The sequence below is a fragment of the Dicentrarchus labrax genome, unplaced genomic scaffold (assembly GCF_905237075.1).
Source record: "Dicentrarchus labrax unplaced genomic scaffold, dlabrax2021, whole genome shotgun sequence".
Lineage (NCBI taxonomy): Eukaryota > Metazoa > Chordata > Actinopteri > Moronidae > Dicentrarchus > Dicentrarchus labrax.
In genome coordinates, this window is record NW_026136702.1 from 2012859 (window position 1) to 2157037 (window position 144179).

The 144179-nt window shown below is 41.3% G+C and overlaps 7 protein-coding genes across 11 annotated transcripts in view; 4 read left to right on the forward strand and 3 right to left on the reverse strand.

Annotated features, from left to right (window-relative positions):
• Positions 1–15694, reverse strand: part of LOC127373978 (uncharacterized) — a 423284-nt gene extending 407590 nt beyond the window's left edge. Inside the window, exons 1-7 of the mRNA XM_051418866.1 lie at positions 15499–15694; positions 15338–15410; positions 14870–14995; positions 14370–14486; positions 13844–13942; positions 11647–11725; positions 1–127 (exon numbers count right to left, since the gene is read on the reverse strand). The exon at positions 1–127 is cut by the window's left edge and continues 102 nt beyond it. Of these exons, the coding sequence (XP_051274826.1) occupies positions 1–127; positions 11647–11725; positions 13844–13942; positions 14370–14486; positions 14870–14958 (511 nt within the window). The 5' untranslated portion in view covers positions 14959–14995; positions 15338–15410; positions 15499–15694. The remainder of the gene's footprint in view (positions 128–11646; positions 11726–13843; positions 13943–14369; positions 14487–14869; positions 14996–15337; positions 15411–15498) is intronic.
• A 3606-nt stretch (positions 15695–19300) lies between these two features.
• Positions 19301–51742, forward strand: plekhh2 (pleckstrin homology domain containing, family H (with MyTH4 domain) member 2). Its single transcript, XM_051427860.1, has 30 exons — positions 19301–19478; positions 22978–23114; positions 32466–32528; positions 32620–32769; positions 33150–33233; positions 33371–33452; positions 33567–33752; positions 34572–35458; positions 35727–35802; positions 35880–35974; positions 36526–36685; positions 36769–36905; positions 37782–37895; positions 37987–38073; positions 38181–38339; positions 38722–38802; positions 38941–39120; positions 40072–40180; positions 40767–40879; positions 41719–41898; positions 43013–43110; positions 43914–44091; positions 44799–44954; positions 45054–45151; positions 45351–45492; positions 45600–45736; positions 46545–46674; positions 47760–47846; positions 48123–48272; positions 48716–51742. Exons 2-30 carry the CDS (start codon positions 22992–22994, stop codon positions 48899–48901), a joined length of 4428 nt encoding a protein of 1475 aa, XP_051283820.1. The 5' UTR covers positions 19301–19478; positions 22978–22991; the 3' UTR covers positions 48902–51742.
• Positions 51446–54040, reverse strand: epcam (epithelial cell adhesion molecule). Its single transcript, XM_051427958.1, has 9 exons — positions 53872–54040; positions 53224–53325; positions 52862–53126; positions 52682–52747; positions 52530–52596; positions 52343–52441; positions 52050–52250; positions 51918–51962; positions 51446–51819 (listed from the first exon to the last, which is right to left on the reverse strand). The coding sequence occupies exons 1-9, from the start codon at positions 53930–53932 to the stop codon at positions 51796–51798; spliced, it is 930 nt and encodes a 309-aa protein (XP_051283918.1). The 5' UTR covers positions 53933–54040; the 3' UTR covers positions 51446–51795.
• A 33-nt stretch (positions 54041–54073) lies between these two features.
• Positions 54074–89388, forward strand: si:ch73-105b23.6 (fibrillin-1). Its single transcript, XM_051427847.1, has 26 exons — positions 54074–54159; positions 59795–60110; positions 63566–63621; positions 63760–65841; positions 66733–66855; positions 66987–68990; positions 69798–69931; positions 70800–70967; positions 71104–71283; positions 73018–73609; positions 73780–73929; positions 74806–75023; positions 75792–75867; positions 75981–76262; positions 78295–78531; positions 78612–78764; positions 79114–79292; positions 80317–80509; positions 80631–80750; positions 80838–80957; positions 81568–81588; positions 81724–81785; positions 82177–82369; positions 83199–83327; positions 83607–83742; positions 87951–89388. The coding sequence occupies exons 2-26, from the start codon at positions 60106–60108 to the stop codon at positions 88090–88092; spliced, it is 7755 nt and encodes a 2584-aa protein (XP_051283807.1). The 5' UTR covers positions 54074–54159; positions 59795–60105; the 3' UTR covers positions 88093–89388.
• A 6260-nt stretch (positions 89389–95648) lies between these two features.
• On the forward strand, positions 95649–100048 carry calm2a (calmodulin 2a (phosphorylase kinase, delta)). The gene is made up of 6 exons (XM_051428051.1): positions 95649–95793; positions 96657–96687; positions 98072–98215; positions 98319–98425; positions 98509–98644; positions 98740–100048. Exons 1-6 carry the CDS (start codon positions 95791–95793, stop codon positions 98766–98768), a joined length of 450 nt encoding a protein of 149 aa, XP_051284011.1. The 5' UTR covers positions 95649–95790; the 3' UTR covers positions 98769–100048.
• A 706-nt stretch (positions 100049–100754) lies between these two features.
• On the forward strand, positions 100755–109444 carry stpg4 (sperm-tail PG-rich repeat containing 4). 5 transcript variants are annotated; one of them, XM_051427982.1, is made up of 7 exons: positions 100755–100867; positions 102861–102917; positions 103790–104044; positions 104545–104609; positions 104878–104923; positions 108358–108462; positions 108943–109444. In XM_051427982.1, the coding sequence occupies exons 1-7, from the start codon at positions 100856–100858 to the stop codon at positions 109048–109050; spliced, it is 648 nt and encodes a 215-aa protein (XP_051283942.1). In that variant the 5' UTR covers positions 100755–100855; the 3' UTR covers positions 109051–109444. The 5 variants fall into 5 exon arrangements, with proteins under 5 accessions (XP_051283942.1, XP_051283958.1, XP_051283950.1 ...); XM_051427990.1 differs by having other exon boundaries at positions 100757–101028; XM_051427973.1 differs by lacking the exon at positions 100755–100867 and adding an exon at positions 102353–102697.
• Positions 109445–116229: 6785 nt separating this feature from the next.
• The window catches only part of ttc7a (tetratricopeptide repeat domain 7A), a 57145-nt gene continuing 29195 nt past the window's right edge, over positions 116230–144179 (reverse strand). The window contains exons 17-21 of the mRNA XM_051427875.1: positions 136619–136735; positions 135079–135191; positions 134299–134433; positions 130959–131161; positions 116230–117900 (exon numbers count right to left, since the gene is read on the reverse strand). Of these exons, the coding sequence (XP_051283835.1) occupies positions 117682–117900; positions 130959–131161; positions 134299–134433; positions 135079–135191; positions 136619–136735 (787 nt within the window). The 3' untranslated portion in view covers positions 116230–117681. The remainder of the gene's footprint in view (positions 117901–130958; positions 131162–134298; positions 134434–135078; positions 135192–136618; positions 136736–144179) is intronic.

The window sequence follows — 144179 nt, forward strand, 5'->3', positions numbered from 1 at the left end:
CCTCACCATCCAACACCTGCTCACCTTCCTTTTGACTCTCTAAGCATTCTGGGTAATCTGAACTCAGAACATTCTGGATTGTCTTCAGCTCATTCTTCACAAAAGTGACAATGTTGTCCTCCAGCAGCTGGAAAAGAATATTATATGAATGACTCAATCAAAGTCAAAGCATGGAAGCAAACATTAGATCCATGTTGGACAGACTGACAATCCACTGGTCTAAAAAGTGCAGCATGGAGATTATTGTGAACACAATAGATGTAAAAGTAGTTGTTGTCCAAGTACATACCATAAATATGGAGTCCAGGTGTGTTGGATGCTGCTGGGCAGACTCACCACTGGGAACCTCTGAGCTCTCCTGGTCCACTCTGTGGAGGAATCATGAAGAATGAGCTCACATTATGTCTGTCCACACAGAGACAAACACAAGGTAAAGGTCCATGAAGTGATATTTGGATGTGAACAATGAATCTGATGACTCTGTAGTGGTAAAGGTTTACTAGTCCTGCTGATCCCACTGAGAATCGACAGCTCAGTGTTTAGTTTCAGCAGTCAGTTTGGTTCCTTCCCAACAGCTCTAACCACCCATAAAACACCCATCTGTATAGCTCTCCCTCCCTTACTGTACACTGCTGAAGGGCCCTGGAACAAGGCACAGAGAACCTCCAGCTAAAAACTGGAGATCTCACAACCGAGAGTCTGAAAAAAACACATAATTTTGTTTTCATCATCAGTTTTAAATCCTCACCTTTCATGAACAGAGTGGTGGCCATCTTTGAAGAATATAAGACGACCCTTAGAGTGGTCACTCTTCATGGACACACAGCTGGGTTCAGGTTCAGGACAGTCTGGTCTCTGATGGATCCTGATAGAAAGAAATTCATTAAAGCTCACATATTCAGAACCATTCTCACTGAATCAAAGACTTTGTGAAATGATGTGTAACTTGAAATGTTTGAATACAGGGCTGGACAATAAGAACAATGTCTTCAATTACTGACATTATGGACGTGTTACTGAACACAATTTACTGATGTCACAAACTTCAACACACTGTCTGAATTCCATATAATTAAAGTGAGAGCAGCTACAACATCTAACCAGCGAGCAATCAGTCCAGTCCAGAAGAGCAGAATGTGAAACTGGTCAGACTGGAATGAATCAGGACAAACATCAACAGTGAGCAACATGAGGAAGGAAATCTGCTCTGATTGATTCAAACACATTACTTATACATTTCTCATTATGAAGCTGAATGTTTCTCCTGGTACTGATTTGAGATCAGATTGTCCAGCCCTGTTTGAATACTGACAACTATGTACTTGCTCAGATAAATGTCTTTGTTTCAAATCAAACAAAGCCTTTGTAACATGGAGAAGAGTCATGGACAGTTAGAGATCCTCATCTCACCTCTGAGCTTTGGTCCTTGTGTCATGTTCCCCACACAGAGTGCTTTTAGAGGGAGGGACTCCCTCCTCTCTGTCCTCACACTGATTCATAGCAGAGCCCACACCTTTACACAAACACACAGCAACATTCAGCATACAGCTCATTCAGCTTAATACTAAATACGATCTGATCTGACAGTTTCCATGGCACAGTAGAAATGTTGTTGACACATTGAGCTGCAGTATCTAAGAAATAACGTTCACAATGCTCTTTAGTCTGTTGGATTGATTGAACACTAGAGGAATACATTTCATGTTTCTTTTTCACTTTTCACTTCTATTTGACTGACATTGAAAAGCTCTTGTTACTCTTTTTCCAAGTCTACTATATCAAGTCAGAGCATGCAGTGGCAGCTAGTCCAATAATCCAAAATCAGTCCTGTTACCTTGGCAGCTGCTGTTGAATTCACATCCACATCAGCTCCCAGAGACTTTCTACCTTCATCTGTAGAGGAAACACTGAGAGCAGAGCTGAAAGCATCAGTCCAATCACTGATCATGAACTCATTTAATACTTTACATAATTTCCCCTGTAAAGCTATCAGCTGCTTGTCCACTGATTGGCTGTTTCTCTCTGTTTTATCTCAGTGTCAGTTGAATCCCTTTGGCTTTTGATTGGTTTGGACCAAGTTCACTAACTTAAAAGTGAAGTGAAAACTAAACTATAAACTAAAACTTAGTGTTAAAAAATAATTTTAGTTCACTGAAATAAAGAAAAACTAGACTTTAAAGAAAAAGAAAAAGAACTCAAACGACATCGTGGACTTAAAATGTGCAGAAAATGTCTTTTTGTATTTGTAATTGAATACACTTTTTAAAAAATAGAGTCTTTAAAAGTTAGAAGTCTCATAAAAGTTATACCAGCTCAACATATGTTAGAGAGATTGTATTTAATAAAAGTTAAGCATAAACTTCCATTATTAAATCATGACTATTTATGAATTGTATAAAATAACTGAAACCAACTCAAACCTCTACTGAATGAGCTGCATACTTTAATGCTTGAATGACATCTGCATCTCAACGAAAACAAAATGGTGGAACATAAGAAGGTGTTCACACTGAATGATTTCTGCTCTTAATTCACTCTGTCTGCATTATAAAGAAACTCACATGAACTCCATCTTACAGGATCATAGTGGACTGACAGGGACACTGAGACCAGCTATAAACCTCACTGACCACCATCCAAACCTCCAGCCTCTGGAACTGCACGCTGAGCCCACTGTGATGTGTTTAAATGCCCTCTGATAACGTTTGTCTAAAAGGCTCTGAACTGTATTTCCATAACCTGCAAATGATTAAAGCCAGTCTATGTTCAAAATCAAAATTTAATACATCAATAGAGCCACATCAAAAACAACTACACTAATCCTTACCTTATAGACCGCTGATTCCATCATAATAATACACTGTCACAGAGTTTATAGAGTCACTGATTAACAGAGTAGAAATGGTCATTTGATCTATGAGAGCACTTTGACCAACAAACAAACATTAAATCTGAGCCCTCATAAAATAACTGAAGTATTAAAGTCCAAACTGAAGTCCAGTATCAGACTTCAATCTAAGGACTGTTTCTGTTTTATAGATTTATAGGTTTATTATGAGTCAATGTTCAAGTGAAAGAGAAGACAGACAGAAGCAACAGCAAGTTAGTAAGAATGAACAGACAGGTTTATCATTAGTCTGCAGTCTGATTTGATTTTTGTCTCATCAGGAAATAAAATCTGTTTCTACGTGAAGACTTTAAAGACAGCGAGCTGGAGTTCCAAGTATTTGTTGTCAGATCAACCTTTTGTAGGAGTCCTGTATCTGATTAGTGTTTGAGAGTAATATTCCTCTGAGCTCTAGGGGGCATATAAAGGCTGAGGCTGGGTTATATAATATATTTAATATTTTATAAACTATGCATGAGACTCTATTTGTCAGTTATTAGTTTTTATAATAATATTCATTATAAAACATTCACAATGTAGTTGACTTTACCTTGTAACCAACTATTTAGGTTATTATTTTTTCCAAGTGGAAATTCAGGTTCATGTCGGGCACGCACTGAATTTTTGGTCAGGTCTGATATTTTGGGCCCAATCAAAGCTCTAGTTCATGCTCATAAGCACAGATGTTGCTAATAGGAGCGAGGTAAACAGGGTTGACTTAACTGTAGTGAATAAGAGCTCATCTGTAGCAGCTACTGGCTACTGGTTGGGCTGAGTGGTTTAGTCGTGTGCTCGGACAAACTTGTACGTCTTTGTTCAGTATTTTCTTTGTATTTGTTCTGTGTTGAAACTGACAGACAGTACAGAGTATGGACACAAATAAAGTATCCTGTTGGTAAAGACTAAATATATATTTACATGTCTGAATAATTCAAGTGTAGTTATCGAAGACAGGAGGTCAACACATGAAGCAACAAGGAGCCGCTCGTCTGGGATGAAACATCAGAGCCTGTAAAGAATCAGTTCACTTACACAGTTTCTTCCCATGAGCTTCATCACTCTGCTGTCTGGACCAGGTCTGTGTAGAAAAGGAGTTTTGTGTTGAGTGGGACGATGCGCTCCATCAGGATGAAATGCTCTGTTTCTTCATCAGTCCTCTGTGTTTGCAGGCTGCACTCTGACACGGCATCACTCAGTTTATACGACTTCATGTGATCAAAGTTTAACTCACAGCAGCTTCCTGCTGCCACTGACTCATTGGAACAAACCTGAGAGCAGATAAACCTCTGTATCACTCAAACACTGTTAGTGGCTTTAATTTAACATATGAATTCACTTACAAGGTGACTGAATGTTCCCTTTCTTATCACCGTGTTTGCTTTTACTGATTATTCCTCTGCTGAATCTAATGACTTCTGTATTATTCATTGGATTTTGTTGCTGGCAAAAACACATATTCATAAATCTTCCAATCAAAAACTATAAAAAAAATTTAAATACTGTACTCTAAGAACAATAAAGTTTTTGAAACCCTAAATTGATCTACTTTATTCCATTTTTTTTTATATTCTTGTCCTGATGTCACTGTGATGTCACCATGTATGATGTCTGTCTTTGTTGTGCTTGTTTAATAAAGTTTTAAAGAAGGAAACCTGCTGGTTCACTCTGTTGGTAGTTGAATCTGTAACATGGCATCATATTTTATAAACTACTCACATGTTTTATCTGTAAAATCTGAACGTGTAAATGAACTGCTGCTGTGAGATAAATGAAGTGCAGTAAAAAGTACAATTGTCCCATTTTTTTCTGCCACTCTGTAACGTCTGCGTCAGATGTTTCTGTTGCTGGTTTAGAACAGTGTGTTCACAAATATTAGTATTATACCTCACACGGGGCACCATTTGTTGGGGATTACAATGGTTTAAAGTGGCACCAAACTATCAAAATTATCAATCATCAAAGATGGTAATGTCTGTGTCTGTGTGTCTTAGGGTGTGCATTAATGGTTGGTCAGACAAAAAGAAACAAATGAATGTCTGATTTTTTGCAACAGTCAGATCTGAAGTCACTCTAGATCCACATCATGTCGGACACTTCGGGACTATGACCAGTTGACACTGGAATCTGTAAAAGATCTGATAAGTATTAGATCTGAACAATAAATCTGAATGGAGTACTAAGGTGGGCCCTTAATTATTCAGAAAAAAACACCACCAAATAACCACCTGTGCCAGTGTGCAGCAGCAGAGCAACATACTTCAGTCCAGAAAGGCAAAATCACGAAGTTAGAGTTCCTGACTAGCTGCTTGTACTCCCAAAGACAAAGACAACTGTTTAACACAGGAAATAAATTCAAACTACGACAGGCACATGATGTAACATTAGGGCAACATGATCTCCACCTATTGTGGATGATTTCCAAACACGAAACAGCCTGTAACTGTGTCACTTCAACTGACAGGATGCACTTTATGTTTGTAACACATGCCCCCATCAGGTGCAATAGCAACAACAAAGTGGAGTGATGAAGAAGAAACACTTTCAGGTCAGTATTTGATGTTTTCATGACTGTATTTATTAAAGCTCTGGACAGGAAACAGCAGTTTCTATAAATTTTTTATCATTTTATATCATCAGAAGGTTTGAAACTCTCTTCTTATCAACTGTTTGCGCACATTTGCAGGTACCTTTAACTTTTGCCAGACAACAAAATACATTTTCACCAATAAAAATAATATTAATAGTATATTAGTTCAAATTGATAAGAAAGGTATCTCAAGTCTTGTGGCTGGATTATATTATATTTTAGACATCATGTTGTGGGACAAAGGGAGGTGGACGGAGTGGCCAAAAATCATCGACGGACTTTGCTAATCTTAAATTGTTAAATATAATTTAAATATGTCAGTCTGTTTGCATTTTCCAAGCCAATCAGTATTTATCAAAATAGCTAATTCACAACTTTGCAATAATTCATGAACACACTGAGATATCAACGTGAAAACGGGGGTGCCACAGATAAAAGAAATATATCTCGCAATTAGCTTCATGGATTCGTAAAAAAAAAAATCTTTGTAGGATTTCACATCATGTCTCAGTTGATGAAATTTGGTAATGATTGATTAAAGTGGCCATGACTTCTTACAGCAAATCTAAATTTAACATTCATATTCATATTTCACATTCCAAAATTAAACAAATCAGAATAAATCACATGTATGTACATTCACTGAACTGTGACAAAGGTTTGCCTCAAGGTTACCTATGGACAATTCAGAAATCTGTCTCTATATTGTTTAGAATATGCTGAATAAATTGATATCTGTAAGTCTTCATTCAATTGCTACCAAAATCCACACAGACATCATTTAGAATATCATGTTTCAAACAGTGTTCAAACGATGTATCTGCAGTAACTATAAATGTCTTACCGAAATTAGTACTGTATGCACAACATTTTCTATTTTACCAAATGTTGGATCAAAGATCAGAAAAATATTTGACAATACACCAGAAAGCAGCAGAATGTTGTGATTTTCTTTAGAGTTTGATCCTAAAAATGTTATTATAAAAGTTATAGAAGAAAAACAATTCTTTCAATAATTTCTTTCATCTCTACGTCTGCAGGCTGCACATTACCCTCACACATGATCCCTTCATCCCAGCCTCCTTTGCTCTTCTCTTACAGTAAACACATCAGGTTGGTACTAACTAACATCAGCTGTGTGTGATCCTGTACAGACTGAACTATCTGGTCAGCAGTGGGAAAGTTTCTCTCTCCCTCCTACAGAGAACAATTCAATTCATAACAAAAGTTATCGCAGAACACTTCAAATCGAGCAGGTCTAGACCGTACTCCTGACAAAATGATTAACAGAGACCCAACAGGATAGACCCTGGCTGTAGGTGGGTGGCTGTTTGCCTCGACCAGTTGGGGTTAGAGAGAGCGAGAGGGAGAGAGGGGAGGTAGAGGACACAGAGACACCGAGGAACCCGAGCAGAACCCAAACCCAAACCCAGGATAAAGAAGTTCAGTGAATGTGGTGTTGAAGGTGTGGAGGTGGATCAATGTGTCAGAGGAGACTGTGTAGAAGGACAGAGTGCCAGCAGGACAGTCCACATACACTGCTACTCTACCAGAGGAGGAGGAGGAGGAGGAGGAGGAGGAGGAGGAGGAGATTAAAGTTTTTCTGTTATTGTAACAGACAGAGTAAGAACCATCAAAACACTCCAGAGTCCAGGACTGATCATTCCATCCGAAAAAACAATCTATGCTGTTTCCTCTCCTGCTGATTCCTCTGTAACTCACTGATATAGAGACTCCTCCTCTCCACTCAACCTCCCAGTAACAGCGACCAGTCAGACCATTTCTACACAGCAGCAGAGGCCAGTAGTCGAATCTGTCTGGATGATCAGGATATGGCTGATCCTCCTTCACAACTATCACCTTCCTGTTGTTGTCAGACAGTTTGATCTTTCTGTTTACTGTGTTTGTGTCGACTGTGAGTTCACAGGAATCTGATGGAGAGAAAAAGACACAATACAGCTGCAGTTATTGATCTATCATCTGATCATTGATTGACACTTTAATGATGACATCAGAGCTGTGAATGAGTGATATCACAGTCTGAAGATGGTTGAATGTGTGCTGCCTTGTTTTCATGAAGCAAATTAAAAACACACTTACACTTCCTCAGACCTGGTCTCAACCATCGGACTCCAGCAGGCTCCACCCTGAAAGGAGGAGGGGGGTCAGAACAGCAAATCCTCTTTCAGCATGAAAACATGGACATTACATCACTCTCATACACAGAGGTTATTCTCTACAAATGGACTTACATCTTCACATGGAGCACTTATTATTCATCAGCTGATATTCTTTTAGTTCAGTGGAGATTCTTCTTATTGGCCGATTGCTACAGCTCATTAATTTCACTTATTGATGATATATTATTATCAGCATTATATTGACAATCATCATAAAGTTCAGACTTAGTTTCCTCTACCAGTCAGTCAGTAAATCAAATGATTAAACCTGCACCAATTGATTTCTTTGTTCACTTGGGGTTCAGTGAAAACAAGCAGTAAACAATGACTGTTATCTGTCAGAAGTAAAGGAGAAAGTATCTTGAAATTGCTACAGAGCTTCAAAATCTCTGATGGAGGAGGTCGGGTGGATGGTTGGATGTACAAAGTGTCTGACTTTGACACTGCTGTTCACATCTCTGTTTTGGAGCATCCTGGCTACTGTTCCTGTCTGTTTTGATCCTATTCATACCTGAGAGTGTCCAGTCTCCAGTTTGGATCCTCCAGTCCAGCAGACAGTATCTTCACTCCTGAGTCTCCTGAATGATTGTAACTCAGGTCCAGCTCTCTCAGATGGGAGGGGTTGGAGCTCAGAGCTGAGGCCAGAGAAGCACAGCCTTCCTCAGTGATCAGACAGCCTGACAGCCTGCAAACACACAAAACACATTACATAATAAACATGTTCATGGAAAGAGACTGAAACTAAATAAACAATACAGGTGTCAAATCTAATAAACAGATACAATGTTATGTAGGTTATGATTGTATCCATGTTTTTGATCATGAGTAATGTAATCATAACTCGTAATTTACCACAATGGGACTGCAACTGCAGGGTCATCACATCAACAAATACCAAATATTACATAGTGTTGCCTTCATGTGAATCAGAATATATGTGGTCATCAGCTGAACACATCAATGGATCCTGACCTGAGGGTTTCCAGTGTACAGTGTGGACTCTCCAGTCCAGCAGACAGAAGCTTCACACCTGAATCCTGCAGGTTGTTGTTACTCAGGTCCAGCTCTCTCAGACTAGAGGACTGGGAGCTGAGAACTGAGGACAGGACTTCACAGCTTCTCTCTGAGAGGTTACAATCACTCAGTCTGAAAAGGCAATAACAAAAAAAAGCAGTTATTTGAAAAGCATTTTAGTAATTATAAAGAAATTAAAATCTCTCTGGACTTACAGAGCTTTGTTGGAGGCTTTGACCACTGGCAGCAGCCTCAGAAAAGCCTCCTCTGAAGCAGAGTATTTCTTCAGGTCAAACACATCCAGATCTTTTTCTGATGACAGTAAGATGAAGACCAGAGCTGACCACTGAGCAGGAGAGAGTTTATCTGTGGAGAGACTTCCTGAACTCAGGAACTGTTGGATCTCCTCCACTAGAGAACGATCATTCAGTTCATTCAGACAGTGGAACAGATTGATGCTTTTCTCTGCAGAGAGAATCTTCTTGATTTTCTTCTTGATGTACTGGACTGTTTCCTGATTGGTCTTTGAGCTACTTCCTGTCTGTGTCAGCATACCTCGTAGGAGATTCTGATTGGTCCGCAGTGAGAGACCCAAGAGGAAGCGAAGAAACAAGTCCAGGTGTCCATGTGGACTCTGTAAGGCCGTGTCCACAGCACACTGGTGGAAATGTTTTGGTTTCTGTTTGTGTTTAAATAATTTAGACTTCAGGGATGTTGTTTGTTGTTCTGCCAGCAGATTGACTCCAGAGTTAATGAATGTCAGATGGACATGAAGAGCAGCCAGAAACTCCTGAACGCTCAAGTGGACAAAGCAAAAGACATGGTCTTGGTACAGCCCTCTCTCCTCTTTAAACATCTGTGTGAACACTCCTGAGTACACTGAGGCTGCTCTGATATCGATGCCACACTCTGTCAGGTCTGATTCATAGAAGATCAGGTTGCCTTTCTGCAGCTGCTCAAAAGCCAGTTTTCCCAGAGACTCAATCATCTTCCTGCTCTTTTTATTCCAGTGTGGATCTGTCTCAGCTCCTCCATCATACTTGACGTTCCTTAGTTTGGACTGAACTACCAGGAAGTGGATGTACATCTCAGTCAGGGTCTTGGGCAGCTCTCCTCCCTCACTGGTCTTCAACACATCCTCCAGAACTGTAGCAGTGATCCAGCAGAAGACTGGGATGTGGCACATGATGTGGACGCTTCGCGATGTCTTGATGTGGGAGATAATTCTGCTGGCCTGCTCCTCATCTCTGAACCTCTTCCTGAAGTACTCTTCCTTCTGTGGGTCAGTAAACCCTCTGACCTCTGTCACCATGTCAACACACTCAAGAGGGATCTGATTGGCGGCTGCAGGTCGTGTGGTTATCCAGAGTCGAGCAGAGGGAAGCAGTTTCCCCCTGATGAGGTTTGTCAGCAGCACACCCACTGAGGTGGACTGTGTAATATCAGTCAGGATCTCAGTGTTGTGGAAGTCCAGAGGAAGTCGACACTCATCCAGACCGTCAAAGAGGAACACAACCTGGAACTCTTCAAACCTGCAGATTCCTGCTTCTGTGGTTTCAGTAAAGAAGTGATGAACAAGTTCCACCAAGCTGTACTTTTTGTCTTTCAGCACATTCAGCTCTCTGAAAGTGAATGGAAACGTGAACTGTATGTCCTGGTTGGCTTTGCCTTCAGCCCAGTCCAGAGTGAACTTCTGTGTTAAGACTGTCTTCCCAATGCCAGCCACCCCCTTTGTCATCACTGTTCTGATTGGCTGATCTCTTCCAGGTGAGGCTTTAAAGATGTCTTCCTGTCTGATTGTTGGTTCTGGTCTGTCTGGTTTTCTGGATGTTGTTTCAATCTGTCGGACCTCATGTTCATCATTGACCTCTGCAGTCCCTCCCTCTGTGATGTAGATCTCTGTGTAGATCTGGTTCAGAAGTGTTGGGTTTCCTGCTTTAGTAATCCCCTCAAACACACATTGGAACTTCTTCTTCAGGTTAGATTTAAGTTGATGTTGACAAACTCCAGCAAGATGTTCTTTATGAACACACAACAAAGAAGATCATTAAGTAATTAATAAAGAAAACATGACAGTTTCATTGCAATAGAGCATTGCTGCCCAGACTTTGTCATTTCAAGAGCAAAAATACAAATTTGGTGTCTCCCTATGACCCAAACTTACGGGGCTTTCACATCGCCAGTTGTAGTCATTTCAATGAGGGAAAGCGTTTGAGAATGAGGCCATTGTTGCCTACATCTAAGTGCACAGCTTTTGCTCTCAGTTCCCTGTGTTAAACTTCTAAAGGCACCTACGTAGCGGCAGCAGCCGCTATTCAATATGTGTCTTGGGTGAACACTAGTGCAGGTAGGCTGCAAACATTTACATTTATAATTATTAAAGCTACGGTCAGAAGAAAAGGAGTGGCCTCTCTTTGTATATTTTACATTTTTAATATAATGAATTACCATGACCCAATAAAAACTTTTGAGCGACCCATTTTGGCCTTCAAGAATGAGTATGTGAATATATTTTGGTCCATCTCTTGAGACATCAGTAAATGTTTCATTTATCCAGCGTGTTAAATCTTTAGAGAAATCCTCTTACTGCTCTGCAGACGGTCAGCCAGCTCCTCCTGCTTCATTCTCCTCAGGAAGTGCAGTATGATCTTCAGAAATGCCTCTCTACTGCTCTTCCTCTGCTCCTCATCCTCACCGTCCAACCCCTCCTTATCTTCCCTCTGACTGTCTAAGCATTCTGGATAATCTGAACTCAGAACATTCTGGATCTTCTTCAGCTCGTTCTTTACAAAAGTCACAATGTTGTCCTCCAGCAGCTGGAACAGAATATTATATGAATGACTCAATCAAAGGCAAATCATGGAACCAAAGATCAGATTTATGTTGGACAGACTGACAATCCACTGGTCTAAAAAGTGCAGCATGGAGATTATTGTGAACACAATAGATGTAAAAGTAGTTGTTGTACATGTACAGACCATAATGATGGAGTCCAGGTGTGTTTGATGCTGCTGGGCAGACTGACCACTGGGAACCTCTGAGCTCTCCTGGTCCACTCTGTGGAGGAGTCATGAAGAATTAGCTCACATTATGTCTGTCCACAAAGAGACAAACACAAGGTAAAGGTCCATGAAGTGATATTTGGATGTGAACAGTGAATCTGATGACTCCCTGTAGTGGTAAAGGTTTACTAGTCTTGCTGATCCCACTGAGAATCAACAGCTCAGTGTTTAGCTTCAGCAGCTCAGTTTGGTTCAGTCCCACAAGCTCTAACCAACCCATCCATATAGCTCTCCCTCCCTCACTGTACACTGCTGAAGTGCCCTGGTGAACCTCCAGCCGCTCCAGTGGAACAGCTCAGTGTTTGCTTGTATCAGACTGGTTATACTGGGCAGCTCCCAGTGTGAATGTGTTTGACTGTGTGAGTGCGAGGCAGCTGCTGCTGAAAAAGAGTGTTCAGACAATGTACTTGTCTTGTTAGATCTTAGTCCTGCATTTGACACCATTGACCATGATATCCTTTTACAAAGACTTGAACATCTTATTGGCATTAAAGGAACCGCACTATGCTGGTTTAAGTCCTATTTATCAGATCATTCTCAGTTTGTAAATATTAATGATGAAGCCTCCATAAACACTAAAGTTAGTCATAGAGTTCCACAAGGTTCCGACTCACTTTATATATGCTTCCCTTCTGCAACATTATTAGGAATCACTCCATTAATGTTATGCAGATGATACTCAGTTATATGTATCGATCAAGCATGATGAAAGAAAACAATTATCTAAATTCCAAGCATGCCTTAAGCACATAAGAACCTGGATGACCTGCAATTTGCTGATGTTAAACTTCAACAAAACTGGAGTTCTTGTACTTGGCCCCAAACACCTCTGAAACACATTATCTCAAGATGTAGCTACTCTAGATGGTATAATTACCACCGTCAGGAATCGTGGTGTTATCTTTGATCAGGATATGTCCTTCAACTCCCACATAAATCAAACCTCTAAGACTGCCTTTTTTCACTTACGTAACATAGCAAAAATCCGACACATCCTGTCACAGACAGAAATTAATTAATTCAGAATGCTACAGCACAAATACTGACAGGAACTAGGAAAAGAGATCATATTTCTCCTGTGTTAGCTTCTCTACACTGGCTCCCTGTAAAATTCAGAATAGAATTTAAAATCCTCCTCCTCACCTACAAAGCTCTTCATGGTCAGGCCCCTTCATATCTTAAAGAGCTCATAGTACCCTATTACCCCACTAGAACAATGCACTCTCTGAATGCATGGCTACTTGTGGTTCCTATAGTCTCTAAAAGTAGAACAGGAGCCAGAGACTTCAGCTTCCAAGCTCCTCTCTTGTGGAACCAGCTTCCAGTTTGGGTTCGGGAGGCAGACACCTTCTCCACATTTAAGAATAGGCGACGTTCCTCTTTGATAAAGCTTATAGTTAGGGCTGGCTCAGGTGAGTCCTAAACCATCCCTTAGTTATGCTGCTATAGGCCTAGACTGCCAGGGGACTTCCCATGATGTACTGAGCTCCTCTTTTCCTCTCCCTCTCTTTCTGGACATGTCCCACTAATTACTAACTTCCCCAGAGTTTTTTGTGCTTTCTCGTTTTTCAGGTTCTAATGGATCCTGGTGGTGCCTACTGCCCTGGTCCTGCTTGACTCCCACTGCCAATATTCCTGTTGTTATTATTATTATTGTTATTATTATTATTATTATTATTACAAGTCATTGGCATCATCTTCATCATCATTCTCTCTCTAACCTCACTAGGTCGAGGCCACCCACCTAGAGCCGAGGTTCTGCCTCTTAAAAGAGAGTTTTTTCTTTCTGCCTTCGCCAAGTACTTGCTCATGGTGGGAATTATTGGGTTTCTGTAAATAGTTTCATAAGGAGTACGGTCTAGACCTGCTCTATTTCAAAAGTTTCCTGAGATAACTTTTGTTATGAATCGGCGCTATACAAGTAAAATTGAATTTAATTGATTAACATGGTGTCAGAGTAGTGAGTTTCTATAAACTGCTGCAACTATTTGTTCACTTTGAAACTGAGGCTGTTGTAAATTGAGCTGATCAGACACAAACCATCACTGTCCATTTCACAACTGAGAGTCTGATGAAAAGACTTTTAGTTTCATCATCAGTTTGAAATCCTCACCTTTGATCAATAGAGTGGCGGCCATCTTTGAAGAATACAGGACAACCCTTAGAGCGGTCACTCTTCATGGACACACAGCTGGGTTCAGGTTTTTTCCTTCTGATAGAAAAACAGGATAAATTCTGCACTGCACCCACAACACACTGAGACAAAACCTGCCAGTGACTGAATACACCTACTGTAAACAGTGTATTTGTATCCAGGGAGTTCTTGGTTAGGATTTCTATAAAGTCAGTGTTTGATTTAGAAATGTTTCAGTGTATTTATTAAAGTTGTATTCAGTGCAGTGTGCAGTATAGGTGGGGAAATTATGCTGTCGAGTGACCATATCGGTCTAATTAGGATAAAAAGACGAACAGACAGTGAGTTTCTATAAACTGCTGCAACTATTTGTTCACTTTAAGAGGCTGTTGTAAATTGAGCTGATCAGACACATACCATCACCATCCATTAAAAGAGATTTCACAACTGAGAGTCTGATGAAAACACATAATTTTATTTTCATCATCAGTTCGAAAATCCTCACCTTTGATCAACAGAGTGGCGGCCATCTTTGAAGTCTATATAACGATCCATAGAGAGGTCACTCTTCATGGACACACAGCTGGGTTCAGGTTCAGGACAGTCTGGTCTCTGATGGATCCTGATAGAAAGAAATTCATTAAAGCTCACATATTCAGAACCATTCTCACTGAATCAAAGACTTTGTGAAATGATGTATAACTTGAAATGTTTGAATAGAGGGCTGGACAATAAGAACAATGTCTTCAATTACTGACATTATGGACGTGTTACTGAACACAATTTACTGATGTCACAAACTTCAACACACTGTCTGAATTCCATATAATTAAAGTGAGAGCAGATACAACATCTAACCAGCGAGCAATCAGCTCCTAGTCCAGCCCTGTTTGAATACTGACAACTACATACTTTTGCTGAGATAAATGTCTTTGTTTCAAATGGAGAATCAAAGCCTTTGTGACATGGAGAAGAGTCATGGACAGTTAGAGATCCTCATCTCACCTCTGAGCTTTGGTCCTTGTGTCATGTTCCTCACACAGAGTGCTTTTAGAGGGAGGGACTCCCTCCTCTCTGTCCTCACACTGATTCATAGCAGAGCCCACACCTTCACACAGACACAGCAACCTGCTGGGAGAGATCACACATCGTTCCTCTCAGTCACATGACAAACACACACAGCTCTGATTGGAGGAAGCAGCTCATTCAGCTCAATACTTAATACACTCATCTGACAGTTTCCATGGCAAAATAGAAATGTTATTGGCACTTTGAGCTGCAGTACTTTCATAATGCTCTGTAGTCTGTTGGATTGGTTGAAGACTAGAGGAATACACTTCAAGCTGCTTTTTTACTTTTCACTTCTATTTGACTGACTTTGAAAAGCTCTTGTTGCTCTTTTTCCAAGTCTACTATATCCAGTCAGAGCATGCAGTGGCAGCTAGTCCAATAATCCAAAATCAATCCTGTTACCTTGGCAGCTGCTGCTGAATTCACATCCACATCAGCTCCCAGAGACTTTCTACCTTCATCTGTAGAGGAAACACTGAGAGCAGAACTGAAAGCATCAGTCCAATCACTGATCATCACTTATTAAATACTTATTATTATATTATATATAACTTATTATATACATATTTTCTCCTGTAAAAACATCATCTGCTTCTCCACTGATTGGCTGCTTCTCTCTGTTTCCTCTCAGTGTCAGTTGAATCCCTTTGGCTTGTTGGACTGTTGCTCAGACTAAAGAAGCAGTTAGAAAACATGACTGTGAACTCTGGGAACTACTGATGGCCTTTTCTCATCACTGTCACACATTTCAAACTAATCAATTCATGGATCAATAGTGGTTTGTTATTGGATGGAGGAGATGCTGCTTGTTCTCATTGGTCAGTATTGAGGAAGAATGAGAGCAGAAAGCTGACATCAGCTGCTCTTCTACTATCAGTCCACTAGATGGCCTCATGGAGCTGCATTTATCTGACAGCTTTAGTTACTTTTACTTTCTTACTTTTTGACTTTGACTTGTACTGCTGTAGTTTTATATGGTAGGATTTGGGCTGTGTTTTGTTCTTTTGATTGGTTTGGACCAAGCCCACTAACACTTAACTAAAAACTAAAACTAAGTGTTAAAAAATGATTTTAGTTCATGGAAATAAAGAAAAACTTGACTTTAGAGAAAAAGAAAACGAACTCAAACAACATTGTGTACTTGCAAAACATTAAAAAAATTTAAATAAATTTAAAATATACAGACAATTTATTTTTGTATTTTCCATTGAATAAACTTTTACAGTTTATTCTAAACAAATGTTATAACACAGAGTAAAACTTTTTCAAAGTTTTTCAAGTTCAAAGTTTTGTATTTAATAAAAGTTGAGCATCGACTTCCATTATTAAATCATGATTTTAAAAGAATTATACAAAATAACTGAACTATATTTGAAAGACCTGAAGAACAAGCAAACCTCTGCTGAATGATCTCGATCCACAGGCTTCAGATGAGGACATCAGTCGTTGCCATGGATACAGCATAACAAACAGCTGAACCTGTGATCACCTGAGAGTTTGTCTAAAGGGCTTCGAACTGTATTTTTATAACGTACAAATGATTAGAATTCTGTTCATGTTCAAAATCAAAACTCAATACATCGATACAGCCACAAAATACCTATACTGGTCCTTACCTTATAGACTGCTTATTCCATCGTAATAATAATGTCACTGAGTTCATAGAGTCACTGATTAACAGAGTACAAATGGTCATTTGATCTATGAGAGCACTTTGACCAACAGAGGCCTCAAAAAACATTAAATATGAGCCTTTTATAATTAAATAACTGAAGTATCAAAGTCCAGACTCATCGGTCATCAGATCAGACTTCAATCTAACGACTGTATCTGTTTTATAGATTTATAGGTTTTTATTTAAATGTTTCAAGTGAAAGAGCTGACAGACAAACCCACAGACATGGTTCATCATTAGTCTCCTGTCTGATTCATGTATCTGATTCATGTTTGAGTGTAATATTCCTCCGAGCACAAGGGGGCGTATAAAGGCCGAGTCTGGACACAGGAACCTGATTGGACCCAACCCAACACACCGGGTTTGTGCACAAAACTGCTGCTGTAGGTCGCTGTTAACAATGCAGGAGACCGTGTTTGTTATTGATTAGTTTTTATAATAATGTTCAATATAAAATATTCACAGTGTAGTTGAGTTAGGTCTGATATTTTGGGCCCAATCAAAGCTCTAGTTCATGCTCATAAGCACAGATGTTGCTAACAGGAGAGAGGTAAACAGTTTTGACTGGCTAATCTTTAGCTGCTACTGGCTACTGGTTGGGCTGAGTGGTTTAGTCGTGTGCTCGGACGAACTTGTACGTCTTTGTTCAGTATTTTCTTTGTATTTGTTCTGTGTTGAAAACTGACAGACAGACAGACAGGGTATGGACAAAGTATCCTGTTGGTAAAGACTAAATATATTTTTAAATGTCACAGTAATTCAGCTTAAGTGCAGTTATTAAAGACAGGAGATCAACACATGAAGCTACAAAGAGTTTGGGAGGAAACATCAGAGACTGTAATAAATCAAAGTTCACTTACTCAGTTTCTTCCCATGAGCTTCATCACTCTGCTGTCTGGACCAGGTCTGGTTCTTCATCAGTCCTCTGTGTCTGAACCTGCAGCACTCAGCTCAGAAGTTTATACAACTTCATGTGACCAAAGTTTAACTCACAGCAGCTTCTTGCTGCCTCTGACACAATGGAACAAACATGAGCGCAGATAAAGTTCCTTATCACTCCTCAACACTGTTTTTAACATCTGAATTCACCTACCAGGTGACTTTGAATGTTCGCTTTCTAATCAACTTATTTGCTTTTACTGATTATTCCTCTGATGAAGCTAGTGACTTCTGTATTATTAATTTGATTTTATTGTTGGCACAAACACAAACCTTCATTTTTAGTCTTTGAATAAACATTAAAACATGTTTCCATTCTAAGAACAAGAAAGCTTTTAAAACCTTCAATTTATCCACTTACGTACACATCCACATGTATGCGTTCTGTCTTCGCAGTGTTACTGCTCGGGCCCTAAAAATGACAATACAATAGATTTTGCTGGTATCAGAATCACTTTTGTCGGACAAGTGTACAAGGAATTTGATATGTCTAATAAAAAGCTTTCACTTCTGTTATTGATGGGTTCACAGAATATTTTCTGAATCCAATTAATACTTTTTTTTATTTCTGAGGTATAAACTGTGCAAAACAACTCATATTTCTTTATATTTCTTGTGATGTGAAAGACTTTGTGCCTTGATATCACGATATATTTTTCATCTCACCAATTTGAACCTTCACTTTATGCTGTAATGCAAGAAGTTATTTTAACTCAAAAGAATTGTTGAAATGGATGACATTGAACATATTAAGTAACACAAACTAGATCTTTTAAGTCAAAAACATTCTTGATGAAGCAGCTTTTACTAATAACTTTAAGTGACACTGAACTTAGTTTTGTAAGTTACAGAAACATTCCTGATTAAGTATTTTGTTTCTACAGTACAAATAAAAATTGCCAACATTAAGTCAGTACTGAAAATTGATCAAGAATGTTTTTTTAAAGTTAAAAAAATGTAGTTACTTTTACTTAAACTTTCCAATGTAATCAGTTTCAACAATTGTTTGAGTTGAATGAACTTACAATATCATAATATTATAAGTCTATACATTCCTAAATAAAATGCCACTCATATTTACTTTCTCTAATCTATTTAACTGTGTGAATAAAATACAAAGATAAAAATTACAATAAAATGCAATTAAATAGATTTTACAGATAATAATAGTGTTTAATAAAAGCAATAGTAAAAACTAGATAATTAAACCATTCATTCATAAAAAATGTTGAATCTATTATAACTGCATCCTTTTTAACTGGGATTTTTATAAACACTCGTATTCATGACAGGAAAAGTTGTTTTACCTTGTTGTTTTTTATCAATTTTATCCACTAAAAACTTATAAAATATAGTTGTTAATAACTCTTAAGTAGGCTATAAATTATTCTGGCCATTGAAATGAATGCAAACCCCATTAAAGTTATGTATTTAGCCTTTAGTATTGTGTTATACAGACTTTGAAGTTGTGGTTGATATTGAGTGTACGTTATAAAACTTTTATTTTGAAGCCACTCTTATTCAACTTCCTGTTTTGTTCCCGTGAGCGTGACACACCATGCGGCACATGTGAGACGTCACTTCCGACGAATTGTCAGAGCCCGCCCCCAGAAGACGGCGCTCCGGCTTCCCATTGGGGAACACCACCTGTCAATCAAAGGCGGATTTAAGGGCTGTGCCGCGCAGAGACACGCCCACCTAAACGGTGATTGGACGCTCAGATCGACGCCACGCCCCCTGAATCCAACCCGTCTCCAACTTTTCCCTGAGAGAGCTGGAATGAAATCCTGCACAGAAACAGAGAAATTCCCCGTTTTTTCCTCCTGAATCCGGATTTTCTCGTCAGGAATCAGAAGAAATGTTCACACTCTGCTGTCAACATGAGCGGAAGTCTCTCGTGTAGTTTATAACCGTCACATATTCTCACAGGTAAGTCGAGAAACTTTGATGAAAATAGTTTTTTTATTATTATTATTATTAATTAAATAGGAAACAGAGGAGAGTTTTCTGATACTGTTTTATCTGACGGTGTTTTTAATTTATCCTGTTGGACAAATTATCACCCAAACCCGCCAATCAGTGGGTGAACCGTTATTTGGTGAAACAGTGTGAATATGTCTGTTTGCCATTACTCTGACATGGTGCTATATATATATATATATATATATATATATATATATATATATATATATATATATATATATCTGTGTGTTCATGTCAACATGTAGACAAACATTTAAAAACATTCAGTAAATTAAATGTCAGAATAATCTTGTGACATCCAGAAGATATGTGAGAATATGGCATCATTTAAGGTTGTTTTTGTCCATCAAATTGGTAAAATATGTATTAATTGGGTATTTGTTTTCTATTTTCTATATTATTTTCTATTTTTATGATTAATAGTTTATTGTTTTCATGCGAAACAAAAGATTTTGAGGTATTACAGCCACACATGTCAGAATTCAAATTGAATTAGAAAAGTGAAATGGACAATAAATAAATACATAAATGAATAATAGTCATAAACAAAAAGGAATACTAACAAAGTGTACCCAATAGTTATTTATTTAATAGATAATAATAATAATATTTTTCTGAGGAGGAAACGCCATTAAATCTATTTTATTTTTAGTTTAATTTATCAATGTATCTATGATTGACTGTCTGTTTGTGTGACAGCGCAGCAAACAATGAGCACTGATGAGTTATAATCTCTATAAAGGTCATTTTAAAGAAACATTTAAAGGGTCTGTATGAAAGAAAATGAAACCACAACCTTAAAATGTTTAATCCATTAGTTTATTCCAGTATTAACACACATGAACTCACTTTAAATACCTAAACTCTGAGTAACAACAGGCTCCACTGTCTCTCTCTTTACGCTGACTTTACTCAACAGGAAGTCAGACAGAAAGAGACAAAAAGAAGCTCCGAGTCAGGGTTCGGGGGGTTAAACGACCAACCACATCCTCTCATCGTCACCGTGACGACGCCGCTACCGCCAGAGGGGAATAGATGAGTGTGCAGAAAAAATGATATCTGCCCTCGGTTGCAGAATATTCTCACAGTTAAATTAAAAGGAGAGAGAGAGGGTGGTCGTCACAATAAAACCTACAGCAAATTACAGCTTATATTAAAGTGATGGTTGAAGTTAATATCTTTAAATATAAGACCAGATTTAAGGTCAATTATTGGTTTTCTATAGGCAGAATGTCCCTTTACTTGTTTTGTGTTGTTTTGTTTTGTGGGACGGGAGCTCGCTCTCTCTTTCTCTTTTTTTATTTCTTGCCTTCGTCAGTGTTTACCACAGCAAACAGGCAGCAGAAATAAGCCTGTGGAGACCAGTTTATGGCCTTCCTCCACACATGTTTGCAGTCTCTTTGTGAGGAGGCCAGGCTGGTAATGAGAGGTTATTACTCAGAGGAGAAACCCAGGCTTTCTATCTTTCTTTCGTCCTCCTCCTCCTCCTCCTGCTGTTCTCCTCCATCAGAGATCCTCATCCGTCCCTCTCTTCTTGCTCTCTTTCTGTATTTACCGACTGTTTTCCTACGATATAACGCTGGAAAACATGATGCAAGTCCGTGTCCCGGGGAGGGCGTCGAGGTGTTTTGGAGCAATAGTGGTGTTTGGCTGAGCTGAGCGACCCGCCCACTGCCCACACTCGGTCCAGCTGGGTTCGACCCTGGAATATTTCAGGTGGCAAAACAACAAACCCTCTGTTTGTTTTGTTTTTGTCTGTGTTTAGATATGTTTGTGTGGATTTGGGTTGGAGAGATGCGGTACAGTTTATTTGTTTTCAAGTATATAAGTCGGTCGTGGACGTGTATCAGGACTCCCACTACGGGGTCACCAAAGCTTCAGGGAGGGTTGCGAGGCCTTCTTGATATTAAGGAGTGGAAGAAAACTTGCACACAGAAGGCCTATATGTCAGCATTTTGTCCAATTCTGTGAAGAAAACAAAATGAAATTGTAATTTTTAGTTTTATTATTTAAGATCCAAACACAAACAAATATATATTATATTCACAGAGCCTCGTCCTGCATTAGGAAAGCAAACAACCATAGAGCTAATAGAACAATGGGCAAGTATCAGGGAGAAGAAAACACTGAATGTGTCAAAAAGCAAGCCTATTAAGTCAGTATGATTTTTAAAAATATATATATACAATATTTATATAGACAGAATTATATAAAAAGTTCCCAAAAAATATAACTTCTGATGCTGTATTCCCATTCTGCTCATAACTCCTCCAAATCGCTCTTTTACACAACGTCACTTAGTCCGGCGTCGTCAGTTTAGGCAATGATAAAAAAATAGGTCCCTTAAGGAAAAATGTTGGAAACCGCTGCGATACCACGTAATTTATTAGCCAGGATAGAAGTTATGATCTGTTGTACTATACCTCTGACTCTGACAAGGCACCAAAATCCTCAGATATCCCTACAAAAGTCTCCCAGATATGAAATGGATTCTTGTATAAAAATATCTGACTGCAAAAGTGGTTAAATTGAGAGATATTTGTGGCCCATAAATTAAAACAAAAGTGCAAAATAAAGCCAGGCCGAACTGGAGATGATACACTTGAACTCATGTAATTTCATAATGCAAGCTCTGATTGATCCCAAATGCAGTGTGGAAGTGGGCGAGAGGTTCCTCTACATGTCTGAAAAAGCAGAAAGTGAATATCTTGGTGAATTGAGGAAATACAGGACAACAAACACAGAAGGCGAAAATATCAAATATGTCTATGTCTAACATATCTGTGATTAATATGTTTGTTTACTTTAAGGGAGCTTTGGCTGAGATTGTCCCAGAAACATCATCCAGAAGTATTTTTTTAGAAAGCTCTGACTGAGCTGAATCCTGCAATATATGATATGTAACTGCAGCAGGTACAGTCAGAGGTCTGCATTAAGAAATGTATGACGTGTGCCTTAAAAACGTACATGGCAGGTCTGTGCTTAATAGGGAGAAAATACACTTCAGTATGTGAGAAGTTATTGGAAGTAATATAAACTTTAAAGGGTAAATAAACGTTCTGGATGCATTCTGTCAAAATACACTTTTTAAATATGTTTAAAGGTCCAGTGTGTAAGAAGTTTTGGTTTGTCCATAACATGGTAGCCGACTGGAGGATGACTATCTCTGTCTGTAGATAAAAACGTCTCATTGTAAGGTAAAAAAACTTTTGGAGATGTTTCCACCCTGACACGAATAAAACTGCTTAATTTGAAGACTTTAAGATGTTCAGTAGCTGCACAAAAACTAATGAAATCTTTGTCAAAACAAGTCAAGTTCAATCCCCTCGAGCAAGATGGAGAATCCCAACCAGCTTCCTGTGGAGTGGGAAATGAAAATGATATTTTTCCCCACAGGAAACATATAGCGAGGATGCATTATTACGTACATGTGTGTGTTTTCCAGGAGGGTGAGGCGGGATGGCGGAGGGGGAGGAGGCCATGAGCCAGGAGGACTGGAAGGAGAAGTGTATGGTCCTGGAGGCGCTGCTCATGAAGTTCAGAGTGCAGATCATCAAGATTCGAGACCTCACTGCAGACAAGGTTGGTTCAAACTAACTTCACTCTGTCAGTGCTGGAACTGGTGTGGCCAACTGGTGCCAGAGAGGGAAAGTGTCTGTACTGGCTCCTCGAGTCCCTTCCTCCCAGTGGGGATGCAAGGAAGAGACGTGAGAATGGAGGAGTTGTATTCACCAAAAGGGATATCCTCGCTGGTGACCGTGGTCCATACACTGTAGCTAAACTGTTCTTTTTGTTCGGCACTTTGTAGATAAACCCTCAGTTTCACCGCACTTTCCTCATACGTCTTCTCTCCTCTAGTAGCTCCATCAGCTCAGGGAAGCTTCCACGAAGTTTAATGGGAGCATATCTTCTAATAACAGTTTTTTCTTTTCTGTCTCTCAACGACGCTTGCTAAAACTGCTAATGTTAGGTAAAGCGGTGATCAGAGGTTGCTTGTATCCGTTTTAACTGTGACAATCTGCAGATGGTAATCATCAACCTGGTTGTTCTACGTTAACTTCGACTACGCGATCAGTTCATCTGTTTTTACAAATAACTTCCATGCAAGTGATAGACCACTATCGTATCCCTGTTCCCTGTAACATTAGATGAGTGATGTGTGACTGATCTAAATGCATGTACTTGATACGTTGAACAAATATTGATGTCCCAACAAGCACTCGAGTAACCATACCAATCCCTAGCATTTCCAGACTTTTTTTGACTGGGGGGGGCACAAGAGGGGCACTGACTTATACAGGGTTGGCATGAAGTATGTGTCTCTGCTGTCCAGTTATATTTATTGGACCTGAGTATGCAGAAATATTCTAATACACTAGGCGGAAAAAAATACTGTCTAAACTGCATGAGATTAGCATAAAGTGGACATGTCAGCATAGTCGCTACGCACAGGACCCGTTTTCATTCAGATATCCTGAGGTCAGAGGTCAAGCGATCCCTTTGAAAATGGCCATGCTACCACACAAATTTTGCCTTCTTCCCGACATGCTAGCTGACATGTTTGGTGCCAATGGATGCATTAGATCATCTAGTTTCATATCTCTAGCTTTAAGATGGAGCGTGCTTCAGTCTCTGAAAGACATTGCGCCCTCAGGCCCCCCGCACACGTCCCTGATCCCTAGTAAAAGCATAGATGCACCTGATTACTCCTCACTACTCGTGTCCTCCGAGATGAATTGAAGGGACTAATTTCAGGCTGGAGGAGGAAGTATAAATAACTGAATGAAAAGATGAAAAGTGATACCTCTGTTACAATGACTAGTCACCACAGAAAGACAACGGACAGACGATTGCACCAAAGACACGGCCAAAATTAAAAATTAAAAAGTTGTCAACATGTAAGTAGAGAGAGTTGTGGTGTGTCTGGTGGGTACAGAGCACTGGGCCGGCCCAAACTGCTCAGTGGCCTAGATCTGAAGCCGCTCTCCAGGGAGGCTGATTAGAGCTCTAATGTAAACAGCAGTCTGACCACAGGGCTCCGCCACGCACTGCATGATGGGATTGACCCAGCTCCAGTCAATTACAGAGTCAAAGTAAGCTCAGCTGGACGGCAAAACAAACTCCCGGAGAGACTTGGAAGAAAGATTTTCTTTGGTGGGTTTTTGCAGCCCACGTAGCACATGTGAAAGTCTCTGCTGCATATTTCTGGCCTTATCCGTCCTCTTTGACAGGTTGAATTTAACTCTGTTTAAAGCATTTTTCCACTCGACACTATAAAACACACCGTTAAAACTCAGAATAAGACTTTGTGCAACTATAATGTTCAACCCTCAACTTTACCAGCTTACTTTTTCCCCTTCAGTGGTGTTTACTCTGAGTTAGTTAGCAGATTGGAGCTCAGTTGCGTTGTCTGAATTGCGTGCCACTTTCAATTTCAGGTCTTTTTTAACCTGCGTTCACCCCCTCACAGTCTTTGCTCGGCGCGCTGTAATATGTAGTCAGAGCGTTTGTTGTAAATCTGATGAAGAATAGCAGTAATCCTTTCATCTTTGCCACATACGGAAGACCACTGATTTAGTTCCCAAGGATCCAGAGTTCAACCAGAGTTCAACAGTTTCTCTCAAGGACCAAATACTGACAACAAATACTTTTTGGACCACAGATATTATAAGTTAATATTTAGCATCAATTTAATTCCATTAAACCCTGCCGGGTTGTATGAAAACGCATCTGTAAATTCTCCAGTAAACCCAAACTAACTGATCATATCCATCCAAAATCAGACATACATGCAGAGGCAGCATTTATTTAACCATGGCACAGTGTGGAAGCATTATCAAGGTATGCAGCCTGGATCATGATATTTATATGTATTTATTATTATATTAACATGCAGTTATTTCAGGTTTGTTGTTGTTAGACTGACCTCCTGATGCTATGAGCTCATCATGTTAACATCCAGACCCCCGCTGATGTTTTTTTTCTCCGCCGTGGCTCCCACCGCCTCAGCCAGAGATTGTTGTTTTAGAGCTGTGCGGGGGCGCATGAACGTCACTACAAAATCCCCCTAATATCTCATTGTGGAGCTAGCTAATACAAAGGATGAAGAAGGCATTTTGAGCGGTGATTTCGACTGCTGCGTTACTATACGGAGGGCAGTCTGTATAATATGAATGTATAGAGTCCAGACTCGGATCCTACAGCATAATTTGAGAAAGTTTTAGGAATAAATTATCAAACAAATGTGAAGATTCACATCAGTCATAATTTGTAAGAGCAACAAAAGGTCATTATTTTGAAAGCTATTACCAAATTATGGCCAATAACTTTCTGTAGCCCCAAGTCATGTTGTTTTAGAGTAAATACATCCAACTAGTACTGAGTGGTTTTGCTTAAAATTCATAAACTATTCAGCCGAAGATGGTTCATCATACCGGGCGCTCTGATAGCAGCCATGAGTTGTTGCATGTCATTCCCCTTCTCTCTCCCCCTTTCCATCCTAAACTATCCTATGAAATAAAGGCAAAAAGCCCCCACAAATCCCACCTGGCAGAGTCTGTGCTGTTTACATAATACGGAAATGAGATTTAATCAAATGTGACTGGTGGTAAGTAAAGATGGATATTGTTTTGTGACAACACCCTTTTTTTGCCATTAAGATTTCTTTAAAGGACCAGTGTGTAAGATTTAGTGGCATCTTGCAATGGATTTGCAGATTGCAACCAACTTCGCCTAGTTATTTTGAAAATTTCTGCATACTTTGGTCCATAAACAGTGTTAAAATTACATAAATTGTGAATGACTGGAAAGCTAAGACACATACTTCATGCTGCCCCCCCCCATAAGTCAGTGCCCCACTTGTGCCCCTCAGTTGAAAAAGTCTGGACACAGCCCTATTTGTATTACATTTCTTCACATTGGGACTTTAAAACTCAGTTTGTTTGCTTTTAAAATGGTTTTACTTTGAATCACAAATTAATCTGTCTAATTGAGTCAGTTGAAAATGACTCACCATGGATCCGGGTACAGTTGGCAAATTGCTGAAGTCCTAGAAAGTCTTCGGATGGAGGGGGGGGGGAATGAGAGAAGAAAGAGAGAAAAATGAAGCCTTGTGTAAGGATTGAGCTGCCCAAGGGAGGAAATACCCAGTTTAGTAAATAGTGTGTGTGTTGCACAAGAAGTGAGTTGGAAGCACTCAGTGTGTGCACGCAGATCATTTACAAACTGTTCCTAACATAAAGAAAGTGAAAACTTGCGATAGATATGTGTGTGTGTGCGTGCAGCTGTTTGGGAGGGACCTTAGTTTTGGCCGTCGGGGCCTCCAGCTGTAACACTGGGCTACACATCTCATGATGGAGACAAAGAAGCCGTGTGTGTTACATTTTCTGTTCCCCACGTCAACCTATAACACACTTGCTGATCATTTTTGTTCTAACTCTCTGCCTGAGGAAAACCACGAACCTCACCCCTGTAAAGAATGTATCAGCATTTAGAGTTAGGTGTCCAATACTTTTATAACTCAAGACGCTTTATCAACATATTGTTGCAATTAGTTTATTAGTATTTTCCTAAAACAGCTGGGAACTGTAGTGTTTAGCAACCTTTACTCAAACAAGAGTAAATGGTGCATTGGTTAGGGCCTATTTCCAGCTGCGGATTAAGACATGTTTGGTATTTTAGTAAGTATTTACCGTCAACTTTATGATTACATATGGACGTCGTCTCTGTCACGCATACCCATAGCTTTCTGAAGAGCAGTTGTAGCCTGGTTACTGAAAACAGCCACCTGTAACTTAAAGCATTATATCATATATATCGTATTAAGACTCTTTTAATGCAAAACATGTTTATCAACAAGATTATTTTTCTTTTTAGACCAAAAATAAAACTCATTTCCCAATTTTCCTGTCATGAGTTTCCTTTTTTTTTGTATTAAACCTGTGGTAACTGTAGGTCAGCACTCTGAGTCTCGTAGCATCTACAGAAAGGGGCTTTGTGAGCTGGCTGTCTGGCTGCGGATGGAGCGATGGTGGGTGAGGAGGTGGGGAGTTGGGGAGGTGGATGGAGTTCAGGGGGAGGTTTGGCCACAGAGCGCCGGTTGTGGAATTCCAGGAATGGAAGTTAAGCTGGAGTTTGGATCTGAACGGGGGGAATTGACTGCAGAGGTGATAGAGCGGTTTTCAGAGGTTGTGGTCACGTGTGTGTGTGTGTGTGTACGTCAGACGTAGACAGGAGTGTGTGTTCGTGTGTGTGTGTAGTACAGGATATGACACACACACCCAGGCCTCATTCATCCTATATATAACATACAGAATGAGGGAAGCATACACACTTGCACGCATGGTATGACACACAGGAGAATATCCTCATCAGACATGTGTTTATAGCTTTTTATATGTTATGTCTGGTGTGTGTGTGTGTGTGTGTGTGTGTGTGTGTGTGTGTGTGTGTGTGTCTGTGTGTGTGTGTCATCTCCAGCTCTATGCTACAGCATACATGGCCCTGTAATTAACATGCTGTTCTCTGCCAGATGCTATATCTGTTATTGAGAGAGCCACATGTGGTTTGTCGTTTGCGGCGCAGCGGAGGCTCTATATAAAGTGAGTGTGTGCGCTTTTGTGAGATATATTAACCTTCTTCATGTCTGCTTTTGATCCGAACATAAAAGACTGTTCCGTCGGCAAATGCTTTCTCGAAGCGAAAGTGACCTGTTTTGGTAGGTTTTCTGTGTTTCGGTGCAGTTTTTATCAGCATTTGGTCGCAATATCTCCAAAACCAGATGTGAAAAATAAGCACTCAGGTTCCACTGACATAAATACACACACAGGAGAGTGTGGACGTACAGTGACATGAGCTCATAATAGAAAAAGACTCCAGAATCACACTGAAATGTCAAGTGGAACTGCTGCGTAAAGGCCTCGTTCCCACTTTAGGGCGCCGTGCGGTGGAAACACTGAGTGGCTCTGGCAGGGTGTGGCTGCTTTTGGACTGAGCTGGGTCCACTTCTTCTGGTCTCTGGAAGTTAACAGCAGCAGAGGAAAACTGGAGCGCCGCCATGCCAGTCTCAATCATATTTTCTCCTACACGCTTGGAACGTGAGAGTTGGGTGCAGGGCTGTGCAATTAATCGATCAATCTCACACTAATCACAAATCATATCGCATTATCTGTCCAAAGAATCACAACAACACTGTGCAGCCTGAGTTAGGTGAGAGTGTTACAATCTGCAACCACTGATTCCATTAAATCACTACACACTGGTTGGTTCTTAATAAAGCAACGGTTCCTAACCCTTTTCTTCAAGGGACCCCTTTTCTATCATTTAGTAAACATAATATTTATGGATATTTCATATTATATTAAAAACTGAACTCAGTAACTGCAGGAAGTTTGTGTAAAACGGGTGATTTGGAGGAATTTTGAGCAGATTATTTCCTATTTAGGGAACGTTTTATACAATTCTCTGTCTGTTTTATGTATTTCTTTCGATTTATTAACAATCATACACATTTAATAGACTTCTATTTTGACAAATTCTGTGCTTTCTCCTCCCTGACACTTGGTCATTGTTCTATAAGACAATTTACTTTACATATATTGACCTACTGTGTATATCTTTAAAGTTTTCTTGCACGCCTTAAAGGGACATTGTGTAGGAATTTCTCCCATCTAGCAGTGAAATTGTATTTTGCATTCAAACGATTAGTGCTCTTTAGTGCCTCGCGTTTTCAAATGCGTATTGCAACTACGGTAGCCGTTATGTACCAAGAAGCCTACCTGTTGAGGAGAAAGCAGGCAACTTCAGCATCCCTTTGAAAGTCTTTCTCCTTCATTAGCTCTTTCCACCTGGGAAAAGCTACCCCGATGTTTACCCTCGTTTTCTTGAATTCGCCGGTCACGTTGCCTTTTTAATTCCCTTTTTCGCTTTGTTAGTGACTGGTTTCCTTCTCCTGACGCTGGCTCTGACATAAGTATGATCCTCGATTAGTTAGACTGGAGGTAGTGCTTTAGTGCTATTAGACTTTTCAAAATGTGCCGGGGCAATGACAAGTAAGCCTCCATGGACTGATCTCCCTTCTCCGTGTATAGCAGGTATCACATTACTTGACGCTGGCTCTGAGCGATAAGTCACGTTGTGGATTGGCAGAGGTACAGGTAGGCTAGTCCAATGAGGTCCCTCTAGGCATGATTGACATTGATTTTAGCTAATAAAATACTTAAAACACTACACAATGTCCCTTTAAAATCAAGAAGACCTTGCAAGCCCTTGTGAATCTTTGGCGACCCCCAGTGGAGGTTGGGAACCACTGCTTTAATGCAGCCATCGTTTTTCTAATTTCTCATTCAGCTGCATTCAGGTCGTGTTAATATAATTAATTATATTATTAGGAATTATTGTTATAATGTTGAGAAGCACTGAATTTTTTTTTAAATAATTAAAAATAAACTAGGCCCTACTGGTTTTCCATCATTATTGTATTAAATCACAGTCTAAGTTGTATTGAAGACGTCATTAAAAGTCTGAAATTTTAGTGCTGAAGTTGCAGAAATCCTGTGAAGGCTCTGTATTTGCACACAGGTGCCGGCACAGGTAGTTTCCTGCAGGAGCCACTGCTGTTTTAGAGACTGGTGAACTTTATTTTTATATCTGGATCAACCTGTGAATCTTCGGTTCGCTGTTTATATAATTGCTCTACAATAAATGACTTCCTTCATTATGTTCAGGGTCCTATTTTTAGCCACATCCGATTGTCTGGTGTGTCAGCCCAGTTTCCCCCCAAAGGGATTGTTAAAAATTTCCTCTAATTTGTACGTGTGTATGGCACATGTAGCAAAATATTCTAACCGCGGTGGCTGTGGAGTTGCTACGCGGAGGATTTCCATCGACATTCCTACATACTTTCCTTCATGAAGCCACTAAGACTTTTCCTCAGAAGACACTGGTCTCTCTGCTGCTTCCGCCACTTTGAGCCGAGGAATTTCAGAGGAATGTTGCTCATAAAGTCATCTCTCTCCTCCATTCCCACAGGGTTCTTCCTCCCTGTGCGTGCACGCGTCCTGTGTGTACGCCGTGCGTGCTGCAGCCGTGTGACCTCTGGTGTTGCTGCAGTTTTAACACTCTCCTACCAGGTTGCACACACTCCGCTCTGATCTTAGCACACAAAGAGCCGCTTGTGCCTTTGTAGATGTGGCACCTCATCATCATCCTTATGTAACTGGCCGAAGGTGCTACATGCATCACTTCTGCAGAAATAAAACCGCTCTGAGACGTAGGTGTCGGCGTTGTAAACAAATGGAGCCGCTGCCAAAAATAATTGGCAGTTTCTTCTTGCCAATGGAGTCTGCTCTGCATTTTATAGTTAGGGGAGTGTGCTGGATCATTTTTTAGGGCACTGACCTTCTGGCACAAACAGAGCTAAAGATAACCAGTGAAATGACTTTAAGATGTAGATCTTAAAATAAATCTTAAATTAAATAGCACTGCAAACAAACACGCTAATCAATAAGGAATGTAAAGACAGTGATAGACAGTTAAATTACCAAAGTGAAGATTAAAATCGGTGGCACGAAAAATTAACTAGTACTCTTTTTAAACAGCAGATGGCGCCATCTACTTTTTCATTTTTACAAAGAAAAAGGAAATATTAATTATTTTTCACAGTTTATACTCTACTTCAGAAATAAAAGGATTCTATAATTTGATAAAGAAATAAAGGAATCATTTTCAGTCATAATTTGTCTTTAGTCTCACTTTGTTAAAAACATTGTGAGAAAATCATATCATGAGTATAATGACAATTGTTTTGACAGAATTTTCAATCATAATTTCTTGATTTCATAATCGCAATGATGTTCTGTTAAAGCATATTTGATTTTATTAAATTATTGCCATGTGGAGCACCTTTGTAGGTGAATAGTTAGACGACCATTGTTGCATGTAATCCCCCCCTCTCTCCCCCATTTCCTCTCCTGCTGTCTAAATAATAGCATAGAAATGCCTAAAAGTAGACACAAACTGGGACTGTCACAATATCAGATTTTCACTCCACGATTGTGGATTGTGGCAACAGAATTCACGATAACAATAAAATCACAATATCTATAGAGAATTGGAAAAAAAAATAAATAATGTCATCAACTTTTATTGTGTGTTTTGTCTCTTTTTTGGTAAAGCAATTACACTGTACCTTTAGAATAAAAGTGTAAGAGGTGGAGAGAGAGTCTGCAGCCATAATTATACAAAAGTGCACAAAAAGAACAACTGAGTGTAAAGTGAGAACAGAAGTGATTTCACCATGTTATTATATGTGTATTATTAACATGACATCAATATTGTTTAAATATCACCATTATCGTCAATACCGTATATATATAATATATATATACTGTGTATATATTGTACATATTGGCATAACTGCACCATTATCAGCAGATTGTGCTACAAACTGAAGCAATTAGATATAAATCTGCTACTTTAAAAATAATAATAAATATAAATATTATATACGAGGAAATAATTCATGTTATTGTTGTAAAAACATATAAATGTTAAGATACATCCGTGGACTCTGAGTATCCTGCTTGTGATTCTTAACATTCTTCTGAGTCATAAATACTCGAGACCAGCTGCAAAGCATCTGCTCCTCGCCGGCGCAGCGGCGTTATCTCGACTGGTTCTCATTCAGATGTTGCACGCTGCACTTTCTTTGTCTTTATTTGGTGCTGTTGTGTTTGGGGCTGCAGTGGAGTTGATATTTCACCTCCATGTGTAAAGTGAAGAAGAGCTGAGGGGAAATGGAGAATTAAATCTTACTATGTAGAGTGGGAATTGTGCTTATTGATAAGATAAGATATTAGGAGAATAAAATAAATTAAATAATCACAAATTAAAATAATGTGAGATAAATACAATCGTGTGCTCTTCTTTTCCCAGATTCAGCAGTTGGAAACGCAGGTGATCGATGCAGAAAAACGGGCCTTCACCGCTCACCAGCAGGTAACGATGCTAACAGAAGTGTGTATATGTGTGTGGCCATGTGCACATATGTGTGTTTATGCAGTATGTGTGTGTGTGTGTGTGATTCCAGGTGCAGTGGATGGAGGAGAAGCTGAAAGCTCCAGACAGTCCGTCCGGAGACTCGGAGGTGCGATTGTTTCAGCGGTGCCAGGAGCTGCAGGCCCTGGTGCAGGAGAAGGAGGACGTCATCGGCCAGCTGGAGCAGCAGCTAGAGGAGCAGGTAGAGCGCGTGCACGTGAAGAATTTCATCAATGCAACAGATGTAGTGCCAGTGGACGTGGTTTTGTCTGTTTTTTCAAGGTGCAAATTTATGTAGAGGAAGATGTGGCACGCTAACAGCCAGTATTGGAGCTAAAAGACTGGAAAGCAGCTGCTCTGGCAATGTGGACAATAATCTTATACTGTATGTCAGCACGAGTTAAGGAGAGCCAAACTCAAATGGAAACATACCAAACTCTCAGGCCACTGTGGAAAGATCCTTGTAATCTTGTTTAAGGACATTGCACTTGTGTTTTTATACTTGTTCTCAGCTGTCATTTTGGATTTCCCGTCCTTATTGAAATACAATGAGTCCCAAAACTGTCCGCTGTCTTTCTCCAGAAACAGATCCGACTTCAGGACGCCAAAACGGTGGAGGAGAAGGCGGCTAAGATCAAGGAATGGGTGATGCTAAAGCTGTCAGAGGTGAATAATTTATAGCATTTGATATAAAGTTGCCCAAACTGATTCAAAGCACAGTTAGTCTTGGAGTTTAAAAACAGTACAAATCATTCACCTTGGATAATTCCCCGGTTTTATGTTGAAACATATTTATTCTTCAGTTTGAGCTTGAGAACGCAGCACTGAGAGAAAGCAACAAGCAACAGGAGGCTCAGATTGAGGAGTTACACAAACAGGTTCAGGGTAAGAGCCTTTTGTGTCTTCGGTCATCCACTCAAATGTCATTTTATGTCAAATTTTGCTTGATTATGTGCACGTACAAGCAAACACACACATCAAACATGTTTGTGTTTGCAGCCTTTGAGCAGAAGTGCGGGGGTGGTCGAGGAGTCCTCTGCAGACCGGGGGAGGCGCAGCGTCTCAGCAGCCTGACATTTGGCTGTTTCCAGGTGAGGGGGAAGAACCCCCAGGTCCTCACTGGACCAGCACCTTCCCAGAGGAGCCTGAGCACCCAGGAAGAGACCGAGGGCAGAGACAAAACTGGTGAGTCCCCTTAGATTCACAGGAAACAGGACACAGGAAGGCTGAGTGGAAAAATGGAAAGTGACTCAGAAGACCTTTTCAGCCATGAGGTCATATCCTTTGTGTGTTAAGGTTTTCCTGCATTACTTTTTTACCACTCACTGTATCTCACTTAAAACATTGTAAACGTTGTTGATTGTGTTTAACTGAAGGGCCAGAGCTTTGGGAATAACAGGATATCTGGAAATCCCCAGTAACTGAATTACATAAGACTCCCAACCTTTTTCCTTAAGGGACCTTTTCTGTCAACTGTCGACCCCTGATTTAGTCACATATAATGATGTAATGATATAGTATTACAGATTTTATTCAATATATAACAATAACAGTAGAGAACAGCTGATAAACTGCACAATGAACACAAACAGTGATCACAATAACTGCAGGAAGTTTGTGTAAAATGAGAGGTTTTGATGATCAGAGATGAGTTTTACTGATCATTTTTGGAACTTTTTAAATGATTGCTTTGGCTATATGAGTATGATTTTCAATTTCTGCCAATAAATCCTCCCAAATTTTACACACTGGACCTTTAAATTAGATCTTTATGTTTGACTAAAGTAGAAATAAACTTGTAAGTAACCTATCAGCTTCTCAGCTGATTGGTATGAATGTGACCATAAAAAATGAAACTGAGCTCAAATTGAAAACTATATAATGTTTCAAATAGATTTTAGTTTTTAGAAAATCACTAATTTATTTTACAGTTATTACTGAATGTGTTTCATGATCTCCACTTTATTGATATTACTGCTGTTGGATTTGTGTTTTCTCTGACAGAGAAGAGCAGTAAGCTCGCAGCGTCCTCAGGGACAGACGGTGAAGTGCAGAGATCCGATCGGACTCTGGAGGAAGACAGCACGTCTGAGAGCCTGGGCGAGAACGCATGTGGACCTGAGTCCCGTGGCGTCTCCTCCGTGCTCTCCAGTGCCGCATCGGAGGGGGAAGGAGGAGGAGGAGGGTGTGAGGGAAGAGGAGGAGGCGGTCTGGAGTTCAGCCGCCCCGGGAGCGAGACCTACCTGACTGCCTCAGACGACAGCAGCTCCCTGTTTGACGATGACATGCAGCGTGCAGATCGACCCAGCTTCAGCCTGCTGGGCTCCTCAGACGGGGCGCTGGGAGGGTGTAAGGAGGGAGAGGAAGAGACGCACAGGGCCAAGCTGGAGGACTGCACCTCTGAGGAACTCAACAAACGTTTCCAGTCGCAGAGACTTGACTCCTCATCCTCTTCCAGCGAGCCCAACACCCCCAGCCCCATCCTCACACCAGCGCTCACGCCTAAAAGACCCAACCCACCTCAGGATTCAAGGGACAACCCCGCCTCGCCCAAACAGCCTCGCCTGCGGACCCCTGCAGGGTTCGGGCTGATGAACGTGGCTCTAGCCAAGAAACACCTGAGCCAGCCGCCTATCAGCAGTGAGGTGGCATACGGACAAACGCGCAACGCTCTCAGCATGCTGCGCCCCCTCCGGCCACAGGAAACTGACCTCGACCAGGAGCAGGAGGTCAGCATGGAGACGGGCAGGGACACGCCTCCTCAGGTCCTCTTCAGCTCACCTGGTCCACCTGAACCTGGTTCAGGGATCAGCCCAGAGAGGCAAGACTGTGACAGCTCAGCACCTGGCAGCAAACCTCCGACACCGCCTTTACACCGGCTGCCCTCCTGGGTAAGATTATCCAATGACTGATCTAAACTGAGTGTGGATCATTAAAGATGTCAGGTAGAAGTCAATATTTAGTTCACAATTTTATCCTTAAAGGTCCACTGTGTAACATTTAGGAGGATCTGCTAGCAGCAACACTGTGGGTCCGTCATGTTGAACCGCCATGTTTATACAGTAACCCCAAACACAGGCTCTAGATAGAGGAGTTTCCCAGCCACCGTAGTTTCTTCTATACACTTCACAGCCTCTTTCTCACGTTTTTCTTCCACAGGAGAGTCGTATCTACGCTGTGGCTAAATCAGGAATCAGACTGTCGGAGACGTCCTGCTCAGACCCCGCTAGCAGAGGTAAGACGGCGGGAAAAAGGAGGGTAATTCATCAGCAGCTGAACAACGAACTAACTGCACTGTGATCTGTGTTTTAGACCCCTCCCTCCAGTCCTCATACCCTGCCTTTGTAATGTACACATCCCTCATCTATAAAAACATGACCACACCAGTTTACACTACTCTGAAGGGGGTAAGTGCAACTTTACACTGCAGGATGACGCTTGTTCATTCTCATGTTGTGTTTTTGATTATCTGTGTAAGCCTGTACAGGACTGGTTCCCAACCCTTCGCAGGGACTTCTTGAATTTAAGCGTGTAAGATAAAAACAATACATAATACAGACAGAAAGATGTATAAAAGTTCCTAAAAATATCAGGAAAACTCATCTCTGATCAATATTCATAGGAAATAATCTGCTCAAAATCACTAGTTTTACACAAATTTCCTGCAGTTCAGTTTGTGTTCATTGCACAGTTTATCAGTTGTTCTGTACTGTTATTGTTGTGCCTTAAATATAATCTAAATATCCATAATAATATGTCTCTTACTCAGTTTTGAGACTCAGTTTGTAAAGTTGCTGTCTAAAAAAACAAAAGTGCAGAGATTCCCGACATTTCGAGGGCAGTCCTAGTCGTCAGTTTACTCAATGATAGAAGAGGGGTCCCTTAAGGAAAAAGGTTGGGAACCACTGGTGAACAGTACCGATACCACATCGACCAACGCCTCGTCTCGGTCTTGCAGAAAGCCACTCTGCTCAGCAGCAGCCCGTTCTCAGATGACTCCTCCAGCTCTGAGGAGTCATCCAGTTCAGGAGAGGAGGACGGCTCCATCTGCAGCTCTCACACCTCCTCCAGCTCCCGCAAGGACAGCAGCCCGGGCAGCCCGCGCTCTCTCAAGAGAGGTACAACACACACCTACTGGAAGCCTGTGGATGTTTATGAGTCTTTATTACGTTGTCAACTGTTTCCTCTTCTTCTTCTCCAGCTGTGTCCATGTCTTCAATGACATCAGAGAGCGACTACGCCATCCCTCCTGATGCCTACTCCACCGACACAGAGTGCTCTGAACCGGAGCAGAAACTCCCAAAGACCTGCTCTGCAGCCAGTGACAACGGCAAGAGTGTGAGTCAGTGTGTAATGTGTGGGAGATTGATCGCCTTAATGCAGGTGTGGAGAACAAGCTGACATGATGTCTTCTGGGGCGTCAGGATTCAAGTCTTCATAAGTCATAGTGCACAGTGTAATAATACAACAGTAGTTCTACCAGAACATTTATCTTTTAAATCTTTCAAAGCTATTAAATTGATCAGAACTTCAGGTCCAGTGTGTAACATAGTGTGTAATCACCTGAATGTAAGTTTTCATCAGCAGTGACTTACACGACTCCTATAGAGCTGGAAGCAAACATGAAACAGTAAAATAAAGTAGAAACAGGGACGCAAGACACAAACCAAACATCTAGATAGGAGCATTTTCCATTTATCATGTGTTTCACAGCTTGTTCTCATTCCAAGGACGTCAAATACAGACACCAGACTAAATCCTGCACACTGGTCCTTTAAAGGTGTGAAGTTTGAGATTGTATCTGCTAAAAGTCCATATTTAGTTTCTTGTACAATTTTGTCCATAAGTAGTTTCTCTTTTGCTGTTGGAAGGGGAGGTTGATGTGACAGAGTTGCAATCTGCAACCTCACCACTAGATGGCACTAAATCCTACACACTGGTCCTTTAAAAGATTGGAAAATGATTGTGATGATAATAAAGGCAAACAGTGACGTTCAAAATACATTATTTCGTTACTTACCCTTACACATTTACTTTTGTTTATTTATATTCTTATTTCTGTTTGTGCATTGTTTTTTTCCCACATATAAAAGCCTAAATAAACTTTATTTTAGACATAAAGTCAAAGTAATTGGTTAAAATGGTTAATAACCCATGCACTGTGGAGTCTATAAATGATAAGTGTTGTTGTTGTTGTTGTTGTTGTTGTTGTAGGAACCGATGGAGAAGTCAGGCTACCTCTTGAAGATGGTGAAGACCTGGAAGAAGACATGGAAGAGACGCTGGTTTGTCCTCAAAGACGGAGAGCTGCTCTACTATAAATCACCTGTGGGTTTTATACAACATGTTTTTCATTCATTTTGTTTCATTAAATGTATACGTAAACATGTATCTATGTAATGTAATCATTCTCCCACAGAGCGATGTGATCAGGAAGCCTCAGGGTCAGATCGAGGTCAACGCCACCAGCAGCATCGCTCGCGGCGAGGGAAAACAAGTTCTCCAGGTATCCGAACGTCTATTCTAACAAAATGACATGTAGTCAGACCTGGAGGAAGATGATTCTGATTCCCTCGCTCATCCTCACCCTCACTCCTTGTCCTTGTTGTGTAGATAGTGACGGGGAAGCGGGTGTACTACCTGAAGGCGGACTCTCCCAACCTGCTGGAGGAGTGGCTCAGGGTGCTGCAGAGCGTGCTCAGGGTGAAAGCCGCCAGTCCTCTCTTCACCCAGCCGGATATTCGACCCGGCATGAAGGGACTGCTCGTCAAGGTCCAACAGCTTATTAAATTTACCTTTGCACTGAAAAAAATATGATTTTACAAACTGCATACAGGGTTCCCTACACTTCACACAAACACCTGAAAATTTATTAAAATGACAAAATATCCTGGAAATAATCTGTGTTGCCCTGGAAAATTTTTGTTGTATTTTATCCTTTTGACCTGCGTTTACCCTACTGTTTCATGTCAAAATGGCTGCTGTGAAAAAGGTCAATTTGTTTGTGTCCTGTCCTTTACTGTCAAGAAAAACTCATGGAAAATGCCCTGGAAAATGATTTCTTAAAGAGTGGGAACCCTCACATAACTAACCAAGGTTTTGTCTGCCTGTTAACTGTTATACTGTCACTGTGGTTGCATTTCTTCTGTTTCAGGTGAAGCACGGTTACTCTAAGCGGGTTTGGTGTGCTCTGATTGGCAAAACCTTGTACTATTTCCGCAGCCAAGAGGACAAGGTAAGATTTTAACATAAACTCTTTCTTAATATTTACAGGACATAGAGGAAGATCTTTGATGTTTTACCTAAAGTGACGTACTGAAAACTATTATTTGAGTGTGTGTGTGTGTGTGTGTGTTCATGTGTGTGTTCCCAGTTCCCCCTGGGTCAGATCAAGCTGTGGGAAGCCGGGGTGGAGGAGGTAGACCGGTCAAGAGATTCAGACGATGACCTGAAGGCGTGTGGGCGGGGCCTGCAGGCGGCACCTTTCACCATCGTCATCCATCCGCAGGAGCAAGGCCCGACCTACCTGCTCATCGAGTCCCGCCACGAAAAGGTCAGCCTCACTCGATACTGAGTGCCGACCCAATACATGTCTGCTAGAAAGATACATTTATGTTAGATACGTTTTGGGTTTCCGTTGGTTATTTCCTATTTTATTTTGTAGTTTTGCTCCTTTCATGTCTTGTTCTACTTTACTTCCTGTTTTTGGCTTTTTCTGAACCATTTTGGCAAATATAGACTGCCTTTTTTCTCTTATCAAGATCCTGTCTTGAGTCTTGCATTGCTTGTGTTTTTACCAATCATAACAGCATCCTGGAAAGCCTGGAAGACCTGGAAATTTAGACACTAGATTTCCCAGTCATGGAAACACCTGGAATTTGAATAAAATGACCAAATATCCTGGAAATAATCTATGTTGTCCTGGAAATTTTTGTATTTTAGCCCCTCACTCATATATACGTAAACCTATAGGTGCTGCTTTTTTGTTTGAAACTCAACTGTCGGTGGGATAAACATTTTAAAGCAGGTTCACCAGATGTAAAGAGGAACTGACTGCAGTGATCTTTTCTGCATTGCGTCTATTTTTTCCAGAGCAGCAAGTGAAAGTCTCATCATCATCCCCATGCATACAGCCTAATAATGATCCAGTTTCTTGTGGCTGTGGTTTATAAAAAAGAGATTGCCTCCCTGCCACAGATAACGAATGAATAAGAGTGTCTCATTAAATTACCTCTCATTAAGTGCAACTTATCAAAAAGACGCAGTTCAATGTCTTCTTAGTGTTTTTCATGATGACAAAAAAGTTTGCAGTGAATTTAGTGGTAGATTTGAAAACATTTTAAGGATATATTATAACTCTTTATACAGGCCAAAGCTGATTAAAGTTTAAACTAAGAATGTATCATAAGTCCTCACATTGTCAGTCACAGAATGTGTTGTGCTGTTGGTCTGTTTATTTGATGAGCCTCTGGTATCGCTGACATTAATGTGTGTGTGTCTGCAGGACTCGTGGCTGTACCATCTGTCTGTGGCAGCGGGGAGCACGGTGGGTAAAGTCGGCACGGAGTTCGAACAACTGGTGGGAAAACTCTTCCAGCTGGATGGAGATCCAAGTGAGTCCCACTAATTATTTATTTTCTGTTGTGTCTTTAATTGTGCTTTACTAATAGCTGACATGCTAGTTTCATGCATCCCAATCATAACTGCTATAGCAAAAAAACTCTGTTACATACAGAACGAAATTCATTTGATCCCATCATCTGAGCTGTTTACACCACTTGCAGCGACCTTTTGTCTATTTTGTAAATGTTGTAGATGGTCAGACATTCATAGAGCCTGTTAATGATTACATTTCATTTGTTGTTGTGGTTGATACATGCACAGTGATGTTAATTGTACATGCAACACTCTCTTTCCACTTCTTTCACTAGGCTAACGCTGTAAAACAAAATAAATCCTCCCTGATTTGAATTGTTATTTATGAGCTGTGGCCAAGTTACTGTTACAGTTCGAGGAAAACTGTAGTTGATTCGCCGGAGGCTTTAGCTCCACTCACTTGGCTGTGGTGAGAACAGCCAAGGGTGCCATGAAGGAGAGCTAAGATTTCTTATAAATAAATTCTCTTAGTGTCTTAACTTTTTCCTTTTGTATGGAGCACATTTGAACCACAGTCATCTCTTCTGCCTCTTTGTCTTTCAGACTCTCAGAGCTGGAGACATCCTATGTTGTGTTTCAGTAAGGAAGCTCTGACGTCTCCTCTCACCACGCTGCCGTCACAAGCTCTGCAGACAGAGGCTGTTAAACTCTTTAAGGTACACACACACACACACACACACACACACACACATATGCATAGCATTGATATGCAGTTTGGTCCAGGAGCCTCTGTAGATGAGAAAACAGAATGCCCCTTTTGGGTGAAATAATCGCTGTAAATAGTGGTACTATTGGAAGCTTCTGCGTCTCATTTTACACAAATAAAAAAGTTTACAGTTTTACTTCCCCAAAAAACGAAGGACCGTAAAAGAAGAGATCTGTGGCTTTAGGTCATATGCAGAGAGGATAAAAATGGTAAACCGAGGCACCTGGACAGCCAGTATGTGTATCTGTGTCAAACACTCTCGTAAAGAGTCTCAGTGATGGTGGAAATAAAGTTTTTACTGTCGCTTCCATAAAAAAGCTGTTTTTAGAATGGAGTTTGGTGTGGAGCAGATAAACTGAGCTGACCTACCTTCTAAAAATGAACAGCAGAAAGTAAGAAAGGAAGTGGAGATAAAACCAAACTGTTTTCCTCTTCTGTCAGCTCGTAGTAAAAGGTTGATTAATAAACACAAACATCGCATATGCTTCACCACAGCGATGAAATTAGTATACGTCGGCCAGACGACCAAAACAGAAAAATAAGTCTTAACTCCAGAAACAGTGACAGATGTCAGAAATATGAGAATGGTGACACTGATCAACCCCTATTTCTTTATTCTTTCTATATAACTTTAGAGCCCTGTGCTGCACATGTAACTCAAGTAAATCTGTAATCTATCTTAATAACAGATTAAAGTTTCCTGTAGCTTTAATCTAAACAATGTATCACGAGCACAGACTATCTCTCCTCCTCCTCCTCCTCCTCCTCCTTCGTCCCCTCTCTCCTCAGACGTGTCAGCTGTTCATCAACGTGGCCATCGACGCTCCGGCCATCGACTACCACGTCTCACTGGCCCAGAGTGCCCTGCAGGTGTGTCTGGCCCACCCCGAGCTCCAGAACGAGTTCTTCTGCCAGCTCATCAAGCAGACCCGCAGGAGGCAGCCACACGGCCATCCAGGACCCCTGCAGGTTGGCATCCTCACCACACGGTGGCAGCAGCAGCACACGTTGCTGACTGGGAACCACCGGAAGTACAGGGTGTCTGAAAATGTTCCAAACTGTACTTGGGAGAATCTTGTCTCTCCTTTATGTTGTTTACCAAAAGCTTTTATGTGAGAGAAAGTCCTCAAAAGTTCCTCTCAGAAAAGAGGCTGAAATCTACTCCTGCTTTTAACGACCAGAAACTTTCCATCAGCTGTCAACCTGAAGTCACATATGCAATAACCAGATATACCAGAAACACCAGCAGAGGGAGAACAGACAAAGTACAAGTACAGACAAAAACAAATAGATTCCTGTCCATAGAAATACACAGCCCACAATAATGCCACAACAACAATGCTGCAATTACAAGTGCAAGATGCTAAAATAAGATGCTAAGCAGGATTATTGCACGAGGACCAAAGGAGTTTTTAGTCCTCTGTTTACAGATTATAGTGGGAAATTACAGTAAAGTTAGATAAAGTGTGAAGTGTGATCATGTCAACAGGATGCGTAATAATAACAGAACCCTGCAGCTCCTCTGTGTGAACACCAGTGAACTCAGTGAGGCTGATTAACAGAATCAAAGGAGGAACTTCTTGAAGCTTTGTATACAGACAACTTCCTGATCCACCTTATTCCTTCCTTTTTCTATCATTCAGTAATCTGACCCGGTGACATATTTTATGGATATTTCATATTAAATTTAAAACAGGGAACTCAGTAACTGCAGGAAGTTCGTGTTAAACGAGTTTAGAGGAATTTTGGGCAGATTATTTCCTGTTTAGGGAACTTTTTATCTGTATTATGTATTTATTTTTATCATTTGTTACAATCATACAGACTTAATAAGCTTCTTTTTTGACAGATTCAGTGTTTTCTTCTCGCAGACACTTGACCATTGTTCTGTCAGACAATCTACATTTACTTTTCTCCACAGAAGTGAACCAAATGCTGAGACACTGTGTATATGTTTCACATTTTCTAGCACGCCTTAAAATCAGGAAGGTATGTGACGCTTTGGCGACCCCTACTGGAGATCCCTACCCCGAGGTTGAGAACCACCTCACCCATTTATGACTGTGTGTGTGTCATTCTTTAGGGCTGGCAGTTTCTCGCCCTGTGTGTGGGCCTGTTTCTGCCTCAGCACCCGTTCCTCTGGCTGCTCCAGGTTCACCTCAACAGACACGCCGACTCCAGGTGAGAGAACGTTAGCACGAAGAACCAAGGCACTAAACGTCACAAAGGACAACATACAGTAACTATGGAAAACACCGTCATTTAGAAACTACTGAAATGTTATTACTTACATTTTTATATTTTGTAGGTCAAACAAACAACTCCACAGTTATTTTATAAGTTTTTATTTGCACATGCAGTGTATATATAAAGCAGGAGAGGTTTGAAGTCAACAATGGCTCCCCTTTATAAATATAATAAAAAGAGAAAAATATATATAAATACAACATTCAAGCAGCTGAAATACAATATTGATAGGAATGTACAATTATTTTATCATAATAATGTTCACCAGATGAAATCTTATTATTATATTTATCTATAGAGACATTTTCAGATTTTTTTTTTAATAAAGATAATGTTGCAGCTGACACTGACTCCCACCACCCGCCCTGAATATATTTGCTCCATTAATGCACTTCGCTTCGATTTTATCTTGCACATTGAAAATATAATCCTGTGTCACTGTTAACTTGCAGATTCCCTGGACAAGATTTTTTTTGCCTTATTGTACATATTTTATTTGTATATTTGGAGGCTTCTATTCTGCTGTTATAGTTGTAATTTTGGTATTTATTGTTTATATATTTAATTATGTTTTTAAAGCACTCCCTAAGCTCCTAAATGAACATTATTCTCCATACATATATTAACATAGATAAATGGTGAAAACTAACTTGATTTAACATTTAGTGAACTTGTGAAGAAGGTGACGGTATGATGTACACACCACTTATACGCCGTCTCATCGTCTCTGTTCTCAGGACTGAGGTGGGTAAGTACGCCATCTACTGCCAGCGCTCCATGGAGCGGACCCAGCAGAAGGGCGAGAGGCAGGCCCGGCCGTCCCGTATGGAGATCCTGTCCATCCTGCTGAGGAATCCCTATCATCACTCCCTGCCATTCAGCGTGCCTGTTCACTTCCTCAATAGCACCTACCAGGTAACAACAGTTTGAGTCTCTTACATCAAAGCACACAAAGCACACACTGTTAACACACATCCATCCAGTGTTTATCCGTCACGCTCACATTCTTGACTGCTCCACCATCTACCTGTAAGCTCTGAGTCAGGGTTTCCTCTGTAGGGGTGTTTGTGTTTTTGGTCTCTCCCAGTCGGTGCAGAAAGTCCTGACATCATAGCCTAGATGCTTACATAAGACACGTAAAACATAAACTTATGGAAGGACGTAAGTTTGCAAAGCATGGAAAACTACAACTTCATTATTTAGGAGAGAATATGCTCAGGAAATTCAAGTATGTTTCTTCATAATAGCTATTATTGTCCAAGCAAAGTACTGTAAGGAAGCAACACCAGGCTGCTGGAAGCCGATCATCTTTCCTTCTCCTGCCCGGTCCTGCAGCTTTTTAGGATTCTAAAAAGAGAAGCACTTAAACACATCTCTTTAATCTAGAGTATACAAACAAACTCTGCCGAGCAGAACAAACTTTTCAGTATCGCAATAAAACACTTCATCGTTAAAAAATTAGGCATTAAACTGGATTTAAAGTCAATGCTAGACCTACAACAACAATATGACTGTTTATGAGCAAGATATGTCAAGAAAAATGTCCTGGAAAGCTCCTGGAAAAGACTTCTTAAAAAGAGTGGGAACCCTGTCATCTTCTGCATTTAATCACATTCCCACAGGTGGTGAGCTTCGATGCTTCGACCACAGTGGACGAGTTCCAGTGTCGCCTCAACCAGGACACCGGCATGAGGAAGACGGGGCTGTCTGGGTTCAGCCTGTACACTGACGACCCCACTGGACGAGAGCTGGAGCACTGCCTGCAAGGAGGCATCAAGGTGCTTCTTTTTATTCACCAGATGATTATTATATAATATATATATAACGAAGTGTTCAATTTTCTTAACACAAACTTGTCTTCCTCATACGAGCTGCAGATTTGTGACATTATCTCCAAGTGGGAGCTAGCCTCGAAGGAGCAGCACACCGGCAAGTCTGAAAACACTCGGACCGTCCGCCTCACCTACAAGAACAGGTAGAGCCTTTTCTTAAAGGCTTATATCTCACAGAGAAGTGTACTCAGGAATGAATGTGTCTTTAATTTGTTCTAAAAATAGAACACAAGCAAACAGAGGAGGTTCAATTATGTTCCATCCATTATTTCCCAACATCTCTCTTTCTATCTGCTTCTGTTTCACTTTTACCACCTCTCATCTTTATCTTTCCCTCCCCAGACTCTACTTCTCTCTCCAGGTCAGGGGGGAGTCAGAGAGGGAGAGGTTGCTGCTGGCTTATCAGACAAATGAGGCCATCGTAGCGGGACACTTCCCCGTCAACAAGGAGCTGGCTCTGGAGATGGCTGCCCTGCTGGCCCAGGTCTGAAAAGTTAAAAACATCTTTGAACAGTTCGTGCTGCCTTTAATGGAAGAAGGAGTAGCAACAAACTGTTGTATAATTTAACACTTATATGTGTCTGTGTTCAGGTGGAGTTTGGGGATTTTGAGCGTCCCTTCTCGGCTCCTGGATCAGCCCCGACCAAGTCTAACCAAACCCTGAAACAGGTTCTGGAGAGATTCTACCCTAAACATTACCGCCGGACCACATCTGAGGAGCAGCTCAGGTACGCATGATAGTTATACTTCAAACTTTTAAAATTACACAAATCATATTTTACTTGTTGCTGGAAGGAATTGGAATTCAACTGAAAGCTCCCTGCACCAAACTCCCTTTAAGAAATATCACATTTTAACAATTCCTAATGTGTCCTTAAAAACAGGTAACTCTACAAACTCGAGCTACAGGACTTCATTTGTCGACAGTCTTGTTGTCAATTCGGCATCAATATAATCCATAAAGATAAACTGTATTCTGTACAAACTTTAGCGTGTTTCTTATTATAATAACTTACAGAATCTTTGTTTTCCCCGTCACATCTGCAGTCAGTTAAAGTCAAGTTATTTTTCCAACCTTATTGTGTTTATCCTCAACATTTATTAATGAATATGTATTTATTGCAATGTTTGATAAGGACTATATGTATCTATCTGAGATCAAACACAACGCGATCCTCCAGGATAAACGTATCTGAGTGTTTTTTAAGGCAATAACATCGTACCGTATATTCTCCCTCTTTTGCATATGAACTCAGTTATATTGTTATGATCTGCGATCACAGTCATAAACTTTAGTTTTACATGACAGGAAGCTGTTCAGCAGTTAACCCCTTAATTTCCCATCATCATCCTGTCCATGCTCACCCAGTCCAATCAGATCTCTCATGTTGTGGAAACATACAGTGTATATATATTTATTTTGCCAGGAGGAGGTAGAATTAACCAACAGGAGTCTTTGAATGCATCACAACCAGATTCTAATGAACACTGTTGTCCTGACAGATTGTGGTAATCAAATTAATTCCCTCCTCTCAGACAACTGCTGCAGCGCCTCTCCGCCCGCTGGGCCTCCCTCAGGGGTCGAAGTTCACCAGAGTGTGTCAGGATCTACCTGACCGTTGCCAGGAAGTGGCCTTTCTTTGGCGCCAAACTGTTCGAAGCAGAGGTAGGTGAACTGTCTTATCATCAGCCGAGTTATTTGCTCTCACGTTAAAGAAACGATACAGTGTCGAACAAACAAAGGGCGACATACAAACTAAATAAAGTCTCGGTATACTTAACCTCTGAACACACGCTGCAGGTTGATTGAATTACAGTGATTGTCGTACTTGAGATTAAATGTTTTGAAAATTGTCTTGAAAGAATTATAGTCCACCATCTTTAATAAATTTAATCCAAAACATTCAGTACGTCCACGTGGTGTCCCCGGTTCAGTGAGGACACAGTGATATGTCCCTGAGCAGCTGCTCTATTTAATATTCTAATGCACTCTCGTACTGTACAGTCTCACATACATGTATTTATATCATTTCCTGCACGCACATGATTAGTATTAGACCTGTACTGTGTATTCATAGCCCAACTATACTGCTATATATGTATTTTGTGCAATTATTTCTTTGTATACCATGCCACTAGCTCCTGCAATGTTCCATATGCAAATACAACTCTTATTCTCTTATTCTATTTTCATTGTATCTTGTATTTTTCTATTCTGTTTTTATTTCATGTGTATTTTCTTATCTGTCGTGTTGTGTCTTGAGCTGCTGTAGTGAGTGAATCTTATCTTATACAGTTCACTTCAGGGTTGATTTTATGATTATTTTCTCTCTTCCTTTTGTTGTTGGAGTGTATAACATATGCTGTGTGTTAGTATGCCGTTTGCATACTCTTAAATGTGGAGAGGGTGTCTGCCTCCTGAACCAAAACTGGAAGCTGGTTCTACAGGAGAGGAGCTTGGTAACTGAAGGCTCTGGCTCCTGTTCTACTTTTAGAGACTATAGGAACCACAAGTAGCCCAGCATTCAGAGAACGTAGTGTTCTAGAGGGGTAATAGGGTACTATGAGCTCTTTAAGATATGAAGGGGCCTGACCATGAAGAGCTTTATAGGTGAGGAGGAGGATTTTAAATTCTATTCTGAATTTTAAGGGGAGCCTATAATAAATTCTAGCGTCTTATCATGTTTACTTTTTTGAAAATGTATTTAAGATTTATTTATCTCACTTCCTGTTTCTGGTTGTGGTTTTCAGTCCATCACGCCGTCTCCAGAGCAGCGTGTCCGTGTTTGGCTGGCTGTGCATGAAGATGGTATCAGTGTTCTGGAGCACAACTCTGTTGTAAGTGTCTCTGAGTACATGTCTGTGTAACTCCCTGCAGCTGTTGACGTGATTTCTTCCCTTTATTGACTTGATTTTCCTGTTTAAACTTACTGAGAACAGAGGTGGTATTCATGCAACCTGTGAAGATAAGCAATAAGCACATATTGTACGTGGGAACTCTGAGGACACAAGATGTAAACATGAATACAATATATGGGGATTAGTCGGGTGAGTTTAGTTGTTCTCTTTATCAGAGCAGAAACATTATGGTGATATAAATACGTGTGTGTTCAGAAACCGCTGGTGTCCCACCCCTACAAGAACCTGATGACGTTTGGAGGCTGCAAACAGGACTTCATGCTGGTCGTGGGACAGAGCATCGGTTCCAACACGAGCAAAGACAAACCTACGGAGAAACATCTGTTTGCTATGGACGTCTCTAAGGTAAGTGACAGGTCATATTCAACAAAATGAAAATCTTTGCTGTACAGTTCTCCTCATACAGTTTGTTCATGGACTTGGTAACAGCAGTTGACCAGTACTGACTTCACCTGTTAGCTTAGTTTAGCAAGGATACCGGTTTCCCCCTGTTTCAAGTCTTGAGTCCTGAGAATAGCAGTAATCCTCCCATCTAATTCATGGCAAGAAAAGTAAATAATTAAGGAATTTTAAGTTGTTCGATGTCACAAAATCCTGTCTAATAGTTTTAATCTTAAAGTATCGGTATCGTTGCCCCCTTGAGGAACCACTTGTGTGTCCATGACATTAAAGTATTCTAAATTGACAAATATATTGCAAATCTTCAGGTGTCTCGATCAGCAGAAACACACCATAATAAGGGTGAATACACGCACCGACGTCTCTTTCCGCTCTGCTTCCATCAACAGATCAGGGAGATCACCCTCCTCATCTCCAGTTACATCAACAGCGCTCACCAGCAGAAGGCCGCCGCCCACCACCTCTCCGCCCCGGCTCTCATGGTGGCTCAGCCAATCAGCCTGAAGAGCAAAGAGCTGAGGAGCAAGTCCCCGCCAGCCCTGGGACGCCCCAGCAAGGCCCCCACGCTGCTGTGAAAAAACATCCCTGTCAATGACAGCAGCTGATTCCAGTCGCACAGCCCTTCTTTCTTATCAGCCACATCCTGTAGGTTTGTCTGATGTCAGATTAAATTGTGGTGAATTTCTGGTGAGCCTACAGGAAGTGGCTCCCTCCTCCATCATGTTTGGTATTCTTTGATATGACTGACCAGCTGAGGGTCCAGCGGTTCCTCATTCAGGATTTAAGCTCCTGAAAAGTGCCTTCCTCAGAGAGCGTGTGACATTTTGGGTCTGAAACTGGAGCCGTAGGTTGTATAAACAGGGTACAAAGGTGTCTAGAAACAACAATGAGGACTTTTTTTTGGTCTGCCTGATGAATGTGTTGCTTTTAAGTGCTGACTCCAAAGAGAAAAAGTCAACAGCATTTATTGACCGACCGAGCTGAGGTGTCTCATTCACCTGTGTGTTCAGGGTGTGTGGTACGTTCCCTTTTGTAAAGATGCTGATTTAAGTTCATTTTATTATTTCCACCTTAAAAAAGAATGCAGTCATACAGAAGTTGTGTTAAAGACTTGTTTAAATATGAAAATGCGTATGAAGCAACTGCCCGCAGTTTGCAGTGCAAAAGGTGTGAATGACGTTCATAAGGGGAAACCAGTTTGGACCTTGTGTGCTCTCAGTTACTGAATAGCCAGGAGAGTGGTGAAACTTTAATCGTGTACAAACCTTTCAGCAAGATGCCTCCTCCGTATATATCACATGACATTACAAAGAGAGGTGTTATGAGAGGGGTATATAATGTGATTGTGTATGTTCATTAAGAGGAAGAGGGTAAGAGGATGTGGTAATGGTTTGATGAGGGAGAAGTTCTGTTTTGTTACTTATAGAATAATGAAGTAATGAAGCAGCAGATATAATGCCTCCTCTGTATATTTCACATGACTTTACAAAGAGAGCAGGGTTAGGGTATGAAAGAGGGGATAAACCCTGTGTTTGTGTACATTTAGAAGAAGAGGATTGGGAAATGTGTTGGTAATTGTTGAAGGAGGAGAAGTGTTTTCTGTTTTCTTAGACAGAATAATGACAGCGGGGTCAGATATACTGTGGTGACCCATTTAACTGGAAAAACAGGACTTTTTTTTTTATCTAAGGTACTTTTTTCCCCCTCCCAGTATTATCTTAAGCCTGTACAGACAGAGTGAGTATTGTCAGGTGTTATATTTATTTGTCATATGAAATCATCCTTGGAATATAATTATTGCAAGTCAAATGCTTGAATAAACTACAGCAAACAAGCTGCTTTTTTGGATGATCAACGCCTCCGTGGGAAGCTGTAGAAACCATAACACTCCATTTTTTCCTCAGCGTCACCAGAAAGCCGGCGTCCTGCTTCCTCATTGGTGTGAGCGTAACTGACGTGCTGATACCTGCAGCAGGTGCCTGACGGCAAGTGACACACCTTCATTCCTATAGTCTTTCACAGGAAGAGAGAGAGGGAGAAAGGGGGAGGTGGAAGGATATATGATACCTAACTTGTCTGAACTAGTTAGAGGCATGCTTTTGTCCCTGTGTTGCTATGGAGACGCAGGGGGGAGGGGTGGCGGGAGAGAAAAAAGTGGGTGAGGCGGGTTAGACATATAGACGAATGATTGATATAAATATCAAAACTGTGGTAACAAGCCAAACAGGAAGTCTGTATTCATCTCTGTAAAATAAAATGTGTTGCACGTATATACAAAATAAAGTTAAACATCTAGAATACATTGTTCTCATTGCGTAGCGTGAAAAATAAAGAGTTTTAACCTTCAGCGGGACCTCACTGTGGCGTAAAGGTTAAACAGGGACTGCCTTCAGCTACAGCGCAGCCTCAGTGAACGCTGGGATCATGTTGTGACAGGAAACAGAGTTTCAACCTCCTTTTCTGCTCAGTGCCACAACACCTGTTTCCAGTTCCCCACCTCACTCTTTTTATGCTGCTTCAGCGACACTGGACTTTGACTTTTCACCCAACTCCAGTTTCTCAGCATTCGTGTTGTGTACATACTCAATGTGTCCAATCACTACGAAGCCAGAACCTGACCGACAGGTTGAGCGCAATACCAGATGGTTTTCAGACATACAGCTTTGAAATGACTAACTTCCCTCCTTCTAACAGGTGTTGTCATATAGCAAGGTAGTCTCAGGTGAGCCAGTATCACCAATACTTACACATTCCACAGCTCAAACACATATTTCACAACAGCTGGAGGAGATATTGTCTAGATGTTTGATTGAAGTTCCCATTAAAAGGAAAACCATAACAGTGGCATATTCAAAACAAGACTGCCACACCCGTGAACCTCCATTCAGCCGGTCCCATGTAAACAAAAGGCTTATTACTATTAACAAAGCAGCCATTTTACATGAGACAAGCCTTGTGTCGGGTCTGGAGAACACTTTTGAATGTGTGTAAAGCAGTAAAACATTCAAAATGGTGCCCACAGCAACTTCCTCCACCTTCCCATCCCCCGTAAAGTACTTTTTCTCTGACTCACTAGACAAAAAAAACAAAAAAACAATGCAAATAAACCTGCGACACAATCAGTCTTTTAAAATTTTATTAAAAACAATCCAACAAACACATATTAGTAAGAAAGAAACTGTACAATCTATGACATGGAATTTAAAAACCATTCAACAAGTTCTAAACATAAAAATGTGCCAGGCATATTTTTAAAAAGATCTTTATGGCATATAGATTGGATGACGCGTTAGGACTTTACACAATTTATAAATAAAATGGCCGTACCGGTATTGCCAACAACATGGACACAACAAAAACAAAAGCAAGCTGATTGTTCCTTTACAATTTGTGTTCCTCAAGTAAAATGGTGAAAATGGCACACTCCCACTGCAAGAAAAGTTAATCTTCATAGGCTGTGATGAAGAGTTTACATGGGATCCAGCTCTCTCTGCTGCATGATGAAGAAAAAAAAAAAAAAACCAGGTTGTTAAACAGCAGTTTTACAGTAAAAAAGGAACTTTTTGTACCCAGAAAGGAAGTTCATCTCACCTGAGCTTTGTTGTACCGCTGCTTCTCTCGCCGCCTGGCAAAGAACTGCACACACAAACAGAGAATTAGACCTCGAACTGACTGAGAACATTAAACCAAACACAAAAAGGTAGAGAACAAACATGGACTCACCAGGACCAGCAGGCCGGCAACCACAGCCAGCACCACCACCACGATGACGGCGATGATCCCGCCCGACAGGTGCTTCATGGTGAACGTTGGGCCCTTCTCGTCCACATAGTACACCAGGATATTCTCCATATCCAGCGTCTGGCCGTCCACCACCGGCGCAAACTTGTTCCCTTCGTCCTTGAAGAGGGGCAGCACTTTCACCTGCGAGGAGGAGGAGAGGAAAAGGATGGTCAGTCAGGGAATCAACAGCCGTGTATCGTCTATACATAAAAATACAAAACAACTCAACGTACATCTTTCTCCATGTAGTACGCCATATGGGTCAGGTCAGTCTTGCGTTCACCAAATGCCTTCTTCACATCCACCACGATGAGCCGGGCCTCGGGGTCGTACTGCAGGAAGACACACGATGCTTCGTTAGTGGAGTGATTTTTTTTATTTAATGCAGTCTAATAAAAATAATTTCAACCCCCCACTCACCTCGACTTTTTCCACCATGTCTTTGTTAAAGTTCTTGTAACGTTTGTGAATGGCGTCCGCAATGGCACTGTATTAAAGACAAGAAATGACACTTATCTTATGGTCTCTTTTTTTAAATTTATATAAAAATAGGGAATATTAAATAAACTTACGCCTTCAAATTGGCAGGCTTCACTTCCCCTTTCACTGGTTTGTGTGTCAGCTGAAGACGAACCCAGCTGGAGAAAATTAAGAAAAGAAAAAAAAAAAAAAAGGTGAACATCTGAGAGTCGAGCATCTAAAACCTCCTCATCCTCCTCCTCCTCCTCCGCCCCTGATCCTGAAATACTCACTAGGTCTCCACGAGCTCATCGCACTTCATGTTCTTGTCTCCCTTGTCGGTACGACGGACGCCGGCGCTGTTGACACACCAGCACTCCTCAGTGTTGTTGCACTGCTTGGCATGGAACTTGCCGTCGCTCTCGCACTCCGGGTTGTAGATGCCGTCGTTGTCCACGAAGGCGGTCTCCACGGGCTTTCCTCCGATGCCCGTGCGGGTGCTGAGGTTCATGCTGGCTCTGTACATCTCAAGCTTCATCAGGAAGCACTTGGGGATCACTGGAGGCAGAAGCAGAGAGGGTGACATCATGAGGTGGGAAACAAAACCCCCCCGCAGGCAAATGGAAGGAAGTGTCTAAACGTGTCTTATACTTACGTTTATTGCAGTCGATTGTTTGTTTCATGCCTTTGGCGAGGAAGATGTAGCACTGACATGGAGTCCCATCACAGGTGGCCCACTTCATCACATCACATTGACCTTAAGCAGACACACAAGGGTTAAATGAACAGTATCGATATTGATCAATATCAATATGTAATGCTTCTCCGTTACAGTGTGATAGAGTTAGAGAACATAAAGGAGTCCGAGGGGTGTATCAGAGTCTGTAACACGGGCCTGTCAACAGGAAGGGGACAGGTAGACTAGCAGGTTTATCTAACACCTGGGCGTTGGTTTCTCCAAACAGACAATGTCCCCAGAGAGCGCCACTAATCCTCCCCACCCCCACTCTCACTCTACAACCCGAAACTGCAGCAGATTCAAACTGCTTTCAATCCCACAATGCCTCATTAAGTCACTTTAGAGCCTCTAACATTTACTGTGAAGGTAAGGGAGGGAGCTTCAGTCTGACAGGAAACACCACATAAAGGAATATCCCCGCGGTGGTGTGAAGCATTAAAGCGCATTCAATAGAATAAAAAAATCAAAAAAATCACAATTAAGCGACTTCAACTCTTAAACTCAGAAATATTGTATTTTCTTTTTAGCTTCATAAAGTTTTCTATAAAAATTCAAACTACTTACAGCTTTGAGCTGAGGCTGCCGCCGCCAGCGAGGCGAGGACGAGACAAATCCACAACTTCATGATGAAAAATGGATTGAAAAACAAACCAATGAAGAAATAAAAAGTAAGTTTCCTGTCGCTGGCTTTCTGTCCGCAGAGGACAACGATGGAGGAAAGAATGGCGACTGAGCGCACAGGCTTCCCTTTTTCTCTCTGCAGGTGTGTCTCCTCCCCCTCTTCCTCCTGCTCCTCTTCCTCCTTCCAGTCAAACCTGTTTGAGGAGACTCACCGAGCGCGAGCACTCAAAGGTAAAGGAGTCAGAACAGACACGAGCGCCACTCAAAGTGAAGTTATCGATGTAGAGCTGATTATCGATTATAAATCCCTCTTTTTCTTTAATGTTTGTTGTTTTAAAAATTAATATACAGAGAAATAGCCTCATGACGTCACGCTCATTTGCATAAGCGACGTAAAGGGGGGGCGCACCTTTTTTCCGGTATGACCATATTTGGTCTCTGTCTCTCTGTTGACATGTTTTATTCTTTGTCAGTAAATCTGAATGTCTCATAGTTTATATGAGTTTTCTGTAAGGGAGCCATTTTCTATCATTAATAAGTGACGTAGTTTATGGATATTTCATGTTTTGTTAAAAACAGTGAAACGTTTGTGTAAAATTAGGGATTATCTGTCTGTATTGTGTATTTAGGCTTCTATTCTGACAAATTCAGTGTTTTTAATTTAGTATTCTCACATCATTTCTTATTTATGTTACTCTTTTTTACTAAAATAGACCCAATAAAATAAATAACAGAGATTTACTGTAATCAGGATATGATGTGAAAATATCTTCACAGCTTCATTAAAAGTTTTTCTTTAAAAATAAAGTTTTATAAAAGTTTAAGTAAATCCAGAAGCATCAGAAAGTTACTTTAATATTTTGATACTCAGATTAGTAGTAGTTATTGTATCTGATTCCATTTATCTGTATCTGATTCACCCCAGTTTATATTAGTGTACAGTTAATTTACATAAGTTTTTAAAGTAACATGTTAAAAATATGCAGATAGGCTTAATTCTTTAGAAATAAATCAGCTTATTGATTTCTAATGCCTCCTTTAGATATTTATATTCAATGTTTAACTGATGTGCCACAATAATGTTTTTGAATTAAAATATCTTTGCAAATATTGATATTTATGATAAAGCGTGTGTTTATTTTGTACAGACAACATAATATTGTAAAACATGTTTTATTCTGTAGGCTGTGACCTTTATACATAAAGAACCACTGTTATCTTCCTGCAGGATGTTAATTATCATAGTTTATGGTGGCTTTTTATATTTAAATGTCTTTAAATATTCTGTGTCAGCATTGTAATATGCCTGTAGGATGTTATATATCACTTTAGACTATAGTGACTTGTGTAATTGTATATTCCAAACATATTATTTTATTTTATATAGTGCTTTAAAAGGTAATTAAAGGCACTTTACATGGTAACAAAAGACAATTATCAGTATACAAACTATTAAAAACAACATGTGGGGCAATAAAAAGTCAATGTTTAGTCGACATATATCATCATATTTCAAACTCTGTGCTACATTCAGACATTTATGAATGTTTAAGTTGTGTGTTTGTGTTTGTGTTCACGCTGTGTGACGCGATGACATCATCAGGTGTGCGCGCAGGTATCTTACCTGACAGAAACCAGCCTGGGAAAACATTCCCTGTGAGTCACGCTCCGTCGAGAAGACACCACTGACTCACAGCCTCAGGTCTCATATGACGCGTCTGACAAATATTCTCACAAACATTGATACCAACACCAATATTTTCATCATCGATCAATCAACAATCAATGGATGTTGATTCTATTTATTATTACTGATGGTGCTCTTAGTGTTTTTGTTGTTTTTACTAGTTTTTCTTTTTCTTCTTCTTCTTCTTATCATTATTAGTATTATTATTATTGTTGTTATTATTATTGTTATTATTTTTATTATTATTAGTAGTAGTAGTAGCAGTAGTAGTAGTATTACCAAGCAGGCAATACTGGAGTGGAAAGAGTGTCCAGAGCGGACTTTAGCTTCATAAACTGATATTTTACTAAAAGCAGAGGGATGCCTGTATATTGTTGCAGCAGGGGCGGTCCTACAGTGACAGCTGAGGAAGGACGTCGCTGTGTCACAGTACGTACGCGTGCACATTTGAGGACCCCAAAAACCAGAAGCGATGCCGCACCTTAAATGTCTTCCTGGGATGTCTCAAGACACGTTAGACGACCAATAGCAGCGTCTTTAACTACAGATCTGTGCAGCTTACTTTCTGGAATTTGCCTCGACTGAAAGAAAGCCAAGAAATAGTCTGGCTCATAACGCCCCCATAAAACCACAGAAGTACATAATTTCCCAGGGAAGCATTTCAAGAGCTTCTTTAATTAATCCCATCTTTCAAAAGTGTTTTTTCTGGTGTGTGTGTGTGTGTGTGTGTGTGTGTGTGTGTTTATAATACAATCTTGAGGGTTTCCTGTAGACGACTCCTCCTCAGTATCTGTTGTTGTCTGTACTGTGTGTGTGGTGTTATTTATATCAAACTCAAGACTTAATCTGGTTTTAATACATTTCTTTATTTGTTTATTTACGTTTTTTTATTGTATTATTATTATTTAGCTGTTTTAGCACTTTTTTTATCTTGTCTATTTATACATTTTAATCTGGTTTACTTGTTTGTTTACCTATTTACACTTAACTCAGTTTCATTCTTTTGGTCCTTTTCTTATTCTTAGTTTTGCATCGGAGCAGTAATTTTTTACTGTTTTTGCTTTTTGTTTCATTTGTCACAACATGAGACTAGAAAGTTGCAGCTAGGTGTGAACCTATCGTGACGTAACCCATCGGTTTGTGGTTTTATGGTCATCGCCATGACAGTTTACCAGAGTCGGTGGAGGTGACGTACTGGGCGTTGAGCTGCTCTCATTGGCTGCTCAGTTTCGGATAAACAGTAAAATGTGTTTGTGAACAGATTTGAGGAGAGAAATAGTCAACAACAAAATCTGGATCCATATCTGATCAGCACTGTTTGACAGTTTGATGTGAGTTTGGTGTGTTGAGCTGGACGGACTCACTGAGAATGAGCTGTCAATCACAAGGTAGCCCCGCCCTAAAGCATACCCTGCTTTATGGTCTGTTTTACTCTAAATGGGACCATCAGTTACTAAATGAACATCATGCTGTATGGAAGAAGACTGAAACTAGAGACTGAGACCAGAAACTCATCAGGAAACTGTTTACTGAGCTCATAAATCAACTGAGAAGTTGGCTAAGAACAAACGAAAAAAGAAATCTTAAGAAAGTAAAAAAGTCTTGTTTCTGGTAAATGAGTCTTATTTTTGTCTAAAAATAAAAATAAAATTGTTAAGCATGTTTTGCATTAGAAAAGAAATCTGGTTTTATGAAAATATATCAATAGATAGCTGATTAGTTTTTCATAGTTTTAATAAAAGATTGTAAAAAATAAGAAGCTTCTGGTTCATTTAAGACAAAGTCACTTTTTTTTATGCTGTTTGAAGAAATGTGTTTGTCTAATCTTAGATTAAGGTATAAATTCTTAAATTGAGCTCAATAAAGTCACTAAAATACTTATTTTAAGAAAGTCTATTTTGAAATAAGCTTGTATATGAAACAGATTGCTCACATTTTTGGCATTTTTTCTAGATTTAAGGCCCATTAGAGATTTTTATGCTACTTTGCTCAGTACAAAAACATTTGATTATATTGAAGAATGTTTGCTGTTTTCAGGGAGGAGACTGAACATCCATGACGCTTTGCTTCTCCAGCCGCTTCTTTTTAACTGCGGGAGAGAAGCTTCCCTGAAAGAGTGTAATACACTGGGGACTCTTTTATGTTCAGCACTTGCAGAATAGAAACTGTGCTTATTTAGAGACATTTAGAGGCTGATAAGCACATACAACAAAAACAATTATGACTTAAGTGTAAAGTGTGAAGAGTAACAAGAGTAAACAATTACACAGGCCCAACTTAAATCTTTACAGCAGGCCATAAAAATGTTCCCAACCAGGTGAGTATCTGTTTCTTATCGCTCCAGTAGCTTCTGCCAAGGATTTATGACTCTGTGTGTTATACACTGAATGAAGGGCTGAATGGAAACAAGTCAATAAGATAAGTTAGAAAAAACATTCTTGATCAAGTAGCTTTGGTAATTTTGAGTGACATATTTTTTTGTGCTGTGAAAACTCAATAAAAATACCTCATAAAAAGCATTTAATCATGAATGTTTCTGCAACCTACAAAACTAAATTAGTGTCACTTAAAATTATCAGTAAAAGCTGCTTAATCAAGAATCAAGAAATGTCATTTGAAACATGTAATTTGGGTTACTTAAACTTTTCGATGTGGTCTGTTTCAACAATTTCTTTGAGTTAAAATAACTTTCACTGCATTATAGTGTAGAATCTAATACAGTGGTTCCCAACATGGGGGTCAGGACCCCCACTAGGGGTCGCCAGAGCCTCACCGGAGGGTCGTGAGGCCTTCTTGATTTTAAGGAGTGTAACAAAACTTTTAAATCTACAGCAAATTTATATCTCAGCATTTTATTCATTTCTGAGAAAAATAAATAGGTTTTAATCTTTTTTTACATTATTTGTCTGATTTTTATTAAAATCTTTCTATTGACTGGATGTTTCACATTTTATTGTTTCTATTGTATTAATTTTTAGCCTTTTATTTATTGTAGTTCATTTTTGTTTTTTATTTGTTGTCTCAGTTTGTTTTGTGAAGCACTTTGGGATGCATGTTTGTATGAAAGGTGATATGTAAATAAAGTTAAGTTGAGTTGAGTTATTTACATTTACCACTTTATTGCAGCATTAAAACATGCTGCACCGCTGATTGTTAGTCGTGAAGAACAATCCCTGTTTAAAGTTTAGATTATTATTTAAGATATAAAGTTAAACACAGCGGCTTTCCTCAGGAGCAAAGTACACAACCAAAGAGATAATATAAAATGAGTCTTTATGATGGTTAAACATTCAAAAAAAGAGAACTGTAAAAAGGAAATAATCTGCTCAATATTCCTCAAAATACCTCATTTTATACAAACTTCCTGCAGTTATTGTGTTCACTAATTGTTCTATATTGTTATTGTTATACAGTGAATATAATGTGAAATAGTGATAAAAATATGTCACTTCAGGGGTCGTCAGTTTACCCAATGATAGAAAAGGGGTCCCTTAAGGAAAAAGGTTGGGAACCACTAAAAATAAAATCACAAATGTGTCCTATAATAACAATCATTGCAAAGAAAATAATCAGTTCACATTTATAGGATCGACTGATGTAATTATACCCAGATGAGTTTGACCAAATAGAGGTTAAACTGTTACACCCGTATCAATAGATGATTGTAATGTTTTTAACACGCCTCTTTCATAAGAACTGAAATCTGTAATCAGGGATATATCCACACGGGGGGGGGGGACACTGGTCACCCCTGAAATCTGATTGGACACCCCATTAATCCTAAAGTCTTCCACTTCTTTCAGAGGCTGTAGCGGACTCCGTTTTAAAGACAGAGTGAAGATACTGATATCTTGTAAAACTAGATGAGCCAACGCATCCGCTGGTACCAACCATGTCATTCTAGCATAAATAACACTCTAAAGTATGGCGATGACCCCAAGATATCTGAATGAAAATAGGTTCTATAGGTTCCGAAAAGTCTCCCCTTTGAAACCTAACACACACTTCATGCCACCTTCTGCATGAGTCAGTGCCCCACTTGTGTCACCACAGTAGAAATAATCTAGACACGCCCCTGCTCTGGTACAAATACAGAAGAATCAAACAGTAAAATAGATTTGTCCCCTGATGAGCAGGTGAATAAAAGTCATTTCTGGTGTCCTGTCTTCTTGTCTACAGTGAGGAGAACAAACGAAGGCCCGAGGGGGACTGGTCGCTTATTGTGTGGGAGCTGACACATAAGCAGAGGAATATGGGTGTTCCCCTTCCCAGAGGTTTAAGATGTCAGGGCAGTGCATGGTATGGTGAGGTGGACCATTGTCACAAGTCCCAGGGGTGGAGGAATCTAGGTGGAGGAGGAAGAAGCGGAAGACGCTGCTTGAGGAGAGAGGTTCGACATCAGCGGGGAAGAAGAACGAGAGAGAGATCCAGACGAGGGGAGTTTCAACTTTCTCCCCCAAGACTCAGAGACCACCAGGAGACGGGGAAATATGCGGTGAGTGAAAATCTCTGCTTCTCTATTCTGTACTTTTATGTCTGTCATTGATTCCTCTTTAAGTGGTGGCCGAAGGCTTTTTATAGTTAACAAGATTCACTAGTGAAGTTATAATGAATCAATTTCATGTCACACTGACCCAAATGTTATATTTTTTTGTGTTTTTATTGGCTTTAAAGAAGGATAGTTGATTCACTGCTATACGCATCAGCTCATGACATGTTCACTTTAACCTGAAACTACATTTACTTTATTTATTATTAATACGATTTTTTCCTTTTTATTTGTTCTATTTACTGATTGAATTATTAATTTGTAAAGTTATTTATTTTATTTATCCCTCTAGTAATTTAATGATAATTTACTATTGAATTGTTTTATAGGTCCCTCTATTTATAGATGACAATTATTTATCTATAGTCAAACTGAATTGTAACTCATGTGCCTGGCCATATTGGTAGTAAGATATTTAGGTATATAAAATATAAAACAGAATGCATATATTGATACTTTAGTATGCATCTATGGAGAGTATTTTTTACTTCATTTAATTATAGCAGATAATGCTTAAGCCAGAATGATGGTTACCTTAGCTTAGCATAAAGACCGGAAGCTGTGGGAGACCTGGTTGTATTCAAAACCTGCTACTTTATAAAATGGTTTTACAGAAGGTTATTATTAAAATATAAGGACTATTTCGTGGACTGGGTGTAGTGATTTAAGCAAGTTACTATCTACACCCTATAAAACCACAAATTGTTAGACATAAAATTAGATATAACATGTTAATTAGAAAGCCTTTTAGTGTTGCTGCTTGGCATTTCTTATCGTACAGAACCAGCCTGTTTCCACTCTTCATGCTAAGCCAAGCTAACCGGCTGCTGGCTGCAGCTTCATATTTAATGGACAGATACGAGAGTGCCATCAGTTGTCTCATCTAACTAGGCAAGAAAGCGAATGAGTATATTTTCCCAAAATGGCAAACTTTATTAAAATAGAATTAATTGATAGGAAGGATATAATTACACTCACATTGTAGAGAATAAATAATGGATGAGTTCAGAGTGCCCAACCTTCATGGGTTTACAAGACACCAAAAATACAGTTGCAGAGATCAAACACTTTATTTCACTGCAAAATTACAGATTATAGATGATTATACAGCTCAGTCTTTAACAAAACATTCTGTCTTCACTCCAAGGATTGGCACAAAAAGTTTCCAACAAAAAATAATGAATTTCAAGTTTTTCATAATCATCCAGCCAAAAGAAATCATCATAAATGGAGGATATTTAACTAAAAAGTAAGTCCCTTATGTCGTCATTCTCAGTTTCATCTGGATCACACAACAAACATAGTCTGTCCTCCTCTGGAGGGGAATTAAACCGGCCGGTCTCTGGGGTTCCCAAAGCTTCAAGGGGGATCGCGAGGCCTCCTTGATTTTAAGGGATGTAAAAAAAACTTCTGCAGCAGGCCGATATCTCAGAATTCAGTTAATTTCTGTGAAGAAAACTAAATGGAATTGTTAGTTTTAAAGTTTAAATTATTATTTAATATCTAAACTTTGAAGACCTAAACACAAGCTGTATTCACAGAGTCTTCAATCTCTGATAAACAGCCTCATGCTGCATTGGAAAAGTTCAAACAACCAAATTGTGCAATTTATTAGTTGTACTGAACTATTATTCATTGAATATGAAATTAAATATCCATAAAATATGTTACTATCACTGCTTTAGGGCCAGTGTTCCTGCTAATAACTCTGCACAAAGAGATCTTTGTCTTTTAAGTTATACTTCAATTATTGTTCTACACTGTAGCCAATCTTTATGAGTCAATAGTTTTGGTTTGTATCGCATATCACTAGATGATTTTTCTCCAAACATGAGAAACATTTTACTCCTAAATCTTGTGAATATCACAAAGTAACCTGTTAAGATTTCAACTCATTGTGATGACGATGAGAAATGAATATATACTATATATAGTTTCTGATCATTTGACATTTATGTCTGATGTTTTGGAGTTTCCCATCCCATATAACAGAAAATCCGTAACATATAAGTGCTTTCAAAAGGAGTCTTCCTGGTGCACTTTACTGTCACAAACAGTAGCTGTTTACTCACATTTCAAATGCTGTCTTAAGGCTATAAGTGTTGCAGGAGGGGTTGGACTTTATGGTAGGTTTCATACCCATTTCTGTCCTAGTTGGAGTCGCTCAGGGCAGCTTGATATACAGTAGACAGTTCTGCATTTCTGTAATGTAAGAGTCTGCCTCAGTCCTCTAACTGTCCATCCAGAGCCTCCTGAGTCACAGACAATAGTCTCTGCATCGCCTGGAGAGAATATTGGCATTTAAATGGTAATCTAACCAGTCTTGTCATTATTCAGCTTAAGTATTTCCTTAAGCAAAATGTCGCGACTGAATTAGTGGCGACTGACAGAGCAGAGAGCCTTTTGGGGAAACAGATTTTAAATCAGAGCTCTCTGGTGTGTCTGGTCAGACATCACCCAAAACACCTTGACTTTATTTCAGCCTTCCCCGGGGGAAACTGTAGTGGCAGAGAGTGTCTGGAAAGTTTTTAGATTCCTGAACAAAAGAGGTAAAAAATATTCTTATCAGCTTATTCTGTGTTTTTGATTATGTGGATCCCACATTGTGCCGGCTCACAAAGCGGTGGTCACAACACTGTCTTCATGTGCTTAATGAAAACTCTTTTTTATTATTATTATTAAGTGTCTGTAATCCATTTTTACTGGCTGAATTGGGTAACACTTAAGTTAAGACCTTTTTAATCTGGCTTTAATGTTGTAGCCTCAGTTTTTAGGTTTTAATCACTGTTTTTTTTTTTTACATTATTTGTCTTCTTGGTGTTTATTTAATTTGTTCTATCAACCTCTGAACAATCATTCAGTTTTAGAAAACATTCAGTTTCTGAAAACTAAGAAAATATATTTGCAGCTTTTACAGACTGTGTTCATGGACCCTCTACGATTTTGGCAGTGGAGCCAGGAAGACAGTAAATGAGCTCTTTGGGTGGTGGTGAGTCAGGACAATATGTTGTACAACACCAGCTGTAATAATAGACATCCAACCATTGTTCAGTGGGATGAAAGTAGGCTGTGGCAACACAAAGTACAGTAAGAAAGGTAACACATACTTTGCAATTAGGTCGAATCAGCACTTTACCTGTTTCAAGAACAGAGCTGGATGACATTTCAGACTTTATAGGATGCTACGGCTACTTAATACAGAACTGGAGCCACTGCAAGTTGTTTAGAATTACATCATCTGGCAAGCGCAAAGTGGGTGATTGAATCCGTCCTTTCTCTTGTGCACCCATGTCTCTCTTGTACTTAAAGATAATTATGTTAAATGCCCACGATGTTTCTTAAAAGCTGAGCGATGTATTACTCTAAGTGATGGCCAATTGTCATGATCTTGTTTTCTTCAGGTTTTCACTCCTGTGGCTGATAAGTCTGTTTGCAGTGCTGAAATACTGTTGTGCAGGTATCTATCCTTCAATGAAACTTGCTGTTTTGACCAAACACCAAATCACAAATGCTCTCTAAACACATTTAAAATAATTGAGTTGACACATAATCAGATTCTGTATTCCTCAAGCTCCTTTCTCTTCTTCCCTCTCAGTTGCTGACCTGAAGGACTGCGAGGCAGCAGGCAGCAAGTGCCACCCTCAGGCCGAGTGTCTGAAGGTCAAGAACAACTTCACCTGTGCGTGCCGCATGGGCTACCAGGGCAATGGTCTGCTGTGCAACGACATTGACGAATGTCTCAGCGGCCTGCACGGCTGTCACCCAAAGGCCCGCTGCAAGAACACCCTGGGCAGCTACAGCTGTGTCTGCCTCAATGGATACTTCGGAGACGGCACCAACTGCCAGGACATCAACGAGTGTGAAAAAGAAAACGGGGGTTGCCATGCTAGTGCCCTCTGTACTAACTACGACGGTGGGCGACAGTGCCAATGTAAAGTTGGCTTTGTAGGTAATGGTTTCCAGTGTACTGATGTTAACGAATGCGCTAACCAAAGGACCTGCCATTGGAACGCCACCTGCACCAACAACCCTGGGTCTTATGTATGTACCTGTAATGCTGGCTATAAGGGCAACGGAAACTACCTGTGTCTTGATATAGACGAATGTTCAGAGACTCCTCGTGTGTGTTCTTCCTCACTCGGCTACAAAGGCTGTAAAAATCTGCCTGGCAGCTACCGCTGCACGTGCAGCAGTGGCTTCGAAAGTAACGGGCAGAGCTGTGTGGACATCAATGAATGTGCAAGCAACATCTGCAGTCTTTATGCAGAGTGTGAAAATACCATGGGCTCATATCAGTGTACCTGCAACAGTGGTTTTGTAGGAAATGGACTGACATGTGCGGACATAAACGAATGCAATGAAGTCAATGAATGCGACCCCAATGCTGTTTGCATCAACAGGCTGGGGAGTTACGAGTGCTCCTGTCTGGGAGGTTTTATAGGGGATGGTCGACTGTGTGAAGACATTAATGAATGTGCAACACCCAATATCTGCCCCTCTACCACTACCTGTGTCAACACTGGTGGCTCATTTTACTGCGACTGTGGCACAGGCTTCATCTTTAATAACTCCAAGTGCCATGACCTAGATGAGTGTGTGGCAGGCCGCTGCAGCCCTTACGCAACCTGCACAAATTCACCTGGCTCCTTCTCTTGCCAGTGTAAAGCAGGGTACAGTGGAGACGGCTTCACCTGTGCAGATGTGGATGAATGCTCGCTGGTTAAGCCATGCCACTCCAATGCCCTTTGCGTTAACCTTCCTGGCTCTTACAACTGCACCTGTCGGGCGGGTTATTCTGGAGACGGGGTGAATCAGTGCAACGATGTAAACGAGTGTCTGGTGGACAATGGAGGTTGCAGGAACAAAGCTACATGTGTCAACAACCAGGGTTCCTTCTACTGCCAGTGCAAGTCGGGCTTCATCTTGGTTAACCGTACTCTTTGTCAGGATATAAATGAGTGTAAGGAACTGAGCAATCCATGTGGAGTGAATGAAGAGTGCAAGAACATCGACGGGTCATTCGAGTGCCCCTGCCAGGTTGGTTACTACCGCCCTGCCAGCAACATGGACTGCGTTGATATGGATGAGTGTAAAAACAACCCTTGCCATGTCAACGCCACATGCCTGAACACCATCGGGTCCCACACTTGCATCTGTAAACGAGGCTTCACAGCAAATGGCACCCAGTGTGAAGATATAGATGAGTGTTCTGCAGAGGGTACATGTCACCCACGGGCAATATGCACCAACTTGATGGGCGACTTCTTTTGCTCATGTCAGAAGGGTTTCGAAGGTGATGGCTTCTCCTGTGAGGATATGAACGAGTGCACCCTCTCTAATGATAGTTGCCCAGCCTTCTCAAAGTGCATCAACTCTCCCGGTGCTCATGTCTGCTCATGTTTGAATGGCACAGTGGCTTTCAATGACACCTGTGTGCCTCCCAGTCCGCTGTGTGACCCTGCCTGCCACATTCACGGCCTGTGCCACCTTTCGTCTGCCGGATACCAGTGCGTGTGTGACCTGGGTTACGTGGGTGATGGGCTGACTTGCTCTGACATAGATGAGTGCCAGAGGGAAAACATTTGTCCTGAAAATGAGACTGAGTGTATCAATGTCCCAGGATCGTTTTCCTGTGTCTGCAAAAAAGGGTACACTCTCAACGGAACACAGTGTTTCGGTAAAACTTTTATTTTTATTTTCAAATAAATCTATCAAGTGTGTTTAAGTTAGCCTGGTTCCAGACTGAATCACTGCCCATATCTCTCTCTTGTTCAGAAATTCATATGAATCAATCATGCAGTGAAACAGAAATGGCAATTAGATCAACTAGATCTATTTGAAAGAGTAATTCATAAGCTGCATTGAATGTACAAAATCTTACCAATCTTTCTCTATTAAGTAAACTGATCAGGTAAATCCAAATTAAAGCCATTATATCCTTTATTTTGTCTTTTCCAATCTATACCAATCAAAAAGCAGCGGATGAAGAAAAACAAGAAGAAGGATTTAAGCAATTTCTGAGGCTGATGTGGATTGTCCAAAAGATACATATTACAGCTACAGTACACCTTCCTGTAATATCAGGAAATTATCCCTTATCCTTGTAATGTTTATTAATCCTCATTATAGTTTTAACAAAAAAGAATTCACGACACAAGGAATAATTAGCAGTTACATTACATTCAAGTGAAATTGAGAGGTAGCGGGGTTGAAGAGAAACAGTGCAGAATGATATGCAACACAGATGGAGCTGAACTGTTACACAGTTATGTGGTAACCATTAAACATCAGTAAAGCATTTTAAACAGAGCTCTAAGTAGGTTTGGAAGGAGAGAGATGATATTCATTCCAGGACAGGGAGCAACACACCACCCACTCTTCCTGCCTCTTAGTCAGATGAGTTACCACACATTTCAACTTGACATGACAGTATCAGGATCAAGAGATTTATTTGACCTAACCTCTACATAATGAATAACGAATTGTCCTCTGATGGGATGCTGTTAAGTTTAACTATCTCCCTCTGTTTCTTCCTACCTCCTCCCCCATTTGTCCATCACCTTTCTAGATGTGAACGAGTGTGAGACAGGGCAGCAGGAGTGCAGTGAGTTTGCCCAGTGTGTCAACACAATGGGCAGCCATTCTTGCCTCTGTCTGAGCGGCTTCACAGGTGATGGGAAGAACTGCTCTGGTGAGTATCAGTTCCTAATAATAAACATCTATTGCACCAGTTTCCCCCATACGTGGACTCTTCTGTGAGCTTTGTTTTAGCACCATTTGGGGCTGTTTCCCTGACACTGTCCCATTTTGGATAACTTATAGACTTTGATGAGTGCCAAGTCCAAAACGGAGGATGCCATCCAGTTGCCAGCTGCACTAACACGCCTGGATCTTTCTACTGTGCCTGTCCACTTGGCACAGAGGGCAATGGCACTGACTGCCGGGATGTGAACGAATGTGAGCAGAACTCCACACTGCCACACAACTGCAGTGTTCAGGCTTTGTGCCACAACACAAATGGGTCCTACAACTGCCAGTGCCAGGATGGATACCAGGGGGATGGCTTTGTTTGTGAGGATGTGGATGAATGTCAGCTGGCCACAACCTGCAGCAAGAACATGACTTGCAGCAACACCCCTGGCTCCTTCTCATGTTCATGTATCTTGGATGTAGTGTACGACGTGGGCACATGCGTGAGTGAAGATACCTGCTTGAATGCTAGTAGTGAATGCCACCCACTGGCCAATTGCCACTTTCACCAGGGTTCCTACTACTGTCAGTGCGTAGATGGTTATGAAGGAAGTGGCACCGAATGCTGGGACATGGATGAATGCGACCAATCTCAAAATCAAGTCTGCCCTGCCTTCTCCTACTGCTTCAACACTAATGGCTCCTTCATCTGTGACTGCTGGGAAGGGTTTCAGGACAATGGGACACATTGTCAGGACATAGACGAATGTGTGACGCGGGACTTCACCTGCCCTGACAACAGTACCTGCGCTAACATAGAGGGGAGCTACAATTGTACCTGCGACCCAGGCTTCTCAGGCAACGGCTCCCTGTGTATGGACATCAATGAGTGCTCCCTTGGCCTAACCCTGTGCCCTAATTTCTCCAACTGCACAAACACAGTTGGATCTTTTGTCTGTGAGTGCTGGGATGGTTACGAAGACAACAACACTGATTGTGGGGATATCAATGAGTGTCTCGTCAACTCAACCTGCCCTGAGCATAGCACGTGCATAAACACCAATGGAAGCTACTTGTGTATTTGTGACGGTGGATTTTCCAGCATGGATGACTTGTGTGTGGACATCGATGAATGTAGTGACACGGAGCAGAGGGAGCTTTGCACCAATGGCACGTGTATGAATGCTATTGGCTCATATTACTGTGAATGCATCAAAGGATTCTGGAGTAATGGGACAGAGTGCCTGGATGTAGATGAATGCTCAGACTCCCTCAACTCTTCAGTGTGTCAGCCCCATTCTACATGCATCAACATGCCTGGGTCTTACCATTGCCCCTGTAATGAAGGGTTTCTTCTGAATGGTACAGAGTGTCAGGATGTAGATGAGTGTCACCACCCAGATGGTCCACCTTGCCCTGAGCACTCATTATGTAACAACACAGCGGGGTCCTTCTTCTGTCTGTGTTCTCCGGGGTACAAACCCACGAGCCTGGGCTGTGAGGATATTGATGAATGCAAGGACAACACCACCTGCCGCTTTGACCAGGTGTGCGCCAACCTGCCCGGCGCGTACAACTGCTCTTGTCCACTGGGATATCACGAGGAGGAACTGGCGTGTGTCGACACCAATGAATGTGAGAACTCACCGTGCCACCCTTCGGCACGGTGCTGGAACACCCCTGGCTCCTTTTCATGCCACTGCCCTCTGGGCTTCGCAGGAAATGGCTCGTGGTGCAAAGACGTGGACGAGTGTGTTGCCCTGACCAAACCGTGCCACCTTCAAGCTCGCTGCCATAACACCCCAGGGTCATTTGTGTGTGTTTGTATTCCCGGATTCGTAAGTATGGGGCCGCTGTGTGTAGACTTTGATGAGTGCCAACAGCCTAATAATAACAGGCAGTGTCACTCTGCTGCCACCTGCTCCAACCATGTAGGAGGATTCAAATGCTCTTGCGGTCAGGGCTGGATTGCTACCAATAAAGACAATGGTAGAGGAAAAGGAGGATGTGTGGACTTGGATGAGTGTGTGTCACTCATGGCATGCCCTGGGCAGACATCCTGCACCAACCTGCTAGGGTCTTACAGCTGTTCCTGCCCCCAAAACAGCACAGTGTGCAGCGAGATGACTCTGAAGGGTTGGCTATGCCTTTGTTAATCACCTGTCTTGATAATCATACCTAGATCTCTGTGTTTGTGTGTGTGTCTCGTTGTATGTGTTGTTTTTTGGTTCATTAGTCTTAGTACTTACTACTTCTCTATGACTGTCAAAACTTTAAGGCATTTGTGTATCTGAAAATATAGCCTTGGTTCTAACTGCATTTTTGTCTTTAGCCCATTTGTAGGTGAAGTAAAAAGTGTGGGAAAAATGAAGAAAGAAAATTGTCATAATGATGATAGCAACAATTTGCAAGTTCTTTTTATCCAGCTCCTATGTAGTGTAAAGCCTGATATAATGCTCTCACTATTTAAAAAACTTGAACAAAGAACATGTAATTTGGGTAAATCAATTCGAAAGAAACCCACATGACCAAATCAAACTACAGTTTAGGATTGATGTTTTGTTCATTTGTTTGTTGCTCCCTCTGCCGCGTCAAACTAACGTTACTGTAAGACAGTTGCATTTTTATCTGTGGTGTCAAATCAAAAATGCTTCATCACATAACTTCTCAGGAGGTTTGGTGTCTTTACTATCCAGCACTATGTTGAGCACAGCTTGATAGTTTTCCTCCATTTTTCGTTAGCAAAGAAAGCAGCAATGGCCTAGCTTACAGAAAGCCCAACGGATCAGAGTAACGGTGTGGCTTGTTGTACATTGACTGTTACATATCAAATATAAAACATTTTCTAAAGTTGGAATGGAAACAGCTTAAACAGGTAACAAGTGAACTGATGTGTTTGGTTGATGGCAGTATAATGCTCACCTCTATATGTTCCCCCAATAGAGAGCAACCTGTACCCATTTGGAGAAGAGGCTGGCGATAAAGGAGTAAAGATAGACATAGAAGATGGAACTTCCCCGTACATCACACCACCGATGGGTTTCCCCTTCTTGGGAACATCGTACGACAGGGTTTATGTGAGTCTCTAATTGCATTTATCTACAACATTGTGAATATTAGAATGATAGAGAGTGTTTTATCTTTATTATCTCTATTTTTAAGTAATCAATATATTGAGAAATGTTTGCATCTGAATCCAAATATCACATCTCACAAGATATCTTATAATTCCTGGATCCACACCAAAAACCTTCTTGGCCCATGACCAAACTTTCCAGCAAATTAAACTTAAATCTTTTAAAGGTCCAGTGTGTAACATTTTTTAAGATCTATTGGCTGAAATTTAACATAATATTCAGAACCATGTTTTTATTAGTATATAATCACCTGAATATAGGAATTGTTGTGTTTTTGTTACCTTACAATGAGCTGCTTATATCTATAGACACTGCACGTCACTGCTGTAGTTTCTCCTACACACATCACAACTTGTTCTCATTCGCAGGTCGTCAAATACAGTGTTAAATTAGTTGTAATCTGTAACTTCACCACTAGATGTCATTAAATCCTACACATTGGTCCCTAAACAACATTTTGAAACATATTTTCCAGCTTCATTGGCAGAGGTTACAGCAATGTTCAGTGGAATATATGCCTGATAACCTTCCTGAGTGTGATATCTGATAGCAAAACACATATTACACATGGTTTACTGCAATCTACAATGTGTAGATTGCAGTGAAACATTACCCACACAATATGTGAGTAGTAAAATCATAACACAATAGTTTAACAGTAAAATAAATAACAAAATGGAGTTATGAATAGATAAAAGAGACATTTTGCGATTGCAATATTGGCTATAAAGTTGTGATTTTGAAAGAAGCTGACATCAACCAGTTGCTGATAATACGTCTGATATCAATCCTCTCTTTCCTTTATCAGTTTTCTGATAACGGTCTTGTCCAGTTTCAAACTGTCGCTGAGAATGAACAGTACTTGCTCCCGGCTCCTTCAGCCACTGGTTTCCCAAACAACATGAATGTGTCTCTGTTGGCGGTGTTCTGGGACGATGCTGACCTCACCCACGGGGACGGACAACTGTTCTATCAGGTACCAGGAGGAGTCAGAATGAGACAGGACTTTTTATTTATGTATTTTATATATTTTTATTAGGAGTGAAGTAAAATCAAAAGCTTAGAACGACCTTTATTGCAGCTTCTGGTTCATGTTTCTCCTTTTCTTTCAGGAATACCATGAGCTGCATATGTCGGATGTCTTCTCACAGATAGTGTTTAATCGTACAGCAGATGAAGTGACAAAGTTTGAGGAGCAGAAAAACAAGCCTGCCTTCACCCCGTCCTGGATCCTCAAAATCACCTGGGACCACGTGATGCCCGTCTCCTACCAGAAGATCAACTTCTCAGAGGTAAAAACTGGGTAGTTACAGTTCAAATCAAGTATTTTTCTTTACAGAAAATTCCACTTCTAAAAAGTTAAACTGTTCATTGCACGTACGTTGTACAATTAACCTCACTGGGCCTGTAACTATGAACCATAGCAAGAAGAAATGTGATCATTATTAGGCTGTGTGTATGTAAATATAACAATTTGGCTTGTAGCTCTGGAAAAAATAGACTTAATGCCGAAAAATCACTGCAAGTCAGTTCTTCTTTACATTTGGTCAACCAGCTTTAAAGTGTCAGACAGTTTATCCGATCTGAGTGAGGGGCTAAAATACAAACATTTCCAGGATATTTTATCATTCTTATGAATTTCCAGGTGTTTCAATGACTGTAAAACTAGTCTTTAAATTTCCAGGTTTTCCAGGAGTCGTAGGGATCCTGAAAAAGATTGTTCATCAGGTTAAAATTCAAAAAGAGGAGCTTGTACTCTTTGTACTTTTATTTTATTGAAATAATCTTTTTCAATCTAAAAACATGTTCAGGATGTTTTTTTTTAACTTTCTCTCTTACACAAATAATAACTCATTCATGTTTATATCTTACTAAATATGCATGTCCTACAAAGCATAATTCGCATCCTCTATAAGATAAAATGCAGCATGAGAATATAAGATCCCTTTCATCTGACTGAAGCTTTATATGTGCAGTGGAAGGTGTGATAGAGCAGGGAGTGTTACTGTTTGCTTGCATGCTTGTCCTACTTTGAATGCTATTGTTATGTGCAACGTGAGCCCTTTAACTGTCAGCTCAAAGAAAGCAAACATTCAGTCATAATTCCAGAAAGACTCTATTTGTTTAACTTTGGTGTCACATTGGGGCCTGAATGCAGAGAGTGTAGTGATATCTGCTGCCACCTGTCTGTCTTATGTCGTCTTGCAGTGTCCTGTCTTGTTGCTCTTTTTTGTATTACAAAGTAGTGTAAGTCACTGATACAGTTATTGATTAAAACGAGGGTAATTGATAGCAGTATTATGACACATTAGACCAGTGGTTCCTATCACTGACAAAACTGTTCATTTAAAGATATTTCCTATTATATTCAGTACTAATTTACTAACTAAATGCAATTTCATTAACCCAAACAGTGAACACAGTAACTGCAGGAAGTTTGTGTAAAAGTTTTGTAGATATTTTAGGAACTTTTTATACAATTCTCTGTCTGTATTATGCATTTTTATCGAACATACAAACGTAATAGGCTTCTTTATTGACAAATTTAGTATTTTCTTCTCATTGTTCTATCTATCTCTTTGGTTGTTTTAACTTCTTTAATGCAGGATGAGGTTGTTTATCAGACAGTGAATGCTCTGTGAATATAGTTTGTGTTCAGGTCTTCACCGTGCCCTTATCATGTTTATATCTTAATATACATTTATAACATATACCTATAATTATCTTTAAAAAAAATGTATTTAGTTTTCTTCTCAGAAATAAATTATATTTTAGAAAAATGTTTTTGTACACCTCTTAAAATCAAGAAGGCCTCGCGACCTGAATAATGGGCATTAAAATAATAAATAAGTATGTATGTCAGGTGGCACAAATGGTCACTAATATGGAATCTTTAGTGATAAAATGTCTGTCATTGTAAGTACCTAAAAAGTTCTCATTTCTGTAAGCCATATTGCTGCTGCAGCTGGCCAAAAGGTTCTGTTGCTTTTCACTGTTCTTAAAACTGTTCTGATTTATATTTTCAGACGAACACTTTCCAGTGCATCCTGACCACAGATGGAGTTCGTTCATTTGCCCTCCTGCGATACGGGGACATGAGCTGGGGTCCTGGCCAGAGGCAATACCACGACGCTCTCATCGGCTACACGGATGGGAGAACCACCCACAAAGAACCCACTGTCCCTCCGGACAACCTCTTCGGGCCCAGGGGCCGATATAGGCCCCAGCAGATGAAAGGCACCATGGGGAAGTCAGGTCAGCTGGTGTATGATTTCTCGGGACCAGCAGGGTCAGACGTGGATCCCAGTATAAAGTGCCAGGCGTGGGCGATGAAGGAGCCTAACCCTGCGCAGTGGACAGCGGGGCTGTTTTCATGTCCCTGCACCCGCACCCAGGTTCTGGAGGACCTGTCGTTCCTGCAGGACACCACTGATCTGGGTTCAGTGGTGAAGAAGCTGAGGGATCAGCGGTGGGGGGGCGCAGGGGGCCACATCTTCAAGTCTGTCCTGTCTAACAGACACGGTTCGGGGAAGAGGTGTGTGTATGAGCTGGACGGGCACTTGCTGGCTGGGTACAATGAACGCTACTTCTCCGGGCAGAGCTTACAGAAACACATCGGTAATACATGTGATATTCTCAAATATACACTCACACTGCAACATTTAGTGATTACTCTCAGTCAGTAAGATGTTAGTGCCTTGCTCGAGGACATCGAACCTGCACCCTTCTGCTGACAGGACAGTCTGTCTGACCCGTGCTGCAGCATTTAATCAAACGTCTCTCTGCAGATGAGGATCTCCTGCCGTTCCAGTGGTGTTGTATCCAGTCTCCTCTGTGCCACCTTTACCTCAACAAGAGACCGCTGGACCGTTGCCAAGGTTACAGCTGGGCGAGCCCAGACGGCTACACGCCGGCCAAGAAGGCGACGCAGGGAGTAGGTGAGGGATTCTTCCCAATAAACACAAGTTAAAACCAGCACAAGAGCCTGTGCTGTGCAGCAGTGGCTCCAAACCCCCACCAGGGGTCGCCAGAGCTTCATGGGAGGTCTGAATGAACTAAACTACATTAAATTACACTCAGTAGGTCTTTCTCGGTAGGTATTTCTCAGCATTTGGATCACTTATGTGAGGAAAAGTAAAGTAAATTGTCTGATAGAGCACTGGCCAAGCACTAGGGACAAGAAAACACTGAAAGAAGCCCAGTTAGTATGTATTATTTTTAAAAATTATTATTATTATTATTATAATTTTTATTATATTTCTTCAATTATATATATAAATATATTTATTTTATTTTTTCATTTTTACTCTTTGCACTACATTTATCCTTTGCTGCTGTGCCACATTAGAATTTCTCTCATGGGGGATCAATAAAGGAACATTTATTTATATATATATATTTATATTTATATCTTATCTTAAACAACCAAAGAGCTTACAGAATAGAATAATATAGAAGTGTCAGGGAGAAGAAAACACTGAATTTAATAAATAAAGAAGCATATTAAGTATTTATGATTGTTCAAAATAAATAATAAATAATACAGACAGAAAAAAGATTCATCCAAATCTCTTGTTTTACACAAACTTTTTGTTATTGTGTTCACTGTTTGGGTTCATTGTACAGTTTATTGCAGTATTATTGTAATACATTGAATATAATATGAAATATCAGTTGTCAGTTTACTGAATGAGAGAAAAGGGGTCTCTTAAGGAAAAAGGTTGTGAACCACTGTCGTACAGGAAGTAAGTAATACAGGTGTACAAATAACACGATTCATTTAAATTACCTCTTTTATCCACGTTTCCTTGCAGCGATGGTGTACGGCAGTCTCCATTTCATCACCTTCGATGGGACGGAGTACTCCTTCAAGGCCCTGGGAGAGTTTGTGATATTGCGTCTCTCCTCCACCACCGGCTCTAATATCTTCACCCTGCAAGGACAGACCGACAGGCTGCACACAGAGGAAAAGGGGATCGTTGAGGTCCCAGTGGTGGTGCGCATGGCTGCCTTCCACCAGGGCATTGGCAAGGTCAGGATGTTTGTGTGTGTACAGGGAAGACAATATATATATATATATATATATATATATATATATATTTACTGTGTGTGTATTTCACAGACAGACAGAGAGAGAGAGAGAGAGAGAGAGAGAGAGAGAGTTTGTGCATCTTAAAGGAATTGTCTTCACTTTCTTCTTTGTGAGCATTAGATAAGCAGCCATTAAGTACAGAGCAGCAGTACAGATTAGCCTAGCTTAGCATAATTAAGCAAGGGGGAAACAGCCTGTCAAAAGTAAAAGATTGCACCCAGAAACACATCTTAAAGTCCCTTAAAGGGCCTTTTTTAACCCTTTAAGATCACATCATATAGTCATATAGACCCATTTTTAACAACAAATGCCCAAAAAATTATCTTTTTTTCTTCCTGTAAAACAAAATGTGACGTGTTCTTATGTTAGATAAGATAAGATTCACTTGTTACAGCAGCTCCAGATACAACACAGCAGATACAAAAAGAAAAACACATTAAATAACAAAATAAATTATATATATACAGCTTTTTAAACAGATATATTGATTGAAATAGAATATTGCACAGGTTACAGCAGGAGGTAGTGGCTGGAAGAAATTATATATACACAGCAGTAATTTAACTGAAGAATATAGGCTATGACAGGGCCATGTGTGAACCAACCAACATGTTTCTACAGGAGCCCAGAACGGACAAACCAAACACTGGCTGAAGGTAGTAACTTTAGATTATTCTCTAATCTCTCTACTATTATTATTATTTTCAGATTGAATGGAGATGTGCGGGGAAAGGAGACAGACTGCAGGTTTTTGTGGATGATTCTGAGATCCTGGTCACTGTTGGTAATGATCACCACACACATCTGCATACAACAATCTGAACACAAACACAAGTATATATTTAATACCTAAACGCTGTCAATTGTATAATAAATGAGTCATAACCGTGCTCTCAGGTGTCGTGCACGTGGGTGAGAAGGACTTTGCCGTGCGCTGTGTGTCCCTGATTCGCTGTGCAGTGGTGTACGCCAGCGGCCTCCAAGTGGTGGTGTGGCGGTCTGTAGGCCACAGTCAGCTGGCGGCCGTGGTGGAGGTCCCTCAGACCTTCTACAACCGCACTGTGGGTCTCATGGGTCTCTGGAGCTCCAGACGAGCCGACGATTTCCTCATGTCTGATGGCAGGCTCCTCCCCTCAGACACCCTGTCAGAGGAGAGACTGCACGGCTTTGGCATGTCCTGTGAGTGAACCTTCTGAGGAACAATATCAAACATCTTCATCTACCTTTCACTGTCAGTCTGGGCTTTTTATGACGCTTTAATCAATACTTTTATATTAAGGGTGGATCAGTCTTTTAGCATCTATCAGCTCATTGTTTTGGTCTCACAACTTTCAAAGTACTTAAATAATACTTAAATAACTATTTAAAGCATATAAAATTAGCCAATATTTTACAAAAAAGGAATGGTTAAAGAAAATCTCCTTCAGCCAAAGATTCTTACATATTATCACATTTTCTTGTGTTGAGCAAAAAATAGTGGGGGTTGCCAGTGGGGCAAAACTATTTTGCTTGGCTTGAATTCTTAAAACTAGCATAAAAATAGCCACTCAAAGACTAAAACTAAAACTAGAAAAAAATAGCTTATTACAAGCAATGAAAACTCAGTTATTTAAGATTCTTAAAGTATTTTGGTGACTTTATTGAGCTCAATTTAAGAATTTGTAAAAAATCTTACAATAAGACACAATTTCTTCAAACAGCAGAATAAAAATAAACGACTTTGTCCAAAATGAAGGCACCAGAAGCTTCTTATTTTTAGCATATTTTATTAAAACAATTAAAAACTAAACAGCTGCTTAATTTCCAACACTGGGACAAGACAACTTTCTCTTTAACTGAGAAGTTGTGCGAGGGATACTGGGATATTATGTAAACCATTGTTGTTACTGGTTGAATCGAGCTCAATAGCAGCTGTAATATCTCATTGAGACAAAGTTACATATATTTTCTTTTCTGACTCAAAACATGTAATGGTAATGTAACAGATGATAATGTCACATGGGTCAGTTTGGTGGCATTTTGAATGCAGGACTTTTATCTGTCCTTCGTTACTGTACTCGGACTGCTCTCGTTAACCTGTTTCCAGCTCCAGCAGGCAGCAGCTACCTTCTCAGCACCAAACAGCAAACAGACACAGTTAGCTGATGAACTAACTAACATCACATCTCTCAGCTCCTTCTCAAAGTCTATAAAACAGAGATTACAGGACAATAATCTGGAGTAGTGCTTCTGTCATTGTTTTACTAATTGTGTGCCTTTGTATGTTATGTTAATGTTTCTGATATACCATCACCCTGCCGGGGACTGCAGATAAAAATGAGCCTGTATGGCTTAATCTGGCACATTTACATAGTGGACTTAAGTACTTGTGTTAATTAATGTGCATTTTCCCAGTATAAATAAATAAGCTTCAGACATAGAGGAGCATTTGGAAGCTAAAGAGCCAGATATTTCCCTGAGGAGTTTTGTGAAGAATAAAAAACAGAGGTAATAGGAGAGTGAATATTGGATTTCATCAGGTTGCCTGAAACAGAGCTGATGTTGCTCTGCGTCTGTATTGCTGAGCATTTCCTGCCTGCAGCATCATAATGTCAGTGAATTCATCTTTAAAAATATGCTTCACTGTTTCTGCTCATGGGTACAAAGCTCAGAATCAGAGATCTTCAGCTCATCCATGCAGCCTCCTCTCCCACACCTTCCGAGGCGTATTGTTGCATTATTAAGGCCTGCATAAATATATCGCAAGATTTCTTTACCCTATTGTGAAGCCCCAGACTTATTGCAAGTAACTGCAAGCACTGGCATTAAACCTTGAAGTTATCTTTGATTCTGAGTTCAGAGAACGTTAAAGACATTAGAAGCATAAAATAACTAAGAATGTATTTAGTCATCTTAAAAACAGGTCTATACAGAGACACTAATGCACACCTTCATTACCTGCAGGATTGACTATTGTTAATGCTGTACTCGCCGGTCTCTCCAAAACTCAGCTGCACGTGTGTTGACGAAGAAGAGAGCACACATTAAACCAATTTTTCTGGATTAGCTACCTGTTTGCTTCAGAATCGACACAGGCCTCCATCCCCACCACGACTTCATCCTATACAATTTTATAATATAATAATATAATAAAATCAATTCAACTTCATGCAGTTCAGTACAATGTCTGTCCCCAGCATCCCTCTCCAACTCTGTACCTGTGTGTTTCTAGGGGCAGTTCCGGTCCCAGAGAGCCTGTTATTCTCTCCTTCTCCACTGGTTCCACTGGAGCCCGCCTCCACTGAACACCTGCTGGAAAGCGTCAGTCCTGCTGAGGTGGAGGAGCTGAGGAGAACCTGCAAAAGCAACATGCAGTGTGTCCACGACATCCTCGCCTCCGGCAGTTCTAAACTGGGCCTGCAGACTCTGGACGCCAAGAAGCAATATCAAAATAAGGCTCTGATCTACGGTGAGATGACTCACGCTATTTTTGAAAAGGTGTTTTGTGTTTTCATTGTGGACCGGTACTAATCTGATGTGGTCTGCTAGGTAACATGCCTCCCATAGTGACAGAGCCCACACTGATCCGCTTTAAAGTCAACTCCACTGTCAGCGTTCAGATTGTGGCTCAGGACCCAAATGGAGACCCCATCACCTACTCACTGCTCTACCCTAGACCTCCTCGGGCTTCCATAGGCAGCGGTGAGACACACACACACACACACACACACACACTTTCCCCTCAAATCTTCATGCTAACTAGAGCTCCCTCCTCCACCAATGTTACAGATGACGTTACTGTTGACATTTGTCAGTGGGATGGTGTGCGCACTGCTGTAGCCAGCAGTTAAGTCTTTCGGCAGATGGGACATTTCAGAGCTGAGTCAGTGGATGGGTCACACAGAGAAAGACACGCACAGGCACAGAATGCACAAAAAGACTGGCAGAAAAGCCTGAAATGCTGTTTTTACTAATACAATTACATAAGAAAATACATATTTAAATGTATTAAAGGAGGAATATAATGGTTTTTAATATGTTTCTGCTCCAGGTGACGGCCTCCTGACATGGACGCTCCTCACCACGGAGCCCGTCCAGGTGACCATCAAGGTCAGCGACGAGGTCACCGGCTCCCTGTTCACGCCCATCCTGCGTGTCTGCAACTGCCTCAACGGAGGAGTCTGCCAGTATGACAGCGTCACTGAAAACCACATGCAGGGAAAGTTCCAGGTGCAGTTTGGAGTTTTTCAGCACTTCTTTTTTGCTTCATCGCTGATATACAGTTCGACCGTGAAGAGGAAGCAAACAGAAGTCAGTTTGTGTGGATTTATAAGTGGCAGCGATGAGAAGAGCACATAGTAGCCCCGTAAACGCTAACAAAGAGTGTTTCAGAGCTTCCTTTAAAGGGACATTTCACCCCAAAATCAAAAATGCATTTATTTATTTATTCATCTAGATTGTTTTGGTGTGACTTGCTGAGTTATGGAGATATCGGCCGTATAATATAATGCAACCAGACCGTCTCTTGTCTTACTTTGTTAGTAAAACTTATGTAAGTCTCTTCATTTATTATGCCATTGCACAATATATTCGGCTGCTCAAATACATTTCGTGATGCATAATTTATTTTTAAGGAAGTGTTTTCTGACCATATTCGGCTGTTTTCAGATTCAGTGTATTCCCCTGACTTCATGATGTTCCCCACTGACGTTAAGGGAATGTGGGGAGAAAGGATTATTCAGAGTAGTAGTATCTTTTTTGAATGTATGCCAGACAACGTTAGCAGCTAACTCAGCTGTTCTGGTGAACTTTTTGTGCAGTTTTACTTATTTTCTTCAAGTTGACTTAATGTCATTACAAAAATGGAATCGCCACTGCGCTATAATGCGTCAGATCTTTTCATTTTTGTCCTTTTTTCAGCTTATAAATCATCATAAGCCCAGGTACACATTAAATAATTCTTAATGATCCACCAAAGTGTAAAGATTTGATGTTAGTCAGCTGTTTTTACAGGTAATGTAATAATTTGCTTTAGTGGAAGAAAACTGAATAAATTCAACTAAAGCGGAAACATTTGTAGAAAGAAGATTCATTTAAGTTCTTATTCTGATAAATTCTCTTTACACACTAAATTGTTTCAGTTAATAAGGCGATCAGTTTCCTCTTTCCAAGTTTGAGTTGAACTAACTTACTGGGTTTTTTTTACAGTGTATTTGAATCTGTCTGTCCCTGTTACCTTCTGTTCTTTCCTCAGGTGGTCGGATGCTTGTGCCCGAAGGGATTCAGCGGAAAGTTCTGTGGGAACAAAGCAGACGTGTGTCGAGGCAAACCTTGTTTCCGAGGGGTGGAGTGCCAGTCGAAGTCAGAGCCGGGGCAGTTCACCTGTGGAGAGTGTCCTGATAATACTGTCTCATACGGAAAACAGGGATACAAGTGCTTTGAGCATGGTCTGTAGCACGTTCATGATTCCTGTTTGCAGGATTTTCTGTTGCATCGGGTTTGGAGAAAGTAATTGACCCCATACACTATAATTTATCTCATTCTTCTTCCCTTTGTATGCCTTCCCAGACATGTGCGTCCCTCCTTTCCCCTTCCCCTGCCACAAAGACGCCATATGCCACAGCACGAAACAAAACTACACCTGCACGTGTAAGCCTGGCTTTACAGGGAACGGACAGAACTGCACAGGTACCAAACACCCATCACCTCAGTGCGAACCATAACACATTTATTCTCAAGGTTTTAGCCACACAGCTGTCTTTGTCTTTGTTGTAGATATAAATGAGTGTGTGGAGCTCTCAACCTGCCCCAATGCCAAGTTTGAGTGCAGGAACAAGCCCGGCTCTGTGGACTGCTTCTGTAGATACCAGAACACCAAGGACGTTGATGGATGTGGTACGTGCACAATCGTATCTGTTCAACATCATTTAGCCTACAGGGAACTATTTTATCAGTTACGCTCACAGATTATAGAAGTCCAAAATGAATTTAAATTAATTTACTTGACCCTAAAGGGACTCTTTAATCAACGCCATCTAGTGGGGCTAAAATGTACTGTACAGGCTAAATGTCCTTATTTACATATAGTACATGATACAGCCTATCCACTTATACAATTTTCTGTCAGTATTATGTATTTTGAATCGTGTTTAAACAGTCATACAGACTTAATAGGCTTAATTTTGTTTTCTTGTCCCCGACACTTGGCCATTGTTCTATTAGACCATTTACTTTACTTTACTTTTCTTCACAGAAGTGAACCAAATGCTGAGATACTGAGTATTTGAGTTTTCTTACACCCCTTAAAATCAAGAAGGCCTGTTCCATTATATCTGCAAACAATATAAAATATAAAAAATAAGAGTGTAAAAATATGTACATTATAATACAATATATAATTATATAGACAGAAGAAGAGTAACTCTTACTGCAGAGCTACTAGAAGCTGTAATTGTGACAACAGTGTGTGTTTATTTCTTACTCTGACTGATGTTTTTCTCTGCAGGTGACTCTGCCAATCCTCCAGGTAAGACTTCCCACTATGGCTACCTTATCTTTATCACAGCTTTGCTCTTTCGCTGGTGTTGCCATGGTAAACGCACATCCATATACGGTGATAAGAGGTCGTAACACGACTGTCGCTGCTGCTCTGTCTCTGCAGGGTGTAATGTGTTTAACGTCTCTGTGGGCTGGAAGAAGAGCAAGACTGAAGGACTCAAACAGGTGAGAGTGTGTGTGTGTGTGGCAGAGGTGGAAGAAGTGCACATATTCTTTACTCAAGTAAAAGTACAAGGCTCTGAAATGTCCTTAAAGTATAAAAGTATAAAGTATTCCCTTTATACTAATACTAATAATTAATTATTAGCCTCAAATTTTCAGATATTAGTGTCAAAATGTAGATACAATTAAAAAGTTGTTTGAAATAAATACTAAAGTAAAGTAAAAGTGTTTTTACTACTCTGGTGTGTGGGTATGTCAGTGATGGCTGGCAACATATTAATTATTAACATGTAACAATAAAATATGTGGGACAGGCCTTTAATTCCAGACCAGGCTATTAAAGGAGACCTGCTTTTAATTAAAGTGTTTTACGGTATTTCTCCGTCTTTCTCAGCTGGTGGACATTCTGTCGATCGGTTTCCAAAACAAATTCTACAACGCCAGTTACAAGGATCCAGCCCCGGGGTCCGGTCTGGGTGCAGCCGAATACCGTATCAACGTGTCCAGTGACACCCCCCACTGGTACATCAGAGACTACCTGGCCAGAGTCAGCGGCCACTATGACATCAGTTCTGTAGAAGTTGATGGTAAACTACCAACACTTTTAGTGATTTTTACTTTTTATAACTACTAATAGCCCATATTTATCTGTATTGCTTTTTTATCTTTATAATGAACTAATTATTTTGAGATTCTAAGTCAAAATATTGAGAAAGTTTCTAATTATTTTGACTTCTGACCGTCACATTGGCGGAAATTTGCTTCCATAATTATCAGGGTTCCCACGCGTCTTGGAAAACCTGTAAATTGAGAGACTAGTTCTCCAGTCATGGAAACACCTGGAAATGTACTAAAATTACCAAACATGCTGTAAATAATCTGTGTTACAATTTTTTATTGTATTTAAGGCTTTCAGATAGTCTACACATTTAGTTTGAAACCCGACTGTTTGTAGGAGAATCTGTGTGGTGGTATGACGCTTCAGAGCAGATTTACCAGACCTGGAACAAACTTGCAGAAATCTTTTAGGCGTCAAGTCTAATTTTTTCCGAAGCCAAAAGCAGAATTCTCATGAAAGCCAGTGGAAAATTCCCTTGTTGTGGTTTATAGATACACGCACAGTGAAGCTGAGAAGATGAATTTTCAGTAAAATAAAATTGATTCTACTTAATTTGAACTGTTAGTTGTGGGCTGTGGCCAAATTAAATAAAAATTGAGTTAAATGTGTCAATACTAGGCCTAAATTATAAGACTGTTTGTGAGCAAAACTCCTGGAAAATGTCCTGGAAAGTAAAGAGATTTTCTTAAAAATAGTGGGAACTCTGAATATGCTGCAGCACTTTTTTAGTTGATGGCAAACTTCTGGTAAGACTTCTTCTCTCTCCCACTTGCTGCTGGGAATGTCCACACCTCCAGATCTGGACGAGTGTAAGGCCAAGGAGGCGGTGTGTGTCCATCCTGCCCTCTGCGCCAACACTTACGGAGGCTACAGGTGTGTCTGCAATGGCACGACCGACGTGGATGAAACCCAGTCCTGTGTGTTAGGTGAGGCTCTGCGCACATTTTACATCCATCCTGCAGGCACAGTAGCGGCTCTAGGGCTAACAGGCTGTCAAAATCGATATTATAACTGAGTGCTAAACCCATAAAATGCCTCGCAGATATATGTCTTGTCATATAAACACATCACTGCCCGGGCAAATGACACTTCAACTTGTCATCCATCGCGTCTTTTCTCACTCTTATAAAAAACATTCTGTGACTGTGATGAGAGCATTTTACGGAAATGTTTGTCATGACTTGGTTTGACGTGACCCTTTGCAGACAGAGACCAGGTGAATGAAAGGGAACTGGACCTTGTTCTGGGCCTGGTTCTGGGAATCGGCATCCCTCTACTTTTGCTGCTGCTCCTGGCTGCGCTGGCCTGCTTCTGCTGCTGCAAGAAGACGGTTACCGGAGAGTGAGTAACACCAGGAGTTTTCACTTTATGAACAACAGGCATGAGGGCTTTTTAACTGCTGATGGTTTAGTAGCAATATTATACAGGTTATGTTTTCTTCACGATTTTAGCCAAAAATATGGCAAAACCTTCTGTTTGTTTCTACCTATTTACACAACTGTAATGTTTTATTGAGTTGTTTGCTGTTTCAGGGACCAGTGTGTAGGGTTTAGTGGCATCTAGTAGTCAAGTTGCAGATTGCCACCTTTTGAATACAGCTCAGCCTTCAAAGTGTTTAGGACAGTGATTCCCAACCACTAGGGGTCGCCAAAGCTTCATAAGGGGTAGCGAGGCCTTCTTGATTTTAGGTCTAGGCCGATATTTCAGAATTTGCTTCACTTCTGTGAAGCACCAGGAATAAGAAAATACTGAATTTGCCAAAAAGGTAGCCTATTAAGTCTGTATGATTGTTGGAAAATGATTTCAAAAATACATAATACAGACAGAGACTTGTATAAAAAGTTCCCTAAACAGGAAATAATCAGCTCAGAATTCATCCAAATCTCTTGTTTTACACAAACTTCCTGCAGTTACTGAGTTCACTGTTTGGGTTCATTGTACAGTTTTTTATATAATATGAAATCAGTTCACTAACTGATAAAAAAAAGGGGTCTCTTAAGGAAAAAGGTTGGGAACCACTGGTGTAGGTGAAGCTACGATAGCTGCAAATAATGCTAAAGGCCGTCTCTAGAGCCAGTGTTAGATGCTCCTGAATGTTGGACCTCAATCACCCCCACCAGATTTCAGTCCTTGTAATTTATGTACCAACGTCGCTTTTTCTTCTGGCACCAAGTGTTTTGCGTCAGTAGCGGTAAGGGTCTAAGAATAGCGTTTTTTTCTCATCCATACAACAATCGTCTCCTGGTGCGCGGTGGGCAGAACACATCAGACGTGTTTCCCGGTGTGTGGTGACTGTTTATAGCTGCGCAGGCCTTTCAAAGGACAGCTAGACCATCTTGGTGCACTAAAGCACTAATGAATAATGTGTTTAGATGGGTCAGCAGCTCCTTTGGGCAAGGGTTCATACTGCTGCAGAGAATGACCACACACACACCCAGAGTTTCAAGGTACAGTAGTCAAGTAGGTCTGCCCAGAGACAATCCTTTCCAGCAACTCGAAGGCTTTAAATCCTGTCCTCTGTACTGCTGCTGCAGCACTGTCTTCTTGTATTTAACTTCTCAGTTGGAGGACGGACTGCCCACTCTCTTACTATATTAAACAGAAACACTTCCTACTAACAGCTTTGGTCCGAGTTATGAAACTGCACTTGGGTAACACTGAGGTCTGTTTGCAGATGGAATATACAGTAAGACCAACGTAACGATGAGGGTAACACATCCACAGAGTAGCGGTTTGCTCACCGGAAAACAACTGATAAACTGTAAAAAGTGAACACAATAACTGCAGGAAGTTTTTATACAATGTTTATTTTTATTTTTAACAATCATACAGACTGAATAGACTTCTTTTTAGACACATTTTCTTACAATTACACTTGCATACTTTTTTACTGCAGGACAATGAGATATAGGTCTATAGGTCTACTGTGTCAGTTTTCCTACATGTCTTCCAATCAAAACGCGAGCCCCCGTGAAGCTTTGGCGACCCCAACTCTCATACAGCCAGCAGCTGCTTAGCTTAGCTTAGCTTAACAGTAAGCCTAGGTCTGTCAACTGTCGACATATAAAAGATGGACGTTGCATCTCTACTTCCTTCTAATTTACAAAAATGAAGCCAAATTATCCCTTCGGAGTCTGTGTAGTAGTGATCGTGGTTAGCGCTGCGGTATTGAGGTCCCGCCCATTCGCGCTGGTCGACTAAATCACGAGCAGAGCTCAGCTGTCAATCACGACGTGTAAACCTTATTTTTTAAGCTTCAAATGACTAATTAAAACCAAACTTAATCGAAAAATGATCACTTGAACCAACATCAGCATCGTAAGAACTACCTAAAGAACAGAAACCATCTCTGGGTAAAAATTCTTTGTTTTTTAGTTTGGCCCAAATGTTAAGCAGTTTCATATTTATCATACAGATATCAGAATGGTATCAATCTTATCTCAATAAGAGTCAAACTATTCCTTTAAATAGAGGAAGAAGAAGGATTGAGCAGAGACCACTCAGATTGAGAGAATTATTTAACGACGCTCTCAGAGATTTTAATGTAAAGCTGAATGTAAAAATCAGCTATAAGTGCTAAAGTACCTCTGATATTAAGATATGTATGTGCGTGTGGATGTGCATAGATCTATTCATGTCTTTGTGCATTATAATAATAATAATAATGTGTCCTTGGCCGCAGCGTGTGTGTACAGATGTATGGCATCTGGGCCAGGTGTTAGTGGGCCACAGAGACACATAATCCCCCTGATGACTGGCCTGCTTTCTCTGCTATCTGTAAACTAGACCCTATGGATATAATGGCGGGGGTCAGCGCCAACATTGTGGGATTATGTCGTTAGATTAGAGTGAATAAGCAAAAGCCTGTTTTTTTTTTTTTTCCTGTTGTCTCCAAACAAGATAGAGATACAGATATACTTGGATTATGTTATTATCTAATAGTACTTAAAGGCAGAGTCAGCGATTCTGGAGACAGATTATTGATATTTGAACTCAGCAGCCATGCTGTGGAGTTTAGCACGTTAGCATGTGCCAGATTTACTGTCCCTCTTGCTCCAACTGCCCCCTTTACCCCCCATCTCCTCTCCCCTGTCCTTGTCCTGCACACGAGCACAGAGCCAGGACTGTGCACACCACACACACACACACACATACACACAACAGACAGCCAGCGGACCATGAATGGATATTCGCCGAATTTGACAAAAAGTGTATTGGATTAAATCCCAGATTTATAGGATATGATGGAGCAGGAACATCGTAATGTTTCTTTTTAACTTCCTATTAACTAAAATAAGTTTTCACACATGTTTTTGCAGCATTCCCTCCGTTATAAAATCAGCATTATGTATAAAAATTGGACTAAACTTCAGAGTTTGAACATTTCACAACATTAACTGTAATCAAGGACCAAAGGGTCTGAAGAGTTTGCAAGTAATCACTGGCAAGAGTTGTGTTTTTTTGGCTTTTATTCACAGAATGATTCATGACACACCAGGTTGCTCCGTCTGCACCTCATTATCAGAGAGGATACGCACATATTTGCACAACCATAATGATATACAATCCAAAACATCTGAACTGCAAATCAGACAACAGCGCGTCTGGAGAAGCACTGGGGATGTGTGTGCTTCATGTTTTTAATCAGCTTTAGACCCAGATTTCAGAATATCTAGGCTGGAGCCTGCGTGAATATTCATGAGTCACTGAGTATTCCTCAACAACTGCTGCCCATCCAAACATTTCCATAAACTGCCTGAAATGATTGTTTACTGTATGGAGAATTACAGACGGCACTAATCAGAGCCAGGAATTCACTGCAGAAGGTACAAAAACGTAACTCATTAACGGAGATACATCCCCACTAGTTAAAGGTTACATATCTAATATTCTGGAGCATTTTATTGATTATTTTTATGCATTAATCACGTTTTACTGGCAGTGTGTGAATGGTTTCTAATGTAACTTAAAAAATGAGACTGTGGATGGATTTTTATGTGTTTCTATTTTGGGATACGGGTCGGATTTTAAGCAGAAATCCAAAGGATGTTTATGTGTGTTTATGCCTTCTCTCTCCATTTCCCTACAGTGTATAGTGTACAATGTTAGCCAACGCTTATAAATGGAGTCTGTAACGTCTACAAACGACTGACACCCATCACAAAGTCCAAAGTCAAAGCATTTGCAGGTTACTTTGTCGGCTTTTGCAGCTGGCTGGATTACCCTATCTTGCTTGCTCTCTAACCTTATCTCCAGCAAAATACTATCTGAGTTAGCAGGCTAACCATAACTTGCAAAATTACCTCCCCAGCTAACGTGATCCATGATACTTACTTGTATTATGACGGTGCTGATTTTAACCAACGAAAAATGATGTAGCGGCACAAAGCTGTGTTTGTTCTACCCTGGATGGACGCTGACTGCAGTTCACTTAACGGCCACTGGTTAACGCTCTTCTGAAAGATATTTGCAGCATCTTTAAAGCGAGACTGCCAGCGATTCCTTGTGTGCTCCTGCTTTCTAAATTGTCTTTATGTGTTTTCTTCCAGCCTCCCCCACTTGTTGCCAGACTACATCCAGGAGCAGTACAACCCTCCGCCCTTCAACTACTCCGACCCTGCCCTGCACTACATGACCCACAGCAGCCCCCGGATCATAGACAACATCACACCCAGGCAGCGCATCAGATAGCACATACTAAACAACCGCATGCACAGGCTTACAAACACAGCAGTTTTGGAGCCGCCGTATAGGCAACGTTTTATATCGACAAGGTGAATGACTCTTATTTATAGCGTGACAAACAAGTAATTAAACCTGAGTGACTTTTAAAGTCAATTATTTCCAAGCAATGGACCGCCGAGTTGGAACTGGAAGATTTTTTTCGCCTGGACAACAGTTTACAGTCAGAGTCTGACCCAGCAGAACTCGACCACCTCTTGGCTGGAGACGGCGATGAAAAGTAAACCACTGCAGTAGTCTTTGGCTTCCAGCTGATACCAGGCCAACAGCCTCTGTGATAGCAACATTAGCAGAATACCTGGCGTCAGGCTCCTGCCCTCTGCTCACAATTATAATCCGGTATCAAGGTTGTTATGCTTCTAGTCCAAAATGTGCATATAATCATCAAAACACCGTTGATTCAATTTGGTGTTATTATTTTGCTGGTTGCGGAAAGCATTGATCTCACTTTTGGAATTACACTCTAAATTATTGTTCAGTGCTGGATCGTGTCCCAGTTAATTTAACACTGCAGCTGTCTTATGTAAAGCTGGACTGTCAGAGAACGATGTGTAAATGTAATGTGGATCATTAAAACTTCAGCAGCATTGTACTTTGTGGTGATATTATTTCAAGAGCAAAGCATATTGGATATTTGTGCTGTAACAAATATGCTGCTTTACTCGTGGGCGAACACAATGGGATTGTGGTTTTACTTTCACAAGAAGACCCGGGTTTATATTGATAAAGTGTCCTTGAGCAAGACAGTCGATTCTTACCAACTCTAGGGATGTTTACCGTAGCTCACCCTGACCTCTGACCTCCCACAGGATACGTGTCCAGCTGAAGCTGCTGTAAAAGGACTCAATAGCTTAAAATAATAATTTTCAAATCTTATTCTTTGCAGGGTGAAAAATCTACCTCACACTCTGAAATCACAACTTTCTCCTACTGTATTGTAATCAGGTTTTCCATTGACAATCAGTGTAGTATTGATCACTTTCTACAAATACACAATGGTCATCAAAGTGGAAGTCAACAATACTGACATGCCAATATTGGATTTTAAACCGGAGACCAGAGATCTTTCAATATAATCAGTGGTGGAGTCAATACTTGCTCCCTTAACTAAAGTAATCTGTGCAAAAAATACTCCATTACAAAAGTCTTACATTTAAAACCTACATACAGTATTATAAGCAAAATGTACTTAAAGTTCTTATAATGCATTATATTATTGGCTCTTTATTACTGATGCAATTAACAAAAAATAATCCTCCCAAAAAATTGGAGTCACTCATTTAAATGAATTAAACTAAAAAAATTAACTTTATTAACTCAGTTGTTTTGAGTGACCTTAAATGTGTGCAGTATTTAAATTACAGGCGATATAATTTCAGTTTGTTCCACTGACTCATTTTCTTCAAGTAGACTTCATTGGGACCATTTTGATAATCAATCAAACATTTGTGTAAAGAAGATGAATTTAAGTTACTTCATTCAGATAAATTCTGTTTTATTACATTTTAAATACATTTGGAGAAATGTGTTGAGTGTAACTTGATTAACTGAATGGAATTAGTTAATTTATCCAAGTTACCTTAACAATAAATATTTTCCAAATCAAATATCTTTAATGCTTAAATTGTTTGATCATTTAAGGCTTCAGGTTTTACAGTGTTAACAAGTATATATAAGCAGGATTTAATCCATCAGATATGGTGACTTTTATCTACTCTACAGGATTACCAAGCGGGTTAAGTGGACAATTGCATGTATGTATGTGAGAATCTTGCACCACAAGATGATCTTTTTAAGGTTATTGTATTATTATCTTATCTTTTTTGGGTTCCTGTATTGTAGAAGGGCCACAAAATCTACCTTTTTAAGACTTTATTTTAGTGTATATTATCCTCATATTCCTAAATGAAGTTGTGTTTTATGTAACTGCCTCAAACTAGTATTCCAGCAGAGGATTACCCCCTAAAACAGGTTAATCCAGCCATTCTGTTGAGTATTTTAAGCTATAATAATGAATCATACCTTATAAGATAACTCTGGAGGCAATTTCATCTTCAATGCGTAGTGGTAGAAAAATTATGTCTGCCCAAAATATGCATCTATTGATTTAAAAAACACCTACAAAGGCTGCATGTGCTGAAAGAGTGATATAAAGACGAGGTTGTGAATACAAAAGAGACACAACAGGACAAAGACGAGCTCCGACCCACACACACTAAGCTTTCCAGTTTCTAATTCCCTCCCGCTTTATACCTGTTATTACCTCCCTGTGCCCTCAGGTGTGCAGGTGACGTAGCAAAACTCACGCACATATAGCAAATGTCAAAATTAGCTACAACAATAATCAAAGTAAAATATACAGAGTAACAAGTAACTGTAGCAAATAAATGTAATGGAATAAAGATCCACATGTCTTTACTTGAGTAAAAGAAGTAACACCACATTGTAATTGTGTGTAAAAATATTACATTACAAGCAAATTGTCCTGTATTTAAAATGTTACTCCAGTAAAGCATTCACTCAATGTGCATTTATTAATTATTAATGATGCATGAACAAGTTAGCAGCATTCTAATGGTGTAGCTTGTAGAGTTGATGCTAATTTAAAGTACTTTATATCCTGATGTATAGTTTAATGCACCTTTTACCTTAAGGAACCACTTTTCTATCATTTACTACTAACTAGTAAATTAGTATTATTTTATGGATATGTCATATTGTATTCAATTCATAACAGCACAGAACAACTGATAAACTTTAAATAGGGAATGCAATAACTGCAGGAAGTTTGTGTAAAATTAGCGATTTGGATGAATATTGAATGAGTTTTACTGATGTTCTAGGGACTTCTTATACAATTCTCCATCTGTATTGTGTTGTTTTTTATTCTTAACATTCATACAGATTTAATAGGCTTCATTTTTAACTAATTCAGTGTTTTCTTCTCCCTGATGCTTGTTCTGTTAGCTCTTTGATTGTTATAACTTTGTACTATGTTACTTCAGATATACTGAGATATTGGCCTACTGTGTACTGTGCTGGCCTAGGTTTTCCTACACGCCTTAAAATCAAGAAGGCCTTGCGACCCCCTGAGAAGCTTTAACGACCATTGGCTTAATCTATACAATAAAATATGTACTGCTTATACGTTTTGTATCTATTTGCACCTGCAAAGCCAACGAGGAGCTGTGGCTGTGCATACATGTAGTGGAGTAGAAGTATAGAATAGCATTGAGATACTGAAGTAAAGTACAACTGTTTCAAAACTGTACTTGACTTAATGTTCGTGCTATTCGTCTCCAGTAATTAACATTCCTTTTTACCACATCATTCCACTTCTACTGTTTCTCCAGCTCCCTGCAACTTGCTTTCCGGCCACCAGGTGTCACAGCTGAGTCTTCCACACAAGGCAGATCAATCCCATTTGTTGCTATGAGTAAGTAGAAACGCGGCACTCTCACGTCCCCCGAACACACACACACACACACACACACACACACACACAGACGACTAGACACCTGCTCTGCAGCCTTCATCTGGAAGTGGCCACAGCATGCGGTGGGGCTTGCTGCCCCCTGCAGAATGAGATCATCTGAAGGGGGCGCGGAGCGAGGCAGCCCTGCAGGTCCCTGCCACTGCAGAGACAGACCTGGCCTACGCTACAGGCAGGGTCAAGGACAGGGCGCTGCTAAAGCACTCTATCACTTCCTTCCTTATTGTGGTTATACGCACTAAAGTACTCATGCACACAAATACCCCTGCATAACCTCTGCAGTGCTTCTCGTTCCCACTGGTTTCAGTTTCCACAGGATTGATTGAGAGCGTAAACTGAGATTACGCCACATACAAGTACATACAGGATTTGTAGAGGAAACTTCTGGAAAGCGTAAAAATCCAAAGCAAGTAGAGCTCCTGACACCTGTTATAGACAAAAAGCACAGCTAACAGTGAACAGCAGCCACTGAGGATGAAATCACCTTGGCGAGGGAGCTTTGTAGTGCCACACTTCTGGAAGGTTCCAAGTGTTTCATGTGCTGCTGAAGTCTGCGGTGTTTGAACTCCAGCTCCACACTGACTGCAGCAGACAACCTGGAGGCACGCCAGCGAGGGAAAGAGGGAGGAAGGGAGAGAGGGAACAGAGTTAGAGTCAGAGAAAAGAAAGAGAGCGAGAGAGAGAGCGAGAGAGAGAGAGAGAGAGAGGACAGGAGGGAAATGAAAAGTGAGAGAGCGAAGATCAACAGCAGGGATTCTATTTGACAGCCAGTAAGTGGTTTTGTCCCTCAGATCCCCTCAAATAAAACAACTGACATGTGCAGGTTTAGAGATGCTTGATGATCCAGCGCCAGGCCCAACAAACAGAAACACGTTGGGGGGGGTGGGTAGAAAACTAAGTGCATGCTTAACACTATATCCATTTCATCACAACATGATTGAAATAGGCAGGGAATAGCGGGCCCGACCAAATCCTCTTATCCGATTTGAGGCCATTAATCATTGCTGCCTCATGATGTAATTTTGGAAAACATGTCATTTCTCAGTAACAGGTAGGCCACGATGCCGATGGGATTGGCTCGTGTGCAGCTAGCCGTAATGCCCTTATTGCATAGCTGTAAAACCATCCATGCTTCCTGGAAGCAGTTGCTGTAAAGGCTGTTAACTTTGCCCACTGACTGGGCCACAACCTTTGGCCAGGAGACATTACTGGTAATCAGGAGTTCTCGTCAGGAGCTGCTCTGACGTGCAAAATTGCTTCTATAGATATAGTGAAAGATACTTGCGCACGTGGACATATCCCATATTTACCATCAGTGCATGTATACATGAGGGTCTGCATAGAGGCACAAAGGCTAATCTACCATATACACACGCGTGCGGAGGTTCAATCACACTCCAAAGCAAACAGATGCAGGGCCTACATGGGCGCAGACATGCACAATGTAAAAAGGTCTTTTCACTATAATAGTAGCTTGACATCCATGACGCACAAACAACTGCCATTCTCTCCCATGAAAGGTGATCCGCTCCCTTGGCATGGAACCAGCAGGTGCATTACAAAGCCTCATTCATTAATGATGGCGTCCGCGTCTTTCAGTTACACAGGTAAACATCTTCTCATATTTGTCACCGGGCGCTTTATCCCTCAAAGTCCTCACATGCCACTTAGGGTACAAAAATTAGCATCTTCTTTAAGCTTTTTGCTTGAAAGCGGCTTTATTTTAGAACATGATTGTGCAATACCACCCCACTGCGCGCCACCGCTACCACATACTGTATCTCACGTGCCGGGTGCCAACTCGCCCCCGTTGCCAAAAATTGAACTGACCCACATGGTAGGTTCTTGTGAAAAGGGAACAATGCTAACTGCTATCAGCGGGAGTGATGTTACAGGCCACAGGGAGGTGACATTAATGAAGATGGAGGGGGTGACTTCAGCCCTGCTCTCTGCTGAACTAAAGCGACCTTTGACCCCCTTTTGTGGCATGTAAATGAAAGCTGTCGTTTTATATTTTTAAAAAAATGTTCCGGGTTGGGCTGTTTGTCTGATAAGAACTCTTTATGTGAGGCGGTTACATATTCACAGAGCTGATAAGAGGAGGGGAATATGAACAGCAGTGGTTTGAGCTTACGCAGACACACGCAGATAAATCAGAGTAAAAAAAAAAAAGATAGTTAACATAACACCTGACATCCATAATGCACAAAAACAACACAGTAACACATACTGTATTGTGCTCCACGCTCTTTGGCTTACATCACGGAGATTGGTTTCAGGTTTTATAGACCGTTAAGTCACGTCTCCTGGGTTCCAATATTCCCCATCCATATTAACCTCCAACCTAAAATCACCTTTGACCTGGAGCAGCTCCTCTGGGAGCTCGGCTTCATTGAGGGGCGTATCATCAACCGACGGAAACAGCTGATTCTGCAGATTGGATAAAGTGAGGCTATACAAATTGGGGCGGGAGGACAAAGTGGGAAGCTATTCTGATTTTGAAATATTTATGACCCGGCAGTAAACCATTGTCTCTGAACAACGGATCCACTGGAGCGACTCACCATAGATGTTCCATAATAATGTCTGGAACGTGTGAACGCCACAAATCAGCATCCTAAACTCATTTTATGTTATATTTAGAGTGGAATAAAACATTCACACACCTCCACATACAGTCGTTCACACATGCTCCCAGTTTATTTAGTTCTTGTGACGGGGCCTTTGTGCCGTCACCTTTAGAATTACATAATCTGCACGGTGACAAAAAAAAACCAACCCTGTAGCAGAAAAACAGATTTAAATGAAAAGAATCCAATGTGCTCCAGATTAGGTAGGTTGGGTTGGCTGATTCTAAAGCTGCTCAGCAGATCACATGGCACAGGCAACATCACCTCTGTGCAGATGGAAGTGGGAACCACTTTGGATCCTCGTTCCTTTTACACAGTCCCTGCTCTCTTACTTAACCGTGTGGCATCCGTGTCTAATAATAAGAGAGGCGGTAGAATTGGGAGGAAGGGGCGCTGTTTTTGGGACATTCTAGTACATTCGGTGAGCGGTTCTTCAAATCCTTCTCCTTGCACATCCCCCCTAAGTCCGGCCCTCCTCCACACAGCATCTCCCGTGGGATCAGGCCAGAGACAGGTGGTCACTGGGAGACAGGAGAGGCAGTCAGGCATAAGCAATCAGGGCTATCAGATACTCCCATCCACACCAGCGGCACAATTAGACCTGAGAATCCACAGTCATCTGACAAGCAACGCCCGCCACAGTCACATATCACACATCTGAGAGTGCACGCATACACAAAAACTATTACAAACTATTACAACCCCAAAAACACTTGACAGCCCTTGACACCACATCTCATTATGCATAACATTTAAAAAGTGATGAAGGCGAGCAGACGGGAGGAACTTTTACTCACACAGCTGTACCCTATCACAGCCTGTGGTAACCTTGTCACAGCAATTAAAATAAGCATCAACATGCAACATACACACACAACTGCAGCAGGAGGGAATAAACTCATGTGAGCACAAACTGGGTCAGTAATACCCCAGTTACAAGTAACAAACTACGCTCCTGGTAGCTAATTACTTATCAAAACTATCTTAGTGGGTCTCCCTGAAGATGATGCCCATATGTATACACACTATGCAACAAGCTTGTCTGACTGGGATGTCTATGGACAAGATGCAGCGGCAGCGCAGACCATGGGAGTGACGCATTGCAGGTACAAACACACCAATCAGAGAGCGCGATTTCTTTCTGCTACGTCTTGTGCCCCATCGCAGAGTAGCAGAAAGTATTCATACGCCGTCAAGTAGACCCTCGGCTACACGCATTATAATTCAAACTGTCGACGTTAAAACATTCACAGCAGTCGTACGCGGGTGTTGTGGGTGTTTTTTTCTATTTATCGCGTTGTTAATCGGTTATACAAATGCGGTTTGAGTTAATTTGGTAACTGAGGAAAAGGGAAGTCGGCGGATTGATACTGAAAAGAGGAGGAGTTTAGGATAGCCGTTAAAGGCGAGTCCAGTTGCCTCTTCCTCAGTGTGTTCATAGAGATTGTCAGTCCGCTGAGGCTTCGTGTTGGCTTTGGTTTGTTACGGATTTTGTCGTGAACCAGCCGCTACATCTACATCCAAATGGTAAGAGAGAGAAAACAAACCTGCCTTATATTTTACCTATTTAGTGTGGAATCGGTTCACAGCAGCTTTACAGCTTTAATCTGTTTTTTTAAACACGCGAAATTAATGTCAAAAATACGTAACGTCACCAGTAGCTGAGTTGGATTCTAACTGTGCGCTGTAACGAACCGCGGCGGCGCTCGCCGATTAAAATGACAGCTCGCTAGTTGCTAGGTAATGCTAGCCTGATAGACGGAGCTACCCTTAGCTAGCTAACTTTAGCGCTTCCCTAGCTAGCGTTTACCGCCAAATCGTAAACTCATTCATTGTCTATTGCGAAGTTTTGCGTCATCGACCGTTCGAATTCGGAACGTTCGAATTCGGAACGTTCGACCCGCACGTGTAGATACATTGTTTCCGCTTTCTGCCGGAGTTCAGTGAGACGTTAGCTGACCGGCGCGTTAAAAATGCCTCCGTTTCGCGCGGTTGTAACGTTACAGCGGCTGTTACAGTTACAGTAGCCTCCAGAGTTATTGTCAGCGGTGGTGAGAAGTGTTTGCAGCGTTTTAAATAAATGGGGCGGCCCTAAACAGGGCTCTGTAGTGCTGCAGAGACTCCTTGGCCTTCTTATCTTTATCTAAAGACGTAAGAAAACATGTATGCTTGGTACTGACCCCCCCAATTGATTGATTATTTGTGATGAAAAAATTATAATTTCTGCTGTAAAAGTGAATCCTATCGCAGTATCTGTTAAAACAGTTGTAATATGTTTGTACCCTATTGTGCAGCCCTGCTATTAAAGTTGTTCAAAGGTCGAAATTAGCAGATTCTGGACATATTTGCTGCTTGGCCTGATATTAATGATTCAATCTTGTATTTCACAGGCTGACCAGCTTACAGAAGAGCAGATTGCCGGTAAGACATCGCTGCATTGATCTACTACTATCCTCATATCCTGCAAAGTGGCCTGCGTTATGGATCCTTGCAGTGGATTTATACTTTTGCCTTTTAAGGCATTCCACAGGGCAGCCTACAGGTCATAAAACAGGAATGAATGAAACGGCTGTTGCTCACTGCCTCTGGAGTGCAGAAGGACTCCCTCCATGGAAAACTTTGCATTTTCATGGTTGCCATGTAATAAATGATGTAATCTAGAAGGGCTGTGTATTCTGCTGTGGTGTTGGCAGTCACCTCCTTTACATGCTGTGCATGATGTGTCCTTTGCCCTGGGTGTGTTCTCGTTAGATGGAATGCTTTAAGAACAAATGCAAGAGCAAACTTGGACTAAAATGAGACCTAGATGTTATCTTGAATCATGCAGGAGGTGTGGCTGAGGCTTTGCCGCCTGTATGAGCTCAGGGACACTTGCTGTATGCAGTTGTGTCTGAAATGTGGCAGTTGTGGTTTCCCTGAGAATATCCTCCCAGCTTCTGTTGACTTGATTCAGCTTAGGTCTCATATTTCACAATATGCTTAACATACTCGTTGTATTTCATGGTATCAGCAGTTGGTTGCTAAAGCTCTGCTTGATAAACATCTGTCATGCTGATGTGTGCCATTTTCATAGATTGTCAGTTTGTACAAACAGCGTCACATGACCATGCAGTAACGTGTTCTGTTGACTTGGGACGAAATTAACAGTAACTTAAAGTGCAGGAAGCGACTGCGGTGATGTGTGGTTTTAATGGCCTGTACCAGAGGAGTTGGATTCCCCCCCCCTCGACACTGCCTGCAGTTGATGCAGACGGCAGGCCCTTTCCTTGCAACAAAAAAGGGTGTTGCCCTGTGTGTTTGACCCTGCAAATGGCAGGGCAGGTTGTAGTTTTTATGACTCTGACAAGCTGCTGCATGCCACTACACATTGCCCAATGGCCTCATCACACTTGATGAGTGTGTCATCGTTCCTCGTCCCTCCCGGCTCCACCGAACCACACAGGCTGTCATTCGCTGCTGATGTAGCCTCACTGCCCTTCTGCCTGGTCTCGTGGTTGCTGTCCTTGTTTAGCCAAAAACAACTGCAGTTGGAACTCTAAACAGAAGGGCTCATCAGCGTGCTGTCGCTAGTTTATAACTGAAACATGAGTGATGTAATGCCCTTTTAAGTCTTGAGCTAATTCAGGGTTTAGGTCAATGTGATTGGCAGACTGGAGCATAAGATGAAGGGTTTGCCATGCAAGGTGGGCTGACAGCCTTTCATAGATTCAACCCTCTGCAGGGATTTACAACTGCTGTCCTATCTAACTATAGGTGTGACGTCTCGCCTTACTAAAGAAGCCAATTTCTTATTTTCTGCAACCAGAGTTCAAGGAGGCATTTTCGCTCTTTGACAAGGATGGAGATGGCACCATCACCACCAAAGAGCTGGGCACAGTCATGCGCTCTCTGGGCCAGAACCCCACAGAGGCAGAGCTGCAGGACATGATCAATGAAGTGGACGCTGATGGTGAGACTTCAATCTGGCCTCAAAACCTGCTTAACCACACACATTCTGTAGATTGTGGCGTTGGATGGGGAAATCCCTCATCAATGCCTGTTTCTGTCTTCAGGAAATGGAACGATAGACTTCCCAGAGTTCCTGACCATGATGGCCAGAAAGATGAAGGACACAGACAGCGAGGAGGAGATCAGAGAAGCATTCCGCGTCTTTGACAAGGTAAACGCCGTCTGCGCTCGCACACACGTGCATATGTAAAGCAGTTTTTAATACATTTGCTTACTGACTGATGCACTTTGCAGGATGGTAATGGATACATCAGTGCTGCTGAGCTGCGCCACGTGATGACAAACCTTGGGGAGAAGCTGACCGACGAGGAGGTGGACGAGATGATCAGAGAAGCAGACATTGACGGAGACGGACAGGTCAACTATGAAGGTTGGTACACATTGTGGTTTTTATATACACATTCGGTCTGTTTGGGTCACTCATCGGATACTGAGTCGCAACATCTTCTCCTCTCTTCCCTGCAGAGTTCGTACAAATGATGACGGCGAAGTGAAGGCCTTGTACAGATTTCGTATATAAATAATTTGCCTTTTTTTCTTTGTGTAATTTATCTGTAAAATCTTAATAGCCCCCCTTCGTCCCTGCCCCTTCTGCTGTCCAAAGGAACTGCATGTAAACTGCATAGGCTCTTGTCCCCATGTCCCTTTCTTTTGCTGTCATGGTGTTTTGGAGTGACGAAATGGTCATACAACCAGATGCCTGTGGAGGCCCCTGGGAGCCGGAGAACTTCGAATCTTCCCGTCTTGTGTGCTCGGGGCCCCTCCACGCATGGCGACATTGGAAACCTGTCAGCTAGTTGTCACTTGGCAACACTGTTGGCATGGAAACAATGTAGAGGAGTTTTAACTCTGCATGGACTATGGACAAAGTATATATGGGAATCTCTCAGCATTGCACTACTGCAAAAAAATGACACGGGTGTATCTCCTAGGTACTCGTACAAACTCTTTTTGTATCTGCTGTTCTATATACCAGAAAACGACTAATCTTAACCATGCTTTTTAATGTTTTACTCACTACTTTTGCATTTCTTTCTTTTTTCTTTCTTTTTTTTTTTTTTTTTTAAATGACCACTGGTCATGCCTCAAATAATCCATTCCAAGTTGTATATTTTTGTTTTCCAATAAAATTTACAATCTACCCGGATTTGAAAATTGTCTTGTTTTCTCAGTTATAATGGATCCTTGAGTTTGTATACCCTGTAATAATTCCCAGTTTTGTATTGAGGACAGGATGCTCCGTTTTTTGATAGGATTTTTTTTTTTTTTTTTTTTCCAACTTGTTGCTTAGAATACATATGAAATGTTTACCATTTTAAATTTGAAGTATCCCCTGTTAATTCCCAAAAGCACTGAGGAGCATCAGCCAATGCCTCTTAATGTTCAGATAAGCTCAGATCAAATCTGTATTGTCATTAAAATAAAAGCACTGAGTGGGATCAAAGGCTTCTGTTTTGAAGTGCACACATTGGTACTCAACATTGGATTAGCCTTGTACTGTCCAGCTCTCCTAATGACTACATTGGCCACGTGTTGTCTGCTGCTGTTGGCACAGCACCATGTAGAAGCTGCCTCATGTCTTATTTGGCGTTTGCCCCCTAATGACGAGGTGCAGGTGATCGAGCGTACATCAGAAACCATGGTGTAAATAGAGGTGTACCTGTTTTTTGTTGTTTTGTTAATTTCTGATTATTGAGTTTGTTACAGTAGCTTGCAGAGATACTAAGTTTGTTGTTTTGATGAATGACAAAATAAAGCTCTATTGTGGACCTCTGTTCTGCCTCCTGTGAGTTTTATGGGCCCTTGATCCTATACAGTGGTCGGGCTAACACTTTTATGATGCTAAACTAGAACAAAAATAATAAATATTGTTTTATGAAGTCATCTGATGTGGTTATGACTGTTGGCAGTAGTAAGGCCTGGTCAGTCATACACATACATATAAGGTAACATGTCATACACCAAAAATGACTTATAGTACCCCCTGATTGGATGTTCCTCAATCTTTTAGTGTGTGTAGTTAAACCTGAGTGCATTATCCCTCTCAGTCTGAACAAACTTCAGTTCCAAGACGTAGAACAGACAGGAACACCGCGACCCACAGCAACTTCAGGTGTGAACTGATGACACAAGTGGCTCTCATCTTGTCAACACCAATTATCACAAGACTTTTTAAAAACTCTCGCAGTTGAAGTGTTTTCACAGGCTACTTATAAAAAGCTGTTAATTACACAGCGCATGTAAACTCTAGTGCTGGCCCTCCTCTGCCTCCATACAGGGCCGTACCATCAGGTACTGCGATGGAGACGAGGGAGACGTACAGTACATAATAACCTCAGACAACAGCTCCTTTGTCTGTCTCTGTGTGTGTGTGTGTCTCCTCATGTGCTTACAGGTCACATGAGACTTCCTCAACAAGCGGTGTAAACTTAGCTCCTTCGAACCATGTGTTCCATGTAGCTTAGCAACGAGGCCTGAATGTTGAGCTTTTGCTCCCAGAGCGAGGTGTTCACTTCAGGTGATAGTCTTTAGTTCGGTCCTACTGAGAGTCTGTGTGTGTGACTTCACTCTCCAGCCTCGTATGCCACAGGAGGTAATACACTTCAAACTTCACGCACAAATAAGAGGGTTAGTTGGAAAGATTTTCTGAGGGTGAGCGTCACATTTTGTTCCTCAACTGCCTCATTTGAAGAGCCCACTCTTCCCAAGTACACACAACTACACTCATGTCGAGTACCAAGTAGAAGCTGAATGGTGAGGATTGTATTTTATGTCGTCTTGTTTCATTAACATCAGTCAAAGGAGAGAAAAAAAGTAGTATAATAGAAATATTCCACATTTTACTGCAACCCAGAATCCAAAAACTTTATATATCACCAGTGTTAGGCAGTTACTATTACTAGTAGTAATATTACTTTCCCCAGTAACTAGTAGTGTAATTTATTACTAATACATGTCAGTATATTTTTTTTGTGTTATCGTGGAGGAAAGAAGATGGAAACATTCAGCAGCTGGAAATATTCACATTACTTTGATTTTAACAAACAAAACTGGATTTTAATTGTCATAAGTCTGAATTTTGGGGAAAAGAGACACAATTACCAATTTTGTATGGAGTAGCAGAAAAGTAATATAACTAGTAGTGTAACTAATTACTGTTGGCAGGAAGTAATAAGTGAAACAGGGTTTCCCAACCTGGGGTTGTGAATTTGTAAAAAAAAGAAGCCTATTAAGTCTGTATGATTGTTAAAAATTATTTATGTAATTGTATAAAAAAGTAACCTAAACAGTAAAACAGTACTGTGTTTTCTCGTCACGTTACTTTACATTCACTTTTCTTCGCAGAAGTGAACCAAATACTGAGATATAGGTCTACTGTGTATCTTCGGAAAAAAGTTTTCCTTCAAATCAAGAAGGCCTCGCAACCTGCAACTTTGGCGGCCCCTAGTGGGGGTCCCGATCCCGAGGTTGGGAACCCATGTCTACTAGATCCTACTTCCATTTATTACCTTGACAGCTCTTGGGACAAAAGATTTCTTATAGATATCTATTAGCCATCACTAATCTATAACAGTGGTTCCCAGTTTGGGGGTCCGGACCCCCACTCGGGTTCACCAAAGCTTCACAAGAGGTTGCGAGGCCTTCTTGATTTTAAGGCGTGTAGGAAAAAAAAATGTACACAGTAAGCGTATATCTCGTCATCCTGCAATTAAAAAATACATTTATAACAACCAAAGAGCTAATAGAATAAGCATCAGGAAGAAGAAAACTCTTGAGTTGAATGTTAGAAAAAAAACACAATTTACACAAATGTCCTTCAGTTGTAACAGTTGTTCTCTACTGTTATTGTTATGCTTTGAATATAATATGAAATATCCATAAAATATGTAATTGAGTTCGGACCGTCAGTTTAGTCAATGATATTTCCCTTGTTGGGAACCACTGATCTGTATCGTCTGTTCAGATTCTCTGTACGGTGGGTGACATTTGGAGGAATGACACATGTATTCCTGTTTTTTGTTTTGTACTGGATCGCAATGTCAGCCTTTTAATCTATATATTCTAATCAATATCACAGTATCCCTCCAAATATCACACGCCGGTGGCTGGCAGAAGGGAGGACTAACTGCAGCATTGTACAGTACGTATGGGTGCTGGCTTGCCATTGTGTCTTTACTCAGTCGAACTGGTCGGTGAGTCTAAATTTAGCCCTCCACCAGGGCCAGCTTGTTGAAAAATTGATCGATAGTGGAGTCGCTGCTATAGTAACAGTCGCAGTTTTAATGGCGGTCAGGTGTCACTGGATCTCCAGTCAAGCAGACAGTGAACGACAATGAGCGCGGCGCAGTGTACCGCCAGGTGGAAAAACCAAGCCGTCTCTAAAGTCACTGACATGTCCAGGGGTGGTAATAGAACAGATAAGGTAAGGCTCTTTAAAGCCCCTCATGACTCTGTGTGGTTAATGAGGACTGGTAAAGCATGGGATGATACATGTGGAGACACATCAACACATTGTTGGCATAGCAGTGTCCTCATAGCAGTAACTATCTGCTGTGTCTCGGCTTGTCTCCGGTTCTTATCTGCAGGGTGATGACAAGGTGGACCTGTGTGGCCGGGGGAGCTGGTGGCTGGGAACACTGAAAGTAGGTGTCGTACTGTAGTGTGGTGTCTAAAGGAGGAGAGGCTGCTACGTCGGCTGCTGTGGCCTAAAATGCTCCCCACTGCCATTAATAGTGGCTTGTTATTAACTCATGTGTAGATATACTCGGTTTTCAGTTAATGGTTTTTTATTGCGTTGGAATTTCCCATTGTCCGTCTGCCAGAAGTACATTTATACACCACAGTGAGTCCAGAAGTGCATTACAGTGCATTCATGGCAATGATGCATAGAACTAATTAATTATCAGTTAATGTGATCCCAGACTCAGTTGTTAATCAGCTGCCTACTCTTTCTGTGAATGAATCCTATACAGCTAACAATAGACTCACAGCTCAGAGTCACCAGTTTTTAATAGTTTGTACCATAAACCAGATGCTTAGAAATGAATAAGCCTCAGGTTAAAAGCTTCTTCTTGGTATGTAAAAAAATTGCACTCTAAAAGGATGATGGGAAATAATATTTGACCAAGTCTTGCCACTGGTCTTTGAAGTAAGCTAATAGATAACTTTCTAGCATTTTGCTACATAAGCTAACTTAAAGGACCAGAGTATATAAGAATTGGTGCGATCTAGTGGTGTAGTTGCAGATTGCAACTCCCTTGCTTCACCCTGCCCTTCCAAGGCTAATTACAGGAAAGGAGAAAGATGACACAGGATCGCTCAACTGTTATTGGAAAACAGAGCAAAAAGGGGAGGGACTTAGGAAGGGTCAATCACTATTTCAAATAATCCTGATTGAATATAATTGAACTGAATTAAGAACCCTGGACGGGTGAATTGTATTTGGCTATGTATTAAAATTTTAATTTCCAAATAATATAAAGAGTTTAACGTCTCTCCGCTCACCTTCTTCCAGGCCACACCCAACCCGGGTCTCTATCACATCCGCGACTTCATCGAAGAGGCTGAATTGAACCCGGTGAGGAAGACCTACGGGTTCAAAGGCGTGGGCAGAAAAGCCCAAACTCTGGGCGTATGTAAGGGGGATTTGCTTCTACCTGGCGCATACAACTACACCGACTCCATCCAGGAAGTCCTGAAGCACCAGGCGTCCTACTCTTTCAAAAACTGTCCACGGCCCGACATCGCCACCCTGGGCATCAGGGACAAGGTGGGGCTCAGACATGGTTTTACTGATTGTGTCAACTGACTACAGTAAAGTAAAAGATATGTGCTTTGGCTTAGCATTTAGCGATGGCTTCCCGTCACTGTAGGTGTCAAATGTTTAGCTACTCCTCTGCCTCCTTTAGCAATAATACACATAATAAATGTAGATTTTCTGTGCTGGATGAAAGGCTAGAAGCTACCACGCAAGCTGAATCGTTTGCTGTTGTAGTCGATGTAGCTCTTCTTTTTATATTTCTCTGAGTGCAGATCACTCTCTCTGCGGCCGAGTCGGGTTGTTCCGCTATTATTACCACACAGTTGTACACACATTTCATTTTCAATCGTTTAAAGTGACGTCATAAAATCGATTGTAGAATATTTGTAGACGACGATGCACCTGCAGCAGACTAACTGAAGTAATGTTGTAGATGTAAGGCACAGCGGGCTCGCAGTGATAACGTCATGAACATTTAAACACTTCTTTATCTTTATTCACCGTGCCAGCACTTAACCACTTCACCCTGCGACTACAATGTGACAGCAAAACCAGTGGAGAAGATTCCCTGCAAGTAAGCACTCGACAAACAGCCTCTCTTTAACTCTCAGATCATGAATCATCCCTTCATCCTCCTCGCACAACTTCCCTCTCTCATCTCCTCACAGCACAAAAATGGAGGAGCAATCACCAACCTGCTCTCTCATTTTCTTTGCCTGTGATCATGCACGTCCTTTCTTCCCTCACCCTTCTCCCCTCTCACTGTTCTCTCTCTCTCTCTTTTTGACCGCCACTCCTCCCTCCCTCCCTCCCTCTCTCTTCTCTCTTCTCTCTTCTTGCAGCCATGTGATGTTTCGGTCCACCGTGCAGCGGATCAGCTTTCCACCTGTAAGTATCCAGTCACCAAAACTAGTTATTAGGACCTTTCAGTCTTTCCATTGCCCACAAAAAGGCTTCATTACAAAACACTTTCAATAGGTTTTGGTTACAAGCTATGACCTAATGTGCATCTGCTATGTGCTGTACAGAAGCTGGTTATGACAAGGGTCAAAGAAAACTGATCCCACAGGGTGTCTGATTGTATCATTTGCCCCATTTGGGGGCCTGTTATGGCACTGTGCTAGCTGACCAGTCAGCTTTGGTTCATATTGCAGCCTTAGCCGTGTGTCCATGCTGGTAGCTGATGGATATTTGAGCTGTGCTGGCAGCTGCTGAGTGTTGACAGAGAAGGAAAGGCGCAAAGAAATCCCGAGGGTGTTATTACTGCAGAGTTGGGAGCAGTTTTCTGCTGTTAGTGGTGTCACAGCGACTCTTAAGACAAGTATATTGTCAAAGGTTAAGCAGCTACACAAATCCCGCAGTGAAGTTAACTGAAAGTGCAGATCATTCAGACGGCTGACCTGACGGAGGTGGGCAGACATTAGCAGATCAGAATTGAAGAGTCTTAATGGTTTAGTCTTGGTCCATCCTGAGACGGGAGACTTTCTGTTTTCCTCCCGTGAGCTGAAGATGTTTGCGAACACAACACAAAAGATATATGTTCTATGTTTTATGATTTGACTTAATTTCTCTGTCCTGGGGCCCCAGTGTGTCCTAGATTTACATGTTGTGCTTTTTTGCGGGGGAAATATCGACTGCACGTGCTGCTCGCTAGAACAACAAACCCTGCCTCGAGATTCAAACCTGAAAGTCAATCCCAGACTTTTTCATATGAATACACGTCCTCCTCTGCATTGCTAAAGCACAGAAGTGGTTCAGTCTTTAATTACCGCTAGAAAACTTGATTGAAAAACCGGCTGTCCTTCAGTTTCTACTACTGCTTCTGCTGTTGGTCTTTGGTCTGTCGGTTGGTGCACCACTTTGGTCCAAACTGAAATATCTCAACAACTACTGGATGGATTGTTATGAAATTTTGCACCAACATTCATGTTCCCCAGAGGATTGATTGACTTTAGTGATCCCATGACGTTTCCTCTACCACCTGCATGAAGGTTGATATTTGTGTTTTTATGCCTGTGCTGTGGCCAAATGAATGCTACAGTGAGAGGAAAAGCTGTGGCGAAAACAGCCAAGAAGCTCCACAAAGTCGAGCTAACGCGGACTGACTCTTGAACACTGACAGCGTTTATGAGCCAGTGCTGTCCTGCGTCGTCAAGAAAAACCTCCTGGAAAATGTCCTGGGAAGCGCCTTTAAAGGTTATACCTGGTAATCACTAGCATGTTAGCATTGTCATTAGGAGCCTTAGCATTTAGCTAAAAGCTCCGTGTGCAGTACAGCTTCACAGAGCCGCTAGCATCGCTGTCGCATCTTTTTGCTTGGAAAAAGCATTTATAGCACATGAATGGATTTTTATATTTTATTAAGGTGTTTAAGTAGTGAATTGACAACTATAATTATTTGTTTGGCAAGAATGAGTAACAGAAAACAAAACAGTGTAAGGTTTAAATAAATAGATAATAAAAATGATGCAGAGGTCCTTAGTTTATATTTTCTAACAGCCTGATGTAGTCTAGGCTAGATCTGAAATAAATAATTTAACATTAAAGCAAACAGACTGTGGCCTGAAACCAGCGAATAAGACAGAGAGAGAAACTAATAACTTAATAAATAAATACATACAATACACACACGCTCTCTCTTTGATGTACACAAATAATATTTAGGCAGGTACCAGGTTAGGCCGTACTAACATATTCACACAGGATTTCTTCCAAATTGTAAAAATCAATAATATCTCATATTAATGTTATAAATTTCCAGTTGATTTAACACGTGCAATATCTCCAGATCAAAAACGGGTCAAAGTTATAAAGTTTCAGACGTTTAGTGCATGTGCCAGTTACCCACGCCACACAGGAGAGCGTTGCTAACGTGCTGTGCCACAGCAGGAAAGTAGGCCAGGTGCTTTTGGCTCAAACACACACATACACTCGTGTTGAGAGAGTTTCACTACTGTCCGTCGACTCCCGTGAAATACACCTGCATTAGCACCTCTGGGAGCATCAGGCAAGCGCGCGGGCGCCCAGCGAGGCCAGTTGCTGAGGATCAAGTTAACTGGCAACTGGGATCAAATGGCATGTAATGGTAGCGGCCGTCCCTCCAAGGAGCAGGGGTGAGAGGAAGAGACACCTTCCTGACTCCCTCTGTCAGAATCAGAGAGCAGCTGAAAATGAAAGGCTGGTCCTGTGTTCAGGGACAGGGAGACAGTTTTATGTCTGAGGAGGAGGGGGTGATGCTATTTCTGCATGGCACGCCGCTGGTGATGACCAGTATGTGTGTTAGTGGGTAAGAGGAAAGGAGAAGTGAAAGGCAAGTTGAGAGACTGACTTTTGACAGAGCCAAACCCTAAACACAGACCACGTAGGTGGAAAAAGACCACAACACAACCAGAGACCGGCAAAGGCCTCAAAGACAGGAGTCACATGATGTGTCGTAGGTCTTAAAAATATTGGTATGGGATCTAAAATAGATGTGGTGGTATACTGTTAGTGCATCCTTCAGATGACTTGAGTATCAGCGTGGTATAACAATAGGTTTTCATGAGTTTATGGGTCCAAGGGAGACATAATTAATCCCTCATTTGGCTCTAAAAATGTCAGAGGTCATGATGCACAGTGCACGCCTACGCCATCACGGTTTGATTCGCACTCATGTTGGGTGTACTCTGACAATATTATCTCCATAAAACATGATCCAGTTTCATTATTAGTTGAATACTGCAACATATTGAGGGTGAGGTATATCATGTTTAGATAAAGTTACAAAGACTAAAAAAACCAGATCCAACTAGAAGGGCACGTTTAACTCTCAGTGGTAACAAAAGTGAAAATATGTGAAGTGAAATGTATACCCCCTGTTAGGATCAGCTCCAAAACCTTGGCTACACCCTTCCACTAAATGTCAGAAAAATCAGGACAGTAGTTTTTCCTTCTGACAGACAAACAAGCACCAAAAACACGAACTCGTTGGTTGAGGTAATAAACGAGCTACTTGCTACAAGCAAAAAGCTAATGCTAACTGACATTTCCAATGATAACTATACTTCTTAGCCAACGTTTAATCCAGTTGGTTTCTACTTGCTGTGTAACGAAACCTCTGTACAATAAACAAACTACTAGGTGTTTCCATACATTTTAAATAAAGATAATGTTAATAAAGCCAACAGAGCTACATGTGTTCATAAATACTAGTACAACCTTTCCTCTGTTTGTTTCATTAGAAACTACTTGTGTGCTCGCATACTAATGATTACACGCCAGCCTCGGTCAACAGTTTGATCGTAAATCGATTGATCAATAGCCTTTCACTCTGTCCACCTTAGAAGGAGGGACCTGCTCCGTGCCACTATAATCCACAGACCAGACCAGCGAAGGGCATCACTTCCTGCTTCAAATCCACGTTGCCTCGGCTCCACTATGTGCACTCAGTGAGTCCAGTACTTCACACTGAGCTACATCTGTGTCACCTTGTCCCTATGTATCATTAGTAGTAGTAGGTTTATATTGGTTCAGCTGCATTATGGCATTTAAATAGTAATGATTAGTGTCTGGTTGTTCAGATAGCTACAGCACAGGTACCACACAGAAACTTGTACAAAGGGCCGTTCATTCTTCTAAATTTGCTGAGAGAGGAACTGAAGGGTGTGGTTTCACTTTACAGAGATCAGTTATGAGTATAAGATCATTGGAACATCACCATTACATAACAGGATACAATAAAAACACACTTTACTGTACACAGATAAGAATATAGAGGACAGACAACCAGAGATATCCAATGACTTCAGCACTTAGGAATTTATTCTGTAAACACGTTACAACATATTAGAGATTTTTTTTTGTATTTTACTGTGTGTGTGTGTGTGTGTGTGTGTGTGTGTGTGTGTGTGTGTGTGTGTGTTTGACAGAAGACCCCGGGACCAGGGGCCTACGAACCTTGCTGGAAGTTGGGCGACCGTCTGAACACAGAGGCCGTTGACCCATCATTTAGCCTCTTCTTCCGCAACACTCTGTAGTTTGGACTTTATTTCCCACAATGCCTTCATCCCATCAATCATCTCCTCGTCCTCATCAGTTTACTGGCACATCACACACACACACACACACACACACACACACACACACACACACACACACACACACACACATAATGACGACTCCTACCTGATTAATGGAATAAAAGTAAGCTCATTAAGAGAAAGACAAAAAGTCTCTTATTACTTGGACCAATGTTTATATCTGCATGCCAGCGAGGCATTTTGTGGTCTGCCAGGGACATAATAAGCCACATTGGTTGGGCTCAAATTGCTTTAGTGATGCCGGCCAGGGAAGCAGAATGATCTTATCTGCAACAAAGGGTACTTCATTCCACTTAACTACATGTTCCCGGTATTGCTCTCTCCCTCCATCTTTCCAGCTCCTCTTTCCCTCTCTGTCGGCAGTCAGGCTGTTTCGCCTTCCTACTATCTCTGCCCCGCGATGCACTCAGGAGGAGGAATGCTGCTCAGCCATGCGTCACATGCACATAGCTTAGTGTGGCATGCTGCACCCTCAGATAACACATTCAAGCATTAGGGGCCAAGGCAGTGGCACACAATAAAACAGCTATTCTTATCGCTACCTACTCCGCAATACTCTTTCTTTTTTCGACAAACCAAACAAACACGGTCAATAATGTTCGGGACACGGAGAGCAGCAGCGATAGGAATCACCGACGGCGGTGTACGTTACAGCGCAACGGGATAGATACGGAAATAAAAACAAACAAAACTTTATTTATTTATCCGGAGAAGGGTTTTTGCTGAGCATGCATGCACTCTGTCACCACTGCTTCATATTCATAGAGTTAACACACTCTGTTAGACGCTTGTTGAGGGAGTAGAGAGTTATATTCATCCATCCTGCCCACCCGAGCTCTGTACTCTGATCCGAGGATGAAAATATGAACAGAAATAATCAAAGCCTGCTTTCTTAAGCTTTATTTTAGTGTTGTATTGATTTTAGAGTATGAATAATCACCTATAGCAACAAACAACACAGCAAAATGCCATTAACAAACAATAATGTAGCTGCTTCACTGACAGAAAATTACTTTAATGGAAGATCTGAACTTATTTTTGAGCTCATTTGGATGCAGCCACTCAACTAGAGTCTCTATAATCTGCTAAGTCTCTTCTCAAGTCATCATCAATGGAGCAGCTTGCTGTATAGCCCCATCTGTGACCTGTTTTCCAGTAACATAATGCCTCTTCTTCTCAGCTGGATGTACGTTAAAGCTGTACTCCTCAATATTTTGATACTAATGGATTAAATGACTTTGTGTAATGTGAAAGCTGTGATTGAACTTCAGATATTATCAATTATCTCTCTGGAGTATTTTAGTCTCAGCGCTCTCATCAGCCTTGTTTCAAGAACAACAACAGGAATTCCCTATTTTAAATGAAAAAAAGCGCAGAAGAGAAACTCCACATGAACACTAATCTTTCTCTTCTGTGTCTGGTGGATGGCAACTCAGCGTTCCCTACACGTCCTGGAAAACCTGGAAGAAAACCTGGAAGAAAACCTGGAAGTTTTCCAGTCATGGAAACACCTGGAGAACCATTAAAATGACCAAATATCCTAGAAATATTCTATGTTGTCCTGGAAAACTTAAATAGTATTTTAGCCCCTCACTCAGATCACCTGTGTAAAGGTTTGAGAAATCTGCAGTAAACTGTAGTCAAATCACGGGAGACAGAAAGCGAGCTAAACACTTTAAACACCTGTAATGAACCTGCATCACTTCATTGTGAGTACAGCATCATCAAAAAAGGAGGAATAACACTGGGAAACGTGTAAACTAGGCCTATTAGTAAATTATATGATAGTTAGTGAGCAAGTGCGGCCTGGTATTGGCAAGAAAAGTCCTGCTAGTTGCTACCTGGCATATATAGCTTGGAGGGGCTTGTTTCTTGCTCAAGGGCGCTTCAACAAGCTGAACATTGACATAAAACATGGGCTAGACTAAATGCAGAGGCTCATTTCAATAACAATTTGTTGAAACGTGTGTTACATAATGAGGCATTCAAATGACTCCTTAACACGTACTGACATCAGTGGAGTGTTTTGTTTGAGACCACAGTCAGTGGAACAGACCGTTATCACTGCACATCTACTTTAATCCCCACCGCTCTGTTTTCCTTCAGTTGCCGACACTTAAGAGGTTGAAGAGGTTCAAGAGCCAGGCTCTTATTTCCCCCCCGTCATTATTCTGGAGACAAAGGGAGCGCACACTTCCACCTGGAGAGGAAGATAGTGGTATTAACATAGGGGGCTTTGCATGCACTGCTTGTGAGGAAGACGCAATGAGAGTAATGTGTGTGTGGTCAAGGCATCAAGCTACCCCCAGTAATCTCTGTCTCTCTCTCAACCCCCCAGCACCCTTCCTCCTTTCTCATCTCAGTGATCTCCACAGTCCAGCACTGATCTCTGACATATGCCTCATACTGACGACTTAACACCCTCCATCTCCCACAGCCTGCCTCGACCACAGGCACGGCCGAGCACCCGCTCTTTCACTGTCAATCAAGCTCCCCTTCCCACCACCCCCGACTTCCCGTAGACATACATTGCTTCAAAGAATATGCTCGCAGCCGCACAATGCGATGAATGCAACACGCAGGCATGCACTTGTGATCCTTTGCTTTTTTTATAAAAACGCGCCTGCAAACATGAGCACACATGTATGCGAATTTCTCAAAGGTTGTACGGGGTGGTAGAGAAATCAAAACTTCCTATTTAAAACTTATAAAACCTCCACAGAGAGATGAAAGCTTGCATCCAAAGCTGCAGAGACTTTAGGATTGTAAGGCACTGCACAAACACCTACCACACACACATTATCTTTCATCTGCAGTTGCGTTTCCTGGCAAGAACAGTGATTTAAGATGTGCCGGCACAGTTGAATTATTACCATGTAAAGGTTATGAGAACATTGGGTAGGTTGCAAACATCAACTTTCAGTTTTTTGGGAACGACTTTAATGAGATCCGGTCGGCCTCATCTGGGTCCAGGTTAAATCTGTGTTTCTGGCAGTTTACAACGGGAGGTGACCCTGCTATTAGAGGACATCAAATTAACGGCTAACTCGGGGCAGCACGCTGGGAAAATGTGACCCTGCTGCAGAATGATGACGAAGGCAGAGCCGCTGGAATTTCCGAAGAATGCGAGGTTAACACAAAAATACCCATAATCCAATACTGGTGTGGGACAAATGCCATTATCAGTTGCTGAGTCGCAGCTAAAGGTCGCCAAACAAACAAACCCTCAAACAGAGAAGCCATTGTTTGCTCGCTGACATTGTGCTGAACTAAAATGGGCTCCCGGTGTCACAGAACCGGTCCGACTGAAGTCTCCCTTTCTCCCTCGCTGTACAACATGAGCACCTTGAGAAACTCCAGCCAGCGGTAACAGGGTCAAACAAAGAGGTGGCGGGTTCAAGAGGTGCTGCTCCCTTCATGTTCCCCCCTCAAAGTCCGGGTCACATTCACTCTCATCACCACATCCCACACTGAGGGTGATGACTAGCCAGCTGAGGAATTTAGCGGGCAGTGTGACAACGCCAGGAGGGTGACCAGGTATCCTTTTACCCCCCTCAAGCTGCTGACAGACACATCGGAGCAACATTACGCTTCTATTAAATGACATTTAAAAGTTTAATCAGCTCCAATGGCCGACTGTTAGCGAACAAGGGGGTCATTGTTTAAGTGGGTAATGGTGCTGGCAGCGTCGCTGTGTGTGTGTGTGTGTGTGTGTGTGTGTGTGGAAGTCGACCAAGAGCGCCGGCGGCCGCGATCAGGTGAGCTGGAGTGATTGATGGAAGCGAGCGCACTGCCAGGCCCAAGCTCCCGTTCGTACTGTGGCGTTACTCGGCCCCGGTGCTTGACAATGTCAGCCTCATAAAAGAGCCTCAGACTCAACAATGTGAGAATCATTCATATCATTAAACGGGGTCATCAGAGCTGCTCGTGGCTTTCACAGCAAAGGGACGCATTGTTTACGTTTGACCTTTTGCCCTTTTGTTATTCACAGCTTTATGATATTTTATACAGTAGTACAAAACCTTCCAAGGCATGTTTTTCAGAAATATAGTTATTCACTTTGTTGTTAAGAGTTAAAAGGTTGCTCAAGAAATAATCTGGCACATAAACTCCCCCTCCAAACCTTTAACCTGTGCATTTTACACAAACAGGACTTAACATGTTAATTAGAGAGCTTTGGATGTGCTGGCAGGTGTTTTTTAAAACTTTTTACGGGGTAAATGACGGGGGATAGAACCCGGGGAACATAGGTACGCTCCCGCTCATATCACATCTTAAAGTGGCACAGAGACTGGAGAAAGGGAAAGAGATAGCTTGGCTCCATCCAAAGAAAAGGAACAAAAGTCTCCTAAGAGCAACTATTAATAGCTAGTTAATAGCTAAGTTATAAATCTGTTTGTTTAATTTGTGGAAAAGCAACAAAAAACAACAAGTGTTTATGGAAGCTTAATTGTCAGACAGTTATTTTCCAGTTTTTGTACGTATTAGACAAATAATATATAATGTGTTAATTAGAGAGATTTAGAAGTGCTGGTAGGCTTTCTTTTCCTCCATTTCCAATCTTTATGCTAAGCTAAGATAGATAACTGTCTGTCAGACATGATATCAATCTTCTCATCTAATTCAAGAAACAAGAACAAGAAAGAAAATATGTACTTTCCCACAATGTGAAACTAGTCTTTGAACCATTCCCGCCTGTAAAAATTACATTCATGGATTTTATGATGATGCATTTGTATTATAGCCTATATCGACTGCGGTAGATGTCGTAGCCATAAGTATCAGCTGTAACCAGCGGATATAAAGTAAGTCTATGAAATTACTGTAAAAAGAAAAAAGGATTTTTACTGTAAAATCTTTGTAAAGTCATTGAGTCATGTCATGAGTATAAAGCTAATAATATAAGCTAGTTTTCTAAAGCATTTCTGAGAATATACTGCATTCAGTCCACACCTAAAGGCGATTCTCACAGCCCTTTGAATACATCCTCTTGTCAACGTGTGCATTGAACTCCGCTGGAACACTTTTGCCCCTCGGGGATGAACTATGTATACATCTAACCGTACCAGTCATTGTATTTATAAATGAGATTATGGAACCACATCTGATCCTCATAACCTCCATCATACCCCTCACCCGTCCATGACTCCCCGGCCTTGTTTGGACATCACAATGATGGTTTATGGTTTCCTTCTTGGCGCCCCGCACCGGCACCACCCAGCCCGTGCCCTCCACGTGCCCCTGTAGGGTTGGCATCAACACACACCGCCATGACGTGAATACCAGACACGCTTCATTCAACTTAAATGCTATTGTTATATATATATTATTGCTGTATTTTATTGTAATTTTTATTTTATTTTTAAGTCTACTTTATAATTTTTTTACTCCATTCTGTCTTATTATCGTCTTGTCATCCGTGAAGCACTTTGCACTACACTAAACTGTATGAAATGTGTAAATAAAGTTTGATTGATTGAGGAGTTTGGATTGACAGTGATGCACAGTATGCTAAATAACAGAGTAGGACTAGGAACGTTTATTTTACGTGTATTATCTTAACTGAAGTTAATGATATTGCGTCATTATCACCCTCATATACAAATCATACATCAGTAGTAGCCTAAGTTTACAGATAATCTATGATGATGAAGATATAGAAAAATAGAAATGCATAACTTTCCCAGCTCGGGTGTTATTAAGTTTGCACCCTGACTAATTAGATCCAATATGGCTGTGACTTATCCCACGACGCTCTTTTACAGCAACCATAAGCGTACAGTAAGAGCTCGAACACTTGACACTTGATGTGAGGGTTGGGGAGCAGACTTGTCTGGTGGTGCTCAGGTGTGGAAGTGAGAGCGTAACCAGAGCGACACGCCTGGGCGCTCTGACGTCACGATGACGCAGACATACTCAGTAAGATCATATGCATTCTGCTCATTGATCCCAGGTGAGTAAACTGTATATATATATATATCTGTGTGTGTGTGTGTGTGTGTGGTGACACTAGGTCCAGTGAACAGAGCTTCATCTGCCCGTTGTCATTCTGAGAGGCTTTGCAGCAGGCCGCTTCCTCCATTAATCTGTCTCCTTTTACCAGAGCTGTCAAAACCACGGCATGTGTGCGTGTGTGTGTGTGTGTGTTTAAGCATGTGTACTGTACCACACAGTGTGTTCGTGTACCCCCTCATTGTCTCTGTGTGTGTGTGTGTGTGCGTGTATTTGTGCATGTGTGAGCACACGATGTAATATTTCACTCCTTTACCCACAGGGATTAGACCATTCATCTCCCGAAGCCCCTGTGTAGGTGTCACACACAGTGCTAATGAGGAGAGGATGGAACAAGGGAGAGCCGGGCGAGCGAGGAGGGTAAAAAAGTAAAAATAGACTTTTGGGATGGCAGAAGAGATGGTGACAGTGATCGATAATTCCTGGCGCGAAAATCGAAGTATTGATGAATGAGGGAGTTTCAATGCCGGGAGCGATTAGAATGTGGGCGATTGTAAAAAAGACAGAGGAGGTGGGGATTAGTGCCCTGCAGGGAAGGAAATGGTTAGGAAATGTGTGTTTTTTTTGGTTGAGAGCAAAGGCAGGGACTCTTCCCATAACACAAATCAATTTACACCAGCCTGAGACATTGATTATAGCTGGCTCATACCTCACATGGTAACAACAGACATCAAACAGACACTGTCAAGCCTGTAAAACCACACAACGGGGGCATTATCTGCCTCTCACTGTGTGTGTGTGTGTGTGTGTGTGTGTGTGTGTGTGTGTCTTCTCTGTGTATGTGTGTTGTTCAGCAGACCAGATATCTCTCTCCGCTTCCCCAGTTACTCAAACAAGGGGATGGCTGCTAGGCAACCAAGCCACATCACATCACATCAGGCAGGCCGGGAGAGAGCGAGAGACATAGAGAGAGAGATAGGACGAGGAGAGAGAGAGAGAGAGAGAGAGAGAGAGATAGGAGGAGGAGGAGGCAGAAAACTGTGCTGGCAGTATTACATAAGCCGGCAGCCCAGTCCCACTGCTCACATTAATGTGGTTAGGCACTCGGAAGTGATGTCCATTAGTCACAAGTGACAAGGCAGGTGAAGACGCGGCATCCAGCAGTGATTTTTAAAAGCCATTGTTGTTTATGATGGAGAGAGCGTTACGAACAGATGAGTCAAAAAAACAACCCAAAAACACACACACACACACACACACACACACACACGTTATGAGCAGATGAGTCGCCTACTGTACCGTACAAACAGAACAAACAGAACAGGGACTCATAACACCCCAGAGGGATGGTCTAAAACAAACACACACACACACACGCACACACACACACACGCACATTCACATACATACAGTAGTAATGACATATGGAGTGATACACTGGAAGATAACGTGAGCTCTCATTTGAAGATTGGGGGGGGTTGTGTGTACATGAAAGCTGCGTCAATCAACATGATCATCAAATATACATCAAAGGCTAAGTGGAGCTGCTGCAGTGACTGACAGCCTATACATAATCAATGCATCTGCCTTTTCCACGTGCAACGGCATACATTCTATCGCAGGGTGTAACCAGCACATCTCTGCGATTTATGAGCCGTTAAAGCCAACGATTGTGTCACTCCATAGGAGACGTACACAGTTACAGTACTTACATGATAACGTTATTTTCTCTATACATCGCTCTGTTATCTGCATAAAGCTGAATCCCTTTGTTGCCTTTTATGCACAAATAGCATTGATATCCAATATTAATGCCCCTTTTTTTGCATGTAAATACTCAAAACTACGGGAAAAAATAGACATTTTCTGCAATTATTCATCTAATAATTAACTTCCTTATTAAGACTGGATGCTAAGAACATTCATATATAATATTTGGGGACAATCAGACATTTGAGATAATTGACAGAAAGTCACTGAGAGTGAAAAAGTAATATGTTACATGCATTGTTATTGAAAATATACCTCAGATTTTGAGACTTGTTCGCTTTCTTGCTGAAGGTTAGATGTGAAGACACGTTCATATCTGTTTGTTAAATATGATGGTACATCCAGGAATTGGTTAGCTTAGCTTAGCATAAAGACTGGAAACAGGGGGAAACAGCTAGCCTGGTTCTATCCTTCCTACTGTAACCTCTTCAGTTCACTAAGAGGTTTTAAAGGGGGTTATGTGACTTAAGGAGCTCCTGGCTGTAGCTTCATATTTAACATAAATGAGTGATTTTGATCTCTTCACGCTGTTAGCAGGAAAGTGAACAGGCCTTTTCCCAAAATGTCAAATTATAAGTTTTCAGGTGCAGTCAGCGATTCTGGAGAAACATGGTTGATATTTGAACAGCCATGTTTCAGAGTTCAGCATGTTAGCATGTGTCAGATTTACCATCCCACTCGCTCCCACTGGAAACCTTTTCCAGGCCAAAGTAGCCAAAGTAGTTTGGATTAGGATCTCTGACTGCACCTTTAAGGAACATTATTCCACCCAGCACTGCTTTCTCAGTGTATCTGCATCAGTGTGGTCGATTCCTTAAACCTGACCACCCCCACCCCAAGGCCCCATCAAAGCTCCCTGGGGATGATGGTGAAGGGCCGGATGGGGCAGGAAGCCTCCAGCTCCAAGGCTGTCAGGAAGCAGTCTGGGGCCTGGCTGGACCCCCGAGACTGCAGGGCCTCGCCCAGGCCGCTCCACGCCTCGTGCGATGTGCTGTGGACCTGAACCGCATCACGCAAGACCTTCTCCCCGAGGTGGACACGCCCAGTTTTCACCAGCAGGCGGCCCTGGATGGAGAGGAGGGATGAAAGAGAAGAAATGGAGTCCTGCATAATTTATACTACAAGTCAATTTCAGTCAATTGAAGGTATTGATAGAAGAAAATCAGATTTCTGGTGGATATCTCAGATACAAGTACATGCTGGTTTAAAATAAAAAAGTAAAGTGGAACAAAGCGCTATTTCATTTTCGGTTTTTAGAGAAAATCTACTTGATGAATTAGTTGTGTTAAATCTGAATTAACCTCTCTTTTGAGGTAAGTTACAGACTAAAAGTTGACCTATGGCACGCTCTCATTTTCACAATACAGAATAATGATATTACATTTTACTTCAGTACCTTGCCCCTAATATTTGTTGTTTTTTTTATCCTAAATATCTAGCATTAAAGCATTTTCCACGGCATGATAAGATCAAGTAAACAGATGGTGGCTTTTTACAAAAAAAAATCCAAATCTTGGATTATAATGCCTGCTGTCCTGTGGACTCGTTTAGCACGACAAAAAAACAAAACAGCAACAACAACCAACTGCTGCATTGACCACAGTCGTACTGGGATTGTACAACTGAAGGGAGAAAATCCACAAATCATGAGATTAGGAGCAGGCCTCTGCTGAAAGATGAGGCAGTATGTGAAGAGTCTGACACACAGTAATGAAAGTTGAAGCTGTATTCGGGTCAGAGGACAGACTGCAGAGGGAAAGGTTTGTGATTTTACTGGTTTCAAAGGTCCAGTGTGTAACGTTTATCTATCGGCAGAAATTAAATATAATATTCATAGGAGTGTTTTAATTAGTGTTTAATCACCTGAATATAAGAATCAGTGTGTTTTTGTTACCTTAGAATGAGTTGTTGTTTTTATTTACAGACTGAGTGGGTCCTCTTCTGCGGAGGCTGTTTGTTACGGCCAGCAGCCGTAGAACCGATGCCGACTGAGGACAACAGGAAATAAAGTACAGAGGTCGTTTTTTATTTTTGTTGGGTTTGTCTTCTAGCACCCGCTCGAAGAGTCACGTTAGCTACGCAAACTAAGGTAGCCAACAGCATCCAACATTACTGTTAACTTCTTTTAGCAACAAGTCTATCAGGACCTCGGTACCGCTGTCGTCAAACTGTCCGCAGTTAGTGGAGTTGAGGCAGAGCAGCCGGACGATCTTCGCTCTGTGTCGCTACAGACTGAAGATTGATTGATATTATTGGTTGAAATTGATTAGTTAATGCTTATGTAAGCAAGCGTCACATTTTGTTTTACAGGAAAGAAGAAAAAGACTGTTTTTTTTATATATAAAAATGTAGTTGAAGTTAAAGTTTTTTTTGCAATCAATACAAATCAATTACGGTCCATTGGAGGGGCAGAAAAAAAAAAAACTGGTACTAACAAGTTTACACAGTTTGTGCTAAATTGCCCAGAACATTCAAAAGACATTGGCGTGTTCCTTACAGAACATGTTATTCCAAAGTCTTCATTTGCAGTGGCATGTTGGGCAACTACTGCCCAGGGCTCTGGTGGGTTTGCATGCAATCTCCACACTCGCTGGTTTAATACTGTATGAACGTATACACACACACACACACACACACACACACACACACTGTGTATCTGTGTCGGGGAAGGAAGGGACGAGAACTGGCATTTCATGTAGACTGTATGGATATATAATCATCTAATAAATGGGTTGTTGGACCCGATGTGTAAAAAAAAGTACAAAGTGGCAGTATGTGAGAAAGAGAAGGATATCACGGGTGATATCTGTTGTCACCATGTTAAAGGTCACGCAGAACTTTGTGTCTCTTCGGCGCTCGGCTCAGTCGGGGTGCGTTGTGTTTGAGAGCCCGGCAGAAAAGGGCGTCACGCAACTGACCAACAGCATGGAGTCAAATCTGTCTCACACACACACACACACACACACACACACACACACACACACACACACACAAACTACAGTGTCACATGCACACTCAAGGTGACAACAGACAGCCACTCTTGCACAATATCATCCCCTCCCTTACTTTGACTATCTGTTACACACACACACAGACACACACACACACACACACACACACACACACACACACACACACACACACACACACACACACACACACACACACACACACACACACACACACACACTGAGCTGGCCTGAGGTCAGACAGACGAGTCTTGTTATGCAGTCTCTGCTCACAAGCTCCAGATTAATTGGGCTGAAATTCACATAGCTGTCCAGGGGCACTGATGCAACTTTCAATAAAAGCACACACACACACATGCACACTTTCTCCCTTCCTCCCTTTTCCTCCCTGCTGCTTTGAGGAAAACACAGAGGAAAGATCGAAAACTCCTGGGTACGGAGAAAACCTGTCACAGGAAGTACACATTGGGTTATGAGTGTGTGTATGCACGAGTGTGTGTGGGTGTTTGCTCGAGGTGTATGATGTATTCCTTGCCGATGGTTTGGTCACTAGCTACCGCATCTTACGTCTGCGTTCTTGTCTTCAGACTCACAGGGGTTACATTGTTCCAGTGTTTCTAGCATAAACACAGTCAGCTACTGGGCTAACACACACACACACACACACACACTTCCATCTGTGCCACATGTCAGTTATGCTGGTAACCATGGAAAAGTTGATCCTTCCAGGTCAGCAGCCCAATCAAATAAACACCACTGTATGTGCTGAGGTCGGATATAAACACAGGACAGGCCGAGACAAAGTGGGACAGGAAAGCACACACACACACACACACACACACACACACACACACACACACTCTTCATTTTTAGGAAATTTGTTTTTGAACGTTTGTTTACTTGACGGGACTAACAACAACATCTGCCATTAATTACAGAGCCGGTTACCCTAGTTTACCGGGGGGGGCAGCTCTGTTCAAAGTGAAAAAATAAACCTACTGAACCTCTAAAGCTGCCTTAATTACCTTAATCAGTTAGATAGTTTTATTAACCCTTTATTTTTAGTTTAGTGGTGAAAAGAGGTTCATTTGCTTTAATAGTACAAATACACAAATCCTGTTTTCCATTTCTTGTGACGCTGAGAAGATAAATGTTCTGGTTGTTCCGATGACATTTAAATTCAAATACTATCTGGAGTAAGTTTCTTCATTAAAATCAGTTTAGATGCAATTCTTTATGCTAAGCTAGGCTAACAACCAGGGTTTGAAGTACGGCGGCGCTCGGCTCTCCTGAAAGAGACACAAGTTCCCCAGAAAGCCAAAAAGAAATTTAGGGGAAGTTTTTGGTGCCACTGTTTTTTTCTGTCTAAAATGTATATATTCCAATAGTAAACAATATTAAAACATTTTGTGTTTTCTCCAATGTTATCAGTTTTCTCACTGTTATCTTACTGTTTCTCGACAGAGCAGTTAAAAGAACATTGCTCGGGTTAATCATTTCTTTATCTTTGCTGTCCCAAGATAAATATTGTCTGTATGAATTGAAATGTATTGACAGTATATCTTTGCACATTCATTCATGTAAGCTTGTGCAGGTATATACAGCCCTCCCACCCCCCAACACCCCAGAATATAGGGCTCCCCTGAAGCCACGGTGTAATCAAACACTTCCAACAACGTCCTGATTTCAGCTTTGTACCTCACTCACAGACATGACACTGACATTGATCTTCTTATCTCACTCTTGTAAAGAAATGTTGAACTATTCCTTTAAGTTAAGAGAAATTAAGAGAAAGATTTTGAGCTGGTACGAGAACAGAAAATGAGTAAGAACGACTCAGTAAGGAAGAAAACGTCTGAGAGAGTATCAGAGCGAGCAGATAGGAAAGGAAGTGAGTGAACAAATGTGCGTTCAAGAACATTTAGATTGCTACCAAGTGTTTTTCTGGCATTACACTGATAAAACTGGTATTGGTTTTGCTTTAATTACTCCCAGCCATCTGTCTCCAGTTTTACCTCAGCTGATCCCATCGAGCTTGGCAGCGCAGGTTTGCTTCTTGTCGTGCCATTAAAGCACAACTGAGCTGAGCTGAGCCAAACTGAGCGAGTGGGCAGCGGTTGTCTCCATCCATCTTTCAAGCTAAATTCAAGCTTAACTTTTGAAATGCTGCAAACGAATATACAGTTAATCAAATGTATTCCCATCAGCTAGATTGAAAAGAATGAAAAAAAAGGGCTTCCTGGATGTCACAAACAAACACACCCAACACAGATTTGATTATGGGATTGATTAGCATTGGGGAAATTAGTTTTTGTTCTTTGGTGTCAGCTGATATTCATATTTCATACTGTGCAACAACCTAAAGAGTACTTTGTAATACTCTAACGTACCAACTATAAGCAGCAACCGCAGATATTTATTTATGGGAATAATATTTATTGGGTAACTTCTTTATTACCAAAAACTTTATCTGCCTCCAGCGAGCATTAAAACTTTTCATTAGATCACGATTTGCATATAAATATAAATACATATACTAATGTATCAAGCAACATGCTGATGAACAGCTACAGTTCAGGCTTTAAACTGAATCCAGACTGAAGTGAAGAGACTGGAAATCTAACAACAAACACAAAACAATCAGTGACAAAATGCTCATTTGAATTAGTTCCCAGTAAAAAAAAAAAACAGCAGAGAAATGAACGTCTTCTAGACTGTGTGGAGACAGCTGAACTCTAAATTTAGACTTGCAATCTGCTGTTGTCAGCCATGCTGCCTACAGAGCTGAGGAGTTGTAACTGACCACACCGACTGGGAAATAAGAATAAAGTTATAAACAGTCATGTTGAGGTGCGAGGTTAGAAACTGTTCCAGTCTACAGATGGTTCGGTGTGTGCGTGGCACGGCTCAGGGCCATAATAATGCCAATATGGCAGCCAGAAAGCATCTTATGTCACCTAACTTGTAACCCAAGTCTGTTGAAACACACACATACAGAGTGTAACCCAGTGGCCTAATGCCCTGCCACTGAACCGGGAACATAGCCTTTACCTGAACCTTTAATCCCATCAGTGGTTCAAGCTGGGCAGACACGGGGAGGCAGCTGTATTTACCTTTCGGTACTGATCAACCCCTTAAAAGAGGATCTGTTGGCAGAAATGGAATATAATATTCATAGGTATGTTTTCATTAGTGTATTAATTAGCTGAAAATAAAAATCATTGTGTTTTTGTTACCTCAGAATGAGCTGAGCTCTTCTACAGTAGCCCAGAACAGACAAACCAAACACTGCCTCTAGATACGGCCTGGAGCCACCGTAGTTTCTCCTACACACTTTGTGGTGTAAGAAAACCAATCTTGACTTTTAATTTCTTTCTTTTCCTTCAAGACTTTTCTTATTTTGGATTTGGAATTCCATAGTTAGCCTATATGGAGACTCAAGACAAATATATTGAGATTCAGCAAAATAAACAGGAGAAGGCTGTAATGTAATGTTCCAACTCCTCATTGAAGCTATGTGATGTTTATATCTATCAATATATGATTATATAATGTGTTTTTATGGCTGCATCATTCCATCAAATGGAAATCCTGTGAATGTTTTGTGCATTTACACACATTCTCCTAAAATTAATCCTGATTTATTTGGTACCTTTGGACTAACATAGATGACAACAGAGATTGTTTCCAGAATATTTGGTCATTTTAATGAATTTCCAGGTGTTTCCAAGACTGGAAAACTAATATTTGATAACTCAGATCACCTGAACCTGGGTGCATATTTAGTCTGAAGCTCGACTTTTAGCAGGAAGATAAAACGTGAGTTTACCGGATGCAAAAAAGAACTGACTTGCAGCGATCTTTTTGCAAATTACATTCCCACATACATAAAGCAAGCTGTGGTTGACAAAAACAAGCACAGTGATGTTAATTGTACGTACAATGGACACTTCGGTAAAAACAAATAATTCTACTCGATTTGAATTGGGCTGTGGCCAAATTAATGTACACACTTGCCTGAAACCACTGCCTATATGATCGTTTGTAAGCAAGTGTTATCCTGTACAGCAAGGAGAACTCCTGGAAAATGTCCTGGAAAGGTCCTGGAAAATGATTTGTTAGAGAGAGAGTGGGAATCCTGATAAAGTGTGTCTAGAGTCAATTCTTGCATTGCAAAGTACATTCGATTAGATCAGTTCTATGAATATATAACAGTATAAAAGTCCACATGGCACACACACTGTATACACTCACATGGGAAGAACAGGAAGGGAAAAGAAGAAGAAGGAAGGAAGGAATGAAAGAAAGGAAAGGGGGTGATTCAGGAGCCACGGAGGAGAGGAAAAGGAAGAAAGCGAGGAAGGATGGGAGTGTGAGCGAGCGAGAAAGAGCTAAACTGGGAACAATGAATAGACAGAGAGAGGGAGAGAAAAAAAAGAGAGAGGTGTCAAAGAAAAAGGAAAAAATAAGTGAGCCCAGATGAGCCATACATAGCAACGGAGGCACCAGCCAACTCCCAATCGTCTCTCTGTTTCGCTCCTTCTCTCTCTCTCTCTCTCTCTCTCTCTCTCTCTCTCTCTCTCTCTCTCCTTGGTTATCAGAGGTCTTGCTCAATAGAATATATTTCCCTGGTTGCTAGGCAATCCCATAAAGCGGCGAGAACGTGCAAAGTGTTATAAATAATGTATTTGCATTATCTAATCAGCTGACAACCACCCCCATCCACACAGAGAGGAAAGAGAGAGAGAGAGAGAGACAGAAACAGAAACAGAGAGGGAGAGACAGAAAGAGAGAGAGAGAGAAAAGAGAGAGATGGGGGGCATTTGATAATTGGAACGCGATTAATTCAATGAGCACAAGTCCTCGTCCTTGAGTGTATGCATGCATATGTGAAGCAGTGTGTGAATGCGTTTCTGTTGGGAGAGGAGGAAAAGTAAAGAGTGTGTGTGTTAAGAATGTGTGTGTGTGTGTGTGTGTGTGTGTGTGTGCTGTGCGTGTGTGCGTGGCTGACTCAGAGCAGGAGGGATGAGATGTGGAGGATGTTGGGGAGTGGGTCAGATTCATTTCATACCATCGCCGGAAGCAAAGCTGGGCCGTGTTTCAGTATCAGCTACCCAATCGGGACGCACACACACACACACACACACACACACACACACACACACACACACACACACACACACACACATCAAGCAAACACTTACCATAATGAGGTTAACAGCATAGACAGACAAAATGTGGGAGAGCTGACATGGCTAATACCCTGATAGATGCTTCGGTTTAGCCTGTGGACTGTGACAACCAAGACGTTAAACTAGAAACCTGTAGCTTACACACACACACACACACACACACACACACACACACACACACACACACACACACACACACGCAGCATACCATAGTCCTATACTGGTTTCCCATACCACACCCTCATCCATCCAAAAATACTCTGAAACCAGCAGCTGACCAGAGCTGTGAGTCACTGTCTGATCACTGCATTACTCTCTCTTTAACACACACACACACACACACACACACACACAAAACCGTGTGGACACGGCCGAGGCTAATGTGTAGAGGTGGAGTAAAGTGGTGTGTGGTGAATAGGGGAAGATGGTGGTGGTGTGTTATTAAGAACCACACCGCAGGAGCTGCTGAGCTTCTGTACGGCTTCCAGTTATTCCCTTACTCACATTTCCCTTTCCTCGGCTAACTGTGGAGAAAATTACCAGTTCACTCCACTCGGGTGACGCTGTGCAATGCTTTGCTGCCTGTTCTGCTCTTATAAGACTGAATTTAACAGCTGATTACAAACTGTTTGGTTGTCAAGCACCAGAAAAACAGGCTTCAAGTGTTCAAAGAAAGAAGCTACAGCCAGCAGGAGACTCTCTTAGCTTAGCATAAAGACTTGGACGCAGGGGGAAACAGCTAGCATGGCCCTTTCCAAAGTTAAAATCCACCTCCTCACACCTCAGAGCTCACTAATTAACACGTTGTATCTTGTTTGTATAATGAGTGTACAGAATGTGAAAACAATTTGTGGTTTCAGAGTGGGTTCCCGAGTCGAACTTTTTCTTGAATAACACTTCCAGCGCCAAGAACTTCGGTTGCCTGGCAACCAAAGGAGAAGTCGCTGCTCCCGGCTGTCTTTTGCCAAGAAATGGCTGCAGCACGTAACTCCCAATAAAAACTCAAAAGGTCCATTTCTGTTTGCGTCTGCCAGTCTTTATGCTAAGCTAAGCTAAACTGCCTCCTGGCTCTTGCTTAACGCACAGATACGAGTTCTGGTGCGACGTTGTGGAATACATCAAGTCTTTAAATGTTACAGAAGTCAGGTTGGGACCTTTTTAACAGGGTTGAACGGACTGATGACAGAAATTTGCAGCGTCGTTATTTTAGCTCGTTTTATATTTTGTGTCACACGTGTGGAAACGAGGATTTGAACCCAAATGCAGACTAGCAGAGCAGCAGCAGGTGGTGGTGAAACATAAACTTACATAATGATGAGGCAATAGTCCAAAACAGTCGAATAAAAGTCAACAGGCAAAAAGAAACAGGAGTAAAGGAAGTAGACGGCACACAAGGAGGAGGAAAACTACAAAATAAAACAGGAAATAACCAAAGAAAATCCAAAATCACGACAAAATTGTGTTTTTATGTTGAATGTCACTTCATCTTTTGGATTTTTATTGTTGCCAACATATGTGAAAGTACAAAGTTCTTGACTGTTTGAGAAGGGATGTAATATCTGTGTGCCCCGTTTCACTGTTAACATCTGTTGTTGCTCACTTTTGCATTTCGTTGATGCCTCTGGGCCACCGTAGAAAAGTGGAAAATCAACAGTTGCAGATAAAACAGCATAAAAATAGTGTGCAGGTGAGGCAGGACCAAACTCCAAACTACAACACTGTGCCATGGACCAGGGTTAAATACAGCCAATACTCTTATATTCAGGTACAAGTTGTGTACAAAAAGTGTTTTTTTGTGTAAAAATAAACCTTAAATGTTTAAGTTATTATAAAATCTTGAAGAAATTGAGGAAAATATAACTTATTTGATTAGACCTGCGCTCTCCCAGTATTTCCTGTCTATATCTCCACTATAAGCTTCTCAAAAAAGGCCCAAATATACCTCAATAAAATGTATTTTTTAAGCTCTAGAGGCTTCACATTGATACTCATGATGATACTGCTTCCATAAAAAAAAAAAAATCCACAAAGAAACTCACTCAAGAATTTCATTGTGAAGCCACAGCAGGGGTACGTCGCCTTTTATCTGTTGCCCTAATAACACAAAAAAAGATCTTAAGGACATTCAAGGAAAGTACAGTATGTACTTTTGCAGAATAATAGCTCAAGTGTAAGAATATCAACCAAGAATATCATCAGAATTCCCCTTCAGGCAGAGCAGAATAAATGGGCCACCGGCACACAAAGTGTCCACAGCAGATACAGTATAAAAATAAATGCACAAAGCCACAGAGTAGCAGCAACTGTAGGTTGTATTCTGGCAGGCTGGTACAAGCCAGAAATATGGGCAGCGCTCCAAATAAAATGTCCCACACACTGTCCCACTTAGGCTCCATCACAATGCAAAGATGCAGCTATTTACCACACGGCTCCATTAGCGTCTGATAAATAATCCATACAGTATTCTGCAGAGCTGCGTTGTTTGTATTTGGGTCTATTAGTGTCATGTGAGTGCTTTTGTTTTAAAGGTCCAGAGTGTCGGATTTAGCGCCATCTAGCAGCGTAATTTCGGATCGCAGCTTCGGCAAATGCAGGAGCAACTTACGGTGGCCACAAAACACTACACCTATCCAGAGTCAGTGTTTGGTTTGTCCGTTCTGGGCTACTGTAGAAACATGGCGGTCCAACATGGCGCAGACTCCAGGGAAGGCGACCAGCAGCGTCTGTAGATAAAAACTTCTCATTCTAAGGTGACAAAACAACCAATCAGAGCCGAGAAAGAGAGTCGATTGTTGAGTCTCATTCATCTGTCTTCAAGCCTCCAACCTAAAGTGTCTTTATATCTATCTCGGCTCTGATTGGTTGTGTTCGTTCGGGTCCGGTGGATTCTTATGAATGCCATTAGGAGCACTAGGAGGAGCCACAGGAGCCTGATTCCTTTTTACAGATTATCTGTCTCATGAACTATTGTCGGGATATTTTTTATAAAAATGACCTACTGCAGCTTTAAATATAATCTCTAACTGCAGGGACTGTACGATGATACATTTGAACTTTACTCCCCCTGAACTGAATTATGCTCCTTTGCTCAGGCCGACTACTATGTGTCTTAATCCAAGTTCTTTTTACTCCAAAAACAAACTGTCCACATGTGCGCCAAATCCACGGAGGAAGGCACAAACACAATCGTTCCTAAACACATGCGCACGCACACTTTCAGACCGAGAACACATCTGCCCTGTAAGAGACCCAGAGTAGGACACTGCCAGCTGGCTCTGATTCAGCTTTTCACCCCCTGGGATTGGTTCTCCCACAGGCCAAATATGGAAGAGACGCGTACCTCCGTCTACCCCAATGGGACTGCACTGCGCTGCACACACACACACACACACACACACACACACACACACACACACACACACACACACACACACACACACACACACAGCTAAAGCGTGCAGCAGGAGCAAAAGCATTAGCCTTATGTGGTCACAGTAAAGTCAGAAGAGATATCAACCAGCACATCTATGGTCACTATGGAGACCGTAGACATTGTGTGTGTGTGTGTGTGTATAAGTGTGTGTGAGCGCGTGTCGGGCAGTGTGAGTCTTGGATTTGAGGAATATCCCTCTCTGGCCCCTTCACCATGACAACAGAGAAAGTTCAAAGGTCAGAGCAGCTATGGTTAATCCAGTGGATCATCTGGAAGGCAGACTGGGAGAGAGACTGAGCGAGGGAGTGGGTGGGAGTGGGCGAGAGAGGATCTTTATAGTGCGGAAGCCAGAGAGAGAGAGAGAGAGAGAGAGAGAGAGGATCCACTCGGATGAAAGAAATGTGGGGGAGTGATCAGCAGGGAGAAAGCGAGTCTTTGAGCAGTGTTTGTCATTCGCTGGTTGCGGACCAAAGTTTGTTTGTTTCTATTTTCTGAAATTTGCCCACAACGAATTAACACATCTCCAAATACGACTGAGCTATAATGTGATAATTAAGACCATAATGACCGCTGACACAGTGCAGCGCTGCACACGGGAGAGAATGGGTAATGATTATGAGCAGCTGTCACACCCACGCCCCGGCTCACCAGCTAATATTAGCAGCTAACAGCGAACTAGCCTAATCATTGTTGTTGAGTTTAACATTTAACATTTATGTGTCTTCTGCTTCCACCTTCTCCATATAGTTGAATAAACTAGTGCACAGCCTTTAAAAAACAGAAGGAGGGGTGTGTGCAGCTCTACCAGCACACCTGATTCATCCTAATGAGCTATTGATTATCTATTGATTAAACATGCCAGGATACACGAACGCTGCGATGAAGCATCCCAGATATTCCACCTGATATCGATTTTTGACTCCTCTCACAGCAAAGACAATGCTATCTGATTTATTTATAAACCTGTTTAGTTTGAAAATACCATTTTAAACTGAATAATACACTTTGTCCACAAATATATTCTGACTGAGAATATACATATTTCTTTTCTAAAATTGTTATTTATATATTTCTTACATTGATATATGCATCTTACATAAATGGTAATTTAATAGACTAATAAAGCATTTAAAATGTGTTTGTGTATCCATGCATGTTATGTGTGTGTGTGTGTGTGTGTGTGTGTGCATACTGACCACTGAACAGAATATTACATTAATTCTAATTTAATTTAGCAGCCTCTAACCGTTTCCAGTTCTCCCTCCAGCCTGCGACATGACGTAAAAACTTATAATATAATCTGCCCAATTTCTAATGGTTTCATATCAGTTTAAAGAACCCCTTTATATGCAGCTCAAATGAAAACACAAGTCCACTTTTAAAAATTGATTTTGTTTGGTGTAAAATAATGGAAAAAGGTCAAAGCTTCCCACAGATGCGTGCGAGTGGTTGATAAGCAGAGAGCCGGTTTCAGGCCTTTTTTAGTTGTTTGGCTGCAAACAACAAAGATTATATAAAATGATGATATAAAGTCAGTTATTTACTTCCTGTCTTGGGTCTTGTTTTCCTTCCCCTCACCTGTGTATTTAGTCTTTGAGTTTCTCTGTTTCATTCGTTAGTTCGTCCTCATTCACGTGTGTAGCATTCTTCCTGCTCCCTCTGGTTTCCTCTTGTTTTATGGACTACTCTTCCTCTGTTCTTGGGTTTTGCCTGTTGACTTTGATTTGATTGTTTCAACTCGCTGCCTCATGGACCTGTAACTTTTTCGTCATTAAACCATCTGAACTGCTCTTGTTCTACTGGTCTACATTTGGGTTCAAGTTCCTCGTGTACCGCAACTCAGCTTCTTCCACAACCGTGACAATCTTGTCTCCAAGGTCTTGCTCATGGTGGTACTGTTGGGTCTCTGTAAATAATGTTATAAAGAGTTCGGTCTAGACCTGCTCTATTTGAAAAGTGTCCTGAGATAACTTCTGTTATGAATTGGCGCTATACAAATAAAATTGAATTGAATTGAATTGAATTGAATAAAAATGTATATAAACAGCTGTTTGCAGTCTTGTAGTACTTGAACGTCCAGTGGCTCTCCTGTGAGATGACTATAGGTTCGCTTGTGATGAGCCAGACGCAGAATCGATTGACCGGTTAGATTTCTGTCCGACTCACTTTGGCGTCGAGAACACGCGAACATGAGATCGAGGCGGCTGCAGGTTTTAGAGCCAGGCTCTAGCGCCGCAGTTGCTGTCCATCACATTTTCCTAATTTTCTGTGTGAAATTAATATTTAACTGTAGCTTGTAGCTGTTTTTAATCTGTTAACAAACAGATCTTGTGTGGTTGATAATAATAATAAAGTTTATTTATATATTCAAACATTGTCTAAATACTACATGCAGCCTAAAGTTGATCTAACAGGATGTAAACATTTCTGTGACCTTCCTCTGTCGCCGAGGCACAAACCAATACCAGCAGTGGCCCCAAGCCAGTTTGAATCTGAAACCGCTACTCTAAAGTTTGAACTGTTTCTCACCATGTGCACAAGTATGCACTCTCCTGTGGGATGGATGGCCAGGGCCTCGTCATACAGGCCTTTGGCTTCGTCCAGTTGGCCCCGGAGCTCGGCCAGGCGGCCCCGCTGCACCAGCACAGAGTGCGAGTTGGGGAAGAGCGCACTGGCCTCGGCGATGCAGAACTGGGCCTCCTTTAGCCGGCCATCCGCCATGAACAACTCCCCTGAAGGAGGAAGAGGGAGAGAAAGGTGAGAGGGGAGAGGAGAGGAGAGGGAGGGATGGAGAGGTAAAGAGGGGGGAGAAAATGAGAGAACTGTATTAATCTGAGAGCGACAGATGACTTAACTGTGAGTTCAGCAGCATCATGTTAAAATGTAAACTGTGCAGCACTCAAATACAAACACAAAACACTACACTTGGATGGATCCACACACACACTCACACACAGATCGTGAAAGAGCGGGTGAAACGTAGTGCCTGGGAAGTCATGAAAGTCTTGCCTAAATATGGCCATCACATACTAAAGCTGCCTGCCTCCTTTCTTTGCTGCTGCTGGGAAGATGAGGACAAACCCCAGACACACACTCACACACACACACACACACACACACACACACACACAAAGAATCACGCCTACAAGCATGTCATTGTCCAATAAGACTAGACCCCAAGCCCCGCCCCTTGGGGCTGGAGAGGACCAATAACTGGACAGGATGCTGACGCAGGGGGCTGTCAATCATTCTGTGGACGCTGGGTCAACACCCAGAAAAAAACCCTGAGAAAGAAAGTCTCAAACACTGACAGCGCTGTGTGTTACAGGGAGAGACAGTGAACTGTGTTGTGCAAATATATTGTACACGCCGTCTGCTCCTGAGCGCCATGTGAACCCATGTGTGTGTTTGGTAGCGGATGTTTTGTTTGTTTACCTGTGTCTCATAGATGCACAGATGGGAAATACTTAGTGCGTGCATGCTACCTCTGTGAGATGAAAAAGAGCCATTTCCCAGCCTCGGGGTTCCTTTTCATAGCTCCACTTCGGGGAAAAAGGATTCGGCGAATGCTCTCTGGTTATGTAAGACCCTTCCCTGCTCCTCACCTGAGCTCTATCCGATCTGTGCGTGCATGTATGCATTCCTTGTATACGTTTGCAGGTATATGTGTGTGTGTGTGTGTGTTTGTAAGCTGAGTGTATCCACTTTAAAGAGATCTCTGAGTGTGTTTTTTTCCTATTAGGATGTGAGATTGAGAGAGGAAGTGACCGATGAGAAGAGGAATGCTGGGAAGGGGAGATTCGGGAGGCGAGAAGGGGGGTACAACTTGCTCAGACTTGAGTTAGGAGACACACCCAGTGGTCTCACACGTACACACACGTAGTTCAAAACAGCAGCGAGCATGTTTCTATTTTCTCAGCAGAGTTCAAAGGTTGGACATAGAGAATGACCCTCACATTACAGTAGGCCTCAGGGGACGTGACCCCCCCCCCCCATCCCCCATCCCGCACTGTAAGACATCGGTATGCTGGTTGCATCACCGCTTTTACTCTGTATGGATTCCCATTCCCATGCCTCACCCACTCCAGCTGAGTGGATGGATGGAGTGCTGTTTGTGCTGGAGCAACTCCTCTCCCTTCGTTTCAGCGCTCTGCTCTCCTGTGAACTTCCACAGGCAGACTGAGGCTGAAGGGGTGGAAGTAATAGCGGTATGCATCACTGCCATTCTGCCCTTAATAGCACAGCGGCCACATGTATGCAGGTACAGCGTGCACTGCTACAAACGGGATGCAGTCTTGAATGGGACCGAAATGGTTCTACCCACTAAATTGTTAAAGAGATAACAGAAAATAGCTGCAGTAATCACATTAAATTATGTAGCTTTACACAATAACAAGGTTACAAATCTATCTTGTTTCTATCTACATCCGTTATGTTACGACGCAGGGCTCTCCAGCCGTTCATATGTAGGTGACCTGAAGTGGATTTCTGTGGCTGCAGTGCTCAAAACGTGACAAAAATGTGTGCTCACGTTGTACCAAGCAAATAAACGATATCTTGCTCCCCAGAGAGACTGAAACTCAACTGAGCTTGTAAGCAGGTCAGTAAGCTGCACACAGCTTTCATAGTAGCATCTGCACAACACAGACGCCTGGGTGGGGAAGATTTTCATTCAAAAGTTGCCATCAGATATTCCAATTTATCTTCTAGTTTGATTTGAATTTATGTGATGAGGTAATTCCTATCCCACCCTACTGTGGCCATGAAAGGAAGGAAATATTTGACTGATACAGGATGCTTAATCACGAGTTTGTGTGGTCTAAGTGTTGATCCTTGAGGTTCCCCTAAGTGTGAACCTATAGGGACGTCACCCATTGGTTTGTGGAGAACCGTTTTTAAGACTTGAGTTTGGCTTTATGGTCATCGCCATGAGAGTGTTCATCATTCAGGAGGTTTCTACCGAAAGCCCAGTTATCCACAGAGGTCTCCTCCTCTCCAAAACAAACAGACCCGCTGATTAAAACCACTAAACACACTGAATAAAGCAGTTCCACCTTAAAAATCACTGCTTCTCCCACGCTGTTGGACAGACAAAGGACGTCCAGGAGGGGCTGCGAGCCGAGCTGCTGCTAACGTTAGCTCAGCTTGTTTCTCTGATAACTTAAGATCCAGACGTCCGATGACTAAAATCCTTCATCTGGTTCAAATCTAGAGTTAAAAAGCACCAAGATCTAAACAGTGGATGGTAACAATGTGGCTTCAGACTGGATCAACAGTCAATGTATGACAGCTTCTGGCAGACAACCACAACGCTGACGCAGGCACAAAGGGGATATGACGCCATCGACAGGCGACTGGTGAAACGCAGCGTTACCTGAATAAAATGACAGATTTCTCTGAGTTTCAACATTGTTGGAAACATTTGGGATAATGTAAGAACTCAACTCAACTACATACAGAACAGAAGCTAGAGTTTATAGACCTTTACAGCTGCTACCATTGCTGTTATATTTATTGCAGAAGTCTTTGAAATAAAAACAGGAGAACTGGAAAGCTTGAATTGTCTGAAATCAATATCATTTTGCACTTGCCAATGGGATTATTATTCATAAAGCTTAATAACACTGGGAAACACTAAACCGTGGAATCTGATTACTGTCGATCGCCAGTTTTCAAACAAAAGTTTCCTCTTAGAGCCAACTTCTTTTTCATCCTTGAGTCAATAAATATATACATACCTGTTCTCCCAGATCAACTGCAAATTAACTCACATGTAGCACATGCTGTGATTGCATGGTAATTGGCTGACCTGCACCCCAAACAAGAGTGGAAAAGAGAAAGTACATAGTCGTGTGTGCTGTTGTCTTACCAGCCTGCAGCCAAATGCGTTCCAGCGTGGCCCAGATATAGGTGGGTCCTTGGCGACGGATGGAGCTGATGTCTGACACCTCAGAGAGCGCCGCTTCCAGACGAGACGCCGCAACAGACGAAGGGCTCTGCGAACCTGTAAAAGCAAAGTGAAGGCATAAGATAATTAGAGCTAAAACTTATTGTACCTCATTAAGCAACAGTGGGAAACTAAATCCTGTCTGGCAAAGTGATAAACACAATATGCGCTTTAATATGTTACAGATACTGAATGATAGAAACAATATTTTATACCAAATATAAAGTAAAAACATTCAAATTCAATTCAAAACCCTTCAAATATGATGATGAAACGTTGTTCTTTTCCCATCAGAAAACAACACAACGACAGAAGAGAGCCGCGGTGAGGAAAAACAAACATTCATTCTCTGTTAATTTTCAGAACATCAATGGATTTCCTGTGACTGAATGGCACCCTGATCCTGCCTGAAACGCAGGTGTGGAGGTGAGTCACATCATTGATATTTAAACAGCACATCTGCTCCCCCCCCCGAAAATGGGTCGCAGACAGGCAAACACTGTTCTAATCCACAATAGGTCAAATGCTGGGGGATTCGGGCTGACCTACACGTTCACCTTTTCTCACTGGTATTTACCCAACACCGCAGAAAAAAACCAGGATGTGTTTAACTTTAAAAATAATCAATTCAGAATGTCGCAATCCAAATATGTACAGTGGCGGTCGCTTATTAGGAAGAGTTTAACCAGCGAGAGAGCAGACCGGTGGAGGCGTCCTGGAAGTCGGGCAGGGTGAGGTGGATGGAGGGTTTCCTGCCTCCGGGGCTGACCTCTGCCCTCTCCGCCATCGGTATACTGCTGCTGTCGTCTGTCTCGCTGCAACGCACAGACACGCACCAGTGAACATATGTACAGTGTAAACATTATGAACAAACACACTCAGAAATGCACCGTAGAAACCTTTGGATTCTGTGGATTCTATGAATTATTCACATCAAACTATTCTTTGACTGGCGATTAACGTACCTGCAGGTTTACTTTCAGATTTATAAATCAGTGGACATTTTTGAGAAAAGGAAAGTCTCTAACTTTGGTTGCATAAGAAGGAACTATAAAGAGAAACTATTACTATTATTAGTAGTAGAAGTATTATTTAATACTTTATTGCAAGAGTGCAAGAATTTACATATTTTTACATTTATTTACATATAATGTTTAAAATATTTATATATTTTATAGTGAAAAATTATAGCAAGCAATATATATATATACACTGTATTTATATGTTGCATGTTGCAACTAGATACACTACCTACATATAAATACACCTACGTATATATGTACTGTACACATATTCATACACATATATGCATATATATGTGTATGAATATAAAGTAAAGTAGGTTAGTATGATGGTTCACAATCACGTTTTCCACGCACGGATAATTCTAAAAAATACTAGAAAAGGTTATTTTATTGTCACTTACAGTGCAAGGTTGTACAATGATATAAATCCCTTCATGCTACATTTAGAAACAAAATAAAAATTTATTAATGAGTCATCAAAAAAATAGTAATTATAAAGAGCTGTTGAGGAAGAATTTATCTCACTTGCATTTCTTTGAAACTGAATGTTAATTAAACTGTTTCAATGGTATTTTTCATTCAAATTAGTTTTCTAAATTCAAAAACGTGCCTGAATTGTTGTGTGTGAACAAATATCTTCTACCATTACACACTTCAGTAATCATTAATGCACAGATTCTGTGTTTTATAACAAAGAATGAGTATAAACTGACACTTTTTTGCAAGAAAAATAGGAATTAATGGATATAAAATTATAATGTCAAGCAAAAACACGAGTGTAAAAGGTTCAATCTACATACCACCTCTTCTAGAAAACCCTGTTTAAACTGATACAGGATGCTGATATTATATATATATATATATATATATATATATAATTAGAGTACCTTCAGGGTTCCTGTTATTATGATTAATAATACAGCACTTTACTGCACATCAGTTAATCTACGATGTGACAACTTTGAAGCGCAATATCTCAAACTGCCCAGATAGAACGGATAGAACCTAATAATTCCCGGGTCAGGATATATCAGAAATGCATGAGTACACACACACACACACACACACACACACACACACACACACACACACACACACACACACACACACACACTAACACAATATAGATAATCAATACCACAGCAGCAGAAGACTTCCCCTTCATCATGCCCAGCAGTAAAAAGCACAAACACACGTCTCGCATCGTGCACGCTCACCTGGAGCGGCTGACGTCATAGCGGATTTGCCAGTGTTGCAGCATCTCCTCACAGGTCTGCAGGGCTGCGGCTGGACCGACGAGGGTTTCTTCCAGCTTCACCTTCGTGAACAGCAGACTGGAACAGAAAACACACACATTCCTTTATTTAATCTTATGCTGCTTGTTCCTGTTTTATTTCACTTAAAATGACTTGATTCAGAATGTTTTTTAATTTACTTAATTAACTTAATTAAGTTAGTTTTACTTAATTAAGTTACTTCATGTTCGATGTTATCAGTTTCAACAATTTCTTTAGTTAAATTAACTGACAAAATGAAAAAAAATATATAATACAGACAGAGAATTGTATAAAAAGTTCCCGAAACAGGAAATAATCTGCTCATCATTCATCCAAATCTCTCGTTTTACACAAACTTCCTGCAGTTCACTGTTTGGGTTCATTGTGCAGTTTTTAATATAACAGTAAAATATCCATAAAATATGTAACTGAGTCAGTTTACTAAATGATAGAAAAGGGGTCTCTTGTATCATAATGTCACTATTTTGAGATACTAAGTTAATATTTGGAGAAAGTTTCTCACTATAATGACTTACTGACGGCTTCCATAGAGAAGAGCCTCAGCTGTTTTGTTACCTGTATGGAAACCAACCTATAAACTGAGTAAATGAGCCTGAAGGAGTTTTATAGTTGGACTCAAACCAGTCAAACCTGTCCTTATTGTCACTGACCACATTAGCTGCAGTATGCACACACAACATGATATTCAGTGGGAAGAAGAACAGCCGGAAATTTGCCATTTCACCAGAAACTAGCCGATATCACAGCGGGCCGCAGCTGACAGTCGCTTATTTGGTTATAAAAATAAACACAATACAAAATACAGGCACACACACACGTGTTCATAAGCTCCTACAGTAGCTGAGTAAGTGCTCAGGACCCATCAACGTGTCTCTGCTGCATGCCGACTGAAGCCCACATGGATCAATAGAAACAGAGAGAGAGGGGGATAAAGATGGTCATCAACAAGCTCTAAGAGTGTGTGTTCGTGTGTGTGTGTGTGTTGAGAGGTTGATGAGTAGAGGCCGTAGAGTGTTTCCGCTCGGCCCTTTTAGTTGAAGACAACTGGTTAAGTGATGTGGGAGTCTCTGATGAGAACGTGTGTGTGTGTGTGTGTGTGTGTGTGTGTGTGTGTGTGTGTGTGTGTGTGTGTGTGTGTGTGTGTGTGTGTGTGTGTGTGTGTGTGTGAGTGTGTGTGTGTGTGTGTGTGTGTGTGTGTGTGTGTGTTGTAATTGCCAGAAGGGGCTCTCAGAGGATGCAGTCTGTCATGGGCATCACTCATCCATGAGTGTGAGGGGGAGAGAGAGAGAGAGAGAGAGAGACTATAGGGGTTCGTTACATCTGACGCCGGCCTGCCTATAGCTGTCCTCTGCCTCCCCTGTTGTTGAAGGCTCCTCCAGTTATTCTGTACTCTCCTGTCAGAGGGTGAGGGCGGGGGAGGGAGAGGGAGTGGGAGTGGGGGTGGGGGTGGGGGGCAAATAGAGTGAAAGGGAAGGATGAAAAAAAAAATGGATGAAGTGAAGGAGGGAGCGATCAATAGCTGAGCGAGACAAGCTTGTGTCAGGGGAGAAAACTCTCGGTGAAATGCGGCTCGTTACCGACTCACGGGTCGGTGGACGACCGGGGGGAGGGTGTGTGTGTGTGTGTGTGTGTGTGTGTGTGTGTGTGTGTGAGGAGAAGATGGAGGGATGTAGGAAAAGAAAAGTGTATGTGTGTGGGAGGAAGGGGGTTGGATTTTCTGATGTGCGGATGACAAGTGCTGCCGAGGGACGTTGTGTTAAGGATACGCCTGCCAGTAGGGGTCCACCGGAGTGTGTGTGTGTGTGTGTGTGTGTGTGTGCTCTAGGCTCCCCATTACCAGTGTGGCAGCAAAGCATTTAGAAGCATTGTGATGGTGTGAACCCATCCTAGTGTTAAAATGTGACAAGGTGTATGTGTGTGGGTGTATATCACACGTACAGAGAACTGACTCTTGCTGTGTATCCTGGATGTTCAACACAAAGCAGCACCTGAAACCCGGGCTGGTTCTCTCACTTCTTATCGCGTACTGCCACCTCCGTTGAGCTGCACCGACCACTGAGGTCACCAAGGTCTGGACCTCTGTATTTTTTCCAAAGGGTATACAATAAAAGTTGAGAAATAATTGGCTAAAAATAACTACTTTGATGCTTTTATGCCCCATTTCCCCCGTAGCAAGTTCAGCTTTTGGACCTCTGTATTTCTAAAACCCTGCAGCAATGCTGGTGAGGTCTCTGTGTCTCTGTGTAAACACATAACTACTAACACTTGTTAAAAAGAATTAGGGCTATGTTGTGTTCAGGGTTAGGGGATTTTGTGCATAATAAAGTTATTATAAGTTCTTTTGTATCACATGAACTCCTCTCTGTAAGTGGAGTTCTTATAGCCTGTTTTTTGTTCACTTGAAGACCCTGTAGGCCAAAACATTGCATCAACTTGGAAACGTAACACAACTGGGATTGGATCCACTTTCTTTCACTTTAAATAGCCTACCAAGAAAGGGAGGGATTATTCCCTTTGAGCCACATTCACACAGAAAGGGTAGAATTTCATTGAGCTTATAGAGGCTGCAGTGGAAATGTTGGTACGTATTGATAGCAAACAGAGAAAGCAGGGAGACATCTTACTATTACTAATGAACTTCGCAATGAAAGCCCAGCGGGAAGGAGACGCATTATGTCCTTTAAGCACCTTTTTAAGGTGACATATCTGTGCAGATAGATTCATTTTTCCCATAGCTAATGACTCTCAGTTGGAGCTCTTCTAAACCCGAGTTCATCATGAAACTCTTCCGGTTTAATCATCAGTCTGAAAGATTAATAACTACATTAGAAAAAGTCACATGTGCCGCTAACGCCAGGTGGAAGCTAAAGATTATGCTGTTGAGAAAACTAGTCACTTCACTTGCAATGTCCTGTCTTTCTATGTTAACACTGAGGATATTGTTGAAAGAAAACATTTAAATGGGAATACAGAATGGAGAAAAACACTCTGAAACCAGCATCGTAAAACATCGTCATGAGCACTTTGCTGCCTGTCATATGTCCTTTTCTCTCCCCACTCTCCTGTCACTCTTCAGCTGTCACTATCCATTAAAGGCACTAAAAGCCCCCCCCAAAAAAAAACCCCAAACCAACTGTGTTAGTCTTTCCACAGACTTTCCAACAATCACCAACGCTGGTTTAGTCAAAATAAACTCTTAATTCACAGTTAAATGTCAAAATATTCTCGAGGTACACACAGAGGGAGTGCTCAGGATGCTGTAACTCCACTATGTCTTATCGTTTTCTGCTATATTAATGCTCTAAATCTTATATATTACTTTAAGTTTGCATCAACAGCAGGTCAACATGTAGCAAATCAGGAAAAGGGGGACATTGTACTGAAATATATGTATAAAAACTGGAGAAATTATGAAAAATATAAGCTAAAGCCTTTATTCTCGCTGCAAGAATTTTGCAATTAAGTCAAAATAATTTCACTTTGTACGTCACAGAAAGTAATAGCAAACAGATCTAAGTCATCCAAGGAGAGAGTATTTTCCACCTTGTTATTCAGCACTCGATCACACAGCCCTGTGTTTCCCTCGCAGCACCAGAAAAGATAGATTTCATCAAGATTACAGCACTCAAAACTACACGTCAGATTACAAAGGCTGTCATCCCCCATGCAGCCTCCTGGGAGAGAGCCTGCACGGTGTGTGCAGAGCGTAGTGTTTGAGGACGGATGGCAGCGAGCGCTGTAGCTAAACGCGGTGGCCGGCTAAGAGCGGTGAGTGCCAGGGTAAACTCTGTATAAAAATAGCTAATAATGTTCCCTTGAAAAAGTGGTACATCTACAGTATTACTCATTCTGCACTCCCACAGATCAGAGTGTGTATTCTCTACAGGCACATGCACACACTCAAGTGCACACACACATCAAGTATATTTATATATTTATATATATGTACAGTGCATGCATAGAGATTAACACACACAAGCCTGTGCAGACATGTGTGTCAGGCTGAACTACACACACACACACACACACACACACACACACTTGTGCACGTGCACGTGCACAAACACACTTGCTCATGCTGCAACATCCCGTTAGATGAATGCAGAATCAAAGGCTGGGATTAATCATTCTCTTTAGTACAAACTGCGAGACCACGATCACTCTCTCTCTCTCTCTCTCTCTCTCTCTCTCTCTCTCTCTCTCTCACACACACACACACACACACATACACACAACCCTCCCCCTCTCTCCCTCTCTCGCCTCAGCTCTCTCAATCTGTAGCAGAATCCCATTTCACATTGAAATGCATGCCTGTTTACTGGGTGATTAAAATTTCAAAGAAAAGGGAGAAACGGAGACGGAGAGATAAAAAAAGATGAGAAAGAGAGGGTGAGAAAGAAAGAGAGAGAGGGAGAGAGAGAGAGGAGGAGATGGAGAGAGAGAAAGACAGAAGCCGGGGGTAGAGGATGTGGGAGAGAAAAAGGGAGGAAGGAGGAATTTGGTGTGCTACAGCGAGCTGACAGTTTGCTGTGGTGCAGAGAGGCAGTGACTAACAAGAATCACACACATGCATGCACACACACACACACACACACACACACACACACAGGGACACACAAACATGCCAGATTATGATCTTGTACACAAGCACACCCACATTCCCCCCCCACAAGTATACACACACACTCGACTGTCGCGGCATGCCCAGCACCATGCACGGCACAAGCTTTGATCTCTGATGCTCGCTCACACATCCAAAGCAAATGATATTCAATGAGCTTGTTACTGAGAAAACACCTCCTCCTCCCCCATCTCTCTCTCTCCTCTCTGACTCTGAGGTCTGCAACCCGGCCTCATCCCGACCGGTCCCGAGGGTACTGAGCTGTTCTGGCCTGGGTTTGGATTCATAACCATGTGCCTATCAGAGGTTGGGGCTAAAATACTGCTGATAATTAAAATGTTACTGATAATGTAAGCAAAATGTCTTTTGGAGACGATCACGTAGCTGTTTTACTTTATTTTTATTGCCTTTAACAGCTGAAGAGTGATAGGAAAGAGAGAGAGTACGACACGCAGCAAAGGTCTGTTTCGAACTATCCTCCCAACAGTTGATGAACCAATGCTTCTTGTTCAGGCTTTGGGGAGAAGCTTCTTTAACATCTCTGACGTGTTGTTGTGCAGTATGGTTAAAGGTAGTTCCTGCTTTACACAAACACACCGCTCTGCAGCAAGTTAACAGCCAAGCGGCGACCTCCGTCACCGGCAGAGGAAGCCAGAAGTAACAAAAAGCTGCAGTTCCTCTAACAGCCACTAGAGGCTGGTTCCAGCAGTGGGTCAATCTGTAAATCCTCAACTCCTCCACTAAATCCTCCACACTGGAGCTTTAATATAAAAATATTGATCGGTGCAGCTTAAAGTGATTGATCACAACCATATTTTTATTATTATCTTGAGAGTAGACTAGCAGTTGATCAGTGAGGAGAGCTGCTGGCTAGGTGCTTGCTTGGTGAGAGCTGTAACATTACCCATGATTAAGTTTCCATATTATTATTATTATATATACGAAAGGGCACACCGAGGGGCACTGGAGAGAAAAGATGAGGGAAAATGCTAAAAAAAAGAATAAATCAAAACATCTAGAAATTATCTAGCTAGTGCAAACTCATGTTACTGTTACTGTTATTAATTCAAGAAAGAAAATATATTTTAAACACCCCTCACAAAAGCGAGGCCCTGTCCATAAGCTAAAGCTATTGTGGCTTAGAAAGGTTTGTGATATTTCCAGTAATGTTCACAGTTACTCGTTCATTATGGACAGATTGAGACTCGGCCACGTGTTTGCTGCACTGCTACACTTTTTATTTCCACTTTGAGAGATTGAAGGACGGAAACTGTTGTTAGCTGTTGGTCCCGGGCCAGTTAAAAGCCCAAATGAACCGAGCCAGGTCAGGCTAGGGCAAACATATACTGCCTCCACTGTCTGTGTCTCTCTCAGTTACGGGGCATGACAAACCAATACAATTATTATTAGAAACATCAATCAATAGAGGTAAAATACAGTTAACAGACAGGCAGACTAATTCGTTATAATTCAGTTCTGCTCTGTTCCATTCAGCAGCGTATAGATTTATATCTCTCTCTCTCTTCCTCTCTGACTCAGTGTCTCTCTGCCGCTCCATAACAACAGTTTGGGAACAACAACTGATGCTGCCTGCTCTACCCATATGACCTCATGGTTACCGGGGCGATGGGGATTCCTGGCGCAGAGAGCGATGTGATTGGCTGAGCTCGGAAAAGAGCTCTTAAATGGGTCAAAGCAGTCAAGTGTCTCTACGGAGGATGTGTGTGTGTGTGTGTCTGAAGTGTCTGATTGTGCATCTAGAAAGAGACAGAACAGATTTCATCTTCCAATCACACATACAGAGCTGATCAGTGAAGCTTGTGTAATTCTAAAACCACCGTCTTTCCTGCATCCACCCACTCTGTCTCTGTGTTTTCTTCCTCCTGCCAGGCTCTCTCTTTGCATTCTTCCCTCGCTTGTTTCATCTATTTTCTTGTTTTTTTCCTCCTGCATTTCCTCTCCCTCCTGATGTATGGATGTACCCCATCTGTCTGTGCTGGGACCGTGGAGGCCAACACTGACCCCAAATGGCTGTATTACGAAATGCTTTACTGAGGTTTTGAAATGGAGAGAAAACACATCAGAAAGATGATGCAACGCACTTCTATGTTATGGTTAGTGTGAAATAACTGGGCTGGATAATTAATGTTGTGCACCTACGATGTGACGGAGCTTCATTCACACATAATGGATGCGTTTCAGGCCTATACTGCTGCTGACCTGCCTTAAACAATTTATTTTAAAGACGAATTCTTCGTTAGAGACATACAGATTTACATTTTAGTCTTTTCATCCCTACTTTCCATCGTCTTTGTAATTATTTCTCACAAAGTTAAAGAGCCTCTCCAGAAATGCATTAAGGCTGTATACAAATAGTCAGCTGGAGACAATAATGTGTGTCTGATGTGTTTTTTCTGCAAAATAAAAAGGTATAATTTCCTTATTAAAATCCTTAAAAAGTGTTTTTCTCCTTCTACCTCATTAAAAACTTTATGAAATATGCAAATCTTGTTCATTTTCTAAACATTTCCTGATGGACACAAACCTTCACTGTAAAGTCTCAGTGTTCGTTTGTGCACTGGTGGCTTCAAGTTTCTACATCACACTTGTATAAGTTGCATATTGGACCAGGTTTGACTCCCAGACTCCACCCCTTTAAAATCAGATATTCAGTGAGCTCGGAGAAACTTTCCACTTCCAGCAGATGAATGTGAAAACATCCTTCTAATGTCAAACATCCAACTGTAGGAACAAGCAGATAAACAGATTGTTGACTAGACTTTATCTAAATTAAGGTTAATCTGATATTCTTTAAATGTAAAAAGCAATATTATGCAATAATATTACATGTATGTGCAT

Excerpts from the sequence above, each read along its gene's own strand:
- plekhh2 (XM_051427860.1), top strand. The coding sequence starts at position 22,992 with ATGGCGGAGGGGGAGGAGGCCATGAGCCAGGAGGACTGGAAGGAGAAG. Across the intron at positions 35,803-35,879 it reads CTCAGACCCCGCTAGCAGAG|ACCCCTCCCTCCAGTCCTCA; the intron begins GTAAGACGGCGG and ends TCTGTGTTTTAG. Across the intron at positions 43,111-43,913 it reads AACAGACACGCCGACTCCAG|GACTGAGGTGGGTAAGTACG; the intron begins GTGAGAGAACGT and ends CTCTGTTCTCAG.
- epcam (XM_051427958.1), bottom strand. The coding sequence starts at position 53,932 with ATGAAGTTGTGGATTTGTCTCGTCCTCGCCTCGCTGGCGGCGGCAGCC. Across the intron at positions 52,748-52,861 it reads GATGAGCTCGTGGAGACCTA|CTGGGTTCGTCTTCAGCTGA; the intron begins GTGAGTATTTCA and ends AATTTTCTCCAG. Across the intron at positions 52,442-52,529 it reads ACATGGTGGAAAAAGTCGAG|TACGACCCCGAGGCCCGGCT; the intron begins GTGAGTGGGGGG and ends GTCTTCCTGCAG.
- si:ch73-105b23.6 (XM_051427847.1), top strand. Across the intron at positions 75,024-75,791 it reads TCCACCAGGGCATTGGCAAG|ATTGAATGGAGATGTGCGGG; the intron begins GTCAGGATGTTT and ends TATTATTTTCAG. Across the intron at positions 82,370-83,198 it reads CAGTTCTGTAGAAGTTGATG|ATCTGGACGAGTGTAAGGCC; the intron begins GTAAACTACCAA and ends CCACACCTCCAG.
- calm2a (XM_051428051.1), top strand. Across the intron at positions 98,216-98,318 it reads CAATGAAGTGGACGCTGATG|GAAATGGAACGATAGACTTC; the intron begins GTGAGACTTCAA and ends TTCTGTCTTCAG. Across the intron at positions 98,426-98,508 it reads CATTCCGCGTCTTTGACAAG|GATGGTAATGGATACATCAG; the intron begins GTAAACGCCGTC and ends TGCACTTTGCAG.
- stpg4 (XM_051427973.1), top strand. The coding sequence starts at position 102,608 with ATGAGCGCGGCGCAGTGTACCGCCAGGTGGAAAAACCAAGCCGTCTCT. Across the intron at positions 102,918-103,789 it reads GGTGGCTGGGAACACTGAAA|GCCACACCCAACCCGGGTCT; the intron begins GTAGGTGTCGTA and ends ACCTTCTTCCAG. Across the intron at positions 104,045-104,544 it reads CCCTGGGCATCAGGGACAAG|CACTTAACCACTTCACCCTG; the intron begins GTGGGGCTCAGA and ends TCACCGTGCCAG.